The sequence below is a fragment of the Ciconia boyciana genome, chromosome 14, assembly GCF_034638445.1.
Source record: "Ciconia boyciana chromosome 14, ASM3463844v1, whole genome shotgun sequence".
NCBI classification, from domain to species: Eukaryota; Metazoa; Chordata; class Aves; order Ciconiiformes; family Ciconiidae; genus Ciconia; species Ciconia boyciana.
The window spans coordinates 2,768,651-2,890,546 of NC_132947.1; the positions used below are offsets into that span (position 1 = coordinate 2,768,651).

General features: G+C 45.9%; 3 protein-coding genes across 5 annotated transcripts; 1 reads left to right on the top strand and 2 right to left on the bottom strand.

Moving 5' to 3' along the window:
- The first annotated feature begins 15,448 nt into the window (after positions 1-15,448).
- On the top strand, positions 15,449-37,706 carry CHRNA4 (cholinergic receptor nicotinic alpha 4 subunit). The gene is made up of 6 exons (XM_072879055.1): positions 15,449-15,509; positions 16,757-16,908; positions 20,344-20,388; positions 20,480-20,589; positions 30,363-31,743; positions 37,581-37,706. The coding sequence occupies exons 1-6, from the start codon at positions 15,449-15,451 to the stop codon at positions 37,704-37,706; spliced, it is 1,875 nt and encodes a 624-aa protein (XP_072735156.1).
- An 8,080-nt stretch (positions 37,707-45,786) lies between these two features.
- COL20A1 (collagen type XX alpha 1 chain) lies at positions 45,787-94,047 on the bottom strand. Its single transcript, XM_072879512.1, has 39 exons — positions 93,975-94,047; positions 91,385-91,495; positions 89,491-89,634; positions 89,091-89,249; positions 88,007-88,207; positions 86,598-86,753; positions 85,733-85,852; positions 85,395-85,559; positions 83,651-83,815; positions 82,131-82,303; positions 81,343-81,472; positions 80,694-80,839; positions 79,225-79,348; positions 78,593-78,732; positions 78,248-78,377; positions 77,578-77,720; positions 76,388-76,520; positions 69,991-70,133; positions 69,206-69,335; positions 68,871-68,927; positions 66,026-66,064; positions 63,900-64,038; positions 61,991-62,133; positions 61,492-61,601; positions 60,592-60,750; positions 58,470-58,547; positions 57,782-57,868; positions 55,542-55,595; positions 54,471-54,566; positions 53,930-53,983; positions 53,524-53,577; positions 53,136-53,189; positions 51,587-51,658; positions 50,866-50,901; positions 49,478-49,544; positions 48,707-48,895; positions 47,300-47,377; positions 46,302-46,457; positions 45,787-45,800 (listed from the first exon to the last, which is right to left on the bottom strand). Exons 1-39 carry the CDS (start codon positions 94,045-94,047, stop codon positions 45,787-45,789), a joined length of 4,422 nt encoding a protein of 1,473 aa, XP_072735613.1.
- A 6,288-nt stretch (positions 94,048-100,335) lies between these two features.
- On the bottom strand, positions 100,336-121,089 carry LOC140659602 (DEP domain-containing mTOR-interacting protein-like). 3 transcript variants are annotated; one of them, XM_072879441.1, is made up of 10 exons: positions 121,018-121,089; positions 117,822-118,269; positions 109,853-110,031; positions 106,550-106,673; positions 105,078-105,256; positions 104,264-104,449; positions 103,763-103,903; positions 103,363-103,433; positions 101,751-101,855; positions 100,336-100,591 (listed from the first exon to the last, which is right to left on the bottom strand). In XM_072879441.1, exons 2-10 carry the CDS (start codon positions 117,905-117,907, stop codon positions 100,466-100,468), a joined length of 1,197 nt encoding a protein of 398 aa, XP_072735542.1. In that variant the 5' UTR covers positions 117,908-118,269; positions 121,018-121,089; the 3' UTR covers positions 100,336-100,465. The 3 variants fall into 3 exon arrangements, 2 of the variants coding, with proteins under 2 accessions (XP_072735542.1, XP_072735541.1); XM_072879440.1 differs by lacking the exon at positions 121,018-121,089 and having other exon boundaries at positions 117,822-118,055; XR_012045164.1 differs by lacking the exons at positions 100,336-100,591; positions 121,018-121,089 and having other exon boundaries at positions 101,784-101,855; positions 103,363-103,903; positions 104,264-104,421; positions 117,822-118,055.
- Positions 121,090-121,896: the final 807 nt, after the last annotated feature.

A 121,896-nucleotide genomic window follows, 5' to 3' on the forward strand; every position in this document is an offset into this window, starting at 1 on the left:
CATGGTGCCAGAAGGGAAGCACCACAGTGGGTTGTATTGGAGAGGCAGAAAGAGGCCGAATTTAGATAAATGGTTAGAAACCTATTTGAAACTCTCCATGCTCTTATTTCCTTGTAAATGTGTGGGCAGTGGACGAGTCTCAGATGGAGACAATGCTTTTGCACAAAAGGATACCTGATGCAGTAACCATGGAGGAGGAAGGCAGGGCTGGTGGTGGCCAGCAGTGGACTTTCCCTCTTCAAGGGGAGGAAAAATGTTTGGGAGCTTCCAGAAATTTTGGTCACAATCTATACTTCACTCTCAAAGGAAGATGTACACTTTTGAGAGATGAAAGCTTTGACATAGCAAGTAAAGAACCTAATTTGCAAATGTGAATAGTTGCCATGTGTTTATTTCTTTTCCATGTGCATTTGATCACTTCTGCTCTCAAGCTCTGGAGAGTCTTCAACTGATGTCTAGTATTTTCACTTTCGCTTAGAAAAGATAATGGTTTCAAGATTTAATTAAAAGTAACACTCATATTGATTTATGAAGTTTCCTTATTGCACACGGAAGTACCTTCACCAAACTGCTGATGTAGAGCAAACGGTGCTGCTCCAGCTTTGGGAAGAGCCTTGGCTTGGATCAGCAGCTCTGACTGTGGTTCCGAGGTGAAATGTGCAGTCAGGAGCGATTACTTACAGCCCTTCTCCCCCACCTCAAGTTTCTGCCTCTCTTGGAAAACTCCAATTAATCTTCTGTTTAAAATGCCATTAAGAGAAGCTCAGGCTGTGGGGAAGCAAACCAGTAGCTCGGGTAACCTCCAGTTGGATCCCCTATGGTGAGATTCACTAGCAAAGAGTCACCCAATGCCCCGTGACCCTCTGCTGCCCCTCTGTAAGCATTTTTCTACTAAACCAGGACTGAAACTCGAAGTGAATTGAGCAATAGGATTTTTGAGCTGAGCCTCTTCAGTAAAAACAGGTGCAATGTTAAGCTAAATAACAGATGAATAAATTTAACAGAAAAATGTAACACATTGCCTAGAGGAGCCCTGGTGATGTCATTTCCTTATTTTCCCTGTGCTTGTGATGATGTGCTGTTTCCAACAAAACGTGAAAGACTAGTCACCCCTCTGGATTCCTGTACATTACAAATTAGATCCAGATGAAGTTGACTTTGATTTAAACACCCTTGCAGTAGGAATATTGGCGAGCTGTGCTTCAGCTAATTAAACTTTCAGCAGTTCACCTTTGTGAGAGCTTAATTAGCTGAGATACTGCCTTCTCTATATTTATCTTGTGTGTCTTCCAGAGATGCATGTCGAAAGGAGGTTTGATTTGCAGGTTGTGTAACCACGAGGGTGCATAAGCTTTTCTCCTCCTCTCCCTGGAAGGATAGGTGCTGTGTAGGGGTCAACGACTAAGGTTTTTTTACATGGAGCCTGAATATTCAAGGTACCTGTATGTTTTCAGAGACACGAGTCCCATAATTTTAACTAGAGTTGCACGCTGAGATGTGTCAAACACTTTCAGTGCTGAAATTGCAGAAGCAAAGCTGTTGCGTGTGCAGAGCCTCATATATCAATTCTGCCGGTATTTGGATCAGGAGCATGAAAAGCAACTTTGGTAAACGATCTTTACTTCCAAATCACATCCACTGTGTTTAAAATAAAGTACAAAAGCCACTGAAATCCCACCCCATCCCTCTGCATAGCACATGCCCTGCAGCAACTTTCATTCTTGCCTGGATTTCTCGAGGTGTTAAACTTCTCCTTCCCTCCCTCTCCTCCCTGCCTGTGTTGGTTGTTCAGTCTTTCTCACGTGGGAATGCGGGTGCTGGTTTCCAGTGCAGATGGGGCAGGTACTGCCTTTACTGGGGGCAATGTGTGATGGTGGGTGGGTGGGAGAGGGACGAATGACTTTAATAATAGCACCTTTTCTCCAAACCCATGTGTCAGTTCCTCCAAAATCCTGAGAGAAGCTTAAAATAATGAGGCTTTAAAGATGATGCTGAGATTTGTTTTCATGTTTGATTTGCTTGCTATTTCTTAACCTTTTTTTGACTTTACCTGCAAATACCAGATTTACAAATTTACGTTAAAATTAATATAAGAAATAGGATGGTTTTCTGGCTCCACAATGTGTAATTTTAAAGGAAAGGCATTTCGCAAGCAAGCCTCATGAGAGTTGCACTCTGAAAGTTTTATTCATGTGTAGCATTTTCTCAGGCAGGTATCACTGAAGACCTTCAAAACCCCACCTTTGTAGCCCAGACTAAAACCCAGCAACTTACCTTCTCTCTTCTCATGGTTTCATGGCCCATATCCCAAACACGTAAGCATCATTAAATCTGCAGCTGCTGTGACTGAGCGATGCGTATCACTCTCTGACTTGCACGCTCTGGCTCCAGAAACTTTTCCCTCCCCCTGAGAGATTGATACAACCAGTGGCTTCCCTGTGCCTGCACAGAATGCCACATGCAGCCCAGGGTTCAAATAACACCTTGATTCCTCAGTGTGTGTCCAAACTATTATAGAAATAGCAGGTGAATCACTGTTTCTATTAAGGTCAGGTCATCTCATATATATCCCAAGAAAAGTCATTGTCCTTCCTTGTAAAATTAAAAAAATAAAAATAAAAATCATATAAGTGCCACAGCACATGGCAATTCTGGAAAAGAATTGCTTTAAAAGTACATATATCACTGCCTTCCCCCAAAAACTACCAGTCCTTTTGGAGAATACCTCTGAACAGTCCCTAATAGGGCAATAAATATTCAGGAGGGCTTTGGTGGATGGCTTTGGAGGACTTCTAATTACCTCTAATTAGGCTTCCAAAGCCTCCCTTGTGCACACTTAACTAATTCAGACTTTTCTCATTGTCTTTTTTTTCCTCCCCTAAAGACCAGCTCTCAGCTCCATCCACACGTGGCATGGTTCATGCGCAGCATCCTCACATGCAGCATCCTTCACGGGAGAGCAGATCCGGGAAAGGGAGGTGGTAAATTAAAATGAGGACCCAATGGAAAGGGACTGTCCTGCCAGAGGTGAGGGGCGAGTGCCAAGCCTGGGAAATGCAGGGAAATAGAGCTGCTTCCCAGCAGTGTGAGCTGGGAGGAGAGCATGGCCAGCACCATCTGGGTGCAGACCACAGCCTAGAAACATGGATCCTCATGGAAATCATTGCACTGCTTGGTACTGGGTCTTATTTTGCCAGGAATTAAGTGCCCCAGGACTGATGCTGGCCACGTTCTGATTTTTGGATGGTGATTTGGCAGCAGCAGCATGACATCTTCTGCAGGAGATGCTGCCAGGCCCGGCTTCCCCAGGTGTAGGCTCTCAGTAAACCCCCGTGCCTTAGAGGACGTGTCTCGGGGACTGTGCTCAGCCAGTGATTATTTTTTATGATTTATACAGCACTTGCAGGTCTTTGCACTGGAAAGTGTTGCTCCATATGGCAACTTGGCCTTTTTAGTTCCCCTGTACCTGGCTCCTCCCTATCCAAGGAAGGGCTAAAGTCAGATTCAGGCATTGAGCTGAGCCTTATTAAGAAAGTCCAGGGGTGGCTGTGCCACCCTGAGCACAGATCCCGTGGGTAGGGGGTCATTCCCTTGCTCCCAACTCCAAGCCACCTCCAGGCAGCACCTGACCCAGAAATGGCCCTTTCCTTTGCAGGGTGATATTGGAAATGCTCCCTATGGAGCGCTATTCCCCAAACATTATGGCCCAACCAGCATCCCAGCTTTCCTGGGCACCGCTCCTTGGCAATGATTTCTCAGCACATCCACCACCACCACCAAACATGGGGCATTTCCCTGTTTCTTCATTTGGCTTTCATGAAGGGCAATTAGCCTCTCCATAGCTTCAGTGTGCTGCAAGTAGTCAAGCCCCAGCACAGCAATGGCAATATTACCTGTCACTATATGATTAATGACTATCTGAGAGCCTTGGGGGAAAAAAAACCAACTAAAAAATATCGAATGGTCTGATACTGGAACCAGTGCCTGGAGCTAGGCGGGAGGCACCTGGCAAAGCTCCCACTATCCCAAGGCCAGGTCATGCATCTTGCTCCGAAGGGCCAGTGTTGCTGCTGTACACAGCAGGGATGGGATCTCTTGTGTCTCTGAGTCTTCACAGCCTTTCTGAGTTAAAGCTGATTTCTACAGTAGTCACCTTTCTCCCTGAATTCCCCTATCCTTTACATCACTGAATTTTACTTTAAAAGCTGTTTTTAAAAGGACTCAGGCTGGGAGCTTACAAAGAAACTAGAGAGAGTCCTGTGGATAACACAACAGCTGTGTGGAGCCTTCCTTGGCAATTAAACCTTTAAAAAAATGAAATAAACCTAGGCAAGCAGCTCTGGGCAAGTGTTTGTAACCCTGTTCGTATTGCTGCAGTCTCTGTTCCCAACCCTGTTTACTGCTGCAGCTCCAGCCCTGAAGCCTTTGGATGAAGGTCTTCGGAAGTGTGCAGTTCCCCCACTTTGGCTAGAAACACCATATGCCTGATTTCCTCCCAGGTTCACCTTTGGTCAGGGCTGACTGTTCAGATACGGAGGCAGGTAAATGTCCTGGCACATATTGCTCTGTTCCAGCCTGGTAAAAAGATCTCGAAGCCACCCTGGTGGAAGTCAGCATCTTGCCAAGTCAGTCTGAGCACAGCACGTGGCTGCACCCTGGGCCACGACACAAGGGACAGCAGAGCTCGGAATTGCCCCACATCCTGACATACATCCCTGCTGACAGCTGATGCCCAAAGCACAGGGTTGCTTTGGCATGGTTAGCCCTGGACATAAGGATCATCCTTGTTGAGTGCAAACACCTTTTCAGTGGCAGCTGAACCCCTTGACACATAGATATTGTCCCACGGTGGACACACTGCTCTGTGCTCCCTTATCAGGTGCTGCTCAGTGCTGGTCTGATGGGAACTTTAGCTGCAGCAAACAAGGAAAGGAGGCAGCAAACAGCAGCACTTGAAAAGGCAGGTCAAAACGGCATTGGAAGGCTTGTCTGACTCTCTCAGGGTGGTAAAAGGGGAGGTTTTCTATGAAAACGTCTTTTTGTCCAATTGATTTCTTCTGGCTCTGCCTCTCATGCTTTCACTGCACTAGGGCCTTGGCATTTATGAACTGCTGATCCTGCCAGTTGCATGGGAATCTTTACTGTGTCCAGCACTGCCATGCAGGAGGATATGGTGGGACAGGTCCTACCCTCATCTACCCTGTGAGCAATGCCCGTAGCCAGCCACGGGCCATCTCTAGCCTTGGCTGCATTAAACACCCAACAGCTTCACTGGGGATGGGGTATAAATTTAAATTTTTGGTGCAGTGTTTCCCTAAATGTGGCTAAAGTCTCCACCAAAGACAGCAATGGCATCTGAGGGGCAAGGAGAGTCTTGCCAGGGCTGCACATCTTGATGTGCATAAAGGAAAAGGATGTGCATGGCTCTGAGCTCCTGTGTTGGGACCAATATTGCCAACCCACGTGGATCTCACCTAAACAGACATCTTTGCAGGGACCACTTTTGCAGGCGTCTGCTTCCCCATTTAATCAATTTTCACAGCTGCCAGCTAGATCATTTGGGTAAAGATGTTTATATCTTGGATAAACACCAAGAAGTTGAGGTGCTGATCTAGGGTGATCCATCCCCTCGAATGTTTGGGGAATTGCTTGTAATAAGTTGTTGCTATGGCTCTGGACAGATTTTCTTGTATCCTAGCAATGATTGTCTTTGACTGAAGCTTTAGCTGCTACAGTTGGGATCCTGATGGGAATATTCAGACTGTCAGCTCCTTGCCTGCTCTTGTGCCATCTCTTCCACAAATGATCTCCAGCCCCCTCCACAAAACTGATAGCTTGCCTTAGGCAACGTCATTCCTTGCAACCTAGCAATTTACACCTTGCTGAAATGATTGCGGTATTAGAATAACATCACTTCTGCATGGGACCTGACTTGATTTTTAATAAACTGCAGGGCTGGTGTGATCGGTACTTATGAGTCACTGGCTGTAGCAGAGCTGAACGGCTCTCTGCCTTCAAAACTAGCTTCAGTGAATCCCTGCTCAGAAGCCTCATTGATTTTTGCCTGCATAATTTATACATTTGTGTTTGCCTTCTGTGAATAATGGAGCAAACAATGGCTGGGTCTGCTCACAGAGGCAGTCCTTTGAAGCAAATATCCCTCAATGAAACACTTTCATGAATTCCAAAGCTCCTTCACTCATGGGAGAAGAAAATAAAAAATAGCAAACCCCAGCAACAAAAAATGTTACTGTTTTCAGATCTAGAAAGTTTTCCACAGTTCCAGCAAACAACATTTCCAGAGTAGAACAAGCCATGCCGAAATGTAGCCAGAGATTTGGCTTTCTAAGCTTGCTTCTCCCCTGAAATGATGCAGCAGCGGCACTGGCAGAGGGCTGCACACCGATGCTGGGTAAAGGGCTGAGAGCTGGGACTGCCAGGTCGCAGGGTTATATTGCAGGGCTGCAATGTCTCATCAACAGCCTCAGCTACTGAAGTTAAATAAGCATCTAAGAACCTCTGGGGTTTTTTCTTTCTTATAGCTGTAAAAAGTCTTGGTCAAGTAGTGAAGTGTACACTCTCTGTAAAATGGGACAAAAGGGGATTGAAAAGAACCTCATATATGTGTTTTAATCCTCTGATTTATAAGAAAACCTCCTGCTTTTTAGAGTATGATTCATGTTTGTGGGCTCTTTTGTTTCTGTGTTAAGTGGTCAGCACTTTTTTCCTTGCACAAAGCAAAGCTCTGCTCAATGATTTGAGTCTTCATTAAGGACAAAGATGAGAAATCTCTCTTCGGCAGAGAGAACGCACCACAAGAACCTCTTCTGCTGGAGATGTTTGAATACAGAGAGCAAAATGGCTCTTAGGTCCTGGCAGCATGGTATTTTATATTAGCTATTATATTTGATTTTTTCACTCTGTGCTGTGTGGAGCTGTCTGTCTGATTTTCATTTAAAAACTCCGTTGCTCAAGGGGTTTATGCGTGTGTTACATGTTACATGTTCCTAGGCCATAGGATCAAACTCAACTACTCCCACATGGGAACAGCTCTGCATCCACCAAAATTTTCATCCCACAAAATGGATGTAATCTCTGATTTCAATGTTCTCCTCTTCCAAGAGCCTGATTTGGTTCCCCTGCCAGTAACAAGATCATGACTGAGAATATTTAAGGAATCCAAATATTCTATAATAGTCTATAAATAAAGGGATAATTTGCCCATGCCCGTCTTTTCTTCTTTTACACAAATTTTACTTCTTGCTGCAGCCCACAAATTAGTCAGCTCCTCTCTGACTGCACTAAAATGCTTTCATCAGGATTACAAGAAAAATGTTAGCACAAGCCTTGCTAGTAACAAGGGCAGGTTTTTTTTTGTTATTTGCTGCTCATTTATCCATACCTATTTTTGTGTGAAATAGTATGGGTAGTCCTTTTTCATTTCTCTCCTAGTCCATAATGCCAAAATTTGAAAGAATGGATGAACTTTTACTCCTGATGGTCTGGATAGTCCTCAGGACTTCAAGGAAAGTAAGTCAAAACATGTCACTATTTTTGGAGATGGTATACAAAAAGAAATATGCCAGTGCCCATTTCTCTAAATTTCTACCACCAGCTCTTTCGCAAGAGTTTGGTTGAATTTCCGTCATCACAGATGAGAGAAGGTACCTTGGGTGTGGGTATCCCATGCGAGGGTTTCAAGCTTATGGGGCAGGAGATTGTTCAGGTTGAGGGGTTTATTCTGTAAAGGTAGGAGCCATTTGCTTTTTGAACCTGGAGGCCAGAGCTGGGAATGGATTTCTATGCCCCCAAGTTCCATTCAGAGCTGAATGTCTGATCTGAAACCTGTTTCCAGTTGGAAATATGCTACAGGAGATCAAAAGAGGAATATTTTATCCCCTTAGAGAATAAACTTTTATGTATATTGCTCAGTGTAGAAAATGTCTTCTTCCTGTTGAACAGTGAAATAAAAATGACATGACTATTTCCATTTGCCAAGGGCATTTTCAGCCTGAGCCAGCCCAAAGGCACAACTTGGTATTTTCAAGTGTCAATCAAAGATGCTTTCTCTTCAGCTGGTGCAGGGTCCAACAATAGGCCATATGGGACGTTAGTCTATGCCAAATGAAGAAGAATTGAATCAGGAATAAAATACGTCAAAGTATCTTCACGCTAATTTCAAGCTCTACAGTCATTGTGATGGGAGAGGACTTCTTGTAGTCATGCCAGCCCAATCATCTTCATTGGCAAAATAAGAAACATCACAGGTATAAATATCCCTACACTTCTGGATATTTAGAGTGGCAGGATGATAAAATATTTTTGCAAAAATTAACTGTGTTCTTAAGTAGCAAGAGACTGCTGTGGTTTGCAGACAATACTTTGATGGGCATGGTCCAGATCTCCAAAGATATTCAAGCACTTGAAATCCAGTGTTTGTGTTCCACTACTCAGATTGAGCAGTATGTAGAGCTGTAAATAACTACTGTGCACATACACATGCTGTACATTAATCTGGACCAGAGTAAAGGCCGGTGTGTTATTAATATGCAGGACTTCTGCTTTGAAAGCAGGCAAAGAAGCTGTAATTTTAGAGAAAGATAGTACAGGTTTTGGAAATCAGTTGGAAATGGGTGCCTTTTTGTAAACCTTCCTCCTTAATCAGTGAAGCCCTTGTGATCCAGAAAACTGTGGGAGTAACAGATGGCTGATGTTTCTTTTCATGTAGACCAGTCAGCAGGAAAATAATAGAAGCATGTGTCTTAATGAGCAGAAAGAAGATGTGAGCCTGAACGTACCGGTAACATGGGAGATGGATGCAGACAAACCAAGTGCTACCTTCCTGGTCATCAAAAGACTTTCTTATCTGTTGCTCAAAAAGAAATGTGCTAGGGTCTGTGAAGAGAGAAAGGATCTTTGGCCCTAATTCAGACTATTATGACATCTTTTTTCTGGAGCTCTTGGACTGCCCACTCTCCACCTCCCTAGGTGCACATTGGAGAGATGCAGCACCAAGATCAGATGCCAGTATAGTGAGTGTGGCCACAGCTTGTCTGGCAGCCATAAAAAGATGATGCTCTGAACCCCCTTTTTTATTTTTTAACTTTGAATGCAGACTTTATAGTAGGTACCAAAGGTCATCTCAACTGGCTTGATTATAGCCAGTCTACTAGACAGGATGGTAGCAACTCAATGACTCCCAGTTCCATAGATTTCCTAAAAAAATCTTTCCTCCCGTTTGGACAGTACTTCTGAAATTTCACATCCTAAGACTGTCTGTCAGCTATATATGAATGAATCCAGCCAGTAATGAGGAGACTGATGGAAAAATAAGAAGCTGGAAGAGAACTGTCATTACAACATCCACTGCAGAAAGATTTTGGACAGAGCTTAAGGAGGTATACATATTTTTTTTCTCATCCTAGCTCTTCCAAACTCAAGAAGGACAAAATGCTGTTGAATTCTGGGAATCACCAGAAATCAGCATTTCAGGGTTTCTTCAGAAGCTGTGGGAAAGCTGCCCTTATTTCCCGCACAAGCAAGGCAGGACCCAAGTGCCAATGAGTGTAAGCCAGTTGCTACTCAACTATAATTGAGACTTAAGAGCTATCATTTGCTATTGGTTAACCAAGGAAATATTTATGGCCAAAGCTTGGTGCCAAGCACAATATTTATGACCAATTTTTTAGCACTGACTGCATTTTTTAATGCTGATTTTTGCACAGAGGACACAGATCACATTCACACTGATGTGGGCATGAAACCAAAGCCTCAAGTCATCAAGACAGAGCCTGGAGCAGGGTCTATCTCTAGCAAATCTCATCCTTGCCTTCACAGCAGCCTCGGTGAGAGCACTTCAAGTAGACATCAGAAGGCCTGGATTGCTCTGCTCTGCTCTCCACGCCTGGCTAAAATGCCCTCTGCTCAAGGTGCTGATGCCTGGCATGGGTGTTGTTCTAGATGGTGTCTATGCACTGAGATCAAGGGCTTCAAATAAGGGTGGCACCTCCTGAGCTCCACCAATTCAACCTGAGGTGGATGGAGAAGCTCTCAGCTCCTGCTCTCCAGCTGGACGGATGGTACGTGCACCACTGAGCCCCTGACATTCATAGCCTGGGGTGTTCAGCAGATTTATTTCACTTTACATTAATACATCAGGCCAGAAACTCGGGGGAGGTTGTAACTTATTCAGCCACCTCATCTGGCTAATTACACTGTGGCTCTGATCAAGCCCTGCTTTGTTTGTAGTACGCAGTGCCCTCAGACAGGTCTGTACTGGTTGGGAAGATGTGATCTGTAGCTGGTGCTGATTATGGAGGGAAAAGGGAAAGGATTTGTCAGTCAACTCCAGATTTCTTTAGCGAATAAATTGGGCAGTATTTGCCCTCTGGTGAGGAAGGACAAGAGCCTAATTTAGATCTACAAAGCTGAGCAGTGAAACTAAAGCTATCCTTGGAGAACAAACTTGTCTGGAGAGACATGCTTCTGTTCTCTAATTTAAAACTCCATCTTCTTGGATCTCAAGAGACGCTAAAGCTGCCTCCTTGCTCTTTACAGGCTCTTTACAATGAAGTCTGGCATTTATAAATAAGATGTAGAGGTTCATCTGATTTGTAACATGAGGTCTTCAATAGTCGTAGAGCTGGAAGCCTTAATGAGGCCATGACTGCTGCTTTGCTTCCTTTCCATTTTCAATGGTTGGTTCACTTTGTTTGCTGCTTTGTTTTAGCACAGCTAGAATCACAAATCCTCTTGTTGCTTTATTAATAATGAACCTTATTCAGAAATTCCCAAGATATGTCTGAGTCAGGAACAGGAAGAGGAGAAATACAGAGAAGAAGAAATGTGTGGATTAGTGTATTTTGTTGACACCATGAGTCAATGGTCGGTGGTCGGAGAAAAAAGATCCTCGCCATGTTACACAGCTGTGGAGAAGAGGGAGGTGGGAACCAGCCAGTAGACAAAGGTGGTGAGAGAATTCCCCCTGCTCTCCATCAGCACAGCCTGTCCAGAGGTAAATATAACTCGATGCTCCCCAGAGCTTCATTAAGGAGCTAATCCTGCAGGGTGCGGAGCTGCCTTAACTCCCAGCTCAGTAATGCATGAGGATTTGAAGGCAACACAATAGGTTAATGCATTAGGGCTCTTGTGCTTGGATTCAAATCTTAATCAGCTCACAGAGAGGAGGGAGAGATGTTGCATTAGCAATACTGCCTTGCTGTGAAGTGTATATATTGTCTGCTCCATGCCCCATTGAGCATCTCCGCGTGGCTGGAACCATGGGGGCTGCCCTGGGTCAGGACTGTGGTGCCCTGGCTGGAGGACATGGGCCTGCAGCGGCCCCGAGTACCCAGGGCTGGGCTGCCAGACAAGGGACTGCCAGTTTTGTCTGTTCACTGTGTGCACTTTGTGATGGAAACTAGTCTAGAAAGGAATCACATGGGTGATGCAGCTTTGGAGCATCTCACGTCAGATGCATTGCTCATCACCAATGGAAAGCTGGTTTTTCGCTGTAGATGCTGTAGTTGTTGTAAAGCCATGACATTGCCTGTGTCCCCAGAGTCTGATCATTGCCATGAGGATGCTCCAGGAAATAGTAAGAGGCTACAGTACTATTGTATGGTTGGAAACCCATCCACTCCACAGCCAGCTTCCAAGAAGGAAAGAAGCCTGGGCTTCGTAACCATACCTACTGCTTTGGAAATAATCATTACTCCACTTGCTTTTTCTCTGTTTTTTTACTCCCATGCAGGTGTCTCAGCTTCCCTGCATGGCCAAAAGTCTCTTACACAGTAAGAATGTTTGATTTAGTTCAAAATGTCTTTCAAGGTCTTCTGGCACTTTGCAGACAATCTGAAATAAATCTGAATAAATCAGAGTCACTGTTGTGAGGACAGCAGTACCTTGCAGATTTCCCCAGAGGCAGACTGAGCCTGCTCTTCTGAGAAACAGCCTCGCAAGTTCCTCTGCTCTGCTCATTTCAGTGCACATTTCACGGAAAGGAGATCTGTCCCCCTTCAGTGTTGGTTTTCTTCCTGCTGCTTTTGCTCCACCTGAAGTCTCTGTTGATGACAAAGCAGTTAGGAACAGGAGAGAGAAATCTTCTTTATCACAGGAATGGAAACAAGGGAAAAAAATCAGATCACCTTTGAATGCAAAGATGATGTTTCTCAAGCATTCCATTAACTGGTTTTGTCTCCTGTGTCAAGCCCAAACAGGGAACAAGTAAGGAGATATTATCATTATTATGTCCCACTTCTGTAGATTCAAACACGCAGATGACATTTTACAAAATAAACAGAGGCCAAGGGCTTGCCCTGGAGAGCTGGCGGTGACATCCAAGACAAGACCATGGAGAGAGAGGGCAAATTCAAAGAAAACATGCACTCCTAGGATTCCCTGTTAGTGCCTCTGCTTCCTTGAGCAGTTGAATTTTTGCCATATTGAACCAGAAAGAGGTTAAAATAGGGAAAAAATATGCCAGAGTGCAGAATGCAAGACAGTGAATTCAAGAGTTGCCAGGTCCTTGCAAAATCATGGAATTCTACTAACTGACCCAAAACACTTGAGCCCGAGCTTGTTCCTGGCTTGTCCTTATTCCAATGACTAGTCTGAGATTTCATTGAAAACGTTGGGGGAAACACTGCCTTAGTTCTGTTTAGTTCAGTCTACAATCTTCAATAGCTGGGATGTTTGCATTCAGTTTTTGTGAACATCCCAAATTATCCACATCTTTTTTAGACAAAGGAAGATAATAATAATGAGAAGGCTCAGAGACGGGTGCCTAAGAATCAGGCCAGAGTCGCAGCTTTCTCCCACAATTAAAAAATCATTAAAACCTTTAAATGGCATCTTTTGTCCCAGTCAGACTCAGCCCCTTGCACATACACCAGTGGAAGACATTGCCTTCCAAATACACACAGGAGCTGATGGAAATTTTGTTATGGCCCAATGATGCAGAAAGAAACTGGCAGTGAGATTTAACAAGGTCACTTCAAGGCACAGAAACCTCTGTAAAATATATTCATTCCCCACATCATATAAAAACAGGGCCAGGGAGGTGAGGGATAAACCTTTCACTTATAGGAAATGTTGATTTACGATTAATTTTCAAAAGAAGGAAATCCTTTTTTAATCAAAATTATTTATAGGGTTAATCCAAAGGCAGTATTTGCTCACCAGCTCCCTTGCTCGCCAGCACAGAAACCAAGGCAAGGTGAAGATGGATGGGGTTTGTCCATGGGATTTGAATCAGCTCTGCGCAGGAGGGTCTGTAGTCAAGGATACCTGTATTATTTATGGCCAAGGTTTTCAAAAGGGAATAGCTGATCTTGGATCCCATGGGCTTGGTCGCCCAATGTGTGACCTGTGCAGAGTACCAGCCTCCTTGAAAAATGGACTTTAGAAATCCTATTTCCCACCATGAGCCTTTGGGAATTTGTAAGATTTGTTGTATCTGGTGCTTGTTGCTGGAACTAGGCGGGCTGAAACCCAGGATTCCCCGTTTAACGCTGCTGGGTACGAACTGAGCAGCTCTGGACCCAGCGAGAGGCAGACGAGCGTGCAAACTGCGGTGAAGTCCCCCTCCCTCCAGATTTCATAGAGCAAAAGGGTTTAAAGAAATGGGTTTTTCTGTTTGCTGCATGGATGTTTGGGAGTGTGTGGTTGCAGTATGTGACTGTGTGATGCTGGTTTTACCCTGATGAGGAATGATTGTCCTTCTGCTACCCTATTGCTGGCTGTGGGAAGGAGAGGTGCTCAGTGCTGCACAGGACCTGGCTCTCAGGATGTAACCCACGCTTCAGCTTTAAGTTAATTTGATCTCACATCTGCTGTTTATTAAATTAATACTGGATGGTTCCCTGGAACGAACACTACAGATTTTTATAGAATGTCACAGGTGCTCAGGTGCTGCAGTGAGGGTCAGGACACCGAAAGCAAGGCAGGCAAACCATACAGGAGTCCATACACTCAGTGGAAAATATGGTGGGGTTTGTCATTTGAAAGGCTGACAACTGTTGAGGATGAGATGAGACAAGAAAAGACAAGACAAGACGAATTTGGTACTACACTGATGTTATTTATAATCTCACTACAGCCCTAATTTCTGTTGTGGCTTTAATCCTCCCCATTTTCAGCCAGCAATCTATTATATTGGAAGATATTTGAGATGCTTTGGGAGTAGGGAAATTATTATACATAAAATATGTAGCTAGTATTATTAGAACAGACTTTGATTAATTTTGCAGCTGGCAAAATTACCCCTGCCTGAAAATGAAATCCATTTGCTATCCGTGTGAAAGTAATTGTGTTAATATCAAAGCTAGTTTTAAAATGAAATGGAGAGGGCTCTACTCCATGTCTCCCATGCGAGGAATCAGGGATGCGAGATGAAGAGCTAGAGTGATAACTCCTTGCTAACAAAAGGAATTATCCTTTCCTCCACAAAAAGTCCTCATGACTTCAACAGAGTTATTTGTGGTAGATTTGAGGTACATTCAAGTAACCTCTTGTCTCAGTCTCACCTTTGATTTGCGTATTGCCTATGGGCAGAGACTCATATTTGTACTACGTGTTTGCATAGCATCAAGAACAGCAGAGCCCTGCTCTCATGGGCAGATTCATCAGTCCAATAACTGTCCACAGCAAAGATACATGCCCAGGCCAGAAATATCTCTCAGGCTAATTACCCTGTTAGTCTACAGGAGTGATTTTGAAAAGCACTTGGACAAGATTAAACAGACAGCTTTTGTTAATTAAGAACTGTTTGGGCTTCAGGTGCTATAAAGATCCCAGATGGCCCCATATCCACCACCTCTGGCCACAGCTGGGGTCTGCATCTCCCTCTTTATTTCTCATGCTAAAAGTTTTCCTCCCTGCAGCCTGTTTGCTGGAGCGCACGGATTCTCTCCTCCTCCTAAGCAGGAGGTGGGCAGGTCTAACTACATTAAATACACAAACATACTGTGCTCCCGCTCTGCTCCACCAAGGGCTGGCGTGGGCATCGGTGGCCCATCAGCAGCAAAATCTGAGCAAAGGCTGCCCAAAGGGCTGGGGGAAGGGTGAAAACAGCAGCAGCAGCAGCAGCAACAAATAAACCAAGCAGCCAAACCGCCCTGTAGGAGAGGGGAGAGGAGCAAGCAGGAGAGCCCAGGGAGGCTGAGCATTTCGTGTCTCTTTACAGGAGCTTTCTGCAGCCCTTACGCACCTCTGGCAAGTATATGTGCATCAGTGTCCGAGGGAAGAGCATCTTTCTAGGAGGAAGAGCCGGGAATCAGTCAGAAGAGAAAAGGAAAAACAAACAAACCACCAGCTATTATCCCTGGCAGGTGAGAGGGAGAGAGAGAAAGGAGTTTAGGGGAATGAAGCTGGAGGATCCAGAGATTCAGAGAGGAAAAGTTGCCCTGACGGGAGACTCTGCATACTAGAGCCTGAGCTCTGCTCCACAATGGGATTTCTCGTGTCTAAAGGAAACCTCCTCCTCCTGCTGTGTGCCAGCGTCTTCCCCGGTAAGTTTGAGAAAGCTTTTCTACCCCTGCTCTGCTCTTTAGCTCTTTTCTCCCTTGTGCCTCTCAAAGGCATGCTGTGAAGCCCGGTCCCTGTCAACAAGGAATTTCCTCCACTCTGCATCCTCCTGCCCCATCTTTGCAAGTCCCCTAAACGCCAGCCTCTGCTGAGCAATGCTTTGCTTTTATTTTCTGCTCCTTGCCTGATTTGATGGGGAAAGGGTTAAAAGCTGCGGTGGGGACGGGGACAGGAGGGAGAATACAGGCAGGGGCTTAGCATCCTGCTTCTTGCTTGAGTTTTTCTTCCCTGGGTAAAGTGTGTTAATGTGTCTCCGGGCTACAGCTCCAGCTGGGGAGAGCGCAGCCAGCGCTCGGCTAATGCTTCCCTTTGTATAATCCAGGGCAGCTAAAGACTAAGTAGGAGCCATATTCCACGAGAGATGCGGGGAGAGCCCCCGGCTCCCTCTCCCCGCCGTCCGTGGTGGAGGATGGATGCGTCTGCATGCAGCCGGCACAGGAGCGCAGCTCCTCCGGCAGCCCCCCAGAAGAAAGGTGGCTTTAATTTTTAATAACCAACAGGCACCTCCGACGGTTCCTGTAGTGTATGTGCAGGGTCAGGGCTGCTCCTTGCAGCCTCCAACTTTTAAAGTCTTTCTTGAGGGAAATTGCCCTCTTGTTATCCAATTTGTGCTCTCCCCCATCCTCTTCCTTCACCCGTCGTTTTTGTGAAAGACCAGCTATGAAGGTTAGTTTGAAGAGCTGAATTTCAGTCTGCCTTTTTTTTTCTGATGCATTTGATGCCAGTTTTTATGTGTAAATCTGATCCAAAATCCCTATCTCCTGGCAGGAGGCTGCTTTTTCCTTTTTGTCTTGCCCTTCTAGCATCCCTCTTTCCTGCTCGCAGACTTCAGTGCTAGAAACTTGCTGCGAAGTGGCCATAAAAATTAAAGCAGATTCAGGGGAGAATAGCCCATGTAGTGTTTTTCAACACTACAGGATTTACCAATCCTGCTCTGCAATAGAAACCCGACATTGGGAATTGGCCATGGTGGGTGAATAGAGTGAGAAATACATGGCAAAGCCTGGGGTAGCGGGGAGGCAAGTCACCAGGGTGGCATCACCCTCCCATGTGTCCCTGCTTGCCCATCGCTGGGTTTAGCCTGGGGATCCCTCCCGGAGAAGGCTCCAGCTATGCCGGTGCTTGGAGCTGCGTGCGTTTCATGCTGCTGTGCCCCATGCCTTCCCCACAGCCTTCGGTCACGTGGAAACCCGAGCCCATGCGGAGGAGCGTCTCCTGAAGAAACTCTTCTCTGGTTATAACAAGTGGTCCCGCCCCGTCGCCAACATTTCCGATGTGGTCCTCGTCCGCTTCGGCTTGTCCATTGCCCAGCTCATCGATGTTGTAAGTGCAACCCGTTTGTGCAACAAGCTGCCAAGATTATCTGGGTCAGGGCTCAGGGAAAGGCTTCTGGTGCATGTGGGTTTTACCGGCTGATCCAGGGTCAAGTTGGGAAGACTTTGCTCTCAGCAGAGAAGAGTAATCATGCAGACAGCTCTGCTGGAACGAGGGATGACTCATGTGAGTGGCTGATCATCAAAGTGGATCCTTTATTCTTCATTTACTATAGGCAAAATCCCAAATTCCTTATCAAAACCCGTGGGACCGTTCACAGCAGAGCAGTGGAGCAACTGTCATAAATGCCAGAGAGTCCTGACTAAGGAAGAATCCTGATAGCTGATTTGGAATTTGAGCCATAATTATTAACACTAATTTACACAAGCTAATAGGAACAGTGGTTTATGCATCTCTGGAAGACAGCTTGCCTGAAGAGCTTTCTGCAAATGAAAGTTTTGAGGGTTTTTAGCTAATCTGGCAGATATTAACAGGAAAAATGTTTCTGAATGTTTGCTCAAATAGAAGTTACACATGTGCAAACTGCATATGCTATGTACAAAACAGAGTGGTTTACACTCTGGACTGATGCGCACTGAAACAGTATTTAAAGGATTTACTCTTTTACAGTGTGTTGGGGTCAAGTGTGGAATCCAAAGGAGATCCCTGCAGGGCTGCAGATGTTAAGCACACACACAGGCTTTCCAGCTTGTACAGATCTTGCTCCCGCATGCTTCTCTCTCCTGCCCCTGTTTGCATGCAACACTTCCCAGGACAGTGTGTTTGTGTAGATACACATCTCTTGAACAAGCATTGGCCTCACTTTTGGAGGCTTTCTGTCACTTTTTACTGTATTTGTGTGGTAGAGTAAAAGGAGTGATAATGGAAAGTGTAACGCAACTTAAAGACATTACTGGCGTGGGACAATCATAACGGATGACTCGCCACAACATTTCATATTTTGAGATAAGAGTTTTGAGATGCAGAGGACGCAGAGCTGAGGTGGTGGGGGAGGCGGGCAATCAAAGACACTAGCTGCTAGAGAGTTGCATCTCCTTGTGCACAAGCCCTCAGCTTCCAGCTTTGCAGCACAGAAATGATCTTCCATTCCCCTCCTCTCTCTTACGTCAGCCTGAGGGATCCAGGGCTGTTTGCAGTTACTAATGTTGAAGTTGTACGGTTCTCATCTGAATAATTGATAAGACTAAAGATGAGACATTAGTGACTGTGGAGGCATGAGAGAGTTTCCATTATGCAGCTGCTGAATTGTGGAAGAAGGGGGATCGATACACCTGCTTCATAGTGCTCTTCCCAGTTTACTTAAGAAGAATTAATCTTCTTAAAATCATGTCAGTGGTTAGAAGCGCAACTAGCAGGCAGTTCTGTGCCAGGGCTGGTGGGTACAGCTGGAGGAGAGCTCTCATCCCCTGCTGCCCCAGTCTGTGTGGTTGGGGACTGATGACATCCCCTGCCACCACTGCCGCACTTCAGCTGTCTCTCCCCCTTCCCGACAGTGACACTGTTTTGGTGCAAACCCCACTGCAATTGTTAGACCTGACGTTCAGCTCCCAACGACAAGAAGTCTGAAGGAGAAATCAGAGACATATTCAGACCCCAGCTCCTGCTGACAAAAGCTGGGCGTGGGGGAACAAAAATCAATGTGGAACTTGACATCCCTGCATGTCCTTACCTCACCCTGGTGTGCTGAGGGTTTTCTGAGCCCAGAAAAAAGTGGTAAGGGATCCAGCATGTGTCTAGTAGCAGCCACTGAGAAACACATTTGGAGTCCTTAGCCCGTGTCTCTGCAGGACCTTGCGTGCTGCGTTCACCTTGAGAAAAGAGGCCAGGCAGTGCAACACCGCCGTCAGCTGCAGAATCACCCACTGTCCTCTGGGCTGGCTACGTGCAGGAGAAGTCAGCCGTGCAGGCGGAGGAGGCAGTCAGTCATTAGCACATTGCAAACCCCCTACGAGATAAACCCATGGGACTAGAGTCATGCTTCGCTTGGGTCAGGAGGATGGCAGAGCCCTCAGGAGTAGTGATGGGCAGGAGTTTCCACCAAGGGTCTGCACCCAGCCAGGGAGGAAAATTCCAGTAAAAGGTAGCACCTGCGAAACTGGGATCCCCAGTGCAGGGACTGTGGTGGACACCCTCAGATGCTTGGATTGCAACGTGGTAAGAGAAGCAGATGCTCGAGGATTGGTCCAGTCCAGGGCACGGCAGCCTCCTCCAGTGGCATTCCTCATCTCCCATCGGCACCCAGAGAAGTAGCTGGATATTTTTCCTTTCTTTGTTGCTCATTTGAATGTTTTTTGTATTCTTCCTTCCTCCATGTGCTTCTGGTCCCTAACCCCAGACCAGGGTATCTCTGATCAGGTTTTACACTTGGTGCCACAACAGCAGTGAGGAGGCTCAGAAAGGGGGAGGCACAGCCCCCCCCCCCCGAATCTCCTGGCTTTTAATGTTCAGAATTAATCCTGAACTGCCACAAGAGCAAGGTTAATGACAAGCAGTTTGCTTCCAAATGAGCCCTGTCAATTGAGCTGGTTTTGATGCCAACTAAAGAGAGAGAGAAAAGAAAAAAACACACAAATAAGCTCTGAGCTCTGGTGTGACACTTAAATCAGACCAGCACTAGGCTCTGCCCCACATAATTTGTCTTAGTTATTTACACAGGGGTTGTAACAAGCATGCAAGGCAAGCAGCAAGCAGTAATTCATTCTACTACGGCGCTGCCAGCATTATATCTGCCTTACGTTATTTAAAAGTGTATATATATATATACAGTACTACCTTTCCATACTATTTGTACTTAGAGTCGGGAAAACGTCTACCAATTGACAGCATGGGTATACACCAGGCTGTCCAAGGGTTACGTGTCAGCAGAGTAGCTTGGGTTTATTCAGAAAATCCAATCCATAGTGCTCTAGGTTCATGTATTTGGTAGAAGGAGAAACACTGCTGAGCTTCATGTTTCCAGAACTGTGTTCACGGATAATGTTTCACAGTAGAAGTACTAAACACTACTTGCAGACAAAGCTGAGCATTGTAATCCACACACACATGTGTGAGTAAGGATATATATATCCATCACTCCCCTTCCTTCAGTGCCTAGGTCAAAGCCAATCTGTGGAGCTCTTTCCTCTGCCTGGCCCCATCGTCCTAGGCTGAATCCATCAGCACCGAGGAAAATCCCAATAAATTCAAGTCCGTCTGCTCAAAAGATTGCCTAGGTGCAGGCTCAGCTGTTCAGTGGTATCAGGCAGCTGTGCCCTGTCCCATGTTAAATGACAGAAACATCTGCTTTTTATTTCCAAGATGGAACTTACATTTATCGCAGAGTGATTTATAATTACAGCAATGAAGTACAATTAAGAGAAATGTAATTAGTTCATTGGGCCACTTCATCTGCTTCTGTAACCAATATCTGATCTTGCATTTCAGGATGAGAAAAATCAAATGATGACCACGAATGTGTGGGTGAAGCAGGTGGGTGCACCAAAATATGTGGTTTTCCATGTTCCTTTTCAGTTTTGCAATCTGAATTCTCCCAGTTTTGTAACCGCCTCATTTTTGGCAGGAGTGGCATGACTACAAGCTACGCTGGGACCCCCAAGAATACGAAAATGTCACATCCATCCGAATCCCCTCGGAGCTCATCTGGAGGCCAGACATTGTCCTCTACAACAAGTGAGTGTGAGCACTGTGGCCAGAGGGCAAACCCATCCTTGCAAATTTTCTCTGCCCATGGTGTTAAGGTGCTTCTTGCAACTATTCCTCCTTATTTTGTTCTCTATGGTTGAATTCCATGTAGATTCTCATAATATCTGTCCCAGACATGCCTTAAATGACATGACTAACATTCATCACAAGGGCTTTGTTCTCCTAATGATCCTTTCTCTGGACAGCAAGTTTTATTAGGGGATGCCAGGTATTGTTTTCTCTTCACATGTCAGATACACGATTAAGCTGGATTTGAGCTTTCAGTCCTCTTCAATTTCATTTCACCAAGGAGCTCTCCCCTAATTCATCCCCATCAACTGGAAAAGCCAATTACTGAGGATGGGCTTAAGTAAGGAAAATACGCTGAAACATGTCAGACTTGCGTGTCTACAAATACAGGTTTCAGGTCAGCCCAATACCATTCTAGAATTATTCTTAAATAGGTATTTTTTTCTGATCCCAAATGCTTGAAATGTCTCTTGTATGGACACTTCCTAGGGAGCAGGTGGTTATTTTCTTTCTTTCCTTTGGAGAGCGTTGATATTCTTAGAAAGACTGTCCAAGTGCCAAGACTGTTTTCTCCTTGGCTTATCATACCAGAGCTCTCCAGTCTCCTATGATGTAGGATATCCCAGTCTCCCTCCCCAGCACAGGCTCCAGAGAAAACACTTGCTGCAAGCATCAAACAAAAACATCTTTGTACATGGCTAACACTCAGAGAAAACATTCACAGCGGAAGCCAGGCTCATTTTTAATAAAGAGTTGCCTGGTTCTAGTTTGATATGATTTTGCTTTTGGTTTTTTTTTTTAAAAAATGGCTGACGGAGGAATCTGTCCAGGGGATTGTGAGCTTTGGAGACTATGGAAATTGTTATCTTTCCCGTTAGCTTGTCTCTGATCCTCAGTGGTGCGGAGTGATTGCAAACCTCTTGGAAATCACTGCACCCTCACGTAGCACCTTTCAGAGATTAGACCAATGGAAATGACTAATTCATAGGCACTTGGACCTTCCTATCCTACAGGGACACACTCTGAGCATGAATATTATATTACAAGTGCCTCACATTGCAGCCAAGAAAGCTGTTCACAGCTTCCACTGGAAAAAATGAATGTCCTTGTCCTTCTAATTGCTTAATTAATGACAATGGTAAGGATTATTGTTTTCGGAGTTTCTGGTGGTTGTTGTGGTGGACCGTAGTGCCAGAGGAAATAGTGCTACACAAATCTCCATCGTCTATGGGACCTTTGTGCTTCAAACCATCCATTTGCTGGAGCTACTGGTACACAAGAGCCTGATGTGTCATCTCTGGATCTGCTCCCTTGGCTCACCAAGCTCACCACAGCTGATGAGCATGGTCCATGCAAGGAGGGCCCTAGCACTAAAGAAGGAAACCTTGGTATCCTTTTGTGCTCTAGACTGTTTGGGACTTCATGCTGAAAGCAGCCCCCAGAGGTCAATGGGCACCCAGACCTCTGAGCTGGGTAGCCTTTGGCTTCTGCCCTTGCATGCTCTGCCCTGATGTCCTAGTTCACTGCTGCTGTCACTTGAGCAACAACAGGGACTCCAGGGAGCAGCTGCCTATCTGCTGGCCCCAGGAGCTATTCCAGAATGTCCTCCTTAACCTCTTCTGGGGTGCAAGTCTTTCAGCCTTGCCCACCTTATCGCTTGACTCAGTCTGACTTGCAGGGAGGTATGGCAGGTAGCAAGTCTAACCATACTGGTGACCTGCTACCACGCAGGGAGGCCTAGTGCCCCAGCTACCTAAATCCAAGCTCCTTTTCTCCCTTTATCCATACTTACCATCAATAATCATGCATTCCTCTGCTGGTTATCATGAGTCTATCATGCATTTTTAATTGGTTACTTTATCGATGAATTAAACATGGATGTAGGCGCCAACCATTAGCCAGTCAGTAATGGTTTTTTAAATTCTATTATTTTTTAATTCTATACCTCTTTACAGCTATATTTGCCCATGCTCTTTCATACAGTCTTATGTAAACTGTTTTCTGCCCTGGGATATACTTCTCTCTTCTACCTAACTTCCTATCAAATGCATCTGAAGCTGCAGTCAATATCTTAGTTGCACTGCTCTAACGCTCAGGTTTCATGTTTTTTAGAGGTTGCAGGGCAAGGCAGGGCAAATGCAATGCATGCAAGGCAAAACCTGTAGCATGATGGGACACCAAGGTGAGGCTCTTCTGCATGGCAGCTCACCAACTGCATAACCAGACAGTGTTTCTGCTTGTGGGCATCTCAGCTAGAAATGTTTCAGAAAGAAAGGCTTTGCAAAGACAGTGACTAGTCATGGCTGATGCTAACAAGGACTCCATCTCGTATTTTACATATATATATAATATATATATTGTTTAGAGGGAATTTTAAGTACACGCACAGAATTCTGGGTCCCTAAGAGCAAGAGAATTGTGTGCAGAGACATTGGTGGAAGAGAGAGAGTGGCCACACCAGCCTTTTGCACTGTTCAGGCTTTTTAATGTGAATTATTTATTGCTTATCACATGCTCTGGCAGAAGTATGGTATTTCTGTTTGGGATGGTATGCTTTGGAAAAAAGACTTTCTGGACAGGAGATTATACAAATGCCTCTTTTGTTTTCATCTTGGGGTATATATAGAAATGGTGAAATTTAAACTGATTTGAGATTTACATCTTTAAGGAAACCTAACCGTTTCTTGTGAGGTTATTCTCATATCTAAGCTCATTATTGTCAAAAAATTCCATTTACCCACTCTAGAAGCCCAAATTAAATCAGTAAACTCAGCTGGTTTGGCCTAGAGAGTATATGTAGTTGTCAACATTCATAAGGAATCTAAAACCAAATTAATATCCTACAGGGAAATTAATATGCTGTTGAATTCTCAGGCTTGATGAGATAAGTTCCAAGACTGTAAATAGTTTCTACTAGATGTGACAAAACATATGTATAACAGAGGAATATGAGTTAATAGTGAAGCAACAAAGCTGCTTCTTCTCTGCCAAGAAGGCCAGCTGTTCCTTATCTGAGGCTGTAAAGGCTCTTCAGACACCACAAAATCATTTATAAATGGATTATCTAATCCTCTGCATTGATTTATTTTCCCATTCATGAATGGACTTTAAGCACATTTTAGTTTTCTTTTGTATATTTTAAGTAAAAAAAAAACAAAACACCTTTTTTTTTGTCTAATCAGGGAATAAGCCCTTGGGGCTGCATTTCAATTTTTTTTTTGCTTCTGCACCACTATGTTGAGCCATTTGGACCCCATGCAACATAGAAACTCCAGAGAAGAAAACCCTGAAACAGCAGGTTTGCAGCCAGGTGCTCCAGCTGCTAAAGGCTGCCCAGAGGAATGCCAGACCACGTCCTTGAGCCTAATGGATGGACAGGGAACTTGAAATGTGAGCTTCCCTGGCTAGTTTTCAACCGGATATTCATGATAGCATTTATCTTCTCTAGCTTGACGATTGTAAAACCTGGGAAGAAGCTACTGGGACCATTCAGACTTCAAAATTTTCTTTTTTCTCAATATTTTCTGGTGTTAGCTTTTCCAAAAAGAAATCCCTGCCTTAGCCTCCATAGTCACCAAAAAAAAGAATAAAAGACAAGATCATACATGAAGGGAATTCAAATACAAATTTCTGTAATTAGGAGCAGGAAATATCTTGAGGAATTCACCTGTTGGTAATATGGACACAAAGGATTACTGGGCTGGGTTAGAAGATCATCTGGCAGGTGGCTTTTGAAAATCATGAGAAAGCAAAGAGTTCTTTTGAACTACACTATAGCGGCTTGCTCTTTTGAACTATACTATGATGTTTGCAACCAGGGAGACTTACGGAGTAACACTGGTTTCCTGACTCATCCCAAAGCTGTTTGGAGGAGAAATACCAAAAGATGCCCTAGTCTAACCTTTAAAATATTGGAAACATTCTTGACATTTTTCTTTGTGTTTGAGTGTGTACTTGCACAGATCGTGTCATTTTGCACCAGATTGTACTTATTATAGGCCCATAATCGCTACTTCACGCTTAAGCTTTCTTGATTCTTCTGTGAGTTTAAATGGCTATGTTTCTGGAGAGGAATTATATCTCTAGATGCCTTTTGAGGTTTGCTGCCAAGGTCTATCCAGTAATACAGGAACTGAGAAAGAAATTCATGAGAGGGATCTCTCTCATGGGATGTTGCTGAGTTAGCATCCAAGGACTTCTCCTACCATTATGCTAAGGACAGAGCTAGAGTTTTGCCTACAAAACGCTGATGAGGATGCTTGGCAAAGGGAAGAGTTGAAGGAAAATGCACAAATTTAGCACTGTTAGAGCCTTCTGAGAAACTTGTGCTTATTTCATCAGCGTAGCACAGACATTTCTGAGACAGATGCCTATTTTACTGAGGAATGATCAAAATTTCGGTTACCAATGATTTCTAAACATCTGAAGCAAGCAAAAGCTGGGATGGGACCTACAGAAGTACACATCAGCACACTGACACCTCCATCTATGTACCCAAGATCCGCACATCTGTTTTGTACCCAAGTTGCCAACACCTTGGAGATTTTTAAAACCCAACTGGACAAGGTCCTGATCCTCTTGTTGCTGACCCTGCTTTGAGCAGAGAGTTTGGACTTGACAATCTCCAGAGGTCCCTTCCAACCTGTGAATTTGTAGTTATCATTTGGTAGCACAAAACAACTGTTAAACAAAATATTCTCTGATTTGCCTTTGGAGAGTATTCTAATCTGAAGATTACAGAAGCATCTCTTTAATGTCTACAAAAAGGGTGCAGGGTACATTCTTTAAAGGGGTCTTGAAACTCCAATTTGTCTTGGTTACTGCTGTTCCATGAAAAATGCTTTAAATGAGGACATTCTAGCTATATCCGTATATGTATATAGCTAATTTTCAGGCTTTTAAAGCTCTGTTTGGATTTAAATTGTATCATCAGAAATTAAAATAAATGTGTGCCTCATTTACATGCATTCTGAAAACATTTAATTTTGTGAAATGATGTATCTCCCAACTGCAGGAAAATAGAAACTGGAAAAAAAAATCCATCAGCAGAGCTTTCTAATGAAATACAGTTGATGGCTGCCAGTAGAACAATGCCATTCTTGAACCCTTATAAACTTAGAAGATTTTAGAAGAGCAGGCTTTATTCTCGAAATGAGGAATCAAAGGCTGCAGAACACAGCAGCACTATTTCCGTTGGCAAAGGAATAAGTGACTGTCTTTTCTCTTTATTAGTGTGCACTGTTGTATTTGACATGAGAATATAAGAGCTCCAGTACTTTATTACTGACAGATTCTTAGAGCTGTCAGGTCAGAGTAATCAGGAGAGCCTGACTATCTTAATTGTCAAGTTCTTGTTGTGATGTTTACCTTGCGCTTGCTCCTTCTTCCAAATGGTTTTTCGTGACAACTGTCACAACACAGTGGTCTAGACTGAATGAGATGAAAATGTGCTACCACTATAAAGGAATGCAGATTTTCTCCATCTGCAGGAACTGCAGGAACTGCAGGAACTGCAGATTTTCTCCATCGCACTATATCAGATCTCCCACCTTCCTGTCTAAGGAAATATTCATGTTATGCAGTCAGGGCTGTGGACACAACTGGGCCAAGAATGGCTTTTCCCACAGCAAAGCTTTCCACAAGAAAACAGAGTTTCCCCAATCTCATAACTGCAGACTTCATTTGCAGTCGGTTGTCTCAACTTCATCCCTTGGAGGAGATTGGGGAAAGGCTTTGGAAGACCATCGACAGCCAGATGACCTTGTTTGCTCCCTCCCTCATGTCAAGAGGAGCAGAATGAAAGTCTCACCGAGGATGAAAGCATCTCTCTAGGTTCACCTCGCAATGGCAGGGCGCCAGCAAGCATAGCTTCCAATCCAGCAAGCATATGCTTGAAGGTCCAGTGTGGGTGGTAAGCTTGGAGAAGGATGCAAAAATATATGTATGCACAAAGAGTTGAAGGATGCAAAAATATATGTATGCACAAAGAGTTAAGACAACTGTGAACACTACCTTTGCACAATATAGCTGGCTTGGATACAGTCTATGTACAGCAGCATGGCTAATTTACCCTGCTTACAAATTGCTCAGATATCTCTACATTGAACTGCAATGGGAAGTTCAAACGTGCCCAGTAAAGTCAGGAATTGTTTCACAGCCCTGTTAGATTGGTGAGGGAGAAACAGGAGGATCCCAGGGTGTTTTATGGCTCCTCAGAGTCATTAGCTGGCTCTCAAATACAAGAAGCTATTCTGCTGCTGGTTTCACTCCTGCCATAGCACTGCAGGCAAAAAAATCCAGCTTGGAAGGCAGTACCAGTGTTATTTGTAATAATGTGTGAGCCAAAGAGGACCCAGGATGAGGCTGGGTTTGTTAGGCAAGCAATTAAAAAATATCTTCCTCATCAAAGAAGCAGATCATTTATGGAAATAATTGGCACACAAGATCTGCAGCATCACACTGGTTACATCTACGCTTGCAGAAGAGAGGCATGTGGCTAGTCACGCAGAGACTGCAAAACTGCCAGACAAGACATTTCTGGGTATGAAACACAATTACGTGAATTATTATTGTTCCTGGATGAATTTTTAGCAAGAGTTTCATGCCCTTTTCCAACAGTTTTCATAAGGGAAAACACACACCTGTGTTGTTTACCCAGCCACTTACACATCGCTCTACCTAAGAAGGGAAACACTAGTGGATGCTCATTATCCCTTTTCCGTAATATGAGTCCAATTATAAACATAATGTTCCATTAATGAATGATTTAATCATGCCTCAGAGATCTCATTAAATGCAGAATTGGATTCCAAATTCCTATCGAGATTTAGAAAGAAAACCACCGAGAACAGCAAACACTGGACTGTCACTTGCTGTGCATGTTTCATGTCTCAATCTGGCTTTACAGTGCAGGCAAAACCCAGGAGAAAAAAAAGATGGTTTTCATCCAAAGCAAGTGGTCCTGGAGTGTAAATTAGATTTGAGAAAGAAGAGGTAAGAAGGGAGTTGGGTGGATGGTACAATGGCATTTTTTCGGTTTAATTTGCATCGGAGTAAAACAAAATGGTGGTTTTGCCTTGATCCCTTTGAGACAGCAGTCTGGGTTTGTACATCTTTTTAGATTTGCTGTCTTAAAAAAAAAAAAAAAAGACATTTTAAACCTTTAGAAAAAGTCCATTTCAGAGGTCAAAAAGCACTGGGTCCTTTTGTGTTCTTTTGTTTTTCCAAAATATGCCACAAAGAGCAAAGGCTTTCCATTATAGAAACAAAGAACAGCTTAGTAAAAACCTGGTTCTCCACCACACAGTAATTCTGAGTTTATTTTTCCATTAATTCAAGCAACCTGGAAAATTGTCTCAAAAGACAAAGATCTGGGCTGTGATCCTGGGGTCGGGGGCCTGTGCCAGCTCTGCCCAGATACCGTGTTAGCCAAGACAGCTCACTGAGGGCCACTGTTTCCCAAAATGAGCAATACTACACCAGTCTCACTGGAAGCCAGTGTAGTCATGGACTGATGAGGATGCTTCACAGGACAAGGTGAAATATCAGAAAGTCTTTTTTTTCCCTTTTGCATACGAATTAATGGATGATCTCCTAAAGAAATAAATTTAGGGAAGTTCCTCTGCCTTCAGCAGGTTGAGGGGCCCCGCCAAGTTGTCCCTGCACTGTTTCTCTTGCTGCTGGTGAGGAAGAGGAGAGGCGTGACCCCCATGCACCCCGTCGCTGTATCGCTGCTGTCACGGCCCATCTGAGTGCTGAAGCAGCAGAGCAGGGCCAAGGGAGTTTGCCGATTGCTGGGAAAGCGGCTGCAGGCTGGATCGGCTCCAGCCGGGAGGGCTGGGCAGGAGCAGAGAGCTTTCTATCTATATCAGCCTGAATAATTCATCTCAAGTTTTTAGCAGAAGCTCTCCCTCCCCTGCTCAGCTTCCCCTTTGTTTAGCAGCGTTGCTGTTTGTGGCTCGGCATCACACAACAGGCTTCTTCCTCTCTATCCCCGAGCTCTGCAGCGGCTTGAGGCGAGTGTGTAAAATGGTCCCTGATTCCCTCCCTGCTTTTGGATGCTCTTTTCTCTATCCTGTAGCTAGACTTGAGGGCATTGCTCTACAAACAGATTCCACCTGCTTTTTTCGGTTGGGATTTCAACCTTTCAGACATTTGCTCATGATGAAAAAAATTGCAGCTCTATCCAAACCTCACCCACATTTTAAGGCTCCTTGAACCAGGGTGTTTGATGCAGGTTGTGACTGTCCAAGGATACCAAAATCTTCTGTCTGCGAGTAGAAATCAAGGGAGAGAGAGTGTTTGAAGTTTCAGCTAGTCACTGCACTAAGGGGTTGCAGATGTAGGGGCTTGGCTCATTTTCAGGTGAAGGTGTAATTTTCTGATTCAAACATCCAGTCTCCATCACGATAATTATTTGCACAAGGAGATATGTCACTTGTGCAGCTCTGAACGCTTCAGTTTTGCCTCTTTGTGTAAGGTAAAACGCAGGCTGCAGATCCTGCAGACACTGCCTGGAGGAAGGACGTGGCTGTAGAAAAGGTACCTGTGGACATGGCCCCAGATGTGGAGTTTAAGTAAGTGCCACAGTCCACATGTCCTCCTCACTGAGAGCAGGGGAGGAACAGCGCTTCTTGATGGCATAGCCATGCAGGGCATTAATTACCTGCTGTGCTAATTGAATATATTAATGAGCTAATTTCTTTCTGCGGCCTCCACGCACTGGGACAAGCGGCAGGTTCAATGTTTAATGTGTAGTAGCAGAGCCATGAGGAAGGAGCGGAGCTGCGGCTGGTGATGCTGAGGCAGGTGGAGGACAGGGCTGTCTCCAGGGCTGGGGAGCCCATTCCCAGAGTTTCTCCATCTCCCTCCTTTCTCCAACACTATTACAGCTCAAGTATGGCATTTCTTGGTGGTCTTTCTTCCCCAAAATCTCCAGTGCCCTTGCCTGTCCTGTTGCCTTTCTTGATCTCCTTCACTTGTATCCCAGTCCCCATGACAAGCTGGAAGCAGCCGGTGTCACGGGTACATGGCATGGTGCTGTGGGAAATCAGTGCACTGATCAGCTGAGAAAAGCAGATCCAAACCAAAAAAATGCTGTTTATGCAATAGTTTTTTTACTGGCTGGAAAATGGCTTTCTGATATAAAATCCTGGGTTGTTATCTATTTATCTTATACCGGCACACAGACCCCAATTGAGAGTCCCTGTAAGAAGACACCGTAAAAGACAGCTCTCTTCCTTACTGGGAAATCGAGAGATTAACTTTCATTATTCCTATTAATAGGATGTTCTTGCTGTTTTTCGTGTAAGAGACTGAATGATTACCCAATACTGTTTCATTTATAGCAGCTGTCACAATTAATTCTGCAGAGCCCACAGACACACTACCTGATAGTGGTTCGTTCCACCTCTCTAAAGCAAACTCAACCCTTTCCAGGGCATTTATGGGACACTTTTGAGGAAAACTTGTGTACATTCACCTCAAGGACCTGACTTATGCAAGGTGAGGGCTGACATTTGCATGCAAATCCAGTGCTTGCATAAGCCAACAGAGTTCAAAACCCACTGGATACAGTGGATGGATCCAGTATTTGCACATGATGTGCCTGTTGCATCTCTCAGGTGCCCCGAGTGCATTTTTGGAAGCAGGCACTAAATATCCTATTTCTTTAACAGAGTTGAGATGTCTCAGAGAAGCCTTAGTCTTTTTTGTCTTCTATCTCTCCCCAGTGCTGATGGTGACTTTGCAGTCACCCACCTGACCAAGGCCCACCTCTTCTATGATGGGAGAATTAAATGGATGCCACCTGCTATCTATAAAAGCTCCTGCAGCATTGATGTTACCTTCTTCCCCTTTGACCAGCAAAACTGTACAATGAAGTTTGGTTCCTGGACCTATGACAAAGCCAAGATAGACTTGGTGAGCATGCATAGTCATGTGGACCAGCTGGACTACTGGGAGAGCGGGGAATGGGTCATCATCAACGCTGTGGGCAATTACAACAGCAAGAAATATGAATGCTGCACAGAGATCTACCCCGATATAACTTACTCCTTCATTATCCGGAGGCTGCCACTGTTCTACACAATCAATCTGATCATCCCTTGCCTGCTGATCTCCTGCCTGACTGTCCTGGTCTTCTACCTGCCCTCCGAGTGTGGAGAGAAGATAACCTTGTGCATCTCCGTGCTGCTGTCCCTCACTGTGTTCCTGCTGCTTATCACAGAGATCATCCCGTCTACCTCCTTGGTCATCCCTCTGATTGGAGAGTATCTTCTCTTCACCATGATATTTGTTACCTTATCTATCATCATCACTGTCTTTGTGCTCAACGTGCACCATCGTTCCCCACGTACCCACACGATGCCTGACTGGGTGAGGAGGATCTTCCTTGACATAGTCCCACGCCTCCTCTTCATGAAACGTCCCTCTGCAGTGAAAGACAATTGCAAGAAGCTCATTGAATCCATGCACAAAATAACGAATACACCAAGGCTTTGGTCTGAGATCGACGTGGAACCCAACTTCACTACCTCATCTTCCCCCAGCCCCCAGACTAATGAGCCATCACCCACATCTTCCTTCTGTGCCCACCTCGAGGAGCCAGCCAAGCCTCAGCCTATCTGCAAGTCCCCTTCTGGGCAGTACTCTGTGCTGCACCCAGAGCCTGTACAGGTGACCTGCTCCTCTCCACAGCCCTCATGCCATCCCCTGAGTGACACCCAGACCACCTCCATCTCAAAAGGCAGATCACTAAGTGTTCAGCAGATGTACAGCCCCAACAAGGCAGAGGAAGGGAGTATCCGCTGTAGGTCCCGGAGCATCCAGTATTGCTACCTGCAAGAGGACTCTTCCCAGACCAATGGCCAATCCACTGGCTCTCCAGCATCCCAGCCGTGCCACCTAAATGAAGAGCAGCCCCCGCACAAGCCCCCTCAGTGCAAGTGTAAATGCAAAAAGAGTGAGGCAGCTGGCACACCGGCTCAAGGAAGCAAGACTCACAGTGCCAAAGAGCAACATCTTTTGTTGATGTCCCCAGCCCTGAAGCTGGCAGTGGAAGGGGTTCACTACATCGCAGACCACCTGCGAGCAGAAGACGCGGATTTCTCAGTAAGTATGCTAACTTAGCCTGCTCTCCTTGGGTAAGTCAAAAATTATCTGCTAAGGAAGCCCCACCAAACCTGGGGCTATACAGAGAGTATACTTGTTGATGCAGGCTCAGCCATCCCTGATATTGTGGCTTTTGAACACATTGGCCACTATAGGCACGGCTGGAGAGTTTGTCCTTGGGGTCTTGGCAAGCATGTGGGCGAAGGGGCTAGCACAACCAGACCATGCTCAGGGCTGCTGTAGAACAATAGGATTCTCCAGCACAAAATAGGAGTAAAGTTGTTGTTAGGTAGGAAGGAAGCAGCTGAGATTGTGAGAGAGACCCAAAAAGCAGTCATCTGGTGGGAACATAGCAGACATTCTTTATAGAGAAGCCTCTGACAGACGGGGAATTCACACTCTCTGGTTTTTATTAAGCATTGACTCTGGCTACTGAGCCTAGGAAAGCAAATTTCCAAAATAGGTTGTGGATGTGGGAAGCGCGTAGTAGCGTAGGGACGTTGCAGGGTATGTTTAGCTCTGCGTGATGCGATTCCTCATTAGTGGACTTCCACGGGAGCAGTTGGCTCTGTGCAGGAAGGTGGGTGGACAGACAAATTTCACACTTACTCTGAAGGGGTAAATATGGCTACAAATAGAGAAGCAAAGTAGAGGCTGAAAGAATTTCTTTTAATGGAGATGGTGATGCACGTACAAATGCCACATCCTTTCACACCTCTTGTAGCTCTTCCCCTGCAATACTATGGATACGGTGTGGTAGCTAATTATGGCCATAATGAAGTAAGCCACAAGATAACCTGAAGTTAGTGTTCTTGCTAAAGAAAAGTCTTATCTAGCTTTTCCTAGAGGGATCCGTCAGCAAAAGGTACTTTTTCATCTGTGCTTACAGTTTGATTATCTCAAGATTTAGCATCAGTGCAAGTCATAGTGCTTTTAAGCAAGACTTCCTGGGCATGAAGAGTGTCTTTATATTTGCATTTTTCACAGCACTGAGCACTTCTAGCAGCAGCAACAAAAGATTAAGTGCTACTGTCCATTTATATACTCTTTGGTACCATAGTTTGAGAGGCCTCTGTTCTGTAGTGTATTTCACTTCACAACATCCCTTTGAGGAAGTAACTGTTTATTCCTCATGTTGAGGAGTGACAGCCAAAATACAGAGATGAGGTGACCTGTGCAAGGTCACAGAACAAATCTGTGGCAGAGATGGGCTGTGAATCCCCATCTTCATTAGTTGACAGCCCAGCACTCTTTGCTGGGCTAAAGCACTTCACAAGCACATTAGGACTGTGAGAATTAAACTCTGCTCTCTCATCCTAGCAATAATCGCAAGTAAACCCATGGAAGTCAGTTGATTTTAACTCACTTGTTTCCCCGTGGTGCAAATGAAAGAATATTACACCAATAATACTTCCCATTTCAACTGATTCTCTTTCTGCTAAGCTTGTTGATATCATCAAGAACTGAGTCAATGAATATCTTGGGTTCTTTCCTTTTAATCCATGATTGCAACTTTCTTTAAAATTAAAACAGTCTTCAGAAGCCACGAAGTTTGTTCTTATACCTTCCACTGCTCTTCCCTCTTGACATGAAGTGATTATCCTGAGAAAGCACTATCCTATTTAGAGCACTAAACATCAAAAGCAGAAGAAAAGGAGCAGCTTTCAGGGCTCTGACCAGACCTCCTGCAGTCCAGGCTCCGAGCAAAGGCAGCAGGAAAACATCCAGCAATGAGCAGAGAAGGGTCACCCCCAGGACCACCGATGCACCAGGCTCCCCAGGAAAAGCCTGCAAACCTGCCCGCAGTTTTCTGCTCTTTCACAGCAGTTGTGGTTGGCACAGTAGGCAGAGGTTGGGTTTTCAGATTCGAGGGAATAATTGCTGAGCCTGGTCTGAGCCTATACTATTTTCTTTTTCTGGATCCAAGTAATGTCAAGTAGGAAAGCACATTTTTTTCTCCAGGTGGAAATGACAAAGAAGAAGGAAACATGATCTTCTGGAATTGAAATGTACTGTAAGGAGCAGAACTGATCTAATAAAATGAGAATTTATTGGGGAAATTATCAGTACTCAGAAATTTGCTTTCATCTTAAAATCATATTGTGCTATTTCTTCATGGAAGTCTTCAACAAATCTATCAGCAGGCACCTCTGATGCAGCTGCAGCCCCTGAGACACAGCTCGCTGTCTCTTGGGTAATATTTTCAGAGACATGCACCTTCCCAGAATAAGAACAGAGCTTCTTTTGAAGTTCCTGTTTTTTTTCTAAAGCACCATTGCCACGGGGGCAGTGCTTCTAAATTAAAAGTAAATAGCTCATTTAATGAAGTGCTTCAGCAAAGAGAAAATAGGAAATGCAAGAGGCAGTTGTTTGTTACAAAAAGATATCTGCAAACAGTACGAGCACAACGGTACACTGGGGAAAATGCAAGACCAAATTGTCCCAGCGTATCGTAGAAATGCCATTAGAAATTAATTACAGACTGAGAAGCAAAACAAGTTGCATGTCACACACGAGCCAAAATAGCCGGACACCAACAGCACCGTCTGGAAAGCCTTGTTGTCCTCATGCCTGTGCGCATCTCCGGACTACTCTAAGAAGGAGACTTGGAAGATAGCTTAAAAATAAAATGGGAGAGAATGTAGCTGAGGGGGGGAAGCCTGGGATAATCTCACCAGTTTATTTTTAACAAAATACAATAAAACCACCCGGTACTGCTCTAATCTGTGTTGCAGGCTCTGGGTCCCAGGGATCAGATGTCACCAAGGTACCTCAACCCTCCACTCAAATCCTGGGACAGGACGCCCTCTTCCCACTGCTCAGACCTGCAAGGAGATGGACCAGGGAAGAGCTGCAGATTCCCTTACTTTTTGGGAATTTGGGGGTGGGGAAGTCAGCTGGTTCCTGCCCCTGATCCTTTCCTGAAAATAGTTTTGAGTGAGCTTCTTAAAACTAATCAAAATACAGCTCAGGAGCTGGGGTGGCAGATGTTGACAGCTGCATAGATGTCAGAGAGGCCTCTGCGGATCATGCTCCACGTGGGGTGCTGGACCACAGGGACATGCTACAGCGCTGTCAGAAAACAAAACAAAACAAAAAATCCAGATAATTTTCTTTTCCTCCTACTCTATTTTTTTTTTTTTCATTGTCTCCCATAATTTCCAATTTCACCCTTCTGTGCTCTCGGTCTGAAGCTGGATATTGATTTTGCAAACATCTGATGCACTCCCAGCCATCATTTTCAAGATGGGCTGAGTATTTATGCATACACCATTACGTTTGAAAGCAAATTTCTGTTGAACTTTCCAAGTTGTTCCTCTTCTCCCATTTCCCCCTGCTTTTCTCAAAAAGAAACTCATCTAGTTCATTTATTTTCTTCGTGTGATCTAGCACTTACTTTTACTAGCACGAATACTCAAAAAAGCTTATTTTGCCAGAATAGGGCACTATTTACTCAACCCAGCTTTCCAGCTGGACATCAGATGGTAAATTTCAGATTTTCTTTACACATTGGTTGCATCATGGGACACTAATCCCATAAACACAATCATCCAGAACTTGCTTAGCTGGCCCTCTCACCAGGAATTTTAAGCATCAGAGACTCACTCCAACTCTCAGCCAGCGATAAGTCAGAAAACATACAGCAAAGGGGAGTTATCCACTGAGACCTTATCCTTGGGATGAGAGAATTCTTTTTGATTTCAAGGGTCACTATTTCTTTTACTCTCCCTAATTATAGATGGATGTGCTAAGGGCTTATGTACAATCATAAAATAACATGGTTTCCCCCAAGAAGATAACAAGCTTCAGGATGAACCTCAGTTGTTTACTTCTGCCTATTGAATAGTAAAGACCTGCCTAACTTGGTGCTGTTTTTAAAGGGAATAAAATTATCCATTGCACAAAAATATTTAACTGATTCTTACACTTCTGAAAAAGTTCAGGTATTCCTGAAATTTCAGATGCTTTGTTCAGAGAACAAATTATGGGAAAATATGAAATGCTCTCCAGTGTGTGCCTCATTTCCCAGTTTACAACGCTGCTTACTGAGCCAAGGAGCCGGAGCAACACCAGATGAGTTAAAGGCCTAATCAAGCAGTCCACATGGCAAATAAGGAGAGGCATAGTTAAAGAGCTCATTTTGCTGACATTGCTTCAGCTGAACGTTGTCTGTGTTGAAGCACAGAGTGACGAAAGGCACTTTGCAAATACATTGGAAGATTCATGATCAGTTTGTGAAGGGTTCAGCACTCAAAATGAGGTAAATGCACACACCTTACCTGAAAGGAATTATTCTCTTAGCTCAATAAAGTGTCACAACATTGGTCACAGAAGCCAGGATTGTATATTCTCTCCCTCTGACACATCATGATTTCTCTGTACCACCCACAAGGTATAAGATAAAATCTAGTGGTGCATCCATGACTGATGAAGAAAGAGAAGACTCAAGGTGAGTTTTCAGAGTCACTGCGTTGTGCTCAGAGCTTGTTTGTTTGGTGCTTGACAGATCATAATATTTTAGGACCTGAAGTTGCCACTGTACCTGTGAAAACATCATCTGCTGCAAATGGCTATTTCATTGATGTTTGGATTTCTTCCCTTACCAAAATTAATTTTCAGCATAATCAGAAAAACCTTAAAAAAAAAAAAAATCAAACCAGGTCTCATCATACAAATTGTGTTCTAGCTCACACCTACTGTTCTGGGCTACTCCCTTATTATTATCTGTTTAAAACAAATGTAGCATCTGTGGATGAAAAGGCCTGTACCATTAGTGTTGTATTATTATTGTACTGTGCTTTTCACGCATGCTACAGCCCAATGTAGGTGGCAGCTTTGGGCATGGCGAAGCCACTGTTCGCTCAGGGTCGCAGACTGGTAGGTGCAGTAAAGCAGCCCCAGCAAAGCACAGCCTTGGCTTTGCTTTCTCCTTACACCACACTCCTGACTTGCTGCAATCACGGCCACCGAAGAGGTTTGAGCTAGCTCCTGCTGAGATGTTTTCCCTAAAGAGCGAGGCAGCGTGCCAAATTTCAGCCCTCGGGTCTATTAATCACCAAGTGGTATATTGTAGGAAATGATAATGGGTGCAGCCATATCAAATAAAACTTTGCCATCTGATCAGTCCTTTTCCTGGGAAAGAAATTAATAACAGCAATGTAATAAAAGAGGTTTTCATATGTATGTGGTTTCTTACTTAATGAAATAGCCATTTACAATTCTTGCCTGATGGTATTAATAAGTACTAGACCTCCCCAGAGAGGAATTGCTGGAAAATCCTCCCACAGCAAGACAAAAGTGGGGAAAAAGCAGAGTGAGGAAGACCACTTCTTTTATTTTCTGCTTCATTTTCACTGCTTACTCACCCAAAGCTGTAAATCCCTTCGCAGAAAGTTTGGCTTCTTTAATCTGTAAGCAAATCTGTTTACGAGCATGGGGAAATGAGTAATTTCTTCCCCCCCACACCCCACCCTCCCCAGTTTGAATTGCAGCCTCGTTTGCACACCCAGTTACAGCTGTTGCTCATGGAAAATGGGATAGTGAGTGTGCAGATGAGCTTAATTATCCACGGGCGTATGTCATCCCTGGGGAGCTGTGAACAGGGTTTGCAATTGCACATGCACACCCACGCAGTCTGGGAATCTGTCTCCCACATCAGCAACTGACAGGCTAAATCTTTGCCATCATGTAGGACCACTAAATGTAAGCGAGACCTTCCCCTCCTATCTCTGGACTTAAATTAAAATATCCTATTTTGGAATAAAGCACTAATAGTCTTCATAAGTTATAGTCTCAAATAAACGTTAATAATTGGCCTTTCATCTCTGTGTTCCCAGGTGAAGGAAGACTGGAAGTACGTTGCAATGGTCATTGATAGGATCTTCCTCTGGATGTTCATCATTGTGTGTTTGCTGGGAACTGTTGGTCTTTTCCTCCCACCATGGCTGGCAGGAATGATCTAAATATAGCTACATAAGGAAGAAAGTATATCCCACTCTATGGATTGTAGTTCACCTGGAAGGAAAGCAGCAGAGAAATGGAGGCAGCCTTTTGAATAATTTACTGCGTGTCCGCTGTTGAGTTGCTCCAGAGCTCTCTGGGAATACTTTCTGAGGTTGCATCGTTTTGCCAAGCCATTTTCATCTCCTCCATCTAATTTAGGGGAAAAGTTCTTATTAAGGTCTGTACATAGCATGGTGGCATTCATTGGCATATACTCAGCAATGTAAGAACACGAGCTTGTTCCCTCAAGCAGCACATAAAGAGGCTTCGCATCTACAAACCAGCCCCTGGCAAATTAGCTCCAGTCGTCTCCAGAGGTCTCGGTGTGCCCTGCCTAGTAATTTTGCCCTGTCAACCTGAAGTGGTTCAGGACTGCGTGTCCCTGTATGAGTCATTTTATAAATAAAGTTCCAGATTTGGGATACCTGTGTAGGATGTGGTCTGTGGTCAGCTGGTAAAGATGGACAAACTGGAAAGGCTGAAGGAATTCCTCCAGGCAGCTCAGCCCCTTTGGGACCAACAGTGATCATTAGCTCACCAAAACACAATAGCTACGGTCTTTATGTTGACAGAGTTTACTTTGGCCAATACCCTTCAGAAACCATGGGGATTATAGCTGAGTGAGGATCATTCAAATGAAAGGAGGATTTGGGGTTAAGATTCAGACCATGTTGGCAGCACTTTAGTGTGCTTTCAAGGGAAATTTCCTGGATCCAAGTTATAGGTGCTGCAAAATAGCAGAGGGCCACCCTGAGCCAAAAACCCCTTGATGTAGGTAGGGAAGGTATTAGAGATGGGGAAGCCACAGCAGAAATCCAGGACGGTGCAGTAGTGTAATAAGGAAATGTGCCAGTACATGGGACAGGACACACAGCCACACTTAGGAATTCAGAATGGCACTTTGCAAAAATTACAGGTATTATGGCTTTAAATTTGGCCAGTTGTTTCAGCAACTGTGCTCTTCCCAGCTCTATCCAACCTAAACCAACCTTTTGCATGTCTTTTCCTTGCTTTGGGACCTGGAGTGCGAAGTCAGGGACAGGCACCACCGGCCAGAGGAAGGGGGGATGCTGGAGCCCTGTCCTACCACAGGGACACATGAAGGTGCATGAAGGCACAGCTGAACTAGATGTGTGGGTGAAAGGCTGGAAGACAGAGGGTAAGCACGGGCTTCATCTATCTTCTGCCTTTTCTCTGTATGCGTTTGCTACCACAGCAGTGACCACACTTGGACTGACCCTAAGTCCGTCCAGCTCAGCATCTCCTCTGTTTGGTGCTTACAAACCCACCGTTCCCATCCTCATTGCTGATTGCTGGGTGCCAGGTGGGATCAGCACAGCAGCACCCAGCCCAGTGTCTCCCTGCTTACTTCAGAGGTCTCATAGGCAGAAGGGCTTATAAACAGTTTACCACAGTGTGCAAGGAAAGGCAGATGTAGTCTAAAAATACAGGCTTCCCCCAGGACCTGCTGTGACTGCATGACTCGAAGCCCAGGCTGGAAGCTGAGGGGCTCTGGGCTTCACCGAGCTTCTCCTCCACACCCCTCAGCTGGCATCAGCATGCAGGAGACTGTCCGGCCATTGTGAAGTGTACTGCTCGGCAGCTCTGGCTAGCCCAGAGCTTTGGAGAACGCACACCAGGAGAGGCAGGCAGCTGCCTGGAGGCCAGCACAGAAGGTCCTGGTAGAAGCCAGAGCCTGGGGTAGGTGAATCCCCAGGTGAGATATGCGACATGCCTACGTGGTAGCCTGGCACATGAGGCTTGCTCATGCCACATGGCTCATTGAGCAGCAGAAAGCTGCATAGGCTTGTGACGGTAATGCTGGAACTGAAACAATATGGTTTAAAGAGACTTTGAAATACAAGTTACTGCACTCAGTCCGAGCAGTACAGGCTAAAAATCAATGCAGTGATCAGCCTGTTTGGCCCCATCTAAGAAACTACAACTGACCTGCATGTTCACAGACTCAGCCAAGTGCTTAAAATCTGTATGGCTCACAAAAACATACGTGGCTTGGGCCAGTTCCATGAAGAGCTGTGCTGGCACGGCACAGGGAGGGAGGATGAGGGAGCCTGAGCTGCTGCTGCCTCTTTGCTTGTTTTCAGAATAAAGAGAGACTCAGTCTTTGGAGATGCTAATTTATCCCTTTTCACAGTCAGTGAGTTTGCTTATGGCAATGAAAGGAAAACAAACAGTCAAACATCTTCAAGGTCTAGTGCATAAATGTACCAACGCAGCTGCAGTCTGCATCGAGGCGGCTGCACGCCACAGAGAGGGATGGGTTATGGTTTGTGTTGCAGACAGGCTGGGCTCACGGAGGCGGCCTGAACCCTCTCCAGCGCCTTTTCACATTTCAACTGCACTGATAAAGTAATCATGAAGGTGGGACAACTTCTGACCCTGGGCATTGCTGGGTCAGGGGCACCTTATCGCCAGACTGCAGCCATGCCCATGATGGCTGTTCAGAGCTGCCACTGCAACCTCCTCCTCCTCCTTCTCCCGAGCCCATGAGCACTGATAGCAACAGAGCAGGTGGGAGGCTTGACTGTGCATGCACGTGTTTAGCAATAAAACCACATGCACTTTCCAAGCTAGGCTGGAGAGTCAGCAGCAGCTCGAGTCTGCTCACGTCTCCCGGTGAATGTGGGCTCGGGCAGCAGCGGAGCAATGGCCAAAGCAGACCCGGGGTGGGGACCCACAGAGGAGAGGTTTAAGTACAGATTTAAGAGCCAAATATTTAAGGCAGCATACTGGGAAATGCAGTAGGGGCAGGCATAGGCTGTACTTTGTTCACAGCAAAGGTCCCATCTCAAATCTTCACCTTTTCTGCAAAAAGTTATTGCCAGTGCACACAGTGTGAACGGCAGTGTCTCAAGGGGAGCATTGCACGGTGACAGCAGCAGAGCAGGACCGCGTGGCAAGGACATGAAACTGCAATGCAGCCCCTGGCAGAACTGCCCTGCCACGCAGGCGGAGGGGGAAAAAGCCATCAAATTAGCACATCAAAAATATCAGGTGTGACTTGGAGTGTTAAGGGATGCGGTTTTGTCCCTGAAGAAGTCAGCGCCACTGCAGGATCCTGGGGTTTGGATGGAGAAGGACAAGATGAGAAGTGACAGCTGAAACCGATTACAAAGATGTTACTGGCGTTTGGGGAGAAGCTCAGATAATGCAGGTCACTGGCATCCTCTGTTTTCCTAACATCATAACATTTTTCATACAGTGGCAACTCCATTTCTTCTCACGTGGTACTAATAGTTCCCCAGTTTAAAGTTCAAATAAAGTCTTGCCTTCTGCTTCTGATGTGCCTCCTTGTAAAATCTAACGGGAGAAAATAGAAATCAACACCTAGTGCTCTTTCTTAGACAGGTTATTCCATCTTGGAAGTTGTTAAGGAGGATGGTATCCCTCCATAGGATTCAATGATCAGAAACTGGAATAAAAGTGGGACATGAACCAGACTCTAACTGTAGAATAATGAATAATTCTGCTATTCCAAACCCATGAAACACAAAGAGAGAGGTTTTTAGCATATGAAAGACTCCAGGAAAATGTATGCAGCCAGGCCGTTAACATTTGCAATGTTCCCAGCTCAGAACTGATTCCCAGGACTTGACTGAACAAGCTGACATCAGAGGAAGAGGGAGGAAGCAAGACTGATACAGCAGGAGCTCTAAAACTGCCTTGGAAGAGACCCAGAGCAAAGTAACTGGTTTTCAGGATCTGGGAGCACAAAACTAAGCTCAGAGACCCCAAAGGCATCACAGAAAGCAGACATAGATGCTGATCTTTTCTGTTTTACTTGTGGAGGAGAGATCGTATCCTCACCATAGTGTTTCACGCTTTCCCACCAGTACAGCTCCATTGGCCATGAATGGAAGAAGACCAAAGGCATAGAAACCTGGCTGTAATAACCTCAGTTACCACCATTTTTCTGTTTTTCCCTACATCCTCTTTCTTCTGGTTCCCTAATGCTCACTTTGTCTGGGTCATCTTCCCAGCCATAGGGCACGCGGGGTATTTTAGCTGCGGTTGGCTGGTAGGATGATCTATGTAATTGTCCTGGTTTCAGCTGAGATAGAGTTAATTTTCTTTATAGTGGCTGGTATGGGGCTATGTTTTGGATTTGTGCTGAAAACAGTGTTGATAATACAGAGATGTTTTAGTTGTTGCTGCACTGGTCAAGGACTTTTCAGCTTCCCAGGCTCTGCCAGGTGCAGAAGAAGCTGGGAGGGGACACAGCCGGGACAGCTGACCCCAACTGCCCAAAGGGACATCCCACACCATATGGCGTCATGCTCAGCATGTAAAGCTGGGTAAGAAGAAGGAAGGGGGGACATTTGGAGCGATGCCGTTTGTCTTCCCAAGTCACCGTTAGGCGTGATGGAGCCCTGCTGTCCTGGAGATGGCTGAACACCTGCCTGCCCATGGGAAGGAGTGAAGGAATTCCTTGCTTCGCTTTGCTTGTGTGCGCGGCTTTTGCTTTCCCTATTAAACTGTCTTTATCTCAACCCTCGAGTTTTCTTACTTTTGCTCTTCCGATTCTCTCCCCCATCCCACCGGGGGGAGTGAGCGAGCGGCTGCGTGGTGCTTAGTTGCCGGCTGGGGCTAAACCATGACAGTAATCCCCATTTCCCCAGCATTTTCAGGACTGTTTTCCACCATATCATCTCATTCTCCTGTGAGCTAATCCACATAGCTTGTATCACCTCCCTTTTGGATAAGTTTCTCTCTAGACATTTATCAAGAAACTGGACTCCATGAAATCCACTTGTGTAGACAGACAGGCAGAAAGATGCACGTGTGAGATGTAATATTCACATACAGTACTAAAGAAAATCCCCCTGTAACAGCCCCGCCTGCCTTGATAGCCCCTGTGGGCTCTCCCCCACTGCCATGATGTCCATTTATGAGACCTTTTATCCCCACCCAGGATGTTGTCTTTGTTTCCAGCCCTTTAAATCTGGTCAAGCCAAGCTGTTGAGCCCTGGAGAAAGCCTTTTCAGAGCTGCTTGTTAGCAGTGTTGCTGGTTAGTCTTCTGTGCTCATTGCATCTTACTCCCGAGACCAATTTAATACCTTAAAATGATGCTTGTAACAAAAAAAAAAATCTGTCTCCAAAAGGTCCTCAGCCTCTGCCAGAATCCAGCTGCACCAGGTGGGTCAAACTCTGCAGCAGGGATAAAAATCCAAATTTATCACAATTTAAGGACTGGAGGATAGAAGTTTTAAAGAAACTGAAGATATGCTGTCACACAACACACTGTATGGAAAAGAAAGTCTCTGACACAGATTACTTAAGGGTAATGAATGAGCAAATCAGGACAAAGGATTTTAATAAGGACTGAACAGAAGGGGAGGTAAACAGACATTAGTCTGCCAAGGCGAAGAAATGGTAGGAACTTGTGGGATTTCACAAGGACATGTTAAACTTATGCACTGAGGTTAATTCAGGTGCATCCAGAAAACAGGTTTAAATCCAGAAAAACTAATATCCAAACTTTTATTTGTAGCAATTAAAGCTTTGAGAACAAAGTCCCTACTAAGGAAAGATCTGCAAGAGAGTTTTTTAAACTGCTTTGCTAATGAATGACACTGTTCTTAACTACAGTTTGCATTAAAAGCGATAAATTGGGCCAGAAAAGTACAAAGCGTGCTAAAGAACAGCACAAGAGGGAAAACAACAGGTTGTGTTCAGCAAAGAGCGTGGGATATTCATATTCACAAATGGCTGGTTTCTGTACTCACTGACAGAGAAGGGAACTGCAACTTGGGCTGGGCAGGGTCTCCCGAGCCTCCCTGCACCTCCACCTTTAGGGCTGCTGTGTTCCTCCAACCGCTGAAATCTTTTCTTTTTGCTGTTTAATAGCACGCAATGTTCATTGCTGGATTAGGACATTCTCAGTGCCTAAAATCTCTCAGCAGAAATGCTTCTTGGCTTCAAGGAATTGGGTTACAAAGCACTTGCACATATGCTCTGTGATACTAGGTGGACTAAATATCCATGATTTCAAGTAAATAAAACCACTCATGGGACAAAGTTTGGGAACATAAATGGACAAGGTGTTTGTGCAGGTTGTCTGTCTCCTAATCAATAGCCCTTCTGGGACCCAATTTTGTTAAAGTCTGACCATTCATGTTGTATCAGAAATAATCAGACAAAAGCAAATGTCACTTGAAAATCTAGCAATTTTTCAGAGAATAGGGAAAAAGACAGATCAAAAGCACTTTGACCTGTGTAAATGGAAACATCTACAACTCCACAACACGTATGCAAGGTGTCCATCCCAATGAATGCATCTCCTCCAAGCACCGTGTTCCCAATATGCTGTATACTTCAGCTCCTCTGACCTCTCCTTTTTCTTCTGGCTGGAGCTTTGTCTGCGGCCACACTTCATCTAAGCTAGAAAGATTTCTATTTTATATGTCAAGGCAACTCTGGAAAGCTCCAAAGTGAACAGAAATGTTTTTCTATCGGTGTGGTATTTCTATGCATTTTCCTACATTTTCCAAAGGGAATGTATGTCATACTGAAAACATTAATTCTTGGGAGTTCCTAGAGAATGAATATACATTAAGCTAAGGACTACTTTAAATATTTACAGGATTCAGTAATCATATTTTTATTTGACTTTTGTTGTAGGATGACTCCCATACAAGTCTGATATGTTCAAGTGTTCCTTTCACAAAAAATTTTAGTTCCATAGGATTTTTCCGTAAAGACAAGAAGAAACAATATTTGGATTCCATGTCTAAACAACCTAATTTTCTGAAGGTAGACCTCTTTCTCTTTGGTATTTATGTGACAATCTAGTTTCTAAATGTGGATGTATTTTCTGTTAAGTTTTCAAAGGCTGGCTATAGCCGTATGAATACCCAGCTACCAGTCTGCACGTAGCTGCAGAAACTGCACATCCAAACTAAGTGCACAGGAATATGCGTGATGCTCCATTTCTTGCCTCTTAGCATCTTTGAAAAAATCTGTGCTGATACTTTTTGCTTCATTCCACTTTTGCAAAAAATGAAATATTTTGTTGCTCCAGGTTTAAATCACAGTTCAGACACAAGTGTTTCTGAAGCAGGGGCAGTTTACAAGGAGTGTAACCGAGCACAGCCTGAAGTAGCGATTGCAAAAGAGGAGGTACATTTTTATCAGTATCTGTATGATTTGTTGTGGGTTCATATTAGACTATGGCTCACGCACGGAGTGGGGTGCAACATGACAATTACCTCCACGTCATGTAGATAAAAGTCAGACTCAGAGCTATTCAATATTCTACCTTATAAAATGTAAAGTAGCTACTCCGAGTGCAGGAGGCAGAGATGGAAAAGGCCAGCAGGTTAATCTCCAGCTCCTCTCGGTACATGGCTGTGCTCTGTCTGATCTAAGGCTTTGCTTGACAGTTACCAAGCCCCAGAGAACGAGGCTAAATGGTGGGGTTTGTCACATCACGGGAAGGTTATCACGCTGTCTGCGGTGCTTGTGTACATAACAACCCTGCAAGGAAGCCATCAGCATTTTGCCAAAAGCAGAAACAGTCAAAACGGTGCTAGACTTTGTTACCTTGTCAACCAACAGAAAATGCAGTTTTGCTCCAGTGGATGTGCATCTTTGGGCATGAGGTGCTGTTTTTCTCTGTGCTGGGGACCCCAAATGACAAGTGACAAAAATAAACCACAAGCAGACAAATGGGCAAAAATTATCTGTTATTTCTGAGCATTTCAATACATTATTTCTTTTTCTTACAAGTCTGTCAGCCTGCACTTCTGACTATGTCTTTGTCTTGCTGCGGGACACGCAATGTGAGTTTGAACACTGCAGTTGTCCGGTGCTGAAAAACAGACAAATGACTCATCTGAACACAGGCTGGTTTGGTGGCTTTAGTGTTTGATTGACTTTTCCATATAGAAATGATGGGACATTAAAAAACCCCACAATGCATTTGGTGTTCTGGTTGCTGCTTCTCTTGGAGCGCGTGGAGCTTTCACTCAGAGATTTCCAGGGCAAAGCAATGTCTTCAGCTGCCACCGCACCAGCCGTCAGGGGATGAAATCTGTGTGTGGAAAGGAGATGAGGCCACTGAGCAAATGAATAAATCAGTGTCAAGTACTGAGAAGGAATGGTGTAGAATTAATTCTTTTCCCTTGTAAATCTTTTGTTCGGTGCCAGTGATTTTCTTCATTTCCCAGGACTTTGTACAATTGAGCCTCCATGAAATGTATGTGTAGGAAGTGAGATATTGTTCCTCTCTATCCACCATGGAAACATTGCTGGGGACATTAAGAACTGAAGATACCCCCATGATCACTCCACCTGCTCGACTACTGCTGCAGTTATGTGTCAGTCTATGAAGGATGGCTGAGGAGCAGTCAATTGAACTGCCTTTTATCCATATGAATTGCACGTGAATCACCCTGATTGCTTTGCAAAGGAGGCTCTTGCAGGACTGACAGTGCCTGAAGGATGAACAGAGGTCTCTGCCTAGCTTAAGAGAAGTAACCAGAGAGACCAGTTCTAAAATCATAACTTCTGCACTGAGATAGTCAGGACTTACCTCTTCTACCTGCCCCATAACATCCAGAGGTATCACAACCTCCTGGATATCCAGACTGCCCAGGCTGTCCTCTGACACCAGGAGAACCTTGAGGACCAGCATTTCCAGGGTAACCCTTCGGACCTGGTTTCCCCAGCACAACTTCTCCTGGTGGGCCTGAAGAAGGAGAAGCACTGTGAGCTGTAGCACGTCTACTTTAGCTGCTTCCATGTAATACCTCTTCTATATTTTCTCCATCCTACATTGTGGTTAATTTTCTGAGTATTGTTTCCTCATCTGGGTGGAAAAATAGGACCTGTCAGTTGGAAAACCTCTTCTGAATCCCAGAGGCTTATTCTTGACCTTAAGGGTGCCCAGCTTGGCTAAAAATGGAGCCTGGTTATGAGATGGTTATGAATTGGTTATGAATCCTGGTTATGAATGCAAAGTCCACCTACGTGTCAATGCAGAAAATCACCTTAAACCCAGGATCCACCCCAGAGTCATTGTTTTTTGTGTCTTTACATCTCAACTATAAAAATTTAAATACAGAAGAATACGTTTGACCACACTCTTTTGATAGTGCCTGGTTTGTTACATCAGTGGCAAACCTCCCACTGATTCCAAGTCACAGGGATCAGGATGGAGGAGTACACCAAATCCTAACAGATTACTCAAAACCCCTTGTGTTTCACTAGATGAATTTTCAGAGTTTCTATCCCCTGAGCATCTGGTCTTGCATGCAAAAAGGCAGCAAAACTAAAGCTCCCTGGATGTGTCTCAGGTCCTTAAAATACCTCATTACCTGGAATGGTTACCAGAGGGAGGAGGCTGCCTGGAGCAATCTCTTACATTTTAGCAGAGAGGAACCATCCAGGATGCTGCCCACAGTGCTGTGGTGGGAAGGTCAGTCTGCCCCACCACAGTGGTCCTACGGCTGAATCGTGCTTTGAATCTGGCAGCTGGTGAGCTCTGCATGGCCCCACTGGGTCAATACAAAGAGGTTGTTTTCACTCTACCTGTTCTGCCTCTGGGTCCTTGGATCCCTTCCTCACTGGCTCCAGGCATCCCTTTTTCTCCCTTGGGTCCTGGAGCACCTAATGACAAGTAAGAGATAAGTGTCACTTCACTGCATTTTGAATTTCACCCTGAACTAATACTCCCACCAGGCTCCTCTCAGATGTTGAAGTGAAGTAGAGTCACAGCCCTTGGCAACACAGAGAAATACCCATTTCCTTTAATTCTGTCTGGGCACCTACTTTCTTTTCCAGAGTGGCCAGTTGCCCATGACCAACAGGGCTCCAACCAGCATTGATTTGCAGCCTGATATAGGTGAAAATGGAGATTTTTCACAGATAAATGCATAGCGCTGGTGTTAGTGCACCGGCCTGAGTGTGAGGTCCACTCCCATGCTCTTCACATGACACAAAGACAAATCACAAAGCTGAATCATCTCTTCGACCAGGTGCTGGTAAGTCAGGCTTGCTGTTTTCACATGAAATTGCTCACGAAACCAGTACATCTCAGTGAAACAGGTGCATTTTGACAAAATACCATTTTTCATATTTTTAAGATGAAAATATTTTGATCAGCCGTGTCCTTAAGATTGGTTTTCAGTGAGATCTGTCTTCTCCCATCTCCTCGCTCGACAGGCTGGAAACATCTGCAGGTTGTTACTTCCCTTTTCTCTTAAGTGACGTTTTGATAAGCTCTGCAGATACCAGCTAAGACTGAACAGTGCCAGAGCAAGGAGTTAAACAGAAGGTCTCTAGTTACTTAGAGGTGTTAGGACACTGCTGAAACCAATGTTTTCCATTTTATTTTGACAGACAATTACTCGAGCCACTGACAAACGTTGTCTGCAAATCCAAGCAAAACATATTGCTGCCACTCACTCATTCATGTGCAATAACTGATGCCACTTTCTGAGATTACATTAATCTATTTCTTTAGTCATGTGTGAGGCTTTTGTTGTTGGAACTACTGCTCCAGAAACCTACTTCCACTTTCAGCATTACTTCAGTTGCCTCATGCCTTCCTTCAGTGTTTCCCAAGACTTGGCATTTCTGCCCAGAGGTGATCCGTTCCACCACCACGTGTTCATCCAAATGGCTGTTTCTTTTGCCTTTCTCTAGGAAAAGCATCCTGCCCTCTAAAATCAAACTGTCCATCCTTCAAAATCTACAAACTGACCTTCCTCTCAAAGCAGAACTTGCAAAAAGAGTGGGCTGCATCTCTCTTCTCCCTACTCTTTGAGCTATCTAACTTGGGTTACTCTTCCTAGAAGAGAGAAGTCCAAAAGGAAAATAGTAATCAGATGAGATAATATCAGGGGTTATCTTTACAGTACTGCTTGAGGCACTAAAATGTTTAGTTAAAGTATCAAAGACATAGTCAAAAATGCTTACGAATGCTTCTATCCATACCTCTTTCTCCAGGATACCCATCTTTGCCTGGCTGTCCAGGCATGCCATTTTCTCCTCTTTCTCCATTGCTCCCAGGGGGACCTGGAGGACCTGGTGGTCCTGGTTCTCCTGGTTTTAACCTTTCTTCCCAAACAGGAACTGGCTTCTTTGCGTGTTCATGAATGAATGAGTCAAATTTCAACACATGAGCTAAGAAGGGAAGACAGAAAAAGAATGTTTCCTTGGCTGGGAAATTCAGAAAAGAGACAAAACCAGAAGATGTTGTCAGAAAAGGTACTTAAAACTATCAGCTAGTGCTAAAAGGCTGTCAGTCCAAACTGAGAAAGCCAGAAGCTGAAGAGGAAAATGGGAAGCTGAGTCATGACTTTGTTGTCTGACCTTGGGCAAACTTCTGCTTCTCTTCATGCATCACAGCACAGGAGGTTTACCAAAAATGCCTCGTCTCAAGAGGAATCAGCACAAATCACCGAAAGAATAATTTCTTTCAAATAAGTTTCAAGCTTTTCCATTTGAGAAATAAAGGAGTCTTTGCAAAGTGCCAAAGGGTTTTCCAAAGAAATATTTCCCAGGTCTCTGTGCTAATGCCACCCAATAAAACCAATGTAGCACTGGGAGCCTGTGATGGGACATTTGCTATGCATGGTGCTCAGCCCAGCACAGGATGGAGGAGCTCCCTGGGTCACTACAGCTTCATGCTGTCTCCCCTCTAGCTTTGTACACCGCTGCTGGAGAGGCATGAACACACTCGGGAGCTGGGCTGGTTATACTCACTCTGAATCATCCGCTCACAAGCCTGGCTAACGAGCTGGAAAATTGTGGCCAAGGACTGTGGTTCCCCCTAAAGTGAAACATTTTTTTAAATTAAAAAAAAAAAAAGGAAGTATTAATATCTTTTTAAGAGGATCGATATCATAACGCCTGATAGCTTCCTGCCCTTTCTTTTTGTCAGCTTGAGTTTCAGAGATATTAATTACTGTGAAATGCAGCTTTATTTATCACAAAGCTCTAAAGCCATAAAATTGAAATTGGGAAACATCAATAATTGCTCTTCTCTTGCACATCAAAAAGCCCAGACTGAATCTCAATAATTACTGAAGCTACCAAAAAAGGGAGAGTAAATTTCACTCTCAAATTTTATCAAAAAAGATGCTAAGTCTATAACTCAATGTTCTGTGATATGTAAAACATTTAATATGATCAGATATGACAACATCCTATCTTTCTCTAAATCTTTTATGAATATTGATTCTTACCGTTACTGTATTCCAAATAAACCATATCTGCGGGGTTCTTTAGAAAGTTTTAGTAAAGTAGGAAAAACTGATAAAAATGCAAAAAGCTGCTTAAAAATAAACACTGACTCTATCTGTGAAAATTCATAACTAACACACTGCATACTTCCAAAAACATTTATAAAATACACATCTCTGGGTGGATCACTGTGCAGATTACCCAGACTTAAACAAAAGCTTGGCACAACACCCAAGGGAGGGAAAAAGGAAAGTTCCACTGCAAAAAGTATTGAAAAGGAAAGGCTGGTGGGAATGGAAGGAGAATGGTGTTAAAAATGTTAATACTGAAGCGTTAACTTGAGACAAAAGCAGTCTGTCAAAAGCAGCTCACTCCTGTCTGAAGCCTAATTCACGTAAGTCAATCTTGGCAATGAGGCTCAAGACTCCTAGAAAGACACAGGGTTTCTTTTTAATCAAAAGTCAGGATGAGAAAAACTTCCTCTCACAATAAAATAACCTTCAAAGGCAGCATAGATCTCCTGACATCAAATGCTCTGTGCTGGGGCATGCCAGAGGATTATTACAAATGAGTCCCCTCTTACGCAATACATTAAAAAAGAGCAACTCAGTCAAGTCAAGTGTTCTTGGCTTTTCCTTCTCAGCAAAGAATGGATTTTCAGTTGGCGTTTCTTCTTCATTACTGCAATTGATACCAGGGAGCTCCTGACTCCCTGCAGGATTATTTATATCGCCCCAGCATAGCCAGTGCAGGTGAATGGAAAGGCAACAAGCTATAGGTACACGAGGTTATTCAACACTAAGAAGGTGTATATGTGTAAGCATAGCTTGCAAAGCACGTTACCACATTCACTCTTTTGAGTGTAGGATACAGTGACAGTGTTTCAGCCTAGCACCACAAAAACTCACTTTCTCTCCTCTTTCTCCTTTTGGACCTGGCAGCCCCTACAAGGAAAGAAAAGAAAAAATAAAAGTCTAGGGAAAGGAAGAGCAGAAGAAAACAAAAAAGATCAGTGGGCATGTGGGTTACTTTAGTGGGACATGGAGCACAAAGTTTGTTTCCCACACTCTCGTCATTTCCTTGATTTCACGACAGTGACTAGAAGAGCTTCAAGCTCATAGGAATATTTTGGTGTCTTTTTTAAGAAAAAGAATAATAAAGCAGCAGCTGGAGCAGTGGCATAAAGGACCATCAACAGGGATGCAGAAATTCCTCAGACACAATCTTAGAACAGATTTCCCAACATACTAGGTGGTTTTTAACATCTGAGAAGAAGAAATAACTGGGACATCTGGACCTGCGGTTGCCCCTACAAGCCCAACGCTGGCTACTCCAGCTCAGGACTGACTCTCTTGCTTTATTCTAGAATCTTACACCAGAAATTTGTTTGGATGTTGGATTTCATGTAGCTTGTGAATCTACAGAGAGCAAAGGGAGGTGGGATTTGTTAAATGCTTTATCAACATTAAGTAGCCTGGGCTTTGCATATCCAGACAGCTCCTTAAGAAGGATGAGCATGAATTAAAACTATTCTTTAGACTCTGAGGGAGAGCTGCTGTGGGAACAGCTTGTTTCCACTCAATTATTTCATGTCTTGGCCTTCTTTGAGACCCAAAAGCAGAAACTTACTGTTGGCCCAACGTCACCCGGAGGTCCCTTCTCTCCACTGCTGCCTCGGGAGCCTGTCACTCCTTGGAAACCCTGCAGACATTAATTACAAGATAAAAGTGCAGTTACTTCCTAACTTTCTTGGTTTTCTGTTCAAAGCTGACATCTCCCTACAGCTCCAGGGGCACCAGCAGTTTGAGTTTAGAGGACTCTAGCAAGGGCATTGTAGCCTTAAGGTTTATGTCAGTACCTCGTCCAGCCATAAGTCCAATGTTAAGAGTATATTGTGTATGAGTCATATTCACATCATTTCCTATTACTGTCTCAATTACGGTCAAGCCAGCAAAGTTGAGTTTTGCCTACAAACTGCAATGTGTTTTTTACCCTACAGGCTTTAGATCCTTCATTATATATTCAGATTTAGACATAGCCTAGAGCATAACCCTTTTCTTCAGCCTCCTAATACCATGCTCTTATTTTCTTTTTCCTTTAAGACCTGTGTTTGCCTCTAATACTTTACAACAGTAACAGCAGCTTAGAGAGTGGGATGTGCCTTCTTTGGTCATCTCTTTGTGAAGTTTCTGTGCCCTTTGGAGCCGTAAAGGGAAGAAAAAAACAAGCCAAAAACAACCAGTAGAAATATTTTTCTTTTATAATTTTCCAGCTATTATGTTTAAGCTCAATAGAGATTAGCAACTCTTCTGATCAGTGAAAATGAAAGAAGTCTTCAAGGCAGCACCAGAACAGCTCTCAGAGCCTGCTCTGAAGGCTACAGTGCTTTCCTCATGTTTAGAAAGCTGAGGTTCAACCCTGCCGGATCCACATCTTCCCAGGATGAGCAAGTCAAAGTTATGAGCTGAATTCAACCTCAGCTCCCATAAACACCTGACTTCACCACAACTACTGTGGGGTCTAATGCAAAGACAGCAGTGAGCAATTTCCATCTTACACTATTAAGGACTGCCAAATTCTTTATAATTCAGCAGTGAGAATTAGTAACTGTCAAGTCCACCACTCATCATCTAAACCCAAATTCAGTTTCCCATGTAAAGTGAAGTGTACCTGTTTCACAGAACTTGGAAGAGCTGTGGTGCCTTCAAATTAGCAGGTGGCTGTAAATCAACAGATCTTAAGGTTCTGCTATCCTGGGCACAACAGAATGCAAATACACCTATCTACATACGGCCCTGTCAGCAGATACTGAAAATGGTGTGGGGGGAAACCTGCCTGCATCCTCCAGCTCCTGCTGATTTCAGTCTAACAAGCCCATATACCTCAAACTCAACCAACAGCTGAAAAACAGTAGCACCAGGAAAGCAAAAATAGCAAAACAAGCATCTGCTTGCTGGGTCAAAGCTTCCCCAGAACTTGCCAGAAGCAGCCAAGGTTTTTCTTCTTACACTGACACTGGCAGGGAAAGTGGACATCTGCACAATGTGCCAGGTATTCCCTGTGATACCCCACGAATGGGTTTTGCCCTGACACCTCTGGGTGACAGCTAGTCAGCAGAAACCACAAGCCCCTGCTGAGGAAGAGATTTCAATATGCATCACTCATAGTGAGTACTCACCCTTGGTCCAGGAGGTCCTGGAGGCCCTGCTGTGCCTTCTAGTCCCCTTACCCCCTGCAAAGCCAAATCCAGTTATTTATTAACAAGAGGATTCAGACCTAGTAAGCACTGAGGTGTTTTTGCCATGTGCCGCTTTTAACAGGAGCTTGCTGGGAATGGGTAAAAAATGCATCTGCCAAGCAGGCAAGAAGGGTGGCACCTGGTCAAATTTGGCCAAACCTGAGATGACCCCTTTTTTTTTTCCCCCAATCCCTCTGGCTTTGTGAAAAGACCATTCACTTATGCACTGAGCGCATTAGGAGAGCTGGATGTTTCAGGTCTCTGCTGGTACGCTTACAGCAGAATTTTAGGCACTCATACACGAAAACTCAGAGGTGAGGTATTTTACCTTTGCACCTTGAAGACCATCCCTGCCTGGAGCTCCCTGCACACCAGGAATGCCCTGTAAATCAGAATTGCTGGGTAAAGTTGGCATCTGATTATCATTGCCCTAATTCATCTTGTAACATGGGACTTAAGAAAAATATGGAAGAAGAAACAGAGTTATTCATTAAACAGAGCAATCACTGTTATCCCACCTTTAATTTCATTATATCTAGCTTCCAGATAGGTCTATCTTTCTTGCACCAGCTGACTCAGTTTCCCTTGAGAAAGTGATGACACTCCAAAATGAAAGACAGTTTCCAAGCAGACAACAGTAACAACTCTATGGCTTTTCAATCTTGCTTAAAGTAGTTACTGGGAAAAACGGGCAAATCTTTGAGATAATTAGGAGGAATGGTGTCTACCATTACCTGCATGCCAGGACTTCCTGTGTCTCCTTTCTCTCCTTTAATTCCTGGTGGTCCCTTGGATTAAAACAGAAGCCCAGTTAGGCACACTGCAGCATCCTTTAAGGCAAACAGCATCGTGCTGCTCCACATCCACGTCCCAGGTTGCTCCTGCTCTCTGTGGTGCTACAGGGTACTTTACAGCCACAGCAAGTGCATGGAGATTCTGCCATCCCAGACACGCACACAGCAGCCTCCACCTCTACTCCTTGCCAAGCAGTGATGATCATTGCGAAGAAAAACGCCTGAATACTCCACTGGGCTGTTTTCATTAAAGGCACATTAGGGAGCGTCTGGACAAAAGCAGTCTTTTGCCAGAATGACTAAGTGCAGGGCCTCATCAGCATGAAAAACGAGATCATCATCTCTCTCTAGTGCAGCTGTCCAGCTGTTAGTAAGGATGATGTAAATACATAGATCACGTTTTGGGGGCTTTATTGAGACACCCATGTTCTAACTGCGAAGAGCAAGTGACAAAAAAAAGGCAGTGGAAGAGATCACATACCACAGGACCCTGAACCGTGATTCCTTGGGAACCTGGAGAGCCTTGTTGGCCACTAGGACCCTCTGGCCCTACTTGTCCAGGTGGGCCTGGTTCACCCTAAAGCCAAAGACATGACATCAAACATAAGGAAAGAAAGCAATTAGCTCCTGCTCTCCATATGGGCTGCACTGCACGACCTAGGTCAGCATGAACTGTCTCAGGATTCGGGATGAAGTCAGGACAGTGAGGGGATCTCTAGTAACCTCAGCTGCCTTTGCCAAGGTTTTGGTGCATCTTTCACGGGAGAAGACAGCAAAGCTGCAGATAGTGCTTTGCAAAGCACAATCCACCTTCCCAAGCAGCGGGTCATTCCTGTTATTCAAGATGGCCAGAGAGCAAAGGGAAATGTTCCTTAACCCGTGGCTGAGATCTGCATCCATGCTCATTCCTTCCCCAAAATCTTTCCCCTATAACCATGCTGCTTTCCCAGATGTTATCCCAAAGAAGGGGACCAATGGGCTGGCCTGGCTCTGCCCTGTGTTGATCAGCGGAGCAGTGAACACTTACACCAGGGCTTGCTCCAGTCCCGAGGGTTTGGGGATTTGAACCCAGCCGTTCCTCATGCTCACCTCAGGGATGCTCCTGGAGGCTTTGTGTGGTTCTTGCTCTGCCGCGCTCCTCACGCTGCTCTGCCCTAGAGCAGTACCAATCTGTCTGGTTTGGAGGCTTGGCAGCCAGAACAAGCACAGCACAAAGACTGACCATTTTCCAGCAAGGCTGCTTTCAGAGAACATTGCTGACCACATACATTGCATTAATTCAGCGCAATCAGGCTCATCATCTCAATTTCCAAAGCCCAACTGAGCATTTAATTAATAATAAGTGATCCCATCCTTCTCAATGCATCAGTCCTTAAGGCTCTGTTTGGGCTCTGCTTGGTCAGTGAGACAGTCCCCAGTCTAAGAAGTCCAGCTCAGACCAGGAATGAACACATCCAGGTGCACTAACGGAGGAGTCTGCCCTCCTGCATCATGCCTCCGACACAGCCTGAAGCAAACAAAGCCAGCGGTAGTGCTCAGTATCAGGACTCACCTTGGGTCCTGGCTCCCCCTGCTCCCCTTGCGGTCCTCTCCTCCCAGGGCTGCCCTGCCAGTAGGACACAAAGCTGCTGTTACGAAGATCATAATCTTTATTGCAGTGTAACCAGGAGCCTAGGGGACAGAAGTTGGTGCACTTTGCTGCGTACAGTGAAAGATGTTTCCTGCCCAGAGAGCTTGCAGCAAATGGAGACACGAAGAAAATGAATCAAGTCATCCAGCAAACGTGGAAAAGGGGAGAAGAGAGGACAGCACAACCTCTCCGTGGGTATGGTGCGCTCACCACCAGCAGGGAGAGGTGAACTTTCAACCTGTTCAACCTCCTCCCTCCAACTCCTCCATTCATTGTCTCAGCATGGATTTGCTGGGCAGCGGGTCACATATGAACATGGAAACACACTTGAGAAGAAAAAGAAGAGGTGCTCATGTCTACAGCCCTTTGGGACTATGTTGGTTTTTCTAATATCACCCCGAGAGAACAGACACACGCTGAGATCAGGGACAGGAACCAGCTCTGGGGAGACCTGGCTTAGCTCTGCATCTGCATAACTGCTGGAGGGAGAGCAGAACCCAGTCTTCTGGCATGAACCAATATTGTGTCAACTTTTGACATCTTAATCTGAAAGTTTCTATTCTTGACTCTAAAAAAACAATGGATTTGGATTAAGAAGTACAGGCAAGGAGTTTTGGGAAAGGTGCTTTCAGAAGCTTCCAGAACCTCATTTCAGAAGTCAGCTGGACCTGGTCAAAAACACTCATTAAGGGCAGTGATAAATACAAGGTGGGACATAGTCTTGCTAACTGGAGTTTTAAAAATAGCAACGAGTGCTCTTGTAACTGCAGCAAATTACCAAGGGTTTAGTGGTGTGAGGATAAGGTTATGTGTCAAAACCATATTTTCTCTAATGCTTAAAAGAGTCTTGCTCTTTAAAGAGTTGTACTGCGGAGATGTTTAAACCACAGGGCAATGCAAGCTGGTAATTATGCACTTAGGATATTGAAGCAAACTGTGATAGTGGAGTGTGCTGTGTAATTAAACTTCCACTGGAATGAGCATGTAATTACGCTGCAATGAGGCACTGTTCCTTGCAAAGGGTGGAACTGAATTCACAGTTAAACCATAGTAATGCAAGTGGTGATCTGAAACCTTTTCACTTGAGCGAGGAGGCCGATGTTTTTTAATGGTTATTTTCCAGGAGAAAAGCACCTGGAGTGGTTGAAATGGGGTCCTCTGGACAGGTTGTCAGGTTTCAGCTGTCTTGTACAAATAAAATGTTTTTCCCCAAACTTCCAAAATGCAAACTTTCTGCTAGCTGCTTCCTAGTGTTTAGCTGGAATATTTCCTCCTGCAATTTAAGCCCATAGTGACTCTCCTGCATCCATAATGGAGAGGGCAAAATACTGCATTTGCCTTTATCCCTGAACATGTAACATTCTTAATGACTGTTATCACTTCCCCCCCATTTCCTTCAGGGTTTTCTTGCAGGTCACATTCACTGTAAAGAGAGAGAGCTTTGGGGACAGACAGAATTGCAGTCTCCCCTTTCTCCTTACACTGCCCTCCCACACAGACACTTATAAGGCTCCCACTTAACACAGAAACCAGATAGGAAGGTTTTGTGGTGGTTTGTTTTCATTTACAAAGAGTTTCAGAGCCTCTGATCCATGAAATCTCTGCAGGCACCAAGGGTGACCCATCCTCCCCTCCTAAGAGGATTAACGTGGCACCAGGAACTGCTCAGCCTGTTCCCAGCTGCAGCTGTTGCATTGCCAACTCCCCGTCTCCCCATTTCATCAGCATCTGAAACCTCAGAGACACCTCTCAGCCTTGCCCTGGCACGGGGAGGACATCAAAGCTCCTCGAGGTAGGACGCAAGGAAACGGTCTCAAGTTGCGCCAGGGAAGGTTTAGATTGGATATTAGGAAAAATGTCTTCACCAAAAGGGTTGTCAAGCATTGGAACAGCCTGCCCAAGTGGTTGAGTCACCATCCCTGGAGGTATTAGAAAGATGTGACACTTAGGGACATGGCTTAGTGGTGGACTTGGTAGTGTTAGGTTAATGGTTGGACTTGGTGATCTTAAGGGTCTTTTCCAACCTAAATGATTCTATGAGTCTAAAGCCTCATGGAGCCCCAGGAGCGTTATCCTCATGCCTGGCATGCCCGAAAAACACAAAGCAACACCAGTGCACGCAATATACTGCTTTCAAGGAACACGTGGAAGGGTGAACTTACAGGGGGCCCTGGAGGTCCTGGCAAGCCTGGGCGGCCAGAAGTACAAGAGCAGGCAGGAGCTAAGGTAGGGCAGGTCTCCTCATCCCTCTGAAACGAGAGCAAGCCAAAGATGCATGAGCAGCTGCGTAGCAAGAGCGGGATGGCTCACAGGTAACATTTTCAGTGTTTTGAAATTCAGTTGGAGAAAAGCAGAAATTTTCTCTACTCCACTGAGAGATTTTTGTGAACAACTGAGCGCTTTCTTTTTCTGTCAAGTTTAGACAAAAATATATGAACCAGCCCTGCCTGAAACTTGCATAACATATACTGGAAGATAATTTTCTCCTTGCTAAGTATTTATAGACCCCACAAAGCAACTTTCTGTGTTGAGAAGAAAACTTGAAAGGAAGAGCAGGGGGATGTTGTGACTCAGGGCTGAGGTGGCAGCAAAGCCATAGGACTGTCAGGGCTGCTGTCACAGATGAGTTCATGACAGAAGGGATTCAGAGTTTTCTTTCTTTTTGAAGCAAACGCAGTTTTGTTCACTTCACTAAGAAACACACAGATGTTATTCCCAAGAGAAGAGGAAAAAAAGATGGTTTCCCTCTTGAGTCTATCAAAATCATTTGCAGCGTCACTTCAGTGCCATGGACTTGTTCCATCATCCCCAGCTTCATGTCAATTAGCAGAGTGGTCCCTCTTGTCTTACCAGTGCAGGGAGATCACAGCATCTGTCTTCCTCTGCCCCTACGCTGCTGCACATGATCTGCAAAGACTGCAGCTGGAACTGTGGAAAAAAGAGAGTTTGACAAGAAAGTAGCATTGGCACACACAGTCCATCACCAAATCTCATGACATTCAAGTGCTAAAAATAATCTTCAGTCATGATTTGACAGGTCTCCTCCACGTGGTCCCAACTATAATTGTGCCCAAAAAAGCCACAACATGAAAAGTACCCCTGGCCATTGAGTGTTTTACAAGCTCTCAGGTCTCTGTCTTGCTAAGCAAGTCAACAAGCAGCTTCACACCAGCAAAAGCCAAGTGTCCAATTTACTCACAATCCTGCAAGAGCGGACAAGTTCTCAAGTAATTGGGCTTCAGCATCACCAAAATGTGAAAGTAAACTTTGCTTTGCTCCCCTTAGGGGCATGGAGATAAGAGTAAATGTGGCAGCAGCATTTCTCAGGACAGATGTGATCCCCTCCCAAGAACCCCCAGCCTGTCTCTCTCACCACATCCCTCACAACTGCCACATCTTCCCATTCTGATTAACAAAGGAGCACACACTGCACAAAGCCAAACCGAAATAACGAGGCAGAGATTTTTTTTCTTTCCTTGACACCATTTCTCATCTTTTTTTTCTTCCACTCCATGCATTTAACAGTGAGCAAGCTGTACAGCCCAGGGAGTGTGACATGCAGCATACAGATATAGATGGGCCCTGCAGATCAAGCGACATTTAAAGATACCTTAAATTAAATAAGGTTCCACAATAACCAGTAATGAGACACTCTGTCTTCTCAAGGGCAGCAGAGCCATGGAAGACATGAAGCTTTGCTGGGCTTGAAAGGCAATGGGAGTAGGGACAGCACAAAGCTGTTCATTACTTAGCTGGATCTGTCTAGCTAAGCTGCTAGCAGGGGGAATTTGGGAGGGACAAGGAAATCACAGATTCCTGCCTTGCTGGCCACAGGCTGGTGATCAAATTGCCACAGAATTTATTTACGAAATAAGTAAATACTGCTTGAATACCACCGTCCCCTGGTTTGTTATACAGCTGACCCCATATCTTACAGGCAATTCCAATGTCCACTTTTTCCCTGGTATATCCCAGACCTCTCTTTGCTTCTCTCTTTGCAGGTAGGGAGGCATATGGGACAAACTGTTTTTACTACACTGCTTTGAGGCAAGGGAAGTTGTAAATCACCTGATGCGCTGTTTTCCCCTGGACTCCTAGATCTAAAAGCAGAGCCAAGGAGCAAAAGCTTCACAGAAGTCATGAATTATTTTCTACAGTCCCACCTAGTACATTGTGAGTGATGAACTTGCCCCTTATTCTGCACATATTTAACACTCCTGTTTTGTGGAGTAAGCATGGCAACAGACTGCCAGGCGATGGCATACACGGGTGTTTTTGCCCTTAGGACCGTGCACTGGGCTGTCACAGCGCATGACACTGACTCCACACTTTCCCTTATCCTTCCCTCTTGTAGGGAGCAGGCTCTCTGCAGTGCTGTGTGATGCAGTAAGGACATACCCGCAGGCTGGCACCGAGTGCTTGGGTTGGGTGGTTTTTTTTTCAAGTAGCAGCTGGCAAAGAGCCTCTATACTGAAGATCATTCTCCTATCATTTGCATGCAGATAGGCAAGCCCAAACACGCTGGAGACTGAGGCACATCCAGCCCTGTTGCCTTCAGTCACCGGCATTTCCCGGTGCCACTCGGTGGGGGCTGATGTGCACAACCTTCCCTTGCAGAAGCAATTCCCAAACCCTCCTGTCTGCTTCAGCATCTTAGTGCAGGATCTGTGCTTCCTCGGTCCCCAGACGATGCAGCCAGCTGAAAGCACCTCCGGGACACGCTCACGCTACTGCCTCTGATCACAGACCTCAAACAGAGGTGGGAGGCAAGGGGGAGAAACACCGCGCTAGGAAAGCTCATTAAAATCGCAGAGATCAGCGGGATCAGGACACGGACATGCGTCACAGCAGCATTTGGAGGCATTCAGAGCGAGAATGATGTGAGATGGCACTGCTCTCCATCTGCCCACCCCAGCCGGCTCCAAATTTAAGCCTCCCCACTCTCCAACAGCACACACCGCTGGGGACTCACCGATGCAGACCCGCTCCTGGGTCCTCTGGTCCTTGTCACTTTTCCCAGCATGATGAAGCCAGCAGTGGAGATGCTGCCGACGGTGTTGATAGGTTTCTCTGCTATTTTCTTACAGTCCAGGTAGAGTTTGATCTTGAAGTGGCTCACGGCCACGTGCACCTGGGTAGCAGGTAGAAAGAGGCGGGTTGGAGCTCCGTGGTGAGATGAGGGAGTCTTTTAAAGACAGTAACGCCTTCTGCCCATTTCCCCGACTGCTGCTGTTACTAGTGGTGTATTTTTAATGACCAAATGGATCAAGGGGGCTCAGGAATAAGTTTCGGTATACGCTGTGTCTGATGTGCAACACTGCACTTTTCCCTGATGTTCCCCCCACCTTGCCTTGGGAGAAGCCTTTCTGGAGTTGTAGTATTAATTAATCCAGTTTTCGGAACTAGCTGAATAATGAAGCTGCTTACAAATATTGACAGAAAGTGCTTGTTGCTTATTTGGGTGGAATACCTTTGTTCTGAGAACATAAATAGCCAAAAAAAACCCTGTTATGAGTGATAAGGTGGCTTTCTCACAAGGCTCAATTTATTTTTTTCCTTCCTTCCAGCACACTAAATAGTCACCAAAATCCCAAATTCTAAAAAAAGTTTGATTTTTCAATTTTTCTTGGTTCATAAGACCTCAAAAAAACCCCTCAGTTTTGGAGTTTCTGGGAGGAAAGGGAAACAATCAGTATGTGGAAGTCACAATTGTAAACTTCAGCATATCGAATAGGTTTGCCAGTTCCCTAGCAATCTGGATGCAAAGCATTTGTATAATCACTCCTCACTTTGAACAATACACATTGATGGCATAATACTCTCACACTGGCACGAGATCATGAGCCACATTTCTCCCTCTCTTGATAAGGACCTTATGAAAGCTCCCGTAGAATATCTTCTTCACTTCCTGCTGGTCAAAGGAGACTTCCTGTAAATCAGCCTTGTAGTCATGATTGAAATAGGTCAAGGATTTCTTACCGGCTACAGGGAAAATAGGACAAATAACAGCTTAGAATTAAAAGAGAAATTGATTTCACCCACATACTGAACAATAGCAAATAAATAGGCTTAAATATGGTGAAAGACGTCATATGTTGTAATGAAATACTTCTAAACAGTGGAAAAAAAAAAGAATATGTAAAATTAAGGAATACGTTACAAGTAGAATAAAAATGAAAATGTCTTTTAATTGCATTAGGAAGCATTTAAAATGCAAAGTTGGCAGCAACAACAAAGCTTCCCAAAACTGCCAGTGTATAACAAGAACATTAAAACATTAAAACTATCGAAGTGAATACCAAAATGAATTCTGCTGCTCACAGAAATGTATGCAAATACCTGAATTTAATGTATTCAACAAGAAACCTTACGGTCAAGGTTAACACCAAGAAGGGGCTGGAAGTCCTCGTCTGTTATTTGCCACACAGCAAAGGGCTCCTTGGGGGTTTCGGGCAGGAGGCGCAGGAGGATGCTGATGGTGTGCTCGGGTGGGATTGCAAAGAGGTGGACATCGCTGGAAGGAGACAAGCCGAGCAAGCGTCGGTGGCTTCAAGCAGCAAGAGCCAGCAAGCAACATCCTACAGACAGGGCTCATCCATCATGTTTCTTGGGCAGGGTGGCCTGGAAAAGCTTCACCCAAGGGAGCTGAACATGACACTCCAGGAGACAGCCTGGCCCCTATTTTGTGCACCCCTCTGAGGCTGTTGAAGCCTGTGCTGAGCGATGAGCCCTCGAGGGCCTTCCCTTTGTGCCATGGGGGAGACCCAGGGGGAGCAGTCGGTGTCAGCCCATCACTGCCAGAGCTGCCTCGGGGATGCCAAGACACAGCGAGTGCAGCCTTAATGCTTTTCAAAATAGACCCCAGCGGTAGCTCACAAAACATCCCTGCCAGGCTCCAAAACACTCCCCCAGGTCTCCTCTTCAAGAAGGAGGAATTGTCACCATGTATCACAGGGTAAATCTTTAAGCCTTGGCAGAAATCAGTGTAAGTGCCCTTCAGGGATAAGCATAGAGCCCACAGAAAGCCCCCTCCGGGTCCCCACGTCCCAGCTGCAAAATTTGGGCTCATTGCTGGAGCTCATGGCCATGCAGCGATGCCCGTCGGCAGCTGGTGGCACAACCCAGCTCTCTCTGCAGCCGCTGCCAAACCTGTCAGAGCACGCTGGGCAGGAGCAGCAGTGAGAGGATACAAGGCAACGAGGAAGGTCGAATTGGTTATGCCTGAAAGACAACTGTAATCTGAAACAGGACACATTTGCATGGGCATATACACAACTCATCAAGCATCTTTTCAGGACTGATTCATAAGTAATGCCAGGTTCTTACATCTCTCTCTGTTTCTGAAGGAGCAATGTCCTTGAAAGGCGTATATACCAGCTGAACAAAAGAATTTGCCCATAGCTTTCTGAGTATTTAAACCAAAGAGTTCTCTGAATCTCCCCCACTCTGTTTATTCTAAGAAGCTTTGCTTCCTTAACTAAGATGAAACTGAGCCAGCGCCTCAGCAATTAGGCTTCAAACAAAGTAGCACTGAATGTCACGAGTCAGACAATTCCTGATTTATAGTTGTAAAATATGAGTGAGGTCATGGGAGCTGCCTGGCCCACTTGGGACCCTACAGAGAAGCCTTGTACGTGATGAAACAGGGTCAAGTCACAACCCAGAGTCAGTGGTTATTCCCTCTCATCAATAAGGACCAAGCTGCAGAGAGCAGCTGTGAGACAAATATTTCTAAAGCATCTGTCTGAAAATAAAAAGATCTGTCTCCAAACCAGAGATTCTGGGAGAAGGGATTGCAAGATGAAAATGTGACCTCAAACTGCCATCACCAAAGTGTATGTGGTTGTGGACAGAATGCTTAAAGAATCGTACAGTGTCCATACATGACATGATCCTTATGTCCATCACAGCAACTGACACTGCTGGAAAAAGTGATTTTGTAAAAAAGAAAAACCTCACGGTGAAAATGTTTGGCTGCACAAAAAAATATAATGAATACCCCTATTGTGCCCCCTTAACTTCTGCATGACATATTCCATTCTCGTCTTGAAGAAAGTCAGAGGTTAATTTCTTAATATATTAAGGAAAAATACTCTGGCATTCTTTTCCATCTACCTATGGTTCGATTTAGCTCATCATCTTTATCATTTCATTTTGAAGTTGCCAGTGGGGCCGCATCATTCATCCCCAGATCAGTGATCTTCCTTTGCTGTGAGCATAACTAATGTGTATGCATGAGACCGACGATGAGGATGACACCGGTCACATCTCCGCTCCCACCTGGTCCTCTGGGTGAGCTGAGTGTCTCTGAACAGGGTGAAGGTACGGGAACCACTGAATACGAATGGCTCCATGGCTACACCTTTAATGGAGGCGTATTCCTTCTCTACTAAGCCAAAAGCTTCCATCATATCAAACCCTGGAACAGACAAAGAAAAACAGAAAAATAAGTGGTTAGAAAAGAGTGCAAAAGAAGTGTGATTGCAGAGCGGGTAGAATTAGCCTCTAGCTAGCATGGAGAAGGCAATAGGAGAAAACACCATAGCAACACGGACACCAGCAAGGCTGTGCAAACTCACTAGAAACCTGGAGTGCACTCCACAAGTGGCAGGCAAGGAAAATGGTTTGTGTCTGTACCCTCTGCACACAGTTGCTGTAATCTTCTCCTCTTGGAGAAGAGTAGACTAAAGATGGAGACTTTCACAATTGTGGTTTCAAATCTCCAGAATGAAAAACAAACGAGAAAGAAGTTACTCCAACAATTTCTCCTTTTCAATTAGATGCAAAAATACTATCTTCAAAAGACATGGAATCAGTCCAGTAATTGCTACCAGGGAGAGAGAATTATTTCTGCTCTGAAATGCCTTATATGTAAGAGTCAGAAAAATTAGGAAAGAACTTTAAAATATGAGCATTTCCATTTCTCTCTATTTTCATGAGACACCCAGGGGTGACCTGCCTTATGTGGTCTACAGAGATTCCCCCCTGACATCTCTGACATCGCCTCCCTGGCTCGTGCAGCTTCATCTCACTCTCCCAGCTCATCATTAAAGCTGCGAGTCATTTTCTCATTTCAGTTTTCTGTTCAGTAAGACAAGATCTTGCAATTGGGATTCTTTTTTTTAGTTTATCTGAGTTTGAAGCAGGCTGGGATGAAGGAGATAGCTTGTTCTTTAGCAAATGGAAAGGCTACAACTTCATTACAACACAATGCTTTCAGTCTGGATTCCCTCACCCCTTCACCATTTACAATCTTCTACAGTTTCTTGGCTTGAGTTTTTATTTTGCCTGGGGGTTGGTCCAGGGTGCTTTTCTTTTTTTTCCCTCCCCCATTTTCCAACAGTACTAGGGAGTTTGCCAAAAGAAATTACCTACTTGAGAGCCATTTATCTCTGATATGGAGCTTCTGGCACTGGAACTTCCTTTAAAACGTGCAGGAAATATTGTAGTGTAAAGACTGAAAATAAGGCTTGAGTCACAATTATAAACATATTGTAATATAATCATATTATCATATCGTGAATCTGCCATGTAATGGTTTCAGTGAGCTGCTAAGGAAATGGGCTACTCCTGCCACCTTTGTCAAGGAGGAGAAGGAGAGGTCAACATTTGTTGTGGCTTTATGATTTTATTGCTTTGGCTTCTGCATCCATAGACAGGGCAACAGCACCGAGAGCCTCCCGGGTGGGGATGCACATCCCCATGAGCTGCGAGGGTCAGGGGTGGGAGCAGAGCAAAGATGAAGTGACTCAGCCACAGAGCAATAGCAGAGCTGAGAACTGAAGCCAGTTTCTCAGTCTCACCCGTATCACAAAGCTCTCTGGGAAGGAGGTGGTATCACTTCATAAGCAGAACTAATTGCTTTCTAAGTAACAAATACATACAGCAACCCCAACAGCACGAACAGGGGTTACGGCATAGACAAGAGAAAAGGGAACTTGCTACCCTGGCAAAGGCTGCACAGCCTGCCTGCAGAGAGCTCTCTGGGCATCCATATCTTTGGGTATCCATACCTCCTCTAGAGGATGCAAAGGTGATCTCGGTGACAGACCGAGAGTTTTTCTTAAGGAGCCTGTATGAGTTAGGAATTTAAATCCTCTTGAAATTCAACAGCCATTTGAAGCCTAGCTTCCTTAAGGCCAGTGAAAATCCCGGCATTAAGCACTAACAGCTGAGAGCACGAGCTGGTGGAACAGCAGGGGCATACCAACTCACTTAGTGCAGAATATTCTTCTACCCAATAAAGGATATTTTCCTATTTCGGTTCTCAGACTTCTCCGCTTTCCCTCAGGTTAGGGAAACCATTTCCCCCCTGCTCAGCTCTGGCATAGTTCTCAAAAGTGAAGATCAGGTAGTGTTTGCACACTCACAGCCCAGCACCACTGGGGCTTGATATGCTACTGTACCTCGTACGGAGCCTTCGGAAGAGCTGATGGTGGGGCAGGCTGTGAGAAGAAAATAAAAGGGAAAAACTATTAAGGAAAAAAAGACAGTAGGGGATTATGGAAGCAAAATGAACACAGTTCCTCTAGGCAGAGCAATGGAAAAACACAGCAAAACTTAGAATATTCTACAGCTTAATTCAGAGCCTGGCCTTTAACCTTGTTTTTATATATATGGAGAGAGAGAAAGAGAATTTATGTTTATGCAGACATAAAGGTTGTTCCTTGGCTTGCCCATCACAAAAACAAAAATACTGACTTTCATCATCAAACATCTTCATGATCGCTTTCTTTTGACTAACTCCCCTGGTACCTTACAATAAGAAATACAAGGGAGCGTCATGTTCTCCAAGTTTCTCTTTAAAAACAGACATCAAAACACTACTTTTTTTTAAACAGTGCTTTTACTGCAACATGTGCCTTAATGGCATTGTAAAATAAAGAAAGATATCTGCAGTTCCAAATTTTGTATCTGAAACTTAAAATACACACAGCAAAAATATATATATCAATCTAAGAGTTTGGCTTTTGAACTCTTTAGGGAAACACAAAGAGTTTTGGCAAAGTTTTGCAGTTTGCCTTTCAGAAATTCCCTTGATGAATCCTCTAAGATGCCACAGGACAAAAAGCAAAATCAGGGGAGAAGACTCTCCTCTGATTTTGCTGGAGAAGCTGGAACATGAGGCACCATGGTTATGAGCACTCTCCATTTAAAAGGCTCAGGTAAGGGGATGTTTTAGAAAACAGCACACGAACGCTACTTTCAATTGTCTGCTGCCATGTAAATCCCAGGCCATGGATGCCAGATGGAGCTGGGACAAAGGGAACGCTTGACGCAATGAGAAACGTCCCTGAAAATCAAGGACACTTGACAAGATGGGCTATTCCATAAATGGTTTTCTAGGTCATCAGTATAATAGAATCTAGCAGATCATCATATTGAGGCTTCGTTATAGCCTTGCTATTGCTATTCTTGCATCAATACCATTTCATACCTCGTCAGGAAAGCAAAGCTTCCAATTTTCCATACCTAACTTTCATAAAATGAGTAAAAAATTTAAAGGGAGTGACTTACCCTCCCCAAGGCACCTGAGATTCCTAAGTCTATAGGAGTTTCAATGCCATTCTTCATGATCAAGATATACATCAAAGAAAGGGCACCCAAACCTATGACTTCCATGGTCATAGGACTGCTGAAGCCAGGAGTTAAACCACAAAGACTTACAAGTTGCCATGACCTCTGTTATTCAACCTGATGCATAGTTTTATACATACATACCATAATTCCTGTAGAATTGGGTATAAAACTATTGAAGGGATCTATGGAAATCAGTTAAGAAATCAGTTACTGAAACTTGAGCCTCAAAACCATCTCTGTGAGCTTGACCAGCCCCTGGTTGCAGAGCAATGATGTCCTGCATCCAGGATGATCTGCCTTAGGTCTACAAGCTATACACTGCTCTTTCCCTTCCCCTTCCGGAAACCAACCAGCTTTCCAAAGGCAAAGCATAGCTCAGAATTGAAGCATGATGAAGAAAAAAAAAAGAAATCCCCCCAAGTCATATAAGCAGGCTATAAACTTGCTCATTTACCAGGTATCTGACTTTTTTGCTTGGGGTTCAGGGAGCTCTTTCTGACCCTTGCCCAGACCCCAGGGTCCCTCTTGCTGACATCCTTGGCAATCCCCACCTCCTTCCCAGGCTGAAGGCACTTGGATTGCTCACAGCTCTTTGATCTGGCAATGCTCAGCTTAGACAAAGCATATCAAAGTCAGGGTAAGGATCCCTAACACTGGCAGTATGCACTTCTGCTTTGAAGCTTTTTCCTAGACTTTCCAGCCTAGGATTCCTGCTGTCTTTCTGTTCTCTTTGGTTTTTGTTTTTCTCCCCAAGTCCCAGCCAAATATGGTTATTCACTATACAATAAACATTCACTCCTCCTGCAATGTCAGACCATTTCTCTCAATAATTTGGTTACATATCAATATTTGAGTCTTTTACTGAACATCAAACAGTTTTCCCAGCATTATTACATATCATCTCCACTTCTTAAAAAAAGTTACTTTATAAAACATACAGAATTTAATATTTCTCCTATTGTCTTTTCAGCTATCATAGCCAAACAGCTGTATTAAATTCTACAAGGTGATTCATCTACCTTATGGGAGGATTGTTTTATACTGGAAAGTTCACAGGACTTTTCCACTGTGGTCTGAACACCTGTAGATTTCCTCAACAAGCCACCTGAAAACTTAGTCTGATATGTTCTTTGTTGGGTACAAACTAAAATTGTCTCATCTAATCTGCTTCATTCTTCCTTTGTGGCTTCCCTCAATACATTTTAAAAATGAAGTTTTGTTTAGAATCATTTCAAATAGACAGGAAAAGGCATTACTGCCACAATATCTGTATTCTAATATTTGCTTCTTAACAACTTTTTATAACCCCGTTAATCCATTTCATAGTTTGCTTTATATCAGCATATGAGAACATATGCTCATTAAATTTAATATGGGAATTTACAGGGAACTTTAATTTAAAACATGTCATCGTTCCCTTTGCTCCATTTTGGTCAAGTTGTGCAGAAATCCTCTAAAAATACTATCAGTCTCTTTACTAAGCGAGTCTAATTTTAAGAAGTTATGTGGCTTCTGGCTGTCCTTGGACAATCCCCAGAGGCATCTGTCAAGAAATGACATACCCACTCCTGCCTGCCCTGCAGAGCCCACGCTGTGCAATTTGTTACTGAAAAAAAAAAAACCAACCCAAAAAAACCCCACCAAAGCAAGATTTTATAGGAGGTAATTTACCCTCTGTTTTAGATGGAACAAATCCTCGTATTGAAGGGAATTTAGACAACACAGGAGCTGAAAGAGAAAGCAATGCACATATGAGCTCTGTTATTCAGGACGACAATGCCTGGCTTGAGACCTGGATGGTCGTCCTGGAATTGCAAATAACGCACGGGAGGAGTGCAGAAGTTGAGGCAGAATTTACCCTTTTCAAGGCTTGCCCTGCTGACCAAAACCCTGGCCTTGGCCACAGCCCGGTGCAAGCGAGGACATCACTGCCGCGACAGAGATTGCCTCAAGACTGACGGATGGAAGGTTATGAAGAACATGCACGTGCTGACTGATGCACTTACCCGTCCGGCCTGTTGTCGACGTGCTCTCGCTCTCTCCCGTGTAGTGGATGGCAGAAACAATCACCTTGTAGGCTCGATCAGGCAGCAGAGACTGCAGGGTCACGCTGCTGCTTTTGCCAGAAGCCATGATCTACAGTGGGGTGGAAAAAGAGACCAACTTTTGGGCAAGCTTCCCGTTATAGCTCTTCGTCACACCCCAGAGTTACATGGAGGGGTTCTAGTGGTGAGTCCTGGGACAGCGGGGCTCAGGGCAGCATCCCTGCTTAGTTCAGGCAACAGTGAAAGCAAACCGAGGAAAAGCCTGGCTATGCATTGCCATCAGACCAGCCATGTCCAAGGGAAGAGTATTTCCCTGTGTAAAGACCCCAATGTTCCCCATGCAAATGGGTCAGAAGTGCCTTATAACATGGTAACCAGACTGGGTTTGAGTAGAAAACCTGGGTTTTAAAAGGTTAATGCTTAACCTCCCTAGTCAGAGGAGCAGTAGGTTTATCCTCAACCCCTCTGCCTCCAAGAATTCCCCACCCCAGTTCAGGGAGGGGAGAAAGCTGCGTTATTAGCAGCTTTGATGGATGCAAATATCATAATCACAAAGAAGCCTGGAGGTCTTCTTCACAAAACAACACACCAGCAAGTCAGGGGAAGAGGCTTGTTTTTGTACTCCTGCGAAGCAGCTATCCTTATGGTAAACCCTACTGGAGTGAGCAGAGTTTCCCTGGGCATGAAACTGTCCCCGTGTCCCTCTGGTCCAGTGCCTGTCACACACAAAGGAGCTGCAGACTTACTGTTTGCTGAGCAGCGGCGTCAGAAACAGGGCTGTAGGTGATTTTGTAGTGCTGTATGCGGCCGTCGGGGGGGGTCCAGTGGACCTGGAAGCTGGTGGGGGTCTCAGAGTCAATGAAGAGGTTGGTGGGTGGGCTCCGGGAATCTGCAGCGAGGATTAAAGGTGAAGAGCATAAAAGGCAGGTAGTAATGTCTATAAACAGGGCCAGCAGCACTTGCTTCCAAGCCCATTTCTGAATGCTTCAGTGCTCTGCTGTGCTGTTAACCAATGCTCAGAGCAGAAGCAGTCACCTTGGGGACCAGGCAAGAGAGAAAACAGATCCTGGAGGGATGAGGATTGCCCGAGTACAGCACAGTACAACTCAAGCATTCAACAATTAAAATCCTAGGACCTGGGAAAAAATCTTGGAAGGAGGGAAGAGTCCTGGAAGCACAAGGAAAAGAGATCCTTTGTATACATCGGGGACAAACACCGAAGGATACCCTTCATAAAGACCCGAACTGCAATTGAATTTCATCAAAGAGCTGGAGACAGGCTGGACAAACATCTTGATTGTTGGTTAAACCTGGATCACACGTCAAAGTTAATCCGTCATAATTTCTAATATTTTCCAGCTTTTTCTTTCTATTTTAAAATCATTCTAAAAAAACCCAGAGCAGCCAGCGCACAACAGTTTTGTCTGGCGCTTCTCACACCAACACCCACAGCCTCGAGGAGGGGATCACGTACAGCCCCCGAGCTACTCTCCCTTTTCTGGCCCTGCACCGCGATGTATGGATGTATCCCAAATAGGTGATGGGCTGAGCCCCGGTCAGCCAGAAAAGAGTTTGCCAGAGACCAAAGATGAGCAATTTTTAATTATGTAAATGCATTTCTTTCCCTAGGATCCTGTTGTGTAGCAAACTGGACCTGGTGACAGAGGCCATTATGCTGGAGTGATTTCTCTGAGCAGGGGCTGAGAGTTAATAAGAGAAAGGCAGAAGGGGCTAAATCCATCCGCTGTTCAAACAAGGGGCTCGAGCCCATGGAGTCATCTGCTCCTGGAGCTTGTTTCCAACCAGCGTCTTGCTCTGCATAAATGCATGTGTCTGGCCTTGAACCCATGCTGTTGTGAAGACACAGAAGTCTTGGACAGGGAAAAGGAAGCATTTTATTCAGAAGAGACTAAAAATTATGGGTGAGCCCTAAAGACGGTCAAGGACATGCACCCGGGCTATGAGATTTCTATTCTGCAGTTTTACCTGTAAGGCTCTTCTGCCCACCCAGCAAAGTCTAGGGTGACCTTAGAGCACAGGTTGAATGAAGATCATTTGCATCTTCATTGATCCTCCTTCCCTTTTCTGTATAAAATGAGCTTACTTTTACTGAAGCTGAACCAAGTTTGCTGGCAGCTGAATCAGGCTGGAGGCTGTTGCTGTGCATCACCGCAAGGTAAAGCGGAGAAGAAAACAAGTGTGGGAGGTAAAATCACTTCAACAGCACTATTATTAGTGCTGTGCTATACGTCTGCATCTTTGCTGGCTGCATTGGCTATTTCCTTCAGCTGAGGTAAGTGGAGACTCTGTTTAAGTGAACAAAAGGAAAGTTAGGGAAAGTCTTCTGAGTTGGGTTTATTCTGGAAAGCCCCCAGGCCTGGCAGAATTTGACGGCATGGATCTGACAGCCAGGGGAAAGGTCACCTCCCGAAGCTGCCCAGGAGGAAAGAAGCATCTCTGACACGGAGGACACCATCTGTGCCTTCCATTACCTCTTGAACCTCTGCTTCTCCACAGGAGGAATCCCTCCCCACAGGAGGCTGCTTGCTCTCAGGTCTAACCAGCATCACAGGCACATTTTCAAATAAGAGTAAAACCCTGGAGTCCTCTCCATCAAAATATTCATCTGCAATGATTATATAGGTCATGTTTTTTCCCTCACTGCCATGGGTTGAAGCTTCTTCCCCACATTTTAATCCCTTTTATTTGCAATGTATGCTATGGTAGGAAGGGCTCATTGAGGAGCTGGATAAAGAACCTGAAGACATTTATCAGCCCCAGGCTGGAGATGCTTCTGGCACAGCTTAGCTAGAGGAATGGGGCACATAAGCACTTTGTAATCCACTTCAGTGCAAAGTCAGCTAGGGTGGCTCAGCCCAGCTTCAGCAGCAGTCCCCATCCAAACTGCTCTCTCGTTCTTCACATGGAAGAGAATGAGACACGCTCGTATGCTCTGCCCTGGTGGCAGAGACTTCCAAGAGACACTGTCTGAGCAGATGGGAAGGATGGGGAGGGGTAACATTGCCAAATTTGTGAAGAAGGTCTTCCCAAGTCCATATTTACTAATTTTTGTCTCAACTTGCCTAAGCTGAGGGACATTTTTCATGGCCCCACGTCTGTGGTTCGTGGTCTGATAGACCAATGTACTACATGGGCTGCCCTACTGCAGCCTGGTCCATTTGTCCCTCTGCCTGGAAAAGCCCACGTTAGCAAACAAGTAAGATTCAGAAACACAGTTGGGATATGGTGGCTTAACGTGTAACCATTCCTTCACTGAGCCTGGGACACAATGCAACTTCACTTTAAACTTCTGCGTAGGATTTGAGCTAAGCTGGGCAAGGATGGCGAGCAATACCTAAGCACTTATGGTGACAGCATAATTCAACTGACAGGTTGAATAACTTGTTATACTGCTGAAATTCAGTTACATATACGGTAGGCTTTAAAGTGCTGCCCTTGCATCCGGGTTCCCAAGTCATGTCACAGTCCTTTTGCTGTGGGGAGAGTCCCTGTGTCACCATGGACTGCTAACATGTCCTCCGATGCTCATTCACATCACCGCTGCCTCAGAGCCTCAATCCTGAAACACTGTGGCAGAGAGAGACCCCAACACCCTTGTCCTTCAGAACAAACAGGTGACTGTTTTATTTTGTTCAAGCTCCTTTTTCCTCAGCCTGGATGAAAGAATTTCCACTCAGTACAGAAGAGAGGTCCCTGTCTGCTTCTCAGCAGGATCAAAAGCCACCCCTTCCAGTACCTTCCAAGGATTGCCAGTCAGCAACACCTCCGTGTCCCAGCAGCTTCCTCTCCCAAAGAGCATCTTCTGCACTCCCACTAGCTTGTGTGAGAGGTTTATATATGTTTGAAGTACCACTATATGACAAATGATCACTATGTAGAGCCTTTGGTCAAGGATATGGACTTTGTTACACTTGAAAATTTATAGTAACATACTGAAAGGAGACCTCTTAAGCTAAATGAGACTTCAGTCTAAATACAAAAGAAAGACAAGAAGAAACATCAGAACTGCGGATAAGCACATGGTAACAATTTTGTTATCCGTGGGAAATACATGTGTGCTTTTGTTCCTGCTCTGCCTCTTGGTAAGTCTGCAGAGAAAGGTTTGCTTAACTGGGTTACTGAAAAATAATCCTAAGCTTTTTTTTTTCCCTAGTCAAGACTAAGAATTGAAAAAAATCCACTTGCTCCATGCATTTTGCGACAACTAAAGCACTCCTTTTGGCAGTGGGTTTTGCTTGGGTTTCAGGCTAATATGTAAGTAAGGCAATGGCAGAGAGGGACTAGACTCACGGAAGGAGAGAGGTGGTTGTCAGCCCTCCCTCGCTAGTGCAGCCACGGCGGGGGTGCCACCTCCCAGAAAGATGCCCAGACCACCTGGCACTGGTGGTGGGAATGAAATTAAGGTATCACCTCAGTTCTTTATGTTGCAATGATCTCACTCCATGTAAGTAGTTAAATAGTCAAATAAATTATAATAATTTTTAAAGAAGACTGAGGATCTGAGTTTTTCCAGCTACACATCTTAAGTCCCAAAGTAATTTTTACTCACTCTTGCTCTCTCTGAATATTTAATTACACCATTACAACTTAAACACTAAGTGCTGAGCTAGAGAAGAAGATAAGAAGGGACCTGCACCATATCACTGTCTCCAACTTTTGTTCCTTTTCCAACTAAAGCTATTCAGTCATTTTAAGTTGAATTCATAAACATTTTGAGGATAAATATCAAGCCGTAACTTTGAAACAAATTTTCTGCCTGCTAGGAAGAAGAGAAACCTCATCCCAAGCCTACGAAATGACACATTACAGTGATAAATGGTTTTCGGTCTTAGAAAGTAGGATGATGTTTCTGATGACCTATTGTCTGTGAGAGACTGGTGTCTGCAGGGTCCTTTGGCCTTGAAATGGGTGTTTTAGGTGGGAGAGGGATTAGTGGTCCTGAATAAAATGAACTTGGTGTTGTCACCTCCCCCTCAGGGGAGGAACGTGGTTCCATTTCACAAACCCAGCGTGCAAAGAGCATCACGCTGACCTGGCATTTTTTTCCACTAACCTTCAAAGAAGAAAGTATTCCGTGGAGGACTAAGGATGGGGAGAGAAGCTTGTGTTACCAGTGCTTCCTGCTGAGTTTCATTTCAGTCATTGCCCTTAAACTTCACTGTTTCTTGCAAATTCTACTGAGACTTTTTTAAGAGGAAGTCCATGACTTGACCTATTCCTATATAAGGGGATGCTGCCAAGAGAGTAAAAGAGAAAAGCAATGATGAAAGGAAGAGTGGTTTCTCAACCTTCTCTAACGCATACTTTTGTTTCTGTTCAGTACAGCTTGATCATTGCTATTCACCAAGTTACAACCCGAAGTCTGCCATCCTGAGGAGAACTAGGTAGCTTTTGTTGGTGTTTCAGCCCCCAGAATTTCATTTTATGATGAAAATTAGGGTGGAGAGGGCTCATAAAAATCAAACCAAAGGTTTGGGGGTTTCCAGATAACATAAGGAATTGCTATGCTGTAACTGAATGAGTTACCATTCACCAGCTCTGACACGTAGATTGACCCTGTTAGACATCCTAACCACTCGTAATTGCACAGTACGAGATGGTAGCTTTTGCTTGAAACAGTAAAGGTTTGAAGTATAACCATATCCCAGAATTTCCCGGAGTGCTGCCTAATGCCACGTCTTCCCATACCTCCATTGCACAAGCCTTATTCTATTTGCTGGCATCCACAAGTTTCCTCTGAACCACCGAAGATCAGCACTGCCTCCTGGAAATCATCACCCATCCCTTCTCCCCTGTGGGCACTTCTTACTTTAAACATTAAAAAGAAAAAAATCACCAAAGACATTGATTGCACATGTAAATATTGGCCCTGAGAATTGTGTGGCACTCTCCTGAGTCCTCATGCAAACTGACCAGCAGCACCCAGGCACTGAGACTCTGGTTTGGCTGCGCAGCTGCACACCTGATTTCTTTGAGTGCTTTGCTTTCTTCATGCAGCAAGGCAAAGTCTGACGTCCCTAAGGCATCCTTGTTCCTGAACAAGGACAGCGGCTGACAAGCAGAAGTCAAATTGCCTTCTGTGTCCCACCAGGGTGCCGATGCCAGCAAGGACTGGCTTGGTCAAATGTGCCTAGAAGGGCACCATCGCATGCCATTTGCAGTGGGCTGAGGGAGCTCCTCTGACATTTTGTAATTCACGGCTTAAAACATAGCCATTCATTTTCCAAAGCCTCTAAACAGCTCTAATTGTCCCTTTATCATTATATACCTGTAGGATGCTTTCATTTATTTTTTTTCTTGTCAGTATGCAGCTCCTAGGTACTTACCTGAGGTAGCTTTATATAAACATGTTATTATTCATTATTAACAAAACCTGACCTTCTTATTCCAAGATTGCCATTTACTCTGAGCTTCCTCAGCTCAACACCAGCCTAAATGAGTTCATTCTGCAAAGGAGGTTGAGAGCTGGGAGATGGAGGAGAGGACTGCTGCAGTTGAATGAATTGTATTCCATTCACTGCCAACAAAGCCATTATACAAGCAATATTAATTAAGAGGACCTCTGGGAGTGCCACTTTTTAACCTCCTATCCCGCCTGTACAAAGCGAGATTTAGATAATGCTTCCAGGCAGAGTCTGCCTGCAGGATTCTCTCTTATTTTTGTAAGTGCCCTCAGATGAAGCACAGCTCAGCAATGACGTAGCTGAAGAAATCCTTACCCTCCTTAACAGACGATATTTTACTAACAGAAAACATCCATTAGGCAGCACAGTGACACATTCAGCTGAACACCCTACAGAAAGCCAATTGATTTGGACCAATACACTCTACAGAAGCAGGGAGGGAAAGCAATGTATTCTACATGAAACACATCGCAAGGGTATCAGATGCCTGTAAGATGCACCAGCCTGCTTGTGTTTGCCCAGCCTATTTTTCTCAGGACAAATTCAGAACACTTTAAGACAGAAGGCTAAATTACTCTAGCCACTTTCAGACATTCAGGTTTGAGTTTTCAGAGCTGGAGATGACCAGATCTGAGCTGCTGGTCTGTGATGGGTTCTGAGGCATCCCATGCCCTGTTTATTATCCCTAGGCTGTGGATACCGAGCACCGATCACTTACTGGTCCTGTGCTGAACAGAAACTGTGTCACTTCGAGCACCATCTTTGTAATAGGCCCAGATGGATATTTTATAGTCAGTGTTCTTCTGCAAACCTGGCAGGACAGCAGTTGCCACATTTCCAGCAACGGAGAGCTGCAGCAGGGGAAGAAATGAGTCAGTCAAGTCCCCCAGCATCCCCAAGCTAGTTCATGCCATCCAAGTGTCTGTGGGTTGCGCACATCTAAGCAAAGGCAAAATTCCATCCCTGATTAATGCAGAGATGCCCGTGTATTGCTGCCCAGTTAAATTTAGCAGCTACTTCAGTATCACAATGTGGCCCTCTGACACAAGGCAGTCAACCTGCCGTGGGCATGAAATCCCTTTGCTTAGTTTCCAGCTTTTAGATGTGCTGGGGCAGAAGCCCCCGTACACCCCTATTTTAGCCCAAATGTGAAGCATTGTATGAGAGACCTGTGTATTTAACCCACTTCAACTGCTGTTTGCACTCATACTGAAAATAGGGGCTTGAGATGGAACAGGTCACCTGGTCCATCCCTGCCCCTCCTGCACAGCTGTGTCTCTGGTCATTCTCCTCTGTGTGCTCCTCAGTTGGACCTCATCCTTCTTGAAGAGAAGTATCCCAAAAAGTAATTGGTGCTTACTAGCACTGAGGAAAGCAAAGGTTGCTTCACCTGACTTAGAGGCGACACCTCTAGCTATAAATACTTGAGTATTATCTTTGTCTTTTCCACAACAACTTGACATTGTGGTCTGGTGATTCTCTGCAAGCCCAGATCTTTTTCTACAGAATTGCTTCTTAGCTATTTGTTCTACATCCTGTATACCTGTAATTAATTATTCCTGCCTAAGCTTAATACTTTCTGCTTGTCCCTATTGAATTTCATCCTTGAGATTTTCCAGAACACTTCTGCAATCTTCCCAGAGCCTGTAGGACTCTGGCCGTGCCATCCCGCTGTCCCTCCTGCTTCCAGCGCTCAAGGTGACAGCTCCATTGAACAGAGCCAGACCCAGGACAGACCCTGTCTTATTCCATAGCCTCCTTCAGCTGGGTGTTGAACTGTTTAATTTCTTGAGTGCATTAACCTGAACGGTTTTGCCCCTCCCTATGCCACTCTTGCAGGTGAGTTCAGAGCCATCAAGCAGGCACAAAGCCAACCCAGCCTCCCCAGAGCTGTGCATGGGTCCATACCTCCTGAGGCTTCTCTCCACCGACTGTGCTCCATTTGATCTGATAGACAACCACATCAGAGGCAGCGACAGCTTCCCACTGCAGTCGGAGGCTGTTCCCGGAGAGCTCGGTAACCTTCAGTGCTTGCGGCGGGGGGACCTTTACTGAGGGATGCAGAAGGAAAACCAGCTGAAGCGCAGGCACTGACAGCGCTTTGTCAGAGCCAAGGTAGGAAGCAGATGGTTGGGGAGCAAAACATCAACCAGGCAGATGTCTGAAACCAGCCTGTCTTTCACTTCTTCAGACCCATATGACAACAGCCATCAGGACAGAAAGGGGTAAATTATTTTTAAAACCCTAATTAAGGAGGATTATCTCATTTGTGGAGAGGACACATAGCACACTGGTATTGTAAAGGGGAGAAGGCTAGGAGGGCTCTCAAGGACGCAGAGGTTAGTGATACATCATGCTTTTTCTTCATTTGCTGCCATTCTTTATTCCTTCCACCTCATTTTAAATATAACACAGTTGAACATATTCACACACAAAGAACAACAGTCATCTGGGTTTTGTGCAAGGGTTTTGGCCATAAGCTGCTGGGACCAATCTTCAAAGCGTTCTGGTTCAGACACACACAAGCCAATTTTGTCACCCGTTACTGGGACCAAAAGCATTTCCATTCCCTACTTACAGGTGGTAACATTGCCAGTAATTGGAAAGGAGTCTCCTTCATCATACGTAGATCGGACACTGATGAAGTATTGGGTGAGGGAGGACAAAGGTCTCAGGACAGTGGATGTTGCAGTGCCAGGAACATCTACCTGCAGTGGAGGAGTTGTATGAGCATTAGGAGAGGAGCGTGGGGACAGCTGCAGAGGGGTTAGCACGTGGGTGGCAACGGCATCCAAAGTGCCCATTTCAGAGTTAAAACACTGCCAGCAGATAAGCCCTCCCCGAACCATGCAGCTGAAGGAGAACAGGGCAGTATCCGACCTCCCAAATTTCTTTCCCTTCTACCAGCCCCTTGAGGACTCACCTCCCCAGTGTTGCTCCCTCTGCTAGAAACATAGGTGACACGGTGAGCTTTCACAGCCGGAGACGCAGCCTCCCAGCTGACTCGAACGGACGCGTGGCTGAGCTCAGAGAAGCTCAGGTATCTGGGAGGACTCAAGGCCACTGCAACAACAGTTAGTGACAGCACTCCGAGGCTTCACAGGCTGCACGATGGCAATGCCACCGGTTGCTCCTGCTACTCTTAGACGACCCCACCTTGAACTAAGAAACTCATTCACCTCGTGGGAAAATATTCTCTTTATGTCACTACCATACATGCCTCTGGGATGTCATGAAAGGCTAGATGGGCTTTACATGAAGAAACAGCCAAATAATTACCTTTTTCTCCCCAGACAACAAAGACCTCAGGGAACAGCTCTTTCAGGAGTCCTTTTTCACCAGGGGAAAATCACTCCTTTTTCACAGCTCACCATGTAATTAGAGATCCCCTCGGGGACCAATATTCACTTAAGATCAGGCAGGGAAGAGGCATTGTGTTTACAAGCCACATGCGCAATAAGTGAGGAAGCACTTAAGTGAGGAAGCACCTCACTTAACACGTCTCTCCTGCCTTAAGTGTTTAATAACAACTCAGTAAGCAGCAGCAGCACTTACGGGTGGTTTCCTGGATGCTGGCTGGATCACTCGCATCTTCCCCATACATCGCATACACTGCGACAGAGTACTCTGTGCTGGGCAACAGCCCATCCAGCAGGACCTCAGGCTGGGCCACCTTCACCTGTCAACAGAGAGATGCTTTGGGGGTACCCTTCAGTTCTGGGGTACCCACCAATGCCCCCAACAGAGCAAGACCTTACAGAGACACAGGTCAAGGTCCCGTTGGTTACACTAAGGGGACTTCTCCACTTTGGGACTTCACCACTTGGGTAGGTGCTCTACAGTGGGCAGTGCTCTGCCTCTCTTCCCAAAGGACACCAAGCACGTTGGAGGTACACATCACCTTCTCCTACCCTGGTCTTCAGAGGCGTAAGTCTCTTATACAAAAATGATGCTGCTTCTGGGTTGGATCAGGGGGCATGTGAGAGATGTGATCCCACTTTGCTCAGACACATGGGAAGCTCTTGCAGAAGAGCTGCCTGCTGCAAGCAGATCCATAGCAGCCGGGTTGCTGCCACCTGCCGCTAACACAGCATGGCCACAGCTCTCCTACAGCCCGCTCGCTGCAGAAATGCACCCCAGAGACTTTTAGGAGCCTGCACACAACAGAGCACAGTTTTATAAAAGGCTGGGAACATTTTAATGCTGGTTTTGCAGACGTCTCGTAGCCTGAGAGCATTGCACTCTTACAGTGAGTAAGACGGGTAACTGCAGAAATGTTCTAATATGCTAAAATACAATTTTAGATGTTGGTCTCTCTTCAAATGTTCTGAATCTTAAAAACCCCCACAATTATGCACTGAAAGCAGAGTATAAGCATTAATTGCTCTGTTTTGAAAACCAAACCATCCTGCAATGGCTCCTATTGCTGTGCATTCAGGGCGGAAATCTGAGTCAAAGAGGCAATACATGTTTCCCCCACTCTTTTTTTTTTTTTTTAATTCATATCCTCAGCCTACAGGTACTCTAGATAATTCATTAAAATGCACACATGACAAAGGGTTCTTAGATGTTTTTAAGGATTTTCCATTCATCAAGCGTTGTTTCATTCTTACGCAGTGTCATAGGTCTGTTTCTAGAGGTCAGCAAAAACTGCCCTAACAAATTTTCAATTAACATTTTAACATAAACACAGTAAAGACATTTATGTACAGCCTCAAGGATACGGCAATTACACTTGGGGCTGCAAAGATGGGAGTTCAGTGCCTGGGTTTCCAGGGCCCCATGAGGCAGGCAGTTCTCTCCCTATGCCTTGATTTCCCACGTGAAACCCTCACAGTTATAAATCGCTTTGAGATACACCATAAAAAAAAAAAATCTTCCATGAAAGATGTTGCTGGTAATAATGCTGACACTTTTTTTTTTTTTTGTAAACACATGATACCAATTCACAAAGGTTAGAGCTAGAACTAAACTCAGCCCAGACAGAGAAAAAACGATATTATCATTATTCTCATGAACTCTACCTCTGTCGTATAGTCCTCTGCTCCACTGGGGGCTGCGGAGCAGAGCACCAGGTACTGCGTGGCTCCCTGGGCTGCCTTCCAGCTCAGCCTGATACTGTTGTGGCTCAGCTCAGAGATGCGCAGGGAGCGAGGGGAAGGCAAAGGCACTGAAGGGAAAAACAAGGCAGAAAGATACCGTCAGTGTATGAGGTCTGCGACAGCGCAAACCCCAGAGGAGACCTGGCTTTGCCACAGCTACTGCAAGATGGTGGACATCTACCCCACATCTAACCCAGTGGAGCAGCCGCTTTACAGAGAATAGGTTTATTTCACTTGGAGTCCAAGGATAAAAAAGCAGCAAGGGGTTGCAAGATATTTCTAGCATGGTGTGTTAGTGAAACGTCAGTGGTCTCCTTTGCAGAATGATGTGGGTGGAAAGAGACCCCTGAAGGTCTCTGGTCCAACCTGCTGCTCAAAGAGCAGGTTGCTCAGGGGCTTGTCTGGTCAAGTTCTGAATATCTCCACAGATAGAGATAGCTGTAGACAGACTGAACTTGAGGAATGGGGAACAATACAATGTCAGGCTCCAGTCTGAGATGGTCACAAAGAAGGAGCTTTGTTCACCTATCATAACCATGCATCGGCATAATTCTCTCTACTCACGACCTACATGTGGAGGTGACGCCTCTCAGCCCATCCCCAACAACTGTGTCATAAATAGGAAACACCGACACCAGGTACTCCGTGTGCGAGGTCAAATTGGAAAGCCGCAAAGAGGAGACTGCTCCATCTAAAACCACCTGAAAGCACAAAGGAGGGCTGTCAAGACAGGGAGGTGCCAGCCACTCTTTAGCAAAGGAATGGCTGAACTGGCCTTCCCTAGCAAGCGTGGCTTCTTTGTGGCAGATCTGTGCCCAGAAACATGAAGTCCAGTTGCCCTCTGAATTTTGTGCCAGCTAGCATCTCCCCAAAATAGGAGGCAATAAGCTTTCCTGTCCTCTAAGGCTGGGATCTGTGCAAACACCAAGCACAAGACTCTAATTGTGCTCTCACTGAAATCAATGGAAATCTATCAACAATTTGGATTTGCTTTCTAAGTCATATCCATCACAGATGAGCATCCTTGGACAGCTCTGTGTACCTGAGTGTCCTCTTTGAGTCAAAACAGATACTTTAGGGAGGGGATAACACTGCATAAGAGAAAAATCAGCATCAGCATGGCTTGCAGTATTTCCAGCAAGATGATATTTATCCCATTTCCTCTTCTGTCTCGTCATCCTATCAGCTGATCACATTTACACTCATTATGCATTTTTTAATTTCATCTCTGGCTTTAGCTGATGTCCCACAAGAACTGTACCTCTACCCGCATCTTTTTGTCTACTCAAGTCTACTTAAATTCCCAGCCACCATCTGGAAGATACTGCAGCCTCAGATGTCCAGAGAAAGGTCTCTCACCTCTTTGGGGATACCACCCTTAGATGGATAATACACAATCCGATATTTCTTGGGTGGTCTCAGGGGAGGACTCCAGGTCAAGTGCATGCTCTTAGAGGTCACAGCTGATATTTTAAGGTCAGTTGGGCTCAGCTGGGGACCCGTGTTCACAGGGATATCTTCCACAGTGCTGCCTAGGAATTAAAAACACAGTTACTTTGTTATATTCAGACTTCTCATGCCAAATATACTTTCTAGCTCATAAATATGAGTGACATTTTTCAAATCAAGTTACAGTCTCCTTCCCTACAGAGCATAGAAACTGTTCCAAACTGCTCTGAAATAAATATGTCAAAACTGGGCATACAGAGAACATAAATACTCCATAGAGAACAGGCTGTGTATTTTGCTGGGTGAGGGGAATATTTTTTCAACACAAGCCTGCATTTTTGTGTGTATCCGAAAGATGACCCAGCTTTCCTCAATCATGAAAATTTGTCAAAATGAACAAGCAGAAGTTATTTTGGTTTCTTTTTTGAGCAGCCCATCTTTCTTTAGCCTAATCTGCACCTTTGAAAAATGTCTAATTATATCAAACAAGTACAAATTAATGAGGATGAATCAATTTATTTATATGAATCTCCAGAGCATTAAAATAAATTATGCTTGAAAGTTAGACTTTCCCATTCTCCTTAGGCCAATCTTAGAGCAGAGAGAGACGGAAATATGTATACAATATTTCTCCTGAGGATCTAAGCTAACATCTGGAGTGGTTCTTCACTCTCTTGTTCATCATACAAGCTGCTCTCCAGCAAAGGAAAGAAATAGGCTGTTTGATTTTAACTTGAAAATGCCTTGGAGATCCATCATTTAAAGTAAAGTGTGGAGAAAAAAAAATGTGTTTAGATGTTTTATCATCTCCTCTTCCTACCTCCACATTTCCTCTGTACACTCTTCCTAATATATTCTCAAATTAGCTTTTTTGCTTTTTCTGCCTCCTCTTGGTTGGAAGAAACTCAGAAAAGGAGATGGTTACAATGCATTTTTCAGACCATATGAAAATTGAAGAGGGAAAAGAAGTCCCCTCTTCCCTACAATGGTAGTTATTGTCATTAGATGATTATATACACCAAGAGTTATCCAACCCCTGGTAGGAATGGCTGTTGTCTGTATTGGCTCACAGGCCAAAAGCAGATAACTAAACCAAGAGCATCAGAATGGAGACATCTACAGGTAACGTCTCTCTGTGACTTGTCAGAGGCAGCAGAGAGTCTGCAGTGGAAGAATTGCATCCAGAGGGTCTTGTAGAAGACAACAATCACAGGAGAAACTGGCCAACACATTGACATGGCAAGGACCATTGTCAGGCAGCAAGAGGACTAAGCAAGGAGATCAGCAGTGGAGGAGAAGAGTTAGGTGGTGCTGACAGGGTGGTGGAGCTCATGGAGGGAAAGGTATGAGAAAGGGTCGATCCTGATGGCAAGGAAGGTGGATGGTGAGCAGAAGGAAGCTCAGCCCTCACTGAGGAGGTTTCACTTCACCTGCATTTTCCTTGTTGCTCTTCTCTTTGATCCTGGTGCACAGGACCCGAGTGAGCCTGCCAACCAGAGAGCTCAGCAGTGGGAAATCCAGCACGTTGTACACCGTGAGCTCCAGCGGCTCTGAGGCCACCTGCTTCAGCTCTGCCTCGTCCGCATTCTTCACCCCTGCAACCAGAGCAGAGAACGAGACTGAGAAAACTCCCCAGAGAGGAGCAGCTTCTGCCTTCTGCTTCTGTGTTGTTTGTTCAGGGGCAGGATGGGTCCACTGTCATCCTGCTCTCCAAGCAGAGCCTCCCAGTCATTCCAGTGGGGTGGTGGTGGTGTCTAAGAATGGCCTTGGACTTTCCTGCAGCAACAGCCTCAGTCCAGCCTGGGAAGGGCTTTCAAATCTGTGGGCTCAGAAGGTCTTTTGTGGCCTGGAGACAGTCTAGTGAATCCTTCTTCTGTTTTCCTGCCTCCGCATCACTTGCAGGCTTTGCTACCAGGAAGCAGATATGTTTCACCCTAAGAGGCAGTTGGCATAAATGGGGGAATGAGTGAATGAATAAACAACAATTTTATATTTATGAGGTGCCAGCACACCCCACAGAGAGTCTGTTGTTCATCAGAACATCACATTGCATTTCAAGAGTGTCAGGGATGAGCAAAAATAAGACCATTTGTTTAGCAGAACTTCACCATCACAGAGCATCCTCCATCCCTCTCCTCCTGCTCTGCATCCTCATTAACCCTCTGCAGACCAAGCCCCACAGCATACAACTTATTTTGCTTCCCAGTGCTAGGCTCAAGGTCACCCTAGTATTGTCAAGCAGTAGCATTGCCAGATGGGGATCCCACCTGGTTTCTCAAGTCCAAGACCATTACCTCAACAGCTTTGCTAGCCTCCTTCCCCCTTGCTCTTGCAGTGAAAACCAAGGCGTTATTGAGATTAATACTGAGGTCCTGATGTCTAAGGACCAAACAATGTGATCTTCCTCTAACCAGAGAGGAAAGGCAAAGACCCCAGCCAGGAACAGATCTCCAAGTGATTTCAGGTACACAGTTATTAGTCTGTTGTGTCGCACAACTTACAGCTGAGGCTCAGCAGCTCCACTCGGTCCATGAAAGTAATCACAGTGCCAGCCACTTAGCTACATAACCCTATGCAATAAACCCTTGCTTGTGTCTTCCCAACATAATTTAGCACTTAAAGTTTTGGAGATTGCAATTTTAGGTGAGTTTTCTATGTAACTTTATTGCCCGTATATTAGTCTAGCAGACTTGTTTAGTCATCAAGGACAGAGCTGCTCAAGGCCATTTTATGTCTCATTATTGCTGCCAGATAGCAAAGAGCAGATCATGTTATTATTCAGAGAAATGGAAAGTTGTTAGCAGCAGTAATTATAAAGGAGGTCTCCTGCCCTCCCCAATACAATGTTCTCTTGCCTAATTCCACAGCTGAGAATATTGTTCTCACAGCACAGGTCTCTGAGGCTCGCAAAGGTCTTTATGGATAGGGGGTGTGAAATATCTCATGTGAATGAGTGTTTTTTCTAAACAAACAAAATCCCTTTTGAAGACATTGCCTGTGCTGAATAAATGAGTTAATTTTCATCTTAGCCACAGTGTAATGAGGTCTTACCCATTACCTTAGTTTTAAAGCATCAGATGCTCCTATCAAAGTTGAGGGAACATAACCTTCAGTTTGAAGAAGATCAAAAGTAGGTTGACTTAGTCCTACAGCTTATCGATGGCTGTGTCTTACCAATGGCAAATATCTCTATGCCCAGGTTTTTCAATGTCTGAGCAGCCAGGTTGGCATCATCCTGGGATTTTCCATCAGTCAGGAGTATTACCAACTTCTCAGCCTCCAGCCGGGCACCAGCATCTGGTTTCAGATTCTGCTCCAGGACGTGGGTCAGTGCCAGGCCTGGGGAGGAGCAGAGATGGATGGTGTGCTACAGCCTTGCAGACAACCCCCCCACCTTTACTCTTGTCTCTGCCCCCACTGGCTTTGGTCCCCATGGAGGTCATCCCATGGGAACAGCTTCCCCCTCTGCAGCTGCACAGATCATTTAGCAGAGACCTGAGAGCTGGAGTTACCTGTAAAGGTGTTGCCACCCTTGTACCGCAAACTCCTCACGGCCTCCAGGACCTGGTCCCTCGTAGAGTAAGCACTCAGATCCCACTCTGTGCGGGGATCGCTGCTGTACTGGGACAGCCCTGGGGAAGGCAAGAGCTATCAGCATCATGCAAGCCAAGGTAAGCTGCGAGAGGAAATTCGTTCTGGGGAGGCAGCATCAGGCTTGCCATGGGAGGATGACACAAAATAATGAATGGGACTGGGGGTGAGCAGATTTGGTTTCTAGCTCCTCTTCTCTTCATGGTCCTTGTCACGCAGACAGCAAGGTGGTGCCTCAGACCCCACTGGGTACAGTGGTACTCACCCCTGCAGTGGTGCTCTGAAGTATTCGATAAGGTCTCAGTGTTAATCAGGGTCAAACTAGTCGGCTGCAAGGAGTGGGAAGGATTTACACTGTTTTATTTCACGCACAACCTGGCCAGTGCCATCTGCTGGGGTTAGCATCACTCAGAACTGGAAGCAGCACGGTTCTTAGCTGAGCTCAAAGCAGCTCCAATGCAGCATTGCCACCACATCTGTCTGCGCAGCGGTGTGGAGGCTGAGCACCTCCTCAGAGGTAGGCAGCAAATCCCAAATGCGTCTCAGCATCAATGCCCGACCTGGTGCTGCCCAGAAGACATCGCTTCTGTTCACTGTGCAGCTATCTCTTACAGCCACTAGAGGCCAGAGCTTGCTACCAGATGGGAAAAGCTGTCAAGAGCAGCAAGCAGGACCCCACCCTAAAGGAATAAAAGCTCCTCAGAGGAGCACATAAGCACAGGAACAGAGACCAAGACCCCTTCGAGCACAGACTTCCCAAGGTCAGGAAACAGGAAAGTGTCCTACCTACTCTTATCTTGTCTTGGGCAATACTGAATGGGGAAATCAAATTGCTCAGAAACTCCTTAATGAGCTTGAAATTGTTGCGTCCGATGCTCCAGGATCCGTCCACAAGCAGGACGATATCAGTCATTGCAGATGTGTCACACTGAAACTGGGAACCTGGTGGGGGGATAAGGTTTGATATTGAGAGAAGCAATTGTAAAGGAGGAAAATCTGCTTCCGTTTTAAGATAAAAAGCAAATCTGCAGTGTAAGGCCTTGTCTGGGTGGTGGATTGGACCATCTGCCAGCCTGACGCATCCCATCATCTTGGGAAAACCACGTGGCTAAGGGTAACCCATCTCAGTACCAAGAAATTGAGTGGTGTGCAGCTGCATTTCTGCAAAGAATGGGTTAAAGCTGTCAGGAAGTGTGTGCCTAACCCAAGCGCTACTGTCTGCAAGCTGTCAGCTCCATTACATCTCAGCCCCAGCCCAGTGCTTCCCTTTTATCTAGCCTAAGTCTCCAAGAATTGCAGGTGATTACTTAATTCCATTCCATCACGAGATCCCCTGTGGGCTATAATTATTGCGTGGCTTTATATTAAATCCAATCTCCCCGTAAAAACCTGCTGGCATCACAGGCACTCAAGCCCTGCCTTTCTCCCCACCCCAGGCCTGCAGCTTAGCAGAGGATAAGATAGGGCATGTTGCTGATCGAATGCATCTTCCCCGAATATTTTTCGGATGGGGGATTTTCCATCTTTGGTGGAGGGAAATAGATGATCCCATCAAGATTCAGTGGGCTGCAAAGAGCTTACTTTCCTATCTCTTTTCACAGCCATGGATTCCTACTGGTCTCAAGGGACCAAATGAGGCTGCTCTGGCCAATCCCATTCCCACCACTTCAACAGTGCTGTGAGCCATCTGCCCTGCCGTGGTCTCAACTGGTGAATCTGAAAGATCATCATGGATCAGTTATCTGTGAAACACAAAGAACAAGTCCAGGAGGTGGAGAAGGTTGGGCAATGAACATCACTGATATGCTCCTCCCCTTCTGAAGGCTTGGGAAGGTCCATGGCTAGGGAGTCTGTTGAAGAATACAAACTCTTACATGGATATGTCAGAAGCAGGGGGGGGTGGCAACATGAATAAAGAGAATAGCGGCAAATCAATAAATTAAACCATCTGGAAGGAATTTTTGGCCTAGCTCCAGTTTGCCTTAAAATCTGTGATGTTCTGCAGATCTCCCAAACTTCTCCAGTGATTCCTGGCAGTTCTCCAAAGCATGACCTAGCAATTAAAAGCACTATCAGCAGCATTTGTACTCTTGAAAATCTTGGTGACAGAGAGTGGGATGGAAGGCTTGTATTCAACGAGCTTTAGGGAAAACAGTGGGGAAGAAGGAGCAAGACATATTTGAAACCCCTCTCACCTCGCCTCAATGAATCCTTTGTGGGTTTTTCTTTTCCTGGAGACTCTCGCTCCGAGTTTGCAGGAGCGCGCTGGGATGATCTCGTGGTTGTTGGTGTTGCTTCTGTCACGCTGGCCTCTGCGCTGGGCTGGTTTCTTGTGGTTTCTCCTGAGCCCTTTGGCTGAGTCCCCTTCTGCCTTTTCTTTTCAGCTCTGTCCTTTGCTGTGCTCCAAAGAAAAAAAACCCATTGTCCCTAGCTGTGTTATCCCCATGCAACCTGCTGCAGTTGTCAGCTGATTTCAGCCACATTTGACAGAGGCGTAGGGGGCTCAGAGAGGATAAAAGTCCTACAACCTTTTGCAAATAGGTAGTTAGATAGAGGAGACCATCTTCGTTCATGCCTCTCTGAGAGGGCTGCAAGCAGGCTCATGAGTTAATAATAATAATGTCAGTAACGGATGACATCAAAAGTTTGTCCTTCCCATTATCTTTGATGATGAAAAATAATGAATGTTTATAAAATATAAACGAGGGAAAACATACCGTGGCACCTGATACCCAGTGTACTCTCCAGATCTCAGCAATCTGTGACTCAGAAACATCCTGTGTTAGTGCCAGTCTTTTTGTATAATGGCCCTGATGGATCTTCCTTCCATCAACGTGCACAAGTGCTTTTTTGAACCTGTGCAAACCTTGTTGTTAGACACATGACAATCTATGCAGTTATATGCAGTCCTCAGCCACAGGGGAGAGCTCACACCTTCTTGTAGACCTTCTGCAGCCTAGGAAATCAGGCATCATTAGCCCCAGAGCTTTGGGAGCAGCTTGTTCTCAAAGGATCCGCTCTCAGTTGAAGGATTTGACTGTATCTGCTTAATTTGAATACCTGTCAGCCCCAGGAAGACAGGGATGTGCTTTGTCAGGCTTGACAGTTTGGCTGGCATGAGGGGCAAATATTTTTAGCTTGCTTACTGTGTTCTTGTAGTTCAGAGATGCACACAAGAGATGAGACTGGGCTAGCATGTCTCACTGAATGAACATCCCTGATAAAGCAGGGGTTGCTGGGGGAGGGTGCAAGTGGTTTTAGGGACAGCTGTGCACCCACCTGGCTGTGTCAAGACGGCATTCAGGGGTGGTGGGGTGGCCTCTGCCACCTCCCTGTGCTCAGCTGCTGAGGTTCCCAAAGAGGTGAGATTCTTTCCTGATGCAGCTCCTGAGTTTCTTCGGTTATTTCTAGTCTGGGATGCATTTTTTAGCTCCTCTACTGTAGGAAAACCAAAGACAGGGAGAGAGAGTCAGTCTAGACAGGTTTGTGAGTCACAGTCCGTCCTTCATCTCCTGGGTCTTCACCATCCCCCTTTCAAACCTTCCAACCAAGATAGTAACAGGCTCTGTGATTGCGGCATAGCCTACAGGGCATACTCTGGAGGATGAGCTCTTAGGAGCCACATCTCCAAGAGCCTCAGGAGCTCTCTGAATTGTAAAATGTAGCACTTTCCACTTACTCACAAATTTCCTCTTGGCAAACAGGGCTTCCTGGGAGCCGTTGAGCACATAGACCTGCAGCGTGTATTCCTTGGTAGGGCTCAGCCCCCCCACTGTGGCTTTGGGAGTTTTGGTTTTCAGCATGACTTCTTGCTCCGAGTCCCCTGAGGTGGGATGAAACCACAGGTCAGAGACTGTTAGAGCTTAAATTTAAGCTGACAAGTAGCAAAAGCGCCGCTGAAATGCAGGGAATGTCTGCCTAGGGACCTCAGTCGACTCCTATTTCTTTTTTAATTTTGTGGATCTCTGATTTTTACCCTTTTTCCCAATCCAGAGTTGAGAACGTTTGGGGTCTTTTTTAAATCTCTGATACATGCCCGAGATGGAAAACCAGTTCCCATCCAGCATTAGTGCAACTCTCACCAACTTCTTAGGAGTTGCTGAGCGAAAAGCTGGTCTTCAGAGGGTAAAGACTAGGCAATTACTAGTAGATACCGCTTATGAAACCATCCAACCAATTGATGTGCTTGATGTCATACGTGACAAAGTGAGGAAGTGGCTTGGTGTTTTTGGAGGTCATCACTGGCACTTGGGACGCCTCTTACTTATCCCAGCCACTCTCCCTGTGCCGTCTCTGCAAGCCCCGTCTCTCCCAAGGGCAGCTGCTTTCTGCAGGGAGACAGCTCATTTCTGGGGCCGGCACTGCCTCCAGACCCCTCCAGCCATGTCTTGTGGTGGCGGGACCTGTCCTGGGGCTGTGATACCTCGATCAGCCAGGAACTGAGGCATTTCTATGCTGGCACGGCATTGAGCAGATGAAGCAAGGCAGCTCTGCAAAGCAGCAGCCAACGCTGCATCACTGTTTCTGTGCTACACAAAACAAAGGGAGAGAGGCAAACTAGCTCCCTAAAATCCTCTGATTAAGAAAGGTCTACAAACTTTAAATTATGGAGATGGATGCATTTCTGACCCCGCCATCCATGTGCTCATGCCTAGGGCTGGAGACGGAGCTCCCCAGCCTACGCAGAGGGAAAGCCTCAGGCATGTGCCGGGAGCGCCGCCGGCGGGGATTCCCTGCATTCCCGGGATGCTCATCGCTCTCCACCGAGCTGAGGCCCAGGGAGGAGCAGGGCAGGGAAGGAATGAGAAACCTTCTGCTCCAGCTTGGGAAACAGGTGGGGGCTGAGCTAAAAGCGGGTGGATGATCACAAGAGCTCTGCCGCACGCACTCCTGCCTGGCAGCTCCCTTCTCTGGCTCGCTGGGAGAGCGGCGGCGACTGAAAACCAAATGCCAGACAAGACTAAGGTTGCCTCCAATTGCTCCCCACCAAGGGATGTCATGTTCTTCCAACACCACCAGTTTAAGCATCCGAAGTCAGGGAAAGCTGGAGCTCGGCTGGGGCAGGGAGCCAGGGGGCTCAGCCCCACACACATACAGGGTCAAGGACTTCCCATCCCATGTCCCTGCAGGTGGGGGGAGAGCTGGGAGCTCCCACAGAAGACCCAGACAATGAACCTTTCCTCATCTTTTTTCTCACACAGTCCCAAAGAGCAACACTTTCTGGCTAAGGCTTTCCTCTAAGGGAAGAGGGATGAATTTCATCTCCCTCTTGTGAATGAGTGATAGAGGGACTGTGCCTGCACTGACGTGGCACTACGGACTGCTCTCATGGTGCCCAGAAAAGCTTCTTGTCTGTACCGTGTGTACAGCCCAGTGGAAAGTTTTGATCTGGGTAATCAAGACTTGAAACCAGAACAACCAGCAGGTAATTCCCTCTGCCTTACCTCTATCACCTTAAGTCTAAATAATGCTCTTACTTAACTCCTGTTGTCCACCAGTCAAAAGGTGGAGCTCAGTCCCTCACTCATACACAAATCTCTGCTGGGTTTGACATCCAACGCATTAGCACATACCTGCCATGGGCTTTACCCGAACTTTGTAGCCATTGATGTTCCCTTCGGTCTCTTTCCATTTCATTTGGAGCCTGTCTTCTGAAAGGACAGTGAGTTTCAGCCGGCCTGACCCTGGGGAGGAGGAGACATGTCCAGGCTGTTACAGATGCAGTTCCTCCCTCTGTATACGCACCACAAAACACCACATATGCCGTCTCCTCTACGGACACGGGAACAGTTGCAGTGCAGAGGAAACCTTCACCATCCCATGCGAGTCCTCAGCATCCCCTGACGCTGCACAGCAACTCCTGCAGTCCTCCTGCACCTCTGCCAGGAAACCTACCCAAAGTCACTGCAAATCTGTAGCCTCCACCCTATGTGAAGAGGAGTTTTCAGGTGCTCAAATGAGACCTCAATATATACTGCTGCAAAGAGGGAAAACAGCCTGCCATAGAGCTGAGGGCTTTCTCTGCACCCCTCGCATCTTGGAGGGCTCTCCCAGGAGTTTTCATGCAGAATGTTTTGTTTCAGCAAGTGTGTTTAGTGCAAACATCTGAAACGGGAGGGCAAGAAATAGGTAAAAGGGCCCAGTGAGGCTCTTCAATAGGCTTGGGATGCTGAGAAATAAAGAAATTCCCAAGGTGATGGATCCCATACTTTCTGCAGAAAGATCATTTCAGAGGCAGCTCCAAGGAACAGCTGGGTTTAGAAAGAAAAGGAAAAAAAAAAAAGAAGGAAAAAAAAAAGAAAACCTGATAAAGTGTAAATAACAGTTCCGGCAAGACCATAACTCATGGGCACCAGCTTGTATCAGCTTGCTGCAGGGAGCAGCAAACTAAATGACTAATCCTGAGGAAAAATATAATATCACACAAGGAGGTAAAAAGAAGAAAGAGACATTCCCTTGTCATCTCCAGATTTCACAGATACCTTTTAAACCCCAGCTAGATGTCTGAACTCATGTGTCACTCTTTGAATCAATGATTCCTTGGTAAAACATAGCTGTACTGTTGTACAAACGTCACCGGATGAAACTTTTTCACTTGACTGGATACAGGATGGCAACTCAGCAGATTTATCTCCCCTCCTTCCTGACACTGTACCTACAGCTGCCTTTCCTGCAGGCTGCCCTAACTTGCAATGAGTGAGCGCTTTCTTTGCCTGCACATTATAAGCATCTGCACTCAAATGCCCACCCTCATTTGCAGTTGTTACCGATCTCTTTCCCTTTACCATAACTCATAAAAAAAGCTTAGGGTGACCTGGAGTGTCCAGCTCAGTGCTGGCAAACTGTGTGTTGCACGGGACTCCTCAGGTCCCTAATCTGGTCTTGCATCACATCCAGACATCTCCTGACATCTGTGCCATGAAGTCACAGCCCAGGAAAGCAGTGAGAGCTGGCAGTGAGGACTTGCTTGTCTCAGCCCAACATCTGTGCCTTAACCTTTCCTCATGGAGACTTCCTGCGGGCTGCCCAACAAGCAGATAACTATTTTGGGGAAACAAAGCTCAGATTCACATCTCACCCCAGGCAAATCTGAAGGGCAAGAAAGAAAACATGGGGAAGAGGGGTGAGGGGCAAAATAAAATCCCAGAATCATGCCTAAGAGAAATGGTAAAAGATCATGGAACAATGAAGGGAATTCATAGTTAGATTAAACATGGAGCTGTCTTCTTTTGGCCAAGTGTGGTCCAGCTCCTCAGCCATCACTCTAGGAGCTGGGAAGCTAAAAAGGCAAGAATGTCCCCAGACAGATCAGAAAGGACAGCATCCTCTAAAGCGCCATTATGTGCTGGATGCAAATGAACCCCAGTGCCATGAAAGCTCCACTGTTTCCCTGCCCTGTGTTGGATATGTGCTATTTGATGCTGTAACCTTGATCTCCAGCTGATAGGGAGTTAAGCCCAGATTTAACTGCAGAGGCTGGTCTGGAAGGTATTCTGAAGTGCCATCAACTCTCTAGAAACCTTTGTGCTGACCACTTCCATAGAAGGTTCAAATATAATATAAAGGCGGATCTTCAACATCAGAAAGGCTATGGTGAGGTGCTATAAGTATTTTCTGATTATTTATGGTACTACGGGAGCCCTAGATGTTACAGGAGGAATGCACCTCATGTGCTTTCTTACCCAGATGTTGCACCACATATCACCATATACGTCCAAAGCAACAGTTTCAGCATGCAGGACAGATGCAGTGACTAACAGAAGCAACACCGCTTTTTCTTCCAATTTCTCAAGTTCCATTTGCAGATCACATAAGCACCCTTCATTGCTTGTACAGGCTGAAATGCATTCCTGGTGCGAGGGAGCGGCATGCTGAACTGCGGCTGGTGATGAGGACAGGCTTTGCAGGGTGGGGAGGGATCGAGACACTCTCCCCACACGGGCCCCCTTATCTCCTGGTGCTCTTCATGTGTGGGAACGGGCTGTTTGGAGCCTCACCAACAGGCAGCAGAGCACAGCAGCCCTCTGAAACCCTGCGTATGATGGGAACGTCCCTCACATGAGGTGACACTGCCAACGGGAAGGGCTCGGGCTGGGCAAGTGAACCCAGGTGACAGCCAAACCGTAGGGAATTGCACAGAGCAAGGGCAGGAGGGCTCCTTACCTTGGCCCACTCGTCCCCAGACATGGCTCGCCACAGGCAGGCAGGCAAAAAAGAAACAAGTGTGAATCAGCATGGTGACCAGGACCTACGAGAAGGCAAACATGAGGAAGGAGAATTAAAAGTTACATTTCACCATGAGAATACCCAAGTTTTTTGCAGTCCTCAGTTAAGGGACTACAAGCTGAGATACAGCTCTATACATCACTGACAGTGCTGAAAGAGTGGATGGAGAAGCACATACTGAATTTTCCTGCAAATCCTATATATTATTTTACATTCTTGGTCTCTCCAATACAATGCCTAAATGGAGTTTATACACCTGATGGGGAGCAGGCTTTGGCCCAGTACTCCTCTCAGCCTGCTTGGTCCTGGAGATGGGCACTGCCCTCTTGGTAGGACGATCTCAACAGTGGTACAATACGTGCTGGGTTCTGCTCTGATCACAGAAATAAGCAACATTGGCCAAATCACTGGACAAACATAGATTCCAGAACAACTTCTGTTTTAAATAATACAGAAGTAATTCTTTCCAATTATCCTGACCAAAATCAATATAAGTATACAAACATACAGCATCTTTCTCATGCCCCTGCAATGCACGCACTGATCATAAGGGGAAAAGCATTTAGAGGAGCACTCTTTGGCCGACAAGCTCCTTACACCACAGATTTAATGACCCTGCAGTCGCTGTGATAAAGCAATGATGCAGAAGGAGGGATACCACAGACCTAGCTGAATTTATATCTCAACAGTTTAGAAACAAGGGTTTTATTTCTTACTTCTTCGTGGTGGAGTTCCCGAGAAGTTACATTCACGACTTGTTGGGATAGTCTTGTTTTAACTTGTTCACCTGAACAACACTGAAAATAGATGCAGTTACAGACTTAACCATGGCAGAGATCAGTTTGACTTAGAAGTAACCTCTGCAGCATTGCCAAATCTGGCTAGCTAAGGACAACCAGCCTACAGCCCACGGACATTGAGCACCTTCAGTTACCGTTGCTGGCCTGGACTTCAGTTTTATTCAGTTTGGGTCAGAAATGTCAGGTCAGCATAAAACCACCCCGATGGAAACAGTGCCTCCCCCTCGTCTCAGTCGCAAAATACCGGGTTTAAAACACATGCTGTTGGCCTTTTGCAACGCATCATTGGCATCTGTCATTTTTGTGTTACACATTTCAGCCTTATTGCTTTTGGCAGAAGCAGACCATACACAAGTTTCCTCCACCGCCGTCTGCAGTGACATTTCACTTCTGTTCATTTTGATGGACAGGTATTTAAAGGCTCCTGGCAAATGCCTATTTCCCCTCAAATACGTCAGCTTTTTAGAGATTTCAAGGAAAAATAAATATGCACGTGAATGACCCAGCCATGATCTCCTGGGGTTTAAATAAGTTCTAAATTGCTGTAAGAATGAATAGAAAAATATGCAAGTTCTAACAGGGAGATGTTAACAACCCTACTCAGTCTGTGATTTTTTTTTTTTGATTGAAGATCAGGTTATACAGAACAACTGTGGTGTAACTGAAGCCCTTAGCCATGGGCAACACTTGCTTTTTTCTCCAACTAATAAAATGAAGTCATAGCTTATAAAAAACAGCAAACATTTTACAGGTGGGTTTCAGGAATCTGACTGTCACCTCAAGAAAAGCAAAGCCTGCCCTGGCTGCAGAGGTACATGTGCCGAACAACAGCAAGACGACTGCATTTTTGAAAAATTCCCTGAATCAAAAGTTCATTTGTGCCATTTTGCAATGCCACTAAACTGCTCTTGATTTTCTTGCAACTTCCCCGTGGCTGTGCTGGCAAATGGGGTGCCAAACTCTGGCAAAAGCACTGGATGGTGTATGATCTTTTCATGCTAAGCAGGGTTATACAGGATCCGAATTCCAGTGAAATAAACACACAGGCTTCTCCAGCCTGCACTGAACCGGGCTTACTGCAGGGTCCGATTCAGCCAGGAGCTTCCACCCTGATGTGTCAGTAAGGATGAGTTCAGTGTTAACCCAGGTTGTCCCCCGGGCATGGATCTTTACTGCGACTAAAGCAAGGAGCAGGGACTTCATCTCTTCTTCCTAGCTCAGAGGCAGACCCATCACTATTTTGCTTCTTTGCTAACTTCCATTTTCCTACCTGTAAAGCAGGAATAACAAATGCACCTGTTTGAAGGGTGGAAGATACAGGGCTGGAGGAGCTCTCTCTTCCCCACCCTGCTGAGGTCCTGCTCCGCAGGTTACCTGCTGGACCCCAAGCCCCCACTGGGTCTCCATGGTCCCTTCCCATCCATTTCTGCCCTTGCTGGTGCCACCATCCTGCCAGGCTGAGCTGCGGACCCCAGGGACGGAGGGGACCACAGTGACATCAGCCCGCTGGCAGGCAGACAGCCTCCGGCACGCCAATGCCTCTCTCCTGTTACTTGCCCAGGGAAGGAATTTGGAGACAGCAACACATGGAGCATGTGGCATTTCCAGGGCCTGGAAAATGGGGGGGGGGGACGACACTGCTTCCCACTTGCCCCAGCTGTGTGCTCAGAGGGGATTTGGAGGTTAAGGCAGTCAGAGATCCCCTTATTTGTACAGGAAATTTTAAAAGTAGTTGCTTTAATTAAAGAAAAAATAATTCTATGCAAAAAAAAAAAAATCCCTGCCACATGTTTAAATCAGCACAACTAAAAGTGGGGATCTGCGGGCACTGTGAATTATTTCCACCCTCCACAGCTGCAGTTTGGGGACATTTCCATCGTTTCTCATCCCAGAGGGTATCACCATCTCTGCACAGAAGTGCTGGCAGAAGCAATGTCACCTCGTGGGCCGCTCACTGCCGGACACATGAGCAGCGGCAGGGACAGCCCTGCAGAAGAGACCAGCGACCTGCCCGAGGTAGCCAGCTGCAGGGAGTAAATCTGTCCCACACTCCCCCAGTGCTTTGCTAGTTAAAGGACCAAAACCAGATTTAAAAGCCCACGTTCATCAACCCCTTTCTGTTTTCTCACAGAAATCACCTGTATTTCAGTTCCACTATTGAACAAAAATTCTCAATTATCCCAGCACCAGTCTCAAAAAAGTAAGGCACAAGTTCCACTTCTAGGCTGAGCCTTGGCAGCTCCCCACAGCCCGGGCAGGCTTAGTAACATCGGCTTGATGCAGACCACACCTCCAGGTGGGAAAAACCCACCCAGACAGCTGCTATTGCTAACAAACCCTTCCAAGTACTGTCCTCTCCAGCAGCAATTTCCCGCAGGTTTTATACTATTAACCACAAACTAGAAGGAAAAGAAACCAAACCAACAAACAAAGTGCATTTCTTACAGCCATCACTCCAAAAGAATTGCTAATTCCTGGCAATATTTAGATCTGACCTGCAGCAAATGTGAGTCTTGAAGCTACTTCACCATAAGAGGTGAGACCTGCCACCCCTGTGCAGCATCAGCACCCGAGCTGAGCTGCACCAGCTCCAAGTTTCCCAGACAGCAAAACCCTGCAGAAGTTCCCTGCACCGCCGATACCCACGCACGCCCCAAAACAACACATCCCCTCCTCGGCATCCCTGCGAACCGAGCCCCAAAGGGGAATGAGCCACAGACCTCTGTGGAGCGGCGCAGCTTTCCCTGGAGTCAGCCGGGAGGTGCGACAAATCCAGCTACATTCTTAAATTGTGGGAGAAGCAGCCCTGGCGCCTCGTCTGCTCCTCGGTGTGATTAGAGATTTCGATTCCCAGACGTCAGGAGGGATAAGGAAGGGGAGGGAGAGCAGGGGGAGAGGGACAGCGATTCCCCCACCTCCCTCTCACCACGCAGCGGAGAGCACTGCTTGGCCCCTACGTGCAGCTCAGTAAAGCGCGCATGAAAAGCAAGAGACTGCTTCTATGAAAAACAGTAACTAGCTTTTAGGGGTTTTGCTAACTAAATATATGTCTAGGAAGCTGCACGCTGATTTCCTAAAGCGCAGCAACAAGTTGTGGCTCCCGCCCACTGTCAGACTCCCAGGGATGAAGTCATTCACATCCCATTACATATTTTTGAGAGTCCGGCGTTCGCACTGAAGGCAAATTGCATTGCATTTGTTTAAGGAAATTAAGCACATCTGTAAGTTTTGCAAGGCCAGAGGCTGAATCACAAACTGGAGCTCGACGGTGCTGCAGACTTCCCAGCTGTGGGATACAGCCCTGACCTCCACCGGCATGTGGTCCCCAGCCCCAGGAGCGCCTGGGAGAGCCGTCCAGCTCCGCGCCAAAACTTTTTCGGAAAGATTTTGTCCTCGTTGCCAGGAATGGAACAACTGACAGTGGCATTTCTCATTACAAATGGAGGCCAGATTTTCAGCTGCATCGCTGGGGACTGTCAGCATCAGTCTCCCGTTGCAACAGAGCGAGCTGCAGGAAACTCGCAATTGCCATTCTATAGGAAACACAGGCACCTTTGAAAGTGTCAACTCAGATAGGAAAAAAAAAAAAAAAAATCACAGTTTTTAAATATTTGTGCACTGTGCACAAATATTTGTGCACTAAAGAAACATTTGGTAGTTCATTGCCATTTTGCTTTATAGTCCAGTATTTAAAAACATCAGAATATACAGACCAAAGGATAACATCAAAAGCAATCACTTAAATCTTAAGACAAAACACGGAGCATTTGGTAGTCTGTGCAGAGAGAGTTGTCACTGCCCTACACGTAAATACCACAAATTACCTCTTCTGTAATTCCTACTGGATTTCAGTAGTTGCTCAGATTTGCTACATTTTAAAACTAGAGGGAGGTGAAAAAGGAAAGAGCACAGATCTCCTGCACTTCACTTTCAGGGAATTCAGATCCAGAGCTAAAATTTGTGCCGTTTATGTCAGAAAAATCTGGAGCTGCTTCCAGTGCTTATGTTCAGGTCGTTGCTTTCTGGCCTACCTTTCCCAAGGTGCCCACAAAATGCTGTGGTCTCCTGACTTTGACTTTAGTTCGAGCCCAACGCTCTGGATTAAAACTTGGGGCCACCACAGATACCCAAGCCCTCCCTGAACAGATACACAAACCAGAATTTAAAAAGCAAAAAGGCGGATGGATGCTGCTTTGTTTGTGCACTGAATGGCTAGAAATAACAACCGTGAGTATATTGACAAATGGTTAAAAAGATAGTCTGGTTTCACTCAGGGGCTGGAAGGACCCCAGTGGATTATCAATGCAAACATCTTGCTTGGACCATGTTCCAGGAATGCTGTGCTCCAAGTAGTCCTATTACCTCTGCATCAGCGCTGGGGGAGCACATATCCCTTTATACCAAGGAAAAAAAAAAGGCAGCCAGCAGTAATGCAATACCTAATATACAGCTGACACCACATTTTCCAAGAAAGTCAGCTCCCACTTTAACACAAAGCAAAATGACTATTTTTTTGGTTTGGAGTTTGGTTTTGTTTTTTTTTTTTCAGACTTGGTTGGTGGCCAAAAGAGCTCCACTGAGGGACCTGCCCTAAGCAGGAGTGCTGGAATCATCCTGCTGTATGCACAGCATTGCAGGCTGAGCACAAGGAGGAGGCTCTGTGAACTGGAAAGCAAGAAACCTCCCCAGTTTCTTGTTATTACCTGTTATTCTATATTTAGTTCACTTTCAGGGTAGTCTGCATATGAGTATTCTGCATTGCCTGCAAATGCAGTCATCCTGGGAGCAGCAGGGCCCATGGGGGCTGGATTTTGGTGGGTTTCACTCATTTCTGTTCCCTCCCAGAGGGAAACTCAGACTATGACCATTTCCTTATGGGCAGACACTGTTTAGGGTCTCTCCTTTCCCCCGCTGCCTCCCTTCACTAGGTTGGTAGCAAGGCTATGATGTTTGGGACCTCTGCCTGGCTCCATGCCGAGGTGAAGCTGGTTCATGAATTTAAGCATTATTAGGGGGTGGGGGCACAAACAGCACAACCATGGAAGTCTCACCTTTTCAAGAAACAGCTGGGAAGAGCAACCAGTCCTGGCTGTGAGCGTGGCTAAGCCAAGACGGTAGCAGGAGCCTTAGACTTTCTTTACAAGGAAGCATACATCACTGTATTCATTTCCTTATTTTCTTGACAGAGTCGATGGCACAGCTTATCGGGCCATCTGGAAAGCACATTGTGTTCTCGGTAGACTGCAGAGACAACTCAGGGGAGCTCAGACGTACTCACTTGCTTGGTATCAAACTTCTTGCTGCTTACCAGCTTGTACCACCTGCCTTGCAGCTTGGCTGGGTGAATGCCTTGTTCTAAGGCTTGGCTTCATAATGTGATAAACTCTTCCACTGGCATTAAAAAGGAGCTGCAAGAGCTTAGACCCTCTCAAGATCAGGTAGAGCCAAATATTTCAACAACATCAAAATCCAAGACTTGTCCATTAGAATGTATTTATTTGAAAACATATTTAAATGCCTGGCTAACATTTCACAGTGAATGGTCAAGCTTGGTCCCTCCCCACAGTCCATCCTTGCTTAGTGGAGTGTCCTGCCTTTCCAAACAGCAGTGGGATGAGACTCCTTCGCTCATTCAATGGCTTCCATGACTTCCATCACGAGAGTTCGTGGTCCTGTCATGATGAGGCTGCTGATGGTCTGATAGTCCAGGTGCAAAACGTACATACCATTCACTGAGAAAACAAACTGGCACACCTGCAAGGAGAGGAAGGGCAGGTTACCTTCAGCCGATGTCTTCATGGCAACTTCTGCCCAGGACTGATCAGAGCCAGAGGCTGCAATGCAAATAACTTGCTACAAAATCCTGCAAACCCTAAAGCATTACCACTCCATAAGCTACACTAATAATCACTGTGCTACGATCACTATGTCATAAAAAAGGGACCAAAGGGATTTAGACTGTGAGCTAACAAAGAAAAAAAAAGGCTCATTTATGAGCAGTGGTTCATTTCACAGATGGAAATGAGGCACAATATTAACATCTAGCAATTTGGTAGCAAATGAGATTAGGTAAGGAGAAATTAACTGGGCTCTTGAGTAAATGAAACAAATTCATCCATCCCCTTCCAATCCTGCCTGAAGCAAACAAGGAGTCACACTCTGCCTCTGAAGAATCCCATTATTTCAAATATCCATGTGACTTTAGACTTATATCAGCTTGTAGAAATTACTCCCTCACTGCTGGCGTTTTTATAGGGAACTGTGAAACTCAACATTTCTTTCATTCACGCCTAAAACTCTACACACAAAACCCATACATGCCTGGGTCTAAAATGAGTTTCAAGAGCTGGAAATACTGGAAGTTACTTGATGAATCAAAGCAAGGCATCAGTCTAAGGTTATTAAGCTTTCATGTACATGGAAAATAGGTCCACGCAGAACCACATTGTTAATAGCAGAGAAACACAAAATGCGTTACAACTCCGGAGCTGTGAGAGCAGGTGATTCAGGATAAAGCTCTGCTCCCTCCCTGCTTCACGGGGGTTATATACAATTGCTGAACTGGGAATTCTCTGCTTTGTTTTTAGCAGCTCAAACAGTTTTGACAGCTCCAAAGGCTACCACAGGGACAGCTTAGTTTTGAAGGAGTTTTTCAGTTTTAGCTGCCCACAGCCCCTGTGCTGCCCTGGCAAAAGGCAAATCCGCTGCCGTGCAGCCACACGCAGTGCACTTTGCCTGCAGAGAGCATCCTTCCCTCCGCCTCTCACAGCACTGCCAGAGCTCCACGTGCCGACTCGATCGGACTGATCTCCACTGCAGGAGGTGGGATTATCACGGAGGATGTGTTCAGCCTGAAAAGCTCAAATAGGACATAACTCCTGCCTCCTATTAAGTCACCATGAGTAAGCAGTACCTTCATCCCTGCAGCAGCAGCGGGTCCTCCTGGGTCCACTGCCTGGATGTGGCAAGGTCTTCCTCCTCGAACCACAAACCCCCAGCCCACCGCATCCCCCACAATCTACAAGCAGAACAAAAGGGTTTAAAAACCAAGGAATGGGCTAGATAGAGGAGATGCAACAGTTCCTAGTGAGATGGAGAGCTCTGCTCATGATCCTAATCTCTCACGGGTGGGAGAGAAGGGGCTGTGCACCGAGTGAGATGCAGAACCACAGATTAATGGCGCTCTGCAAAGCTGCCTTCTGATTAATATTCCCTGCCAGCAAGTGCAGAAGAGTGAAGCACAGGCAGCATGAAGTTGAAGTGCAAGGCATGCACCAAGAGCGTGTTGAGAACATTTCCAGAGCACGCACACAGTGCCTTTTCCTTGGCACAGGAGAGCGTTTCCAGGGTGGAAGTAGCCACTCTTAATTTTTCCCACTCTGATCTCAGTCTGTCAGAGCAGTTTGCTGTATTACTGTGGCCATCTGATGTGACTAAAAGAGAAAAGGAATTCCCAAAAGACTTTGCACATTATCCATATAAATAAATAACAGCAACTGCACAGCTAAGCAGAAGGAAATGAGCCATGAAAGGCCCAGGCTGGCAGAGTTGAAGGGCAGGGCAAGAGCATTCAGGAGGAGAATGAACAGCACGTCCTCAAACATGCCACACTAAGCACCAGCTTTATTTTTCTTGCTCCTTCCCACCAATTTCTACAGCACAGTTAATTTGGGAACCTGATCCACAGCTTCTCTGTAACCCCACTTGTGTCAAACCAGTATGGCAAGACAGCCCTGACACTTCCTAAACTGGCCACTGTGAGATTCCCCCTTTCAAAGGCAGGCAGGAAAGGGCTGAGGAGTTTTACACAAAAATAAACAAGCACGATGGGATCCGCAGGGCAGGAACTGTCTGAATGTTCAGGAACTGAACATTCACACCCAGCACCCACCAGCCCTGCCTTGACCGGTCCTACAGCTTTAGAAAGAATTAGAAAAGCAAAAGCCCAATACTCAGGTTGTCTGCAGCACCCTGGAGATTTTGCAGTGTGTTTATTCTGTCCATGAAAAAAGCCCATCATAAGAAAGGCAAGAGTGGCCCTCGGATGCTCCCTGTTCAGTGCTGCTCCATCAGATGCTGATGGATCACATCAACATACCTGATCTGCAGCAGGAACCTGAAAGATGCATAAAGCCACACATAAAGGTGATGATATCTGTGTGACAGAGGATGAATGTCAAAGTCTCAACTATCACAAGACTTGACTGGTTCAGTTTGTCTTGGAGTTTGTATGTATGGAGTTGGATGAAACATAAATGGGAGTTTTTCTGTCCAGGAAACATTCTCTTTCCTGATCTACCCTTTAATACACATTAAACTAAAGCAGAGGCTGTGCACATTTTCACCCACAAGAATATCTGCAGACATTGATCTGCTGAGACTCACCAAGAAAGAGCCGTGATGATGTGACATGCAATCAAAGTTTCAATATACAGAGGTCAGAGCAGCAGACAGAAAGCTATCAAAGAGCAGTCAGAGAGCTCAGTACTGTTGGGTTAGCAATACCATTCGCTATGGTCACTTACAGTTAGCGTTTTCTTGACGTAGGGGGCCCCAGGGGACAGGAGCTCTTCATTGGTGACGGGTCTCTTTAACACTAGAGCAGAAGGTGACAGATCCCATCAGAATCAAGGGTTTCATACAGTAACGTGCATAACAAGGCGGCCTGGGAATTACCATGGGCTGGAGAACAGATGTTAGAACCAGCCACAGTTACTGCACACAGAAATCTTTGCATTCATCTCAATGTTTTTCAAAACATTTGCACAACTTTTCAAACCAAGACTCAGAGGTGAGGCTGACCCTCTCCTCTTGCAAGTCACCACGGTGACAGGGGATGGGTTTGGACCTGAGGCTTGAGCTAGCCCATGCCCTGAAGGAATAGATGTATCCTGTGCAACCACAGGGCAACGCAGAAGCCCAGACCTGATTTGGGGTTGCACTCAGCCACGGGAGGGAATACCAACGTAGGAGTAGTGCTGAAGTAGGGGTTGGCGTTTCCAGCGAGGGAAGTGATGCTGCTCCTTCGAACCGCTGAGACAATTTTGATCTCCTTGTTGGTCTGGACTGAAAGAGGCAGAAATAACAATTACCCAAGGAAGGAACAGACTAGTATAAAATAACAAACTTCCCCCACCAGCCTGACCCACATCTGAAAGGTAAGCATGCACTGAAGATGGCATTTGAGCTTAGAAGGAATAAAACTAGTTTCAAACAAAAATCAAGAGCTGAGTTGATGGTAAGTTGAGTTATTTTCCTGGGATGGGGAGTTGTGATAGAGACTGCCACTGCATCATGACATCCACCACAAACCAGCGGGATGAGTGGTCACTTCATGGGATGCCTGGAGCAACACCCTCAGCTCTGGGATACTCTGGTAATGTAATCCTTGCTTTCACACCCCTCCACAAACACATCCACAGTTACCAGAAAGAAAGCTGGTGTTGCCTGGGTCTGGGTTGAGCTTGCGAAGACAGAAGGGACTGTCTGGGCTCTCGGAGAGGGCGCGAGAAGAATTCTCGTTGAGTAACTCTGTGAGACGACGCCTCCGTCGAAAGTTGAGCCAGAATTGGTAGAGCATGTCACTGTCAAAGAAGTGATGCCTATTGGAGACTAGGAGAGAACAGGGGAGGAGGAAGAAGCTGAGGGCGTGAGAAAAATATATAGCAAATATACTGAAGGGCCCAGATTAATCGCTTTTAATGCCTCTGTGTTCTACTGCAGTTTTTCTGACTGTTTGAGAACACTGCCTGCAGGGAAGGAGGAACAGCAGGGCCACCTGCCCAAGAGATGCCATCTCGCAGGGGTGCACCACCAAGTCACAGCCCTCCACCTGCCCCTGTCCCAAGACACTCAGAGGACTCCCTGCCTTCTGAATTGAAAGTTTAATTCCTGCGGATGGTTATGATCTCCAGCCAAGCGGAGCTGAACATCGCATCCTCACAACCCAGCCCTCCAAACCCAGGCGTGGATCCCAGTCCCTGTGGCCAGAGGCTTTGAAGAACTGAAGAGCAATAGCTCAGATTTCAACTCAAAGCCTTTGTGGGTGGTGGAAGATCGCTCCAGTTTCAAAGGTCACCAGCTCCAAACATAGAATTAAAAAGGCCCCATTGCCATCTCCAAGTGGGCACTTGACCAGCACTTGTTGCGTGACATGAATGGGGACTTGTTCCTAGCACAGCCTTGACAACTGCGCTCATCTCTTGCTTTCCATCCCGGCTTCAGCCAGACCCTCACTCACCATGCTGAATGATCCCATGCTCCAGCAGCGCCCGTCCCAGCTCCACCGCTTCCTTTCGGTTCTCCACCTCTCCCTCCTGAACAAGCCAGTCGATCATCTCACAGCCCAGGAAAGTCCTCTGGTACTTCACCGAGTTCTCCTCTCTCACCTTCAGAATTGACTCTTCCACGCTCACGAGCCTGGCGCAGAGGTGGGACAAGGTTCCCGTGATGCTGTACAGCCCTGCCGTCCCACGTGGGAGCTGCAGCCAGCCAAAGCAAGGCCAAGAGAAGCGGGCAAAGCATTACAGCCAAAACATTGCTGCCTGGGAGCAGTGGGAAGGGAGGGAGAAATGCAGAGCTGCAGGCAGGCACCTCTGTAAACCCTCCTCACAGCAGAGGAAGCAGCTTCAGCGGAATCAGTTCAGCTGCAGCCTAAAGACCGCAGGGGAAAGCTAAGCAAGCAACCGAATGCACGCAACAAATGGCAGATAGGCCAAATTGATGGAGAAGGTGCGTTTCAGTAAACATATATTCAGTTTGCAGCACATACGAGAGCTAAATCCAGTGCCTCCACGAGAGGGTGCAGCGGGCTCAGCCATGAGATGTGCTGGGTGCTCTCGCCGGTCCCACGGCCACCACTGCCGAGCAAAAGCGAAGTACGAGGAATGCACGTCTGCCAGAGGGTCACGGAGACAGCCGAAATCACCGCCCACCTGGCTGAAGGACTTCTCCCTCAGTGCCAGTTTGTGAATCTGATTGCCAGGGTTTGAGGATGGAGAAGATGTGAAGAGGCTGCTAAAGGAAACGGGTCCAGAGGGTGGTCTGGGGCTGAACCCAATCTAACAAAATGACTCGTGAGGTGCCTGGGAAGGTGGCTTGGATTTAGAATCAGAAACAATCAACACAAAGCAAATGAAACGCTTGGAGATGGAGGGAGTTTTCTTTACTGTCTGAGAATTAGTTTTTCCATTACAAATTTTTCAAATAGGTGCAGAGATCCAGGCCCATGAGGGCCCTGAAGATCCTATAACCTGCTGATTCTGGTGGGACCCGAGTCCTACCAGTGCTGGTGAAAGCAGCTCACCCAGGGAGGCTGGGGAGTGCTGGGAATGGCCACTGGACATGCCCATCCCGGGAGCACTCAAACTGCAGACTGGACCCTAGCGCTTCCCTGTACCAGATCCCAGAACCTGCACTTGGGTTGGAGCCCTTGAAAGCATCCATGAGTTCGGAGTACAGCTCCTGTCCCAGCCCCAAAGAGGCCGGTTGTCCTGCGGCTGCAACAGGGCTCGGGAAAAAGCATTTCCCAATGGACAGGGTAGAGATTTCCCAAGCATTTCCCAATGCACTGGGTAGAGAGAAGGAAGAGAAAAGCCATCTGTAGCTGCGGCTCCCAGCTGTAGAGCATCACCAGCAAGCGCAGCCAGCAGACCGCGCTCCCAACACCCCTTGCTGAGAGTTATTTCGCAGGAGAAGGAACGACTCACGTACTTCTCATAGAGACTCTGCCCTCTCATGAACACCTTCACGTCCTTACTGAGAGGGAAGGTCCCGTCATCCTTGCGGAAGCGGTACAGCAGCTTGGCATCCTTGTAGTCCGAGTGCTCGTCGCAGACTGAAAGGAGTTCAGAGCAGGGACGTCAGTGCTGCAGGCGTCTGTCAGTCCGTAAGGGACAGACAGAGCTGCGCAGAGCACAGACTCAGCAGGGTGTTATCTCCAGGGTAAAAGCTATGGGGGCTGCGTGCGATGTCCTTCGCTATGCCCCTCATACCATGCAGCAACCAGCACCTGAGCCCTCAGTCCCTAAATGAGGGGCTTACGAATGCCTGCAGCCCGTGCTGGTGGGAGAGGTCAGTCCCACTGAACACAGCTTGGGAAAGCTTGAGTTTGAGTCTACGTTTTGATCCAGACACTAAAATGTTCATTAGAACAAACTGGGAAGTTTTTTCGTTTGGGAGGTTTTTGTTGTTTTGGTTTTTTCTTTTTAAATTTATATGTCGATGTTTTGGGTTAAACGAAAAGAAAACAAACAGAATGGTCTCAATCAGCTTTTTTTGGAATGCTACTGCCATATGTAAGTAGACTTGGAGGACAGGAGGAAAAAACCCCACACTGCATCCAGAACCCCATAAAATCACCTCTCCCCCTGTCAAAAATACTTGTAAGCTAAAATGTATAAAGACACCAACCTTTCCACACCATTTTGTGCCAACCCTGCCCAATTCATTTGCATGGCAAACTGACCTCAGGAGAGAAATTTTTCTTCAAAGCTAGGTGCATACAACTGGAATAAATCAAATCTATAGGAAAAGCCTCATCGTGGGGATGAGCGCACAATCTGTAAATGCATGGCTGTTAAGTGCATGCAACATTGAGCAGGTAAATATTTGGGATACAGCTTTGAGATAAACTTGCCTGCAACACATTCCTAGACTACAAGTCAAAACAAAGAAACAAACAAATCCAACGACCAAAAAACCAAACAAAAAAAAACAGCCCAAAAATCACAGTCCAGCTCTTAAATCAGTCGGCCTGCCTTTCTTCAGGTCCACCCAGCTGAAGCAAGAAGGAGAAATTTCAGCGGTAAAAAACCACAGAGTAAAGAATATGCCTGGAAAACAAAGCAAATTAGTCAAAGGGGAAAAAAACCCACAGACTTCCTTGCTAAAGTAACGTAATCCACTAGAGTGAAATTCAAAAGATGTAAGGTATTTCTTGTGAAAATTTTAACTTGTTCATTCTTCTGAGCAGACCAGCAAAATTTCATTCCCCTTTTTGTGAGCAGCTCAATGCTAAAATCTGTCAGATTATCTGGAGTTCTTCATTCCTCCTGAGCAGTGGTCTTGGTGTGAAATCAGGACACTAAAGCCCATGACTCATCAAGCAAGCAGGCAGGTCACGAAGGTTGTTTTAAAAGGTTCGTAACAACTCCAAGGAGGAACAGTTCAGATGTCATTGCAGTCGGGAATCGAACATAAAACCTTACAGGACTGCGCCCATAGAAAACCAAAGCTTTTTTGCTATTTGAAGACTAATTTCAACGTGTTTCCAGCATGTAACAGAACAACAGCTCAAACCACATCAGACTGTTAAGAGGCAGCACAGACAACGATCTTCATGAGATAATTATCGTCTTCTAGATCCCAGCGGAGACGAGGGCAAACAGTTTAGACAGCCAATTGCTAAGCACTTAGCACAGCGCTGCGGTTAGCAGGCAGCCCCGTCTCCATAGGGCTAACGAAAATTAATGGTCATGAGGCAAGTTGGAAAGTCAACTTTGTGTCCTGCCAGGAATTATCACAGAAGCAGGAGGGGCACGTCCGCGATAAGCAATCAAAACAGCACTGGTACCCAGCACTGCACAGGTTTAATTAACTAATGGATTTATTTGAAACTGTCGGCTGGAGAGATGGAAAAATAATCAGGTTTAAGTGTTAATGGTTACTGAGAACTCACTGCTTCAGCTTTACGCTTTTGTGATAAAGCACAGCAGCAGTTTATTTTTATTCAAGGCAGCTTAATGTAAAGGGCATTAACCTCAGCAAGGAGCAGATGGCAACAGAGAGTGTTTGCATTGCAGTGGTCCAAGGCAGCTATTTCCGGACCCTAGAGAAGAGGGGGAAGAGAGGGCTGAATTTGGTACGGTTGTCATCTGCTTCTGCCTCCTCAGCTTCATCCTCTTGTGACAAACTACCGCCCAGCCCCAGGTTACCAGAGCTCGTGTCCCGAGGACTTGGAAGCAAGAGAGCTCAGCCAAGAGCCAGCAGCTCAGCCCCAACCCTTCCCACCGAGGGCAGTGGTCTCCCAGGCCTGTTTGAAAATCCAGGACTTTTGTTCCTGACTGGGCCTGAAAATCACAAGGAGAGAAACAGCTCTTCGCTCATGTGAAGCGCTTGTTTCCCGTTGTTATATCAGGACCAAGGGCTGGACCTTGGGGATTGCTCTGCAGCTCAGGGACAGGCACAGACCGCAGTACATGACCTGAGTTAATCCAAAAGTGCTCCAAGTTCCAAATAATTTTTAAAAAGAACAAATCCTGAATACTAAGAGCTGGACTTGAGCACCAAGCTGCTTTCCCCCGCACCCACCCCCCCTTTTTTTTTCCCCCTCTCCCTCTTTAACAGGTTCTTTAACCTCTTTAACAGGTCCCACAGACAAGCCTTTGAAATGGCATCGCACACTTAATTCCCAGGGGAGGCATACCTACGGGATTGCTTCAGGCCCAGGTTTACAGGTACCAGATGACTTTTTGCTTTGAGTGGTGCTGACTCCACACCCCTACTTGTCCCACCCCAGCATGGATGGGGAAACTGAGGAACGCTGAGCTCTTATGGTAAAAAATGAACGTTCCTGCAGATGTGGAGCACGTGTTATCATTCAGCTTCCACTTCTGCATGACACAAACATGAGCTAGAGCAGCTTCTGTAAAAATATCCACCCCCGGCTGCCGATGCAAGTGCTGTAGGGCAATATAGGTCAGGCGTTACAGAACTTGCTTTCAAATAAGAGCCACTTCAGGTGCTGTTTTACCAGTGCACAGCCCAAGTCCCTTTTCTGTGGGGCAGGGAACTGGCACATCCCCCAAAGCAATGCAGCTTCACACAGATTCAGCCTCATACAGCCTCATGCCTGGCCATCGTCTCCCAGCTTCTCCAGGAGCCCTCATCCATCGGAGGGTTGCGAACATGGACCCGACCATGCTTTCATATCCTGGGCTGATGGGCACATGTGGTGACCAGATACACAGCCACCTCCCTGGGGAGGCTCAGCAGGTAGCAGAGAGACCCACGCACCGTGATGGATGATGTAATGGTCCATTAGCTTCTGCATCAGGCGGATGCCCGTCTCTCGGTCCGGTGCTTCTTTGTGGTCGATCAACCAGTCTGTGAGCTCCTTCGCCACGAAGCAGTTTGGGTATGTTCGGAGGTGGTAACGTCTGTCCTTAATGAGCTTCCCATCGTGGAGGCGAAGCCTAGAGAGAAGGACAGCCATTGAACATAGCTGATGTTACAGGGGACATCCCTGTAACATCAGGGATGTCCCTGATGTTACAGCCTGGAGAAACCACTGATGATTTGGGACTTCTGGCAAGCACCCAGCGACTTACAAATTCAGCCAACCTTTGCAAGGCTGCATCAGTCAACCCTAAGGAGCCTCCGTTCATCACCCCCCTCTCTCCTACTATCGCTACACAGGTTATTTAATTGCCTGCACCGGACTTAGTCTGAACCATACATGTCTTTTTGTGCTAAACAAGCCTCTAAAAAATAGACAGCAGCTAACTGAAGCTTGTGAAGAAGGGCCAAAACACACACAAAAAGTAATAGTACACGTATTTGTCATCTTGGCGCGATTCTGTGTCTAGTTCTCCTTCCCTGTAACCATGAAAGCAGGAACGTAGCTGCCCCAGGACAAAGTCTGCACCATAGCTCAGGGTGGGAGCAGTAATGGCAGCACTCTTTCTTCTGCATGTGTCTAAGAGATGAATGCCAGGTGGATCCCATGCACTGCCATGTACCCACTAATCCACAGCAACAGTGGACAACAGTTTTGACGTTTTCTGGTTCAAACTGGGATAGACTGGGACAGAGTTTACCAGAACAACAAGCATCCTATCCTGAAAACCCTGACGTTATGGCTCGTCTGTGATTTCGATGGAAAGATATATACGAGTGAAGGTTACTCAGGTGAGTATGGCTTAGACTTTTAAAAGGACCTTAACAACTGAGCAAGCCACAAGGCACAGAGATCTTATGTGTTCAAGCCAAAGCCAACCCAGCTTGGCAGGAGATCTGTCCAGGAGCCAAACTTTTGCCCTGTAGTCATGACTGTTCCCAAAATACTAACCCTGGAAAATGCCCAGTGCGTGCAGCAGACTCAGAGGGGAGATGTTTAATTAGGATCTCTCCTGTAAATCCAGGATGCTGCTGGTTTCAAATTATTCATTTCCATTCACAGTTTTGCCCCAGGCCGGTATATTTTACAGAGGTATTAATCACTGCAGCCTTTCTTTATTTAATGCCTCACATTCTTTTGTTCTTTTTGAAGAAGTTATGTGCACACCACATCATGTTGGACATCAGTTTCAGGCACCATACGAGAAGTTTTAAATATCCTAAAAATCTATCAGATAATAATGGATTAACCTATATTGTAGGATTTATAAATACTGGGGTCTCAAAAGTCTTAAGATAAAAAACTTTTGTTGAATGAAGATTTAGTAATTGATTGATGTAATTAATGCTCAGGCTACTATGAGTCAAAATAACTCTCTATATTTTCAGACCTTCTAGATCTGAAAATATAAAAACCAAAAACTAAACCAAAGATTCATGCAGAACCAGCTCCTGGTCTTGCCTTCGACTGGCCTCCCTCAAATACTGACACCTATATTCAGGCTTTTACTCTCTCTGCCTGGAAGATTCATTCCTACAAGTGGCCAGCAGTCATTCCGCATATGGATTTTACCTGAACAGAACAGTCCACCCTACAATAGACAGCTGCCTGCTATTTTTAGAGTTTTTAAGCTTTTTCCTTTATTTCACGGTCCGCTGTCAACATGCAATCAGACCCAGGCAGCAGCAACTGCAAACAGAGAGGCTCCCCACCCCGACATCCCTCTGCTATGGGAGAGGACAAGCAGTCATTTTTTATATGCTTTCTTTCCTTAGTAATCAGCAAGTGGGATGCCACTTTAGAGGCATGTTTGGTAGAGATAAGAAATGTTTAACCAAGAGTACTCTATTGCTATCAAGAGTCTGCAGGAGTCTATGAAGTCTATATATATATATATACATACACACACACACAGAGATATATATATACACACACACACACACCCCCCTTCACCCACAGTAATACATAGACCATAATCGCACAAGGCCTGAATAGAAGCTGGTTGGGAGAATACTATTTCCCCTATAGGTCTTTTTTTATCACATTTCAGAACACTTCAGAAAACGCACAGACCTTGTGGGGAAAAAGAAAAGAAAAAATATTTTCAGCAAACAATACTACTAAAACCTAGGATTTAAAAAAAATAATAAAAATTAAAAATACACTTATTCTGAAACTATTCTACTGGGAACAATTGCCAGGATAGGAATTAAGTGGTATTTAAGCGCCTCTGGAGCAGCAGTGTCTTGGACCTTCTTTTTTTTTTTAAGTTGGCGACGAGTTTGCCCTCTTGCCCACAGACCCAGGGCAGTGGAAGATGCACAGCTCGAGTGTCCTTGTGGTCTTTTCACTTTCCTCTTGTTTATTGTTTCCCATCAACTACGAGGAGACAAATTCTGTCCTTCAGACACAGAAGGACGTAACACCAACAGCGCCTTCGAACAGCTCGGCTGACACCCTCTATAAACCAGTCCATGTACGATGGTGCAAAAACAAAGCGAGTGAAACTATGAGTGGCCTGTAATCATGCTTCCAGATAAAGACATTTTAAGGAAGGATGTATAATGCAATACTATGAGTTTTCTAGATGCCAAAACCTATGCCATGTACATATTACTTCTTCAAAAGGAGGGGAAAAAAAAAAGCAGAATAAGACAAGGATAAAATGCTTGCTAGAACATGCGAATCGACTCTTATGAAACACTCCTCGCTTGGCAGTCGGTGTGCTGCTTTCACATGCATTTGCTTTGGATGGGCTGCGTTGGGTAACCAAATCGTTTCTTTGTCAAGGTCACTACAAAGACATCATTATTCATCCTCTGTAACCTTGTTGAAAGGGAGATCTGCAGCAGTGTAAATAGAAGAGAGAAAAAAAACCAAACCACAAACCTCTAGGGAATCAAGAGTTTAAGTCACTTCAGCTGTTACAAACACAACTTCCCTGCTCCTCTGGCAGGCCAGCGTTTTCCCAGCAGCGTTATGGATGTCCACTGCTGGAGAGCAACCCAAGGAGCTCCTCTCTTATTACTTCTGTGTGCTCACATGTCACGCCATTTCAGAACAGAGTCTGAATCAGGGGCGTTTGCTGAAGCAAAGGGCTTTCTTGTATTGGAAAAGTTGCTACCTTTACTGTATCGTAGTTGCACAGCCAGAGCAATCCCTAAAGCGATAGCTGTTCTGCACCAAGAACTGCCAAATGCCTGCATGGAGTGGGACTGTCTCCCCGGGGTGCTCTCCATCACCTCCTACCCATGTAAACAGACCTTGAGCATCTCAAATGCCAAGGTGGATCTTTCAAGGATATTAACTCCAGTTCGCATTCCAGCACCAGTTAAGTACAAACGAATGGCCCTGCGTCACCCAAAGGATCTTTTCTAGTCCTATCTTTATGGAAAAAAAAAAAAAACAAACAAAAAAATCAAACAACAAAAAAAAAACCCCAAACAACTAAGTGCTCACTAAAAGGCAGCAACAGCCACAACAGCATATCTGCAAAACAGCTGCTGGAGAGGCACATTCAGGCAAAACCACCACCACAAACAGGCTCAGCAAAACCCAGTTTGCTGCACTCCCAGTCTGCAAAAGCACCAGTACATTCCGGGGGAGCGGGGAGAGCTTTGCACGCCTGTGGCAGCCCAAAGCAGCACAGAGATTTTTTTATTTTCCTACTTGTATTTAAATGTGTGTATAGGAAAACAGGACTTAAATCTCAAAAAGAAATCCTGGCAAGCACAAGTCTACTTCCCAGTCCTCGCTTTCGCCAGTGCTGAAAATTTAATAATAGGCTTTTTAAGGTCATTCTGATCATGTAGTCTCGTCTTCTGAATAACGTTCACCTGGTGACTGCCACATCAAGCAGTGTCCCACGATTCCTCCAGGAAGACATCCCCCCTTCAAGAGATCCAAGTTCAGCAGAAAACCACCAAACCTCCTGCGGACCCAAGATTTTTGGCCAGGAATACAAATTTTGCCATGTTCAGCTACACACCTTGAAGTGAGCCCAATTTCCAGAGCATCAAAATATGAGCACTTTATTTAACAGCATCTCAATTGGAGTATCCAAATAGAACACTCAGCACCTTTGAAAATTTTGGACAGTAGCTGAAATCAATGAAGCAATTTTATTCTTCATAGGAGAAAACCTTCCTTTTCCTCTCCCTGTTTCTACCCAAGACATAAATTTACTGAATACATTTTACATTTAAGAGTGATTAATGCAGCTTAACAGAGTTATTAATGAACAGCTGGTTCACTTGACCATGACGAATACCCAGAGAGAGTGCCCAAGGACTTGTCTATACTTGAGAAACTCAGATTACAGTAGGGTGTGAATTCAAAGCGCGGTAGCTGTTCCAGAATACCTCTGTGCAGATAAGCCATTTGTTGCAATTAGAAATTACTAATTGGGCCTCTTTTACAGAATGCCACACACTGGAACACACAACACCCAGTAAAACCAGTATTATTTTCATGCAAGTTTATGTGTCTGAAACAAAAAGACCGACAGCAGGAGGTGTGAGGAACAAGCCTGAGACAGCAGCCCTCCCAAACCCAAGATGAAAATATCAGTGGAAATTATTATCTTTGTCTTTTTGATGGGGAGAGAGTCAAGACTCAAAACTCCTCTTCCTCCTCCAGGGACTAGAAAGCACCATCCCCGCGGAAGCGAAGGGACCCTGGCAGACAGACAGCCCGAAGCACAGCATCCACTCTCCCCCCGATTCCTTTAGGATCTGTTTTGTTCCCGGCCGTCCCCACGAAGCATTTCCTCACCCCTCACTTGTGCAGCTATTTCTGGCTGGGAAACGCATCCTGACACTGAACAGATTCATCCCTCCAGCCAAACCAAACTCGGAGGGATTTGCAAACTTGCTGGGAAGCCAAAGAACTGTAAAGATGAAGCAAAGGTTTGTTTGGTTAAATACAATAGCAGGGAGGCAGGGCAGGAAGCGGAGAACAGGGAAAAACAAATGTTTGAGATTTTATGTAGATACAACAGCGTTATTTGCTGACTGAGGTTTACAGAGTCAGGGCAGACCGGAAGGCTCCTTTATATGCTTCTTTATTCCTTACCTGGGGAAAAGCAGGGGAGCACAACGCGGACATCGAGCCCTGCCCCATCTGCTGTTACCTGAGATATCAACCAGCCTCCCTGCCTCAGTTTCCCCATTGCTACCTATTGGGCATCCAGGCCCCGGGAAGATTCATAGCGCTAACTCCTTACCTGCCAGGCTGTAAGATTCCCAAAATACAAAAGAGACTCGAGCACTCGGCGTGCTCTGCTCTGCACCACTCAATTCTCCTTTCAGCCAGACGAGCTGGCGGGGAAGGAGGAGCCCAGCTGCAGGCTGGTGTCCATCTCTTCACCCTCCTCCCCAGGTTTTACACCCCGTGCTGCCCAGCAGCTCCTTCCAGTCTTTCTGCACTGGGGCCAGGCTCCTGCCCAGACCGAAGCAGAAGGATGTGACTGCTGCGCGCCAAGCCACCAGCAAAAGGACCCACCTCTCCATCACTGCGAGCGCTGGGTACTCTGGGGTCCTTCCTTGGCATTCCTGTTACTCACAGCTGAAGAAGAGAGCAGTCCTGCTGGATGAAATCCGCCTGCTCTTCTCCATGCACCAAAGAGCTTGAGCCTTCCAAGAGCAGGTCAGGGGCGTGAAGCAGTCAAGGCTGCCCAAAGGCAGATCAGGTCTGCTCCCTGCGCTGCGGTGTTTGCAAAACAGCACGTGTCTCCCAGCATCGCGGTTTTAGCGAACGCCAGCCTCCGAGGTGAGAGCTCTCACCTCTTCTCTCCACTCCTACGTGCTTCCTACCCCTCCTATCACCCCTTCCGGCAGAGATAACCTGCATCAGGTTCACCCTGGGGTAGCAAACTGAACAGGAGCAAGCAGTTCAAGAGTGCAACCTGCTGCGACGGGCTTGGTCTGAAAACTCCCAGATTTTGGGAGCTCCCTAACCAGGAAACTCCAAGGCATTCCAGCTATGGGGGCAGGGTGGGGGAAGACGGGTGCCCCAGAAAGTACATATATTTGGGATTCTCTATTCAACTTTATCCCAGTCACACTAATGGAAAGATATTCCCTCCCTGCACAAACTTTGCCTCCCTTCAGGCTTTTAGCATCCTTTTTAAAGGCTCAGGGTACATTCACGCTGACAACAAGGAGTGAAGTTTCCAGACAAATGTTGAGAGGAAAAAATGAGTTGGTATTATTGGTTTTCAGAAGAGTGTAACATTTGTACTATGCCTTTACTTTGCTTATAAGAACTAGCATAGTGTGCAGTACACTAGAAGAGCTCTGCTCACAAACAGCTTTATTGTACCCCCCTCTCCTCCTTACAGTCACAATCACCAGCTGGTCCAGGATCCGACATGCTCCTGTCCTGCAAAAGGTGTGAGGAAGCCACATCGTGCCCCTTGCATGTGCACTGATGAGTTTTAAGACAATTTTAACATTTTCTTTCTGAATACTTGACCTCCTCCTTGTCCCAGGCTATAGGACCCATTTTAAACCTCAGTCACTCCAGAGGAGTAAAATACTGAAAGTATAAATATGAATAAGCCTGCCCTGCCCGCAAGATGGAAGAAGTCATAACTTTACGTCTCTTGCACTGAGTTATTGAAATGAGGCAAGTCACTCTTAGATCAGCTGCTGCTTTTCCCTAAGAGAAAGTTAAGCTCGTTTTCAAAGCCCTGCTTGCACCATGGACTGCAAACACTGCAAAGGCAGAAAGGTTGATGCAGCCTCCACCCCCAACAGCAGCTCTCGCAGTCACTACCTAAGGAAAAGATTTAATTTCTGGAGCTAGGACAGTAATATTTCTGAAAGACAATGGACTGGAAATGTGGCTAACCATCACTACGTATTTAAAATGCAGCCACTTTGGCTGTGTTTTCAAGATAGGGCCCTAATCCTCAGTTGGAAGTTATCAATCCTTGATACAGTACAAACAACAAAGCTAAGGCTAACATGACTCACTGAGAATGGACAACATAGCAACACAGAGCTAATTTTAGGATGGTAGCAAACTTGGGCTCTGGGCTCTTTACATTATTCAAGGATATTTTTCCTATTTTCCACCCACATTTCAAAACAAAACAGAATGGCTCCAGATACAAACAAGCAAACTGCTCAAGGGCTAGAAAAGCCTACAGTCGCATGCTTAGAAGAAAGGGGGGGGGGATTCTGACCCCAGATACACAAGGAACAGGTTCTCAGCCACACAGGTCTTCTTTTTCATAGGATTAATTTTTATTCTTTTTCATAGGAAAATATATTTCTGTCTTCATAAGAAAAAAACCTCAGAAGTTGCTCAAGAACCAGGACTACAAACCAGCAGAAGTTCCCAAAAGTGACTTTCAAGAGAGGGGAGACCCTACATGTTGCTGTGCAAAACAATTCAGGTGCATGGCACCCATGGGACGACCTCCCAAATCACCCCCAAAAGTCCGAACACCCCCGGAGGGGCTGGATGGATGTCCCCATCCAGCCAGGGACCCTGGAGAGGCTGCTCAGTGTCACCACATCAGGCTCTGGGTTTGGGGGAGGATGCAAACGGATTAAAGAAACCTGTTGCCATCTAAAACCAGCCGCCGGTCCCCTGGCACCTGGAGGTGGAGGGCAGGAGATGCCCAGAGAGGAGCAGCAGGACAAGGTAGCATGGGAAAAGACCTGGTTCTCTGCTGGTTTGGTGGGTGAGGGAAGGATCAGCAGGTACTGGGGGAGACACTAGCACCTGGGGGGGGGGAAAGCGCTTGCTCAAGGACAAAGCTTGGAGCCTCCTGCTAGCGGCGAGCAGCCCAGAGCCCCAGGAGCTAACCAGGCACAGCCCTGCCCCAGCCTGGAGGAGGTCCCCATCACCTCCTACCTCAGTTGCTCTCCAGCAATCATCACCTCTGCCCTGTAGTGCTGCTCTGTGGCTTTCTTCTTCAGGCTGTTGCTCAGGCTCTCCATGCCGGGCTGGAGGCGGGCGGCGGTGGGGCGATGGGCCCGGGCTGGCAGGGAGCGCCGGGGGGCCCCGCACACCCCATGGGACGCGGGCGGCCAAGATGCTCGCCCCAGCGCGGTCTCCAGCCCGGCTGGCAAGGTGCAGGTAGGCGGCCTGAAGTTGCTGGCTCCAGCTCTCCGCCTCCCCTTCCCTCTCTGTAGTCCCTGGAGGAGGAGCCTGCTGCAATCTGATCCGGGCTTTGCGGGTTCCTCACCCGCTCGGCCCCAGGCAGGCTCCGGCTGAGGGCCGGGGAGGGGGCGCGCTGGGCACCGCGTCCTTTCTGCGTGTTCTGTGCGGCTGGCTCCAGCAGGCTCCGGGCACACGCGGGCTGCAGGATGAGCGCTTTGATTAGCAATAAGATGGACAAAGCACTTCCTTCCTTATGCTGTGGCTTTCCTATGAAGGGTTCGAGATGTGCCATTCCCCGGCGCGAGCCGTCCGGCTTGCTCCCAGCCTCTTCCCCGGCGGCTTTCCACCTCTCCCCAGGGTGGGCTGCATCCAACACCGTGGCCAACACTTGCTAAAAAGTGGGCTCAGAGCAGCTTGAGCCCTTCCTCATTGTAGCAGCCATCACAGGTCGGATGGAGCAGCACAGGCTGTAATTAGCAAGAGCTGGCACTGATGAGCCTGGGACTCCGCCAGTGCCAAGCTGTTTGCCTGTATGGTGCTACGAGCTACAGCCTTTAAAATCTATCGCCAGGCATTGATACCTACCTCATTGATACCAGTCATTTCCATTATTTGAGATATTTTCTGCAGACCAGAGCTGACCTGAAAGCGATGGTGTTCAGCAAAGAAATAGGCAGAGGAACTGGGATGTGGAGATGTTCAATTACATCCATCATTACCATCAGATGCATGTGCAATTATATTTCCAGTAGTTAAAGTAGGAGTGAAAAATACTGGCTGGCATAAAGGACCAAAGCTCAGAAACGCAAAAGAGGGAGGAAACCTACCAAAAGAGAACGTGGAGAAGATGGGGGTGAGGGAAGGGAAGGAAATGGTATCAGCTAAGGAGATTCTGCTTCAACTTGAAGCCTAATAAAGCAGCAGTAAACTAAATGCTGTCTTTAGTTAGATCATCTTTAGCAGGAATTCATCAGCCAGCAGCTAGTTAGCCAATATCCTCATCGGCACAAGCAGACCCTTCCAGGCTTACATTCCCCCTACGCTATAATATCGCTAAATCAAACAAACTCAGGTTAGCGTTTCAAGAAGCGCAGCACGCAGGGGCCAGGGCCAAGGTCCGAAATCAAAGGGAGACCTGTGTGCCTCCTGCCCTGGAGGAGCAGCGAGCTGGCACGTGGGACCACGCAGTCTTGGCACTCCCGAACAAGCTCAGTGTCCTAAAACACAGCTCGCTGCCTGTGGTTGTAGGACGGCAGGCGAACAGAGGAGGACCAGCTTTTGCAGACTGCCTGCCGTCCTGGCTAAGCTGGCCCGGGGCTGTCTGTGCCTCCAGTGTCTTCCTTACCTTTTGTGACCTCTCTCCCAAAAGCAAATCGTTGAAACGCTTTCCTTTTGTCACCGAGTCCTGAGGAGTGAGATTTTAGATGGTGATAGCTGGGCTCCTGGATTCCTAAGAGGTGGGTGCTGAAACATTTCAGAGGGGAAAACAGATGCCTTGCAAGCTCTTCAGAGCCCAGGCTGGGGTGCAGAGCCCAGCAACACCCAGCTGTTGATATGGTCCCTGACAAATACTGCTAATTATTGCCAAGTCAGGAAGGGATTTTCATACCATCCCAGGAGAGACCCAGCTCTTGTGTCTGCTGTTCTGTAGGTGCCAAGGCACATCTTTACAAGGGCCAAGTAGGTGCCGTGCAGCTCGTTCCTCAGGGTGCAGTTTGCATAATCGCTTTGCTGAGGGCTATAGGTGCTGTTGATCTCTCATCTGGCAGCCACCTTCTCCCTGCTTGGATGGCTGCGAACGTGCCAACTGATACCCTCTAGGTTTTCTGCCCCATAAAAGAGCCCTACATCAGGTTTTCACTGATTTGCATGAGTTGTTCCATGTCTGTACCCTTTCTGTTGATCAGGATGCAAGCACAGGCTTTCGCGCAGAGGGTACCATTGCCCACCTGGCTGGGACAGGCACCTGACACCATGAGACACATCAGTACTGCTGTGCAAGCATTCAGGGGCTGCATTGCCCATTTCCAGGTAGCCAAGTACAAAGCATAGTCTGAACAGAGGGGGAGAAGATGGGAGAAGATGTTTCTGCACACGCAGAGATGGGGGCAGAGCAAGAAGGAACAGGCGACACAGGGGGAAGGCACCCCTGTAGCTGGAGATACACTGGTCTTCCTCTGGCCAGCGTCACCGCTGGCTCTCTGCTGATGAAGCAGCAGCAGAGGTGTAGCTAGTGGGGCTGAACAAATCTCCGTCTCAGTGCGCCTGTCCAAGTGGAACAGCCGCTGCAGCCCGGCTGCGTGGAGAGCAGCAGCGATGGGCTGCACCAACAAGGATCCTTCTATCCAGGCTCTCCTGGAGCATACTCTCTCCCGTGTCCTGCTGATCACGCCATGCCATGAATGCAGGAAAACAGGCTCCCCTTGTGCGCACACAGGCTCAGCCGGCAGCTCACAGGCTGTCTCCTGGAGTCCGCTCCGACGTCGGTGATGCTGGTGTGCCTGTTCCAGCCCCAGCGAAAGGGCCTTTAAGGTGCTCCCAGGGCAGGCAGGGCTTGTCCCTGCCCAGCGCTGCAGCATCTTTCACTCGTAACGTGAATGCGTGCCATGGGGAGAGCTCCCCCAAACCTGCCCGTCCCATCACTCCCCCCATCGCAACACGGGCAGCCGGCTCCCACACCCTGCCCGCACACAGCAGGGCACCGTGTTCATCCTCAAAGCTGAAATCCAGCTCTCATCCACCTCTCCCCAGGCCATCCAACCTGCAGAGCCACCACAGACCCTGTCCTTTCTCCTAGCCCGTGGCTACTTTGGAGTTTGCCGAACAACAGCACCTGCAGGCAGCTGCTTTCCTGCACCCACTGCGTGCACGGGGCTGCTTCCCATGGTAGAAACGATAGCACAGAGCTAAAAGCAGAATGGTCTTAAGGTTAATGCCACCTCATTACCAGCATGATGGGTTGAGAGGATTCGACTGCTGTTCCGGCCGGTCCCACGACCGCGTTCTCTCACTGTGGAGGTGCACAACAGACCAGAGGTTCCCCCTTTGCTTTCTTTCTGGGTCTGCTATTCTTCACTTCAACTAGGGAGAAACTGCTGCTGTTTTATTCATTGGGTATTAAATGTCTTCCTAAAAAAAAAAGAAAAAGGAGAGACTATTTAAAAGTGAAGCTCCAAGCCTGAGAGTGAATATTTTGCTGTTATAGTAACAAGGTAAAGGATCTCAGCTCTTGCCCACTCCTTTCATGAAAAACACAGGAGGAAAAAAGCTTATTGCTTCCATAAATAACCTTGTAAAATGTACCCTTTAAATTAGACATTAATGTTTCTACTTAAGGCACAAAAACAAGGAGGAGAAGCTACTAAAAATATATTATCTTCCCTCTTCAAGCCCTGAGAGTACTCAGTCAAGGGAGCAGAGGGAGGGCATGGCAGCCGGTGATGTCCAGGTCTGCTGAGGATGGCGGAGCCGTGCTCAGGAAGCTGCCGGTGGGGATGACGGGCAGCCAGATGGACTAAAGCTGCTCACGAGGGGACAGAGGGCCCCTGTAAAATTACACCTGTTATAGAGAAGGTGACTATGGAGTAGTTGGTCTCTACAAGGACCAGGGCCAAGCTCATAAAATGAGTCAGCAGGCTTGAGACAAACTATAGGATTTTTTCCCCGTCACCAGCATAAAATTAAATTGTGCAATTTATTACCACTGGATATTAAGCCTCAAAATCTAAATGGATTAAAAAAAGAGATTAGGTAAATTCATACAGGACAGGTCTTGGTATTGAAGATGGTAATCCAGATGCTTACTTCTGTCTTCATTGCTGGAAGC

What these genes read in the sequence shown, in the direction of transcription:
- CHRNA4 (XM_072879055.1), top strand. Translation starts at nt 15,449, where the DNA reads ATGGGATTTCTCGTGTCTAAAGGAAACCTCCTCCTCCTGCTGTGTGCC. An exon ending in GACATTGTCCTCTACAACAA is followed by an intron (nt 20,590 to 30,362) that starts GTGAGTGTGAGC and finishes ATCTCTCCCCAG; the next exon opens with TGCTGATGGTGACTTTGCAG. An exon ending in CAGAAGACGCGGATTTCTCA is followed by an intron (nt 31,744 to 37,580) that starts GTAAGTATGCTA and finishes CTGTGTTCCCAG; the next exon opens with GTGAAGGAAGACTGGAAGTA.
- COL20A1 (XM_072879512.1), bottom strand. Translation starts at nt 94,047, where the DNA reads ATGCTGATTCACACTTGTTTCTTTTTTGCCTGCCTGCCTGTGGCGAGC. An exon ending in GAGGGAGCAACACTGGGGAG is followed by an intron (nt 78,378 to 78,592) that starts GTGAGTCCTCAA and finishes CCTCCACTGCAG; the next exon opens with GTAGATGTTCCTGGCACTGC. An exon ending in TGGGTATCCTGGAGAAAGAG is followed by an intron (nt 47,378 to 48,706) that starts GTATGGATAGAA and finishes ACTTGTCATTAG; the next exon opens with GTGCTCCAGGACCCAAGGGA.
- LOC140659602 (XM_072879441.1), bottom strand. Translation starts at nt 117,907, where the DNA reads ATGGAGAGCCTGAGCAACAGCCTGAAGAAGAAAGCCACAGAGCAGCAC. An exon ending in ATTGCTGGAGAGCAACTGAG is followed by an intron (nt 110,032 to 117,821) that starts GTAGGAGGTGAT and finishes CCTTCTCTCTAG; the next exon opens with GCTTCGCCTCCACGATGGGA. An exon ending in ACGTCAAGAAAACGCTAACT is followed by an intron (nt 101,856 to 103,362) that starts GTAAGTGACCAT and finishes TTCTGCTTGTAG; the next exon opens with ATTGTGGGGGATGCGGTGGG.